Genomic DNA, 144,179 nt, shown 5'->3' on the forward strand with positions numbered 1-144,179 from the left:
TAGCAGAGGATGAGATGGCTGGATGGCATCACTGACTCAATGGACGTGAGTCTGAGTGAACTCCAGAAGTTGGTGATGGACAGGGAGGCCTGGCGTGCTGCGATTCATGGAGTGGCAAAGAGTCGGACACAGCTGAGCTTCTGAACTAAACTGAACTGAACATCACTTCTTCACAATCTGTTCCGGAAAATACAAGAGAAGGAACAATCTGAAACTCATTTTTATGAGGTCAGTATTATCCTTATGTGAAACCCAGACAGTAGTACACAAAAAAAAGAAAAACCCACTGAAGACCTTATTTTTTTTCCCCTGAATAATACAGATGCAAAAACCCTCAACAAAATATTAACAAATTTAATTTGACAATATACTATTTTATTTTATGTATGTGTGTGTGTGTGTGTGTGTGTGTGTGTTCAGTCATGTCTAACTCTTTGCAACCCCATGGACTGTAGCCTGCCAGGTTGCTCTGTCCATGGAATTTTCCAGGCAAGAATATTGGAGTGGTTTGCCATTTCCTACTCCAGGGGGACTTCCCAACCCAGGGATCCAACCTGTGTCTCATGTGTCACCTGCATTATCAGGTGGCTTCTTTACCACTAGCTCCAACCATTGTGTTGTTAAAAAAGAACAATATACCATGGCCAAATAAGGTTTATCGCAAGGATGCAAGACTGGTTAAATAGTTAAAGATCAATGTAATCTACCATGTTAAGAGGCTAAGGAAGAAAAGTCAGATATCAATCCGTGTATAAAAAGCACTTCTTAAAATTCACCATCCATTTGCTATAACAATTCTTAGAAATTCAGAGGTGTAGGGAAGTTTTCACAATTTGATAAAGAATATCTGTGAAAAATTTGCTGAACTCTATACTCTTGGTGATTAGATTTTATTTTAAATGTAATATGTTTAAGGAATGTCTATAAAAAACTTACTGAAGTTTTCTCTTTCCTCCCAGCATCATAAAACTTCTACCATTTTTTGTTTTTCTCTCTTAAGTTTTTCCATTTGGCTTCTTAGTTTTGTGTATCAAATAGTTTCAGAATTCAGTAGAAATCTTGTTGGGGAAAACCAGATGATCATTGGGCTTAAGTGTTCTTTCCACCTCATTCTGGACACTTCAAGTCTCTCACTTTTGTCTCAGTTCTGTGACACTGTCAAAGCTCTAATGTATTCTCTGCCTCTTGGTATAATCCCTTTCCTTGGTGAATAGGGGGCAAGATACATGGCTACAGATTTTTACTCTCCTCTTTGTGGCTTCCTCTTTAGGATTCTGTCTTCTCCACTTCTGACAGCCTCTGAAGAACTCCCATGTATTCAGATTCACTTATTTTTTTTTAGTCATAATCAGTTTTCTAATTGTTGTCTAATCCCTGTCCTCTGCTGTGCACTCATTAGTTCTCTGTTTTCAATAAAATTGTTAGAAGTCTGTTGGTACTGGGAGGACAAGAAAATTCAGTAAAATTTTTGTAGATATTTTTTATCAATTGCAAAAGTTATCATATACACCTAGATCTTTGGCTTGCTGTTGGGTTCTTTATCTTAGTTGCAAGTGGAAGTCTTAAAGTGGAGACTTTGAAAGGGTAGAGAAGTAATCATCTGGAAGTGACATTGAGAAGTGAAGACACTGGTCCTGATATCAGATCCTGAAGAGGGCAAGATATTGGAGAATGAGTAGCTTCTAAGAGAGCGTCACAGAGAAAGCCGGGTGTCAGCGCACGCAATGAGAAAGAAGCAACAGCAGTCATCACAGAGAATTATATAAAATGGAGCCCCAATACAAAAGGAAAACACATCTAAAAGAACTTTTGTTAAGAAACAGAGAACTATACTCAACATTTGTAATACTCTATATGGCAAAAATAATCTATCTATTACTATTCATCTACATGGAAAGCAAACTTACGGTTACCAAAAGGAAAAGGGGGGAGGATAAACTAGGAATTAGATATAAACATATACAGACTACTGTATATAAAATGGGGCGTCCCTGGTGGCTCAGTGGGTAAAGAATCCACCTGTAATGCAGGAGCCACAGGAGACACATGTTCAGTCCCTGGGTCATAAAGATCCCCTGGAGGAGGGCAGGGCAATTCACTCCAGTATTCTTGCCTGGAGAATCCCCATGGGCGCAGGAACCTGGTGGGCTAACGGCCCATAGGGTCACAAAGAGTCAGACACTACTGAAGCGACTTAGCACGCATGCATGTATATGGAATACATAACCAAAAAGGACTACTAAATATAGCACAGAGAATTTTACTCAGTATTTTGTAATGACCTATAAGGAAAAAGAATCTGAAAAAGAACATGTATACATGTATTTATCACTGAATCACTTTGCGGTACACTTGAAACAAATACAATGTTATAAATCAACTATTTTTCTGTTTATAAAAAAGGAAAAAAAAAAGCATATTTAACTGTTTCTGCCCCACTACTTTGTTTCATTAGGCTTGCTGCTTTCATGGCTTTCCCTGGAGGAGAAAATGGCAGCCCACTCCAGTATTCTTGTCTGGAGAATCCCATGAACAGGGGAGCCTGGCAAGCTACAGTCTATGGGGTCACAGAGTCAGATACGACTGAAGTGATTGAGCACACAATGCAGTTTATGCCCTGGTCAATTAGACCCAGTTGTTTCCAGCTACAAAATAAACTACCTGTTTCACATTTTAGATTCAGTCATGTTCCCTATCAGAAGTTCTGAATACTCCTTATTCAAGACAATTATGCTCAATGAAAAGAATTCATTGTAGAATTTGAAGGAAAAAAAAGTCTAAAACTATGTTGTTTACAGGTGAGAATTAATGACTTCCAATAGGGATATTTGTACTTGGAGGAGGGAGGAGGGTTCAGGATGGGGAACACATGTATACCTGTGGTGGATTCATTTTGATATTTGGCAAAACTAATACAATTATGTAAAGTTTAAAAATAAAATAAAATTAAAATAAATAAATAAATCGATACATTAAAAAATAAAATTTATTTATTTTAATTGGAGGCTAATTACTTTACAATATTGTAGTGGTTTTTGCCATACATTGACCTGAATCAGCTACGGATGTACATGTGTCCCCCATCCTGAGCCCCCCTCCCACCTCCCTTCTCATCCCATCCCTCAGGGTCATCCCAGTGCACCAGCCCTGAGTGCCCTGTCTCATCCATGGAACCTGGACTGGCGATCTATTTTACATACAGTAATACACATATTTCAATACTATTCTCTCAAATCATCCCACCCTCAAATCATCCCACCTTCTCCCACAGAATCCAAAAGTCTTTTCTTTACCTCTGTGTCTCTCTGTACTTGTAAAGAATAGTCTCCATTACGAGTTTCTCAGGTGGCTCTAGTGGTAAAGAAACCACCTGCCAAAGTAGAAGACGTAAGAGATGCAGGCTTGATCCATGGGTTGGGAAGATCCCCTGGAGAAGGGCATGGCAACCTACTCCAACATTGTTGCCTGAAAAGTTCCCTGGACAGAGGAGCCTGGAAGGCTACAGTCCACGGCATCGCACAGAGTTGGACACGACTGAAGCGACTTAGCCTGCAAGTGTGTGCTACTCCAGATGTTTGTGTGTTTGTTTGTTTTTTTTTTTAATTTACAAAAGATACATCCCTTTCATATTTTTAATATTGGGGAGCCATGAGGCATGTGAGATCTTAGTTCCCCAACCAGAAATGGAACGCTGCATTGGAAGCACAGAATCTTAACTACTGGCCAGCCTGGGAAGTCCCCAGATGTTTGTGGTTTTAGGATGGTGAAAGCACATTGCATTTCAGACTGGCTTAAACAGATAGGGAACGTATTATTTGATACAAATGAAAATAAAAGATGGTACAATCAGTTATGTCATCAAAGTCCCAAATTCCTTGCATTTGTCCATTTTAGTAACCACAATAGAAGTTCCATCAAAATGGGCATCCCCCTGTGTTTTCAACATTACCACCACAACCATCCTGCAATCGAGGCATTTCATACAGAATCAACACTGCTCAATTGTTTCCAATGTATCATTTTTAAGAATGAATAAACCTTCCCTAGAATTATACTAACATGTCATTGACCAGAATTTTATTCCTTACTCCTGGCTATTCCAATCACTGACAGGGGAGATAGAACTCCACGAGTGCTTTGGATCAGTCAGAAACCTCTCAGGAGGCTTGGGATGGGACTGGTTACCTTGGAGGAGTAGAAAAGTGCTGATATCCCACTGAAGCTGCTGAGGATGAAAATAAGGGAGTAGATGAATGTTGCTTAATTACGTTATTCTCAGTAAATAACCATTGTTTTATATCATGCATTGTTCTAAATCCTTTTTCACATGTCCCCTTTTTGCACCTTTTCTTTACACCACCCCATCATTTATGATTACTCTATTATTGTATAGATTAGAAAAGAGAGAAAATGTGGAAAATACGTTTTACAGGTAACTTGCTCTTTGGTCAGACCTTTTATGGTAAAATTGGAAAACTATTCTCTGCCTTCCCTCATATTACTACTTGATTTTTTCCTTCACTCTTCTGTATGCTCTTTGAAAAGAAATGAGTTTCATTCACAGATGCTTTTCGGTATTATTCCTACTCTACTGTAGATGCTTGAACTTTTTTCTCATGATAATTTCTCAGTATTATTGGATCAAAGAACGCTAGCTGCAATCATTTGGGCTAGGATTTGTGGAAAGAATTTTCTCGTTTACATCGGCTCTTCCCTAAAAATCTAAATAGTTGGACTCAAATCAAAGAAATAAAGAAGGATAATTTACATTTTATAAACCTGCTCTTTTTAAAGAATTTAATATGCTCTTATCAAAAAACATTTTTCCTCAAGCATAAATAAACTGGTTTTATAAGATTGTGGTTTTATAATCTTTTGATGTGTTTCTAATTTTAATGATTATATGAATTTGCGAGAAGTTGTATGTATAGTTACTTTGTTCAAAAGAATCATTTAAAATGCAGTTGGGTACTTCATTTATAAAGTAGAAAACAATTTTTGAGATATGTAAACTATCCATATTGTTTTATTCTGAAATCTCTAAATTTCTCTTATTTTTTTTTCAGAAAACAAATTTATTTCCTGTCAAATCAGCAAAAGATTTGTTGTAAAAATGACATGACATTTTAGTTGCTTCTTTGTGATGAGAATTTTAAGATATGCTCTCTCAGCAACTTTCAAATATTCAATAGAGTATTTTAAACTATATTCACCATGCTGTACATTACATGATGTATTTATTTAACTGGAAATGTATACCTTTTGATCCTCTTCATTCATTTCTCCTGCTCCCCACCTCCCCACTTCTAGCAATCACCAACCTATTCTCTGTGTCTGTGAGCTCCATATTTTATTTTATTTTGTTTTAGAGTCTACATATCAGTGAGTTCACAGGAACTTTTTCTTTCTATGCCAGGCTTATTTTACTTAGAATAATGCCTTCATGTGTCATTCATGTAGTTGCAAATGGCAAGAATTCATTCTTTTTTATGGCCAAATAATATTCTACTGTTTGTGTGTGTGTGTGTGTGTGTGTGTGTGTGTGTGTGTGCATAGGCATACCTCCAGAGAGATTGCCAGTTTACTTCCAGACCATCACAATAAAACAAATATTGTGATAAAGTGAGTCACATGAATATTTTGGTATCCCAGTATATATAAAAGTTATGTACACAATGAACTGTAGTCATTTAGGTGTGTAATAGCATCATGTCTAAAAAAACAAAGTTTATATCTTAATAAAAAATATTTTATTGCTAAAAATGCTAACCGTCATCTGACACTGTAGGGTTTCCACAAACCTTCAGTTTCTAAAAAAAGTGTAGGATCTTTGAAGCATAATTTATTGCGCAAAGTGTAAAAAACAAGCTGTGCCCGTACATTTTATTTATTCATTCATCCATCAGTATATATTAAAGTTGTTCCATATCTTGGCTATTGTAAAAAGGGCTGCAATAAACAAGGGACTACATGTCTTTTTAAATTAGTGTTTTCATTTTCCTTAGATAAATAGTCAAAGTTGCTGAATCATACGGTAGTTCTATATTCAGTGATTTCAGCAACCTCCATATTGTTTTCCATAGTGGCTCCATCAAGTCACCTTCCCACCATCAGAGCACAAGGGTTCCTTTCTCTTCACATTCTCACCAACACTTGCTATTTCTTGTCTTTTTGATGATAACCACTCTGACAGATGTGAGATAAGATCTAATTGTGGTTCTGATTTGCATTTCTCTGATGGTTAGTGATGTTGAGCATCTTTTCATGTGCCTATCAGCTATCTGTATGACTTCTTTGGAAAAAAAAATTGTGTTTTCAGTTACTCTGCCCATTTTTAATTGGATTTTTTTTTGCTATTGAATTGCTTGAGTTCTTTATATACTTCAGATATTAACCCATTGTCAGCTGAATGATTGCAAATATTTTCTCCCATTCAATAGATTGCCTTGATATTTTGTTGATGGTTTCCTTCGCTGTACAAAAGATTTTTAGTTTGATACAGTCCCACTTTTTAAAAAATTGCTTTTGTTGTCTTTATACGTGGTGTCAAATCCAAAAAGCCATTTCCAAGACTTATGTCAAGGAAGTTTCTGCCTATGTGTTCTGGAAATTTTACGGTTTCAGGTCAAATTTATTTCTCGGTATAAACATATGTTTGCTTTTTTGTTTTAGGTTTTTCCTCCCCCTTTTTACTTACACCACCTGTATCCCTGAAATTTATATCTGCTGTTGTTCTCTCTTTCCTCCTAGACCGTAAGATTAATAAAGGTAGGAAATGTGTGCATTTTGATCATTAGTGTATCTTAGACATAAGCATGTAACACAAGTAAGTATAAAATAAATGTTTGTTAAGAATTAAAAACTACAAAACCACTGTATTGTTGAACCACATATTCTATATGTGGTGATATACTTCCTAATTTTGTTATATCAATTCTTATTTCTTTGTGTTTTGAAATGTTTTAAATTTTTATGTCAAAATCATTTCTAAGATGTTAAATCATTGTTGCAATAAATAAGTTTTAAAAATATTTTTATTTGAGATTTCATTTTCAAAGCTTTCTTATTTCTGGGAAAACAAATCCACTTTTAGTCAAGTTTTAAAGAGATTTACTTAACTGATTTAGACAGGACCCTTTCCACAAATAACCTAAAATAATGCATCTGGTTTGCCTTTGGGTAAGAGTGTTGGAGTGAGTGTGGTCAAGTTGTTGCTGTTCTGCGTGTGTGTAGTGCGTACATGAAACACGTCTAGCCTTTCTATGGTGGGGCCAAAGCAGATGAAACAGCCTTCCACCAAAAGCCTCCTGCTCACCTACCTTGCAGCTGGTGTACCTTCTGTTATTTTTTGAAACTACCATGACTAAGTTAACTCTTTAAAATATATAAACATAAATTATATATATTGTATTTAAGATAAGAAGTAAGTTTTATTGACAGCTCATTTCAAACATTTGAACCTATGGCAAATGATTAATATCCCATTTTTATTAGTATTCAAGTTGATAGGAAGTAACTCAATTTAGTTTATTTAATGAAAAAGAAATGGATTTGTTCTGTGACAGACATCAATTCCAAATACTCTACCAAGGTCTGGCTTCATATAAAAGTGACTGTATCCAAACTGGCATTAAAGCATTTTGGACAGAAGCAAAATCAGTACCTTTGTATCATTCTGAAATTGCCTGAAATCTCACCGTCTTCAGCAGCCAGTGCTTCTTGGCTGAAGGTGTTGGGAATGTAAAAATTTGTCACTGAATGTGTGTACATGCAGAAGTGTTATGTGTAGTAAAGGAGGAAAGGGATTTGTGAGAAATAATTGTTAGATAATAGTCAAATTACCTTCCATACGTACTTTCAAAACTATATTTCCCATTAGAAATAGAGAACAAATGTGATAATGCCACTCTCAACAAAAGAGCCTGTCAAATTTCTTCAGACCTTATTACTCTGACGGAAGTAGAGGGGTATCTGTGGCGTGTGGAGGTGATTCATGCTGTTAGAGATGTGGCCATGTGGAAGGAGTGCTGGTTGATACAACTGGTTACAGCATGGACACCGCAGTGAGACATGAAAATACCCAAGCAGAGCAGACCTAAGGAGTAGAAAATTCTTACAAAATCCGACACAGAGAATTTGCTGCTTTCTTACTCTTACTAACTAAACTGGATGATTTTTTGTGTGTTTTCCTTTGCAAAGGATGATAAAAATACTTCACCAAGGTATCTTAAGTGAATGCTAAATCATTGCCATCATTTATAATTATTTCTAGACTCAAAAACAATGAGTCTTTTTGCTTACAATAGACAGTGCCTGTCTGTTACTAAGATAGACAAATAGCTGCTCAAATTCTGGTGCATAGATTCTTGTTAAAACTATCTTATTTTCAAAGCCTATCTTAAGTTTAGACAGACTCCTGTACCATATTTGTGATGTGTAAGGCCACTGTATCATTGATTAAAGAGAAAAATAATTACTCTACATTGTCTCATTCAGTAAAGTCATACTGGTGAAGAGAAACACTGAGCTCCAAGGGCTCTGTGTATCACAGCAGAAGCATTTCATCATTTTTCTTATAATTTATAAAACTAACTTCATTCTATTTCTCGAGGATGGAGCTGATCAGCTGGTCCTATAGTCTCATAATTGACCTGCTTGATTAATTTGAAATTCAACTAATTTTGCTATTAATGAGAATCTGCTGCTTCGGGAGAGAGCCACATAAATCATTTAAATCTTGTTGACTCTGGATATTTAATTTCATTCCTTGTCAGAATTCAGGTCTCAGGGATGCTTATGCAGGTGTGTGTCTCTGTGTGTGTGTGTGTGTGTGTGTGCGCGCGCAAGCCTGCTCAGTCTCTTTAGTCGTGTCTGACTCTGCGACCCCATGGACTGTAGCCCACCAGGTTCCTCTGTCCATGGAGTTTTCCAGGCAAGAATACTAGAGTGAGTTGCCATTCCCTACTCCAGGGAGTCTTCCCAACCCAGGGATCAAACCTGCATCTTTCCTGCATTGTGGGTGGATTGTTTACCACTGAACCACCTGGGAAGTCCTTTATGCTGGTACTCCTTACAAGTTCTTAATAATCTTATGAAAGTTAACTTTTCAAAAGCCTATGAGGAGGACTGAAAGTAGAGCCTGGCTATAATAGATTTTTCATCTTATGCTGAAGTGTATAACGTCATACTTCCTGAAAGAAAACTAAGAGCAAGCAATTGAGTCAGAAATTAAATGTTTAAGCTTGTCTGTTCAAGTCCTGAGTCATCACCAGTAAGCATACAAAGTTTTTTTCTTAGAATTTCCAGTGCCTAAGAAGAGAGAGAGACAGATGAGCAAAACAAGCCTACGGTATTATCGTTCATCTCAATTAATTATATAAAATTGGTATAATTTGGTTGATATTATTTTACTGTGCTATTTTCAAAATATGCTCTTTTATATCATTATGTTATACATGTTTGAAATTCTTATGTTACTTAAATTCATTCATATGCTTTTATTATGCACCACATATTTATTAAATGCCTTTTTCTAGGCCAGTGGTTCTTAAATTTTAGCACACATCAAAATAACTTGGAGGGGACTTTCCTAGTGGTCTAGTGGTCGAGAATCTGCCTGCCAATGTGGGGGACATGAGTTCCATCCCTTGTCTGGAAAGATTCCACATGCCCCAGTGCAACTAAGCCCACGTGAAGCCCACGTGAAGCCCACGTGCCACAACTACTGAGCCTGCGTACCTAGTGCCCATGCTTTGCAAGAAGAGAAGCCGCTGCAGTGAGAAGCCTGCACACCACAGCAAAGAGCAGCACTGCTTACTGCTGGTCGCAGTTAGAGAAAGCCCATGAGCAGCAAGAAAGACCCGATGCAGCCAAAAATAAATAGTAAAAAGAAAAACCCAGCAATTTGGAGGGCTTGAGACCGCACATATTGATTACCAAGTTTCTTCCCTAGAGGTTCTGATTTAGTAGACCTGGGGTAGCACCCACAGATTTGCATTTTTAACGAGTTCCAGGTGATCTTAATGCCTCTGAGCAAAGAGCCACTGACTGGTCTAGGCACTGCAGGTGCGTGCTGTGTGCTTAATGGCTCAGCAGTCATCAGAAAAAAAAAAAAAAAAAGTCCTGTCCTCATGGATATTATATTTCTTTGGGAGATATAGATACCAGCTAACTAAACAAACAAGGAAGATACTGATGGCCATTGCTGTGATCTCAATATTTGTGTCCCCTTCAAATTCACATGTTCAAATCCTAATACTCAATGTGATGGTATCAGTAGATTAGGTCTTGAGGGCTCTGCTCTCATTAGTAAGATTATAAGAAGCCTTAGTTAGGCTCCCTTGCAGGTTCTGCCAGGAGAGGATTAAAGGAGCGATCTGTGACTGACCGGGACTTACCCAACCATGCTGGCACCCCCGTCTTCAGAACTGTGAGTAATACATTTCTGTTGTTTATAAAGTACTCAGTGTGTGGTATTTTGTTGTTACAAGAGCCAAAACAGAGTAAGAAGTCATGAATATTTGGAAACCATGGTCATAAATAGAAATTAGGCTGAGTGGTAAAGATTATTTTAATAATCGTGGCATGCCCAGAATGGTCTCTCTGATTAGATAGTGGGTCATCTCGAGGCCTAAAAGCTAAGAAGTCAGCCACAGTATAAGCCAGTCATCTTAAAAACTGTACGAAGAGTTCATATAGAACTTTTATGAGGGTCAGATAAAAAAAAAAAACAAAACAAAAAATCAGGTCTATTCTCGTGTTCGGCATGATACTCAATACATCTGTCCCTTGCTCCATATGTAATCTGTCATGTAACCATGACTATTATTAAAATTTCAGATATGTAGAATTTGGTGATGACTTTAAATTCTGTACCGTCTGTTACCCTGGTCAGGAAGGAATATAGCTTGGGTCCATTTTGGCTGGCTTGTATTATCCCTTATTTTACCTTCAATGCAGTAATAACTTCAAATTTGGTTAGTTTTTTAAACTAAACTCAGAAAATCACTTATATGGAAACTTGTTTGTAAATGAAGCAGACTAAATTTCTAATATAATATCTAACAATATTTTAGGTTGCTGGGAATACAATTTGCTCTTAGTCCTGACACACATTTATTCTTGACTTTTGAGTAGATGCACAGTGCTGCAATATGCCTTAGGAGAGAAGCAAACGTACAGGCAAGACAGGATAACTGAGCTCCAGGAGCTTATAGTCTACTTGGAGTGGACTAAAGCAATTGCACTGCTAGTTGGATTAAAGAGCAGAATGTGAAACCTTCTTTAAGAGAGATAAAACAAATATCAGAATAAAAAGAAGGGTTATCCAAAGGCAGCAATGGGACAAATGGCAAAACAAACAAACAAACAAAAAAACAGCCTCCTGAAAGAATTTACATATTAGCTGCAGCTGCAGGATCCATAGGGTCAGATACAGAGCGGAGGGGTGATCATCCCACTAAGTAACTCCATTTCAAGACTAAAAAGTTGAAATGAGTGGAGTATGACCAGTGAATACAGAGTACATGACATCTAATACTGGAGATGGAATTGCAAAGCCAACTGGAGGTGTGTATGGCAGTGAAGGTAAGTTTGTGGAGGTCACTCAGAGGAACACACAGTGGGATACTTTTTGAAGTTTTCTCAGCAGGTGAATAACATTTTTTCCATGACAACAGTTTTCAGCTGATGTTAATTGTAATAAGACATATAGAGAAGGGAAGCATCTCAACTTCAAACTACTTGCTGGTGAAAAGTTGAAATATAATCCTTAAGAGTGCTGAGCCTTTTTTAGCCAATTAATCATTAGTAAAATAGTCAACATGGAGTTAGGCAGGGGAGCTCATGAGTATGATGAAAAATTTTCTTTCAGCGTGAAATTTTCTGTTGCATGTGTTTTTCAATGAATCAGCAACCTAAATAAGACTTATGATGCTATACTTTGATTAAATGCTAGAACTACATCTTGTTAGTTATTTCAGTATAGGGTTCATTAAGCAATAATACATTGAACTGATGTCTTTAGAATGCAGTTATCTTACGTCTTTCAGAGTTCTAAGAATAATGAGGTCATCATTTAAGTACATGTGGATAATTTTTCTGAACTGGAGATTATTAAAACACTTTTCCAAGATAACAAATGACTTTTGAAATGAGAGTTCAATTTGCTTTAGAAATCTATGCATGAGAGCATTTTTAAAGGGGATGATACATTGAATTTGACATATACGATGTATAAATGTGACTTAAAACAAAAGTGAACACCTAAACATGGCAAAGGGTAAGTGAATACAGAGACTGTTTGATGCACGTAGTCAGGTTACACTTTGTTTTTGAAGTAGAATTCAGAATTTAAGATTATAAGAACAGATTTATCTCACTGAAATAATCAAATTCATTCTTTGGAATGAAACTGTATATTGTATAAACAGCATATAAAATGATAAATACATATGCATAAAAATGTCTGAGATTGTTAATAAGTATCGCCTGTTACTCACTACGGTACTGATAGAAATTTTATAATATGGGAATAGCTGAATAGTTTTGCTATGTTGTGATGAAACCATATCATTATCTGATGGTTTTATAGTGTTTAATATGCTTTTATGTTCTGTTCATGTTTTCTTATTGATCTTTGCAACACATTTACTTGTCATTTCACTTATAATCATTAAGAGTATTCCTTTGAAGGAGTACTCCAAATATCATCTAGTAACATCTAATGTTTAATAGCAATGTTTTTATTTAAAAACTTTCTCATTTAAAAAAAATTTGAATGTCATGCAAATGTACATACATGTTTACAAAAATGGATCAATAAAATCCTACATTTTTAGGTAGATTTATTTTTCCTTATTTCTATCTCCCTTCTTAAACCTTCTTCCCATATCAGTAATCCATTTTCCTCAGCAAGTCACCTCCAAATACACCTCTATGTACCATGTTAATGTAATATACTACATTATTAACTCCATGCTTATATAAATACATATATTGATGCTATGTATGATATACATTATATAAATGCTATATTCATATACACAAATGTAGGCATACACACATACAGGTTCTTAGCCATTAATCTACCAAACTTAAATTCTATGTCTTACTTTTCTCACTCAACGAAGACTCATAAAAACTCTATCTAGTCAACTTGAGTATTAAACTCACTTTCGTAATGGCTACAGAATATTCTATTATGTGGCTCTACCAAGACATATTTGTATGTTGCTTTATTAATATTTACTTCTTAGGTTTATCCTCTAAGAATAGAAATATATTTATTAAATCTTTACAAAGTGATTTTACTTCCATTGGATAGAATCGAAGGGACATCATTCTTTGCTGACTGCCTTGGTGCATTGTTTCTTAGGTTTTATTGGCCATTTTTCTAATTTATGAATTGTTTATCTTAAACTCTTGCCTACTCCCTGTCAGACTGGTTTTGTTTTTAATTTGAAAAATTTAAAAATTGTGGCTATTGCTACTTAGCACCTGAGGAAAAGTCCCAATTTAATGTCTTATAATTTACCTTACAGGATTGATGCCACACAATCTTTAATATTTATAAAAGTTTTTATGTCTTATATAACTTGGAGTTTGAAGCCTAATGACTATCATGACATTTTTTCCTAGGATATATGGATATGTAGATGTTCCTGATATCTATTTTTGCATTTTCCTTTTAAACTTGTATGGAATTTATTTTTAAATAATAAATATGGGGGTAAGTATGAGTGCAGAAGTAGGAGTAGAGTTCTAAACTGGGTTGTTACAATAGGCCTCCTAGAGAAAGTGACACTTGAAAAAAGCTTTGGAGGAAGTAAGGGAGACAGCCATGTTCATAGCTGGAAAAAATAACAATGAAAACTGTTGGTATATGTCCATGAGGTGAGAAAATGAGGTGTCCCAGTAAAGCTTAAACAGAGCGAATAGGAGATGAAATTGAACATCATCTAAAATCATCAATGCATATAGGGTGCTGTGACTTGATTACTGGAAGAATAATACAAGTGGCATATTAAAATTAGACTATTGAGTGATGAAAGCCCAATCAGAGGGCATACTCAGATCTGCTCTGACCACCTGGGAAACAGATGATTGTGGTTTGGACAAGAGTGGTAAAACATGATGGAAATCTAAACATAGACCAATAGACGATAATGCATGTTGACTGAGAGAGAAAAGCATTAATAATGACTCCAAGATTTTTGTCCAAAGCAACCAATAGGGCAGGGTTGTCTTTAACTGAAATGGGAAAACTTGAAGGAAGATCAGGACTTTTTGTTCTGTATTGGAGGATAAGTTTCCAAGTTCAATTCTGGGCATGATACTTCTTAAAGATACCTGATTGGAGATACTAAGCAATCAGTCAGAACAAGGGTTCTGGAACTGAGGGAAGAGGGTCACATTGAAGATGTAGTAGGAAATTGGTGTGTCATTGGTATTTAAATTTATTTGACAAAATAGGAGTCTCTGTGTCAAATGTTAGTTCAGTTCAGTTGCTCAGTCGTGTCCGACTCTGCGACCCCATGAACTGCAGCATACCAGGCCTCCCTGTCCACTGTCAACTCCTGGAGTTTACTCAAACTCACACCCATTGAGTTGGTCATGCCATCCAACCATCTCATCCTCTGTAGTCCCCTTCTCCTGCCCCCAATCTTTCCCAGCATCAGGGTCTTTTCAAGTGAGTCAGTTCTTCACATCAGGTGGCCAAAGTATTGAAGTTTCAGCTTCAGCGTCGGTCCTTCCAATGAATATTCAGGACTGATTTCCTTTAGGAATGACTAGTTGGATCTCATTGAAGTTCAAGGGATTTTCAAGAGTGTTCTCCAAGGCTACAGTTAAAAGCATCAATTCTTCAGCACTCAGCTTTCTTTATAATCCAATGCTCACATCCATACATTACTACTGGAAAAACCATAGCTTTGACCAGGTGGAATTTTGTTGGTAAAGGAATGTCTCTGCTTTTTAATATGCTATCTAGTTTGGTCATAGCTTTTCTTCCAAGGAGCAAGTGTCTTTTAATTTCATGGCTACAGTCACCATCTGCAGTGATTTTTGGAGCCAAAAAAAAAAAAAAAAAGACTGTCACTGTTTCCACTGTTTCCCCATCTATTTGCCATGAAGTGATGGAACCAGATGCCATGATCTTCGTTTTCTGAATGCTGAGCTTTAAGCCAACTTTTTCACTCTCCTCTTTCACTTTCATCAAGAGGCTCTTTAATTCCTCTTCACTTTCTGTCATAAGGGTGGTGTCATTTGCATATCTGAGGTTGTTGATATTTCTCCCAGCAATCTTGATTCCAACTTGTGCTTCATCCAGCCCAGCATTTCTCATGATGTACTCTGCATATAAGTTAGATAAGCAGGGTGACAATATACAGCCTTGATGTACTTCTTTCCCTATTTGGAGCCAGTTTATTGTTCAATGTCCAGTTCTAACAGTTGCTTCCTGACCTGCATACAGATTTCTCAAGCAGCAGGTCAGGTGGTCTTGTATTCCCATTTCTTTAAGAATTTTCCAGAGTTTGTTGTGGTCCACAGAGTCAAAGGCTTTGGCATAGTCAATAAAGCAGAAGTAGATATTTTTTTGGAACTCTCTTGCTTTTTCCATGATCCAACGGATGTTGGCAATTTAATCTCTGGTTTGTCTACCTTTTCTAAATCCAGCTTGAACATCTGGGAGTTCATGGTTCACATACTGTTGAAACCTGGCTTGGAGAATTTTGAGTATTACTTTGCTAGCATGTGAGATGAATGCAATTGTACAGTAGTTTGAGCATTCTTTGGCATTGGCTTTCTTTGGGATTGGAATGAAAACTGACCTTTTCCAGTCCTGTGGCCACTGCTGAGTTTTCCAAATTTTCTGGCATGTTGAGTGCAGGACTTTAACAGTATCATCTTTTAGAATTTGAAATAGCTCAAGTGGAATTCTATCTTCTCCACTAGTTTTGTTCTTAGTGATGCTTCTTAAGGCCCACTTGACTTCGCATTCCAGGATGTCTGGCTCTAGGTGAGTGATCAGACCATTGTGATTATCTGGGTCATGAAGATCTTTTTTGTATAGTTTTTCTGTGTATTCTTGCCACCTCATTTTAATATCTTCTGCTTCTGTTAGGTCCATACCATTTCTGTCCTTTCTTGTGCCTCTCTTTGCATGAAGTATTCCCTTGGTATCTCTAATATTCTTGAAGAGATTTCCCATTCTATTGTTTTCCTCTATTTCTTCACATTGATCGCTGAGGAAGGCTTTCTTATCTCTCCTTGCTCTTCTTTGAAACTCTGCATTCAAATGAGTATATCTTTCCTTTTCTCCTTTGCCTTTTGCTTCTCTTCTATTCACAGCTATTTGTAAGGCCTCCTCAGACAACCATTTTGCCTTTTTTCATTTCCTTTCCTTGGAGATGGAAAATGTAGATAAAGGAGGAAAAAAATGACTGATCTCTGAAGTGTTCTAAAAGGGATGTGAAAAGGAACCAACACTGAGTACTAAGAACGAATTACCTTTAAAATACAAGGGGGGAAACTCATTTTTGGAAGCCAAATAAAGCATTGTCATGTGAACAACATCAGAAATTCTAAAGAAATGATGATCAATAAATTTGAGAGGTCTTTGAGAAGACTAAGTTTGGCAGCATGTTTGGGGAATGCTTGAATGAATTTGAAAGTAGGAAGAAAGGAACTGAAGCCAAAAACATAATTACCTCCTTCAAATGACTTAGCTATAAGGGAAAACAGAAGTAAGGGCAATAATAAAAATGGAAAAATGGGATTGGGGGGTGGTTATTGTGATTAGAAAAATATCATGTTAGTGTGACATAAAAAATATCTTCTAAGAAGGAAAAAAAAATGATACTAGGAAAAAGACATTGCTGAAGATAGTTCTTAGGGTAATTTGTTGTTATTTTTAACTATTACCGCCAAGTCATAGGATTTCTAGCTGAATCTAGACAGAGATAAGGTGTTACCAATAAACAAAACAATGTTGCTTCCAGCTAATTTGTGTGACTGTTATTTCTTTTCCAGTGACAACCCTAGTTCTGCAGCCTTTCTTCTGCCTCCTAGATGAGAATAAAGATCTCATATTATTGAATTGCCCTTAGTTACCTACTACCAGCACCCCATCCAGAAAAACCTCCACTGCTCTGCTGCTGCTGCTAAGTTGCTTCAGTCGTGTCCGACTCTGTGCGACCCCATAGAAAGCAGCCCACTAGGCTCCTCTGTCCCTGGGATTCTCCAGGCAAGAATACTGGAGTGGACTGCCATTTCCTTCTCCAATGCATGAAAGTGAAAAGTGAAACTGAAGTCGCTCAGTCGTGCCTGACTCTTAGCGACCCCATGGACTGGAGCCTACGAGGCTCCTCCGTCCATGGGATTTTCCAGACAAGAGTACTGGAGTGGGGTGCCATTGCCTTCTCCGCCACTGCTCTAGGCTCATCCAACTTCACACAGCACAAACCTAAACCCCTCCCGCCTCCCCTCTCATGCCCCTCCCACCTCCCTCTTACCCCAGTATTCTTTGGTGCTCCTTGTGCTCTCACTTGCCACAACAAGCAAAGAAGCCCACCATTTACTTCATGCATGTTCCTGGTGATCCTCTGTCAGTCCTTGACAGCTCTTGCCTATGTACAGTAGGATGGATGATATGACGTGGAGGACTTCTCTAGAGGGGGCAGGGGGCGAAAATCAGTGTTTGTGTTAATGATAGTGGATGGGTACATGAGGGAATGTGTTTAACTTTTTCATTTCTTGGCCATGCCATGCTGCATGTAAGATCTTAGTTCCTCCACCAGGGATCGAACCTGTGCCTCCTCCACTGGAATTGCAGACTCAACCACTGGACTGCCATGGAAGACGTGAGGGAATGTGTTTAAATTCTCTTTTGAACAGGGTTATTAACTGAGAGTGAGGACATACTGGTAGTTTTGGAAGCTGAAGAAAAAGAAAAAAACTGTAAAATCAAGTTTGCATGGGGGGAAATAAATGACCTATTACTGGCAAACATTAAAGACTCCAGGTTTAACACATTTATCGTGAAATGTTTCAATGTCAGCATCAGATTATATCAGATCAGTCGCTCAGTCATGTCCGACTCTTTGGGACCCCATGAATCACAGCACGCTAGGCCTCCCTGTCCATCACCAACTCCCAGAGTTCACTCAGACTCACGTCCATCGAGTCAGTGATGCCATCCAGCCATCTTATCCTCTGTCGTCCCCTTCTCCTCTTGCCCCCAATCCCTCCCAGCATCAGAGTCTTTTCCAATGAGTCAACTCTTTGCATGAGGTGGCCAAAGTACTGGAGTTTCAGCTTTAGCATCATTCCTTCCAAAGAAATCCCAGGGCTAATCTCCTTCAGAGTGGACTGGTTGGATCTCCTTGCAGTCCAAGGGACTCTCAAGAGTCTTCTCCAACACCACAGTTCAAAAGCATCAATTCTTCAGTGCTCAGCCTTCTTCACAGTCCAACTCTCAAATCCATACATGACCACAGGAAAAACCATAGCCTTGACTAGACAAACCTTTGTTGGCAAAGTAATGTCTCTGCTTTTGAATATGCTATCTAGGTCGGTCATAACTTTCCTTCCAAGGAGTAAGCGTCTTTTAATTTCATGGCTGCAGTCACCATAGCAATGCATTTTTCTCTAATAAGTTCAAGTGCATGAATCTAGATACAGAGTAGCCCAACAATTGGGTTTCACCATGGTATGGTTTGCCAAGGGGAAACAGTAAGGTACAAAGTTGTTTAAAATGTTTGCAGAAAGGATAATAAAATGATGCATCATTTGTAGACCTGGGTAGGAGACAAACCATGAACATTAAAAGGATTTGGGAGACTTAGAGTAAAAATGATAGAATCAATAATCTGTAGGTTCTCATTGGGCCAAAAAACTGTTGTATTAATATTTGATGTAAAGTGCAATAGCTGAACCTATTATGAAGGTTTACACATCATGTGAACTAGTGGTTGAGGTAGGCTGGAAGAGGAAAATACTGACAGATTCATCTCTAGATTCATTCATTTATCATAGCTATTCTATTTTTTAAGTTTTCCATTTTTATGAACAATATGGATTTTTCATTTTCTGACCTGAAAAATTTTAATGAGATGGTGCTTCTTTAGGTGTGCAAAATTAAAATATGAATCCACCTGACCCCAGAGTCTTAAATTTAAGATTTCTAATAGAATTTCCAAACTCTGCAGTGGTAATAGGTTTATTCATGACCTCTCAATTTTGGGGGTTAACATTTTGCTAGAAAATCATCAATACTGCCATCGAGTTGCTTGCAGTATTCCCACAGAATGTTGTCATTAACTTTGCTGTCTATAACTTTGTGTTATTCTCTTTTGACCTTTGTATTTGCTGTTTTACTTTTTCTACAGTTAATGTAAGTTCTAAATGAAAAATTGCAGTAGTTTATCATAAAGAAAAAATATTCTGCACTATCTGCCCTAGAATGTCTAAGGAAAAATATCAGGTTATGCTGTGTATCATCAAGTCTTAGAATTTCTTGGACTACTATTCTGTGTCCATCACTCACCTTCAAATCTTGCATGTCACAATAAATAAATTAGATTTACACCCTGTTGTTCTATTCTTAAATTATTTTATGCACCATCCCACAGAGGGTACAAAGGCTCTTCATGAAACTGTAGAAATGGTAATTTGATCTAACATAAACTTTTCAAAAACTGTTATGATCATTTTTAAGAGGTTTTATTAGGCTTCCAAAGATGATATCAAGATCACCTTAGCTCCAGAGACCTGTTTAAGAAATTACTGAGTCAGCATCTTACTTTAGGATCAGTTTGTTTTGATACCCATACATGGTTTTGAAAACGTGGGGTTACTTTGGCCCTCTCAATTAAAACATCCTTCAGGTCTTAAAAAAGATTCCAAGTTGAAAGTATTCAAATTCTGAGGACATGAATTCATCTTGTTGAAGTCTAGAGAAACAAATACAGACACACTTACGCATGTCTTCAAGGGCTGGCTTGGAGATTCTTTGATGTTTCATCAGATAGACCTGGGTCAGTCATCAGCTATTTCTCCCAGTACATACTGGCTCTCTGTAAGCAAAGATAACTACCTCAATTAATAGTGGTTTCAGGTAGTTTAGGATTCCTATCCAAACAGACTCTGAATCACAGTGCTAACTAGAAATGGGATGATAGCAGCCAGAGTGTGAATCTCTTCTAAATGTTTTCCCTCAATGCTAGCTATTTTGCTCTTGTTGGTTGCTGTTGCTATTAGTAAATAACATATGCTTCTACCGTAGATAATATATTTTCTCAATCTTTTCCATTTGGATATACATTCCTTGATCAGTTGGGTAGGGGCAGGAAGCAAACATGAGTTATGTCTAAAATCTTGACAAAAGCCAATTATGGCACTTGTCAATTATGTCACTTATGAGCCCTTTAACAAAAGACAGGTTGTGGTTATTTTGAAGTTATTAAATGTACTAGTCAATAAAGTATTAATATTTAACTACATTCCCATTAAATCCTTTAAAAAATTGTTCCTGCTGCTCTGGTTACAATCTTTAAGAGAAAGTAACAAATGACAGACTATATAAAACAATAGATTGCTAGGAGTGGGTAGAGTCATTAGGTCTGCAGTATGGCCCAAGAAACTGAATTTGTAGTAAAAACCACCTCTTCCTCCCTGTTTGACAAAATGAAATGCGAATGGTCTGCAAGCCATGAATTTGCAGAAAGTAGACATGTTATAGGTAGGATTAAACCAGGTAGGTTTAATGCGTACAAGCTTGCTGCTGCTGCTGCTAAGTCGCTTCAGTCGTGTCCGACTCTGTGCGACCTCATAGACGGCAGCCCACCAGGGCTCCCCTGTCCCTGGGATTCTCCAGGCAAGAACACTGGAGTGGGTTGCCACTTCCTTCTCCAGTGCGTGAAAGTGAAGTTGCTCAGTCGTGTCCGACTCTTAGCGACCCCATGGACTGCAGCCTACCAGGCTCCTCTGTCCATGGGATTTTCCAGGCTAGAGTACTGGAGTGGGGTGCCATTGTGTACAAGCTTAGTGTGTATTAATTTCTGACTCTGTATATCTTGATGGAGTTTTGAATGGTTGTCAAGCAGCATGATTGCAAATGAGCAGTTTCTCATTGCTCTGTTTCTTGCTTAATTGAAAAAATGGTATTTGTGCTCATTGTACCTAGAAAAGCTCACCCCAAAAAAACTCACTAACACTACTATAAAATATCACAATAATTTGTTCTCACACAGATGTTAGGCTTCGCTGTATAGCAAGAGTTTTTGTGTTCCAGAACTTTTTAGAAAAATTTGAGCTGTATAGGGGCAATTTAAGCAAAACGATAAAGGTAGTGAATTTGTATTTGCCAATTTCCTGATTTTTGTTTTTCTATCCCTATTCTGCTCTTAATAACTATTGTACATTTTTTCAACCTGTTGAAGCTGTTGCACTATATTCTCAGATCAAAGAGACTCCTCCACAACCACAGACAGCCTCCTACCAGGCCTGGTCCAAAAGCCTTTTCATTCTACCCATTGCCTATTCCCTTATTGTATATCCTTTGTTATTGAACATATTTGTGGATATTCCCAAAGATTTAGCTACAAAAATTCTCATAGAATAATGCAAAATAACATCATCCAAACTTCAAATATGTTATTGAAAATGAAGACTATTTTTAGATCACAAAGAATGATTTCATAATCTAAAATATGTAATGCGAAAATATTCACAGTATCAAACAATATGAACAACCTCAAAGGCATTTATAAGCAGTGACATTTGATTCTAAATGTGCATATACTTGTGAAACTAAGTGGCAATTTGTAGCCTCAGTTCTTGCAGATCTAATGAGTTGTCTTAAACGTTATATGGTGATAATCTCAGATTCTACATTGAGAATTTCCTGAGCATATTAAAAATTTTAAGCTGATTTTAATAATGTGTGTGTGTTTTTTTTAATACTCACTAGCATTACTGCAGCTCACTGTCTTTCAGATACAGCTTGAATATTTATTTTTTGTTGTTTAGTTACTAAGTTTGTCTGACTCGTTTGTGACCCCATGGACAGTAGCCCACTCCTGCTGGGCTCCTCTGACCTTGGGATTTTCCAGGCTAGAATATTGGAGTGGGTTACCATTTCTTTTCCAGGGGATCTTCCTCACTCAAGGATCGAACTCCTCCTAAATTGGTAGGTGAGTTCTTTACCAATGAGCCACCAGGGAAGCCCATTTATGAGTAAATTGCTGTAAATCAGCTCTATCATAATATCTACCTGACTGTATTGGGGTCCTGAATGGCTGTGAAAGAATCTGCCTGCAATGCAGGAGATGTGGTTCATTCCCTGGGTTAGGAAGATCCCTTGGAGGTGGAAATCACAACCTGCTCCTTCCCAAGTGGCCCTAGTGGTAAAGAACCTGACTGCCAATGCAGGAGACATAACAGACACGTGTTTGATCCCCGGATTGAGAAGATCCTCTGGAAGAGGGTATGGCAACCCACTCAAGTATTCTTGCCTGGAGAATCCTCTGGAAACAGTAGCCTGGAGGGCTACAGTCCAAAGGGTCGCACAGAGTTGTACATGACTGACTCGATGGACTCGTGAGTCTGGGTGAACTCCGGGAGTTGGTGATAGACAGGGAGGCCTGGAGTGCTGCGATTCATGGGGTCGCAAAGAATCGGACACGACTGAGCAACTGAACTGAGCACAACTGATTATGTACCTCATACACTGAAATTCCTTTCAAATGCAGACAGAAGAACTTTATTTATAAGAACTTAAATTAGAAGGTTGACATGATCTTTGTTTAAACTATCTGAATGTAGAAAAATGTTGAAGCTTAGACTAAGGGATATAAACCAAAGCAAAGGGTCAAGGATCAAATGATCCAAAGGACCAAGTGGTGTCTTTTTTACATCCTAAGGTAGAATGTATGAGTTTTTTCAGTTTGGTATTTGGAGCCAAAAGTTTGAAAAGGAGAGAATTTGTCATGAAAAATAAAGCGATGTATTTATCCTGACAAATTGTTGAAATGATAGAACTATAAATTTGTACTATTTAAATGTAATAAAGAATTACAAAGTATGGACAGATTATTATTATTGCAATATTGAAAGATTCAATTTTAAATTGTTAGAGGAGTATAATTTGTATAGTTAACATTAAAAGAATGATCATTACTTGTTTAAATAATTTTTTTTTCATTCAGAAAATATCTTCCAAGAGGATTTGTTGTCAAGTTAAAACATTCACTATTTCTACATTGAAGCCTGTATGCACTGCTGCATTGTAATAGTCCATCTTTTTAAATTCACTTAACGCATACAGTACTAATAGAGAACCTAACTCTGCCAGGCACAGATCAGATACTTCGGCTGTCAAGGAACCAGATCAGAATTCTTGTCCTTAAGAATCTTACATTCTAACTGAGGAGACATAGTAAAATATCAATCTGTACAATTGATAGTATTTTGAAAAATAAGTACTCTATAGATCAGGGAAATGCTGTGGAAGAGTAGGTGTGGATGTTACATACAGTGATGGAAATTGTGATATCTCAGCAAAGACTTGAAGGAGGTGAGGGAATTAGCATATGGATATTGGGGAGCCAAGTGGTACAAGCAGAGTTAGGGCAAGTTTAAGGCCCTAAGATGGGAGTGTGCTTGGCAAGTCCCAGGAAATGTAAGGCAATTTATTATGGTCGAAACAGAGACCCTTTAAGAAAGTATTAGGAAATGCTATCAGAAAGAACGGGAAGGAAAGATCAAGGCCGTGAAGTGGCTCTTATTCTGACCGAATTATGGAGCGAGGGTGAGTTGTATGCAGAGTGTCCTAATCTGATTTGTGTTTTTTAAAGGATTACTATAACCATTCTATTGAGGATAGGCTATTTTGGGGATCAGTGTTGTAAGAAGTGTTGGGATTAATGGTTACATTTTGAATATAGAGTCTTCAGGATTTTCTGATATAATAGAAATGATTTAAGGTTAAATAAAGAGAGACACCAAGATTGACTCAAATTTTTGTCTGAGCAAGTGAATGAACTTTTCAACTAAGATAAGAAATATTGTAGATGACTTAGATCTGAGGGAGTAAATGACAAATTCAGTTTTATAAAAGCTTCTGACATTTATAGTTATCAACTGTTTTTATATCTATACATAGGTATATAATGTATATTATATGCATGTAATATATGTAAAATGTAATATATGTAATTATATATTACATGTACATGCAATATTTTATATATTTAACATTTGTATATGTAACATAATTTTCCCAGGGAGCAACTTGGTGGAACAGAGATAAATTTGGGAACAGTAAACAAAATACAGTGTAAGTAATAATTAGTATTTAGAATGGTAATAAAATTCTATGAACTACTCTAATTTTCATGTAGCCTTGGTCATAGTACCCAAATTCACTGATACTCTTTTACCTCATTTGTAAAACTGCTATGATAATACTTGTTCGCTTTGGTTTAATCCCCAAAATGAACATGTGAAAATATCAAGGCTGATATCAGGAGATAATTCTAAATAAAAGAGAACTGAAAATAGAGTAAAATTAGCACTCAGTTTTCCACAATTAAACACTCAGATAACTATAGTCCTAAATTTCATTTCAGGAAATATAATTTTACTATCAGTTAATCGGCTACTGTACTGTGACCAGTACAGCAATGGCATATATAGCTTAAAACAGGATGGATTCAAAGAACTGTTTCCTGTACTCTTCCTGCTTTCAAGCTGGCCCAGATTCAGAACCACAATCTGAGATGCATTATCTAAGTGAATCAGCAATACATATACATATATCCCATCGTTTTGGATTTCCTTCCCATTTAGGTCACCACAGAGCACTGAGTAAAGTTCCCTGTGCTATGCAGTATATCCTCATTATCTGTTTTACACAGAGTAGTGTCACTCTGTCAGTCCCAATCTCCCAGTTCATGCCAGCGCTCCTTTCCCACCTTGGTGTCCATCCATTCAAGGAAAAGTTTCCTGTACCCTTCCCGCCCTTCTGCTGGCCCAGAACTAGAACCATAATCTGAGATGTATTATCACTGACATAGATCACAGCTGTCTATATTGCAATTGTCAAGTAGCCTGTGAACTTCCTGAGAGAAGTGACGCTTATTTTCATCTGAACTTATTGACCATCTTTGGCTGATGATCTGAGTTCAGCAATGCTTGCTGAATTAAAAAATGGAGATATTATTCCTTCCCTTTCCCCCCTCTGAGCTTATATTTGAATTATGATAGCATTTAGAATTAAACATAAACATTTTACTGTAGGAATGAATGTCCATAAAGGAGCTTTCTCTACAAAGCTTTACAATAATCACTATTGTGTTCACTATCATTCACTTTAAATTCTACTTTAAACTATGAGATAAAACATAATAAAGTATATAAATATGTAATATATTCAGACACTCATTTGGTAAGTAAAAGTACAGATCTATAAAGCATTTAGATATGAAACTGTCAAAATTAAGATATCTGGTAAAGTGGCTAGATAGAAGCCCAATGGTATACTTCAAAAGCTTTTTTTCCCAGTAATGCTCAATTTGGAGTTTATTTTATAGTCTTTGTTTTGGATAACAAATTATTTCGCTGTACTAACTGTTACATACATAATGTAATATGAAATATAAGTTTGGGAAATTTTGACCCTATATTTGTAATTATACAATGACTAGGTTCTACATAGTTACTAAATTTGAGTTACAACTTAGATATAATCTTTCATGGTGAATAAAATGAAAATGGGAATATGATCACTTAGAGATTTCTTGTGGGAAAGAAAAAGCACATAATTACAGTGCCAAAAGACCAAAACGTCCTTAGCAATGTGAGAGCAAGACAAATCATTCCAATAGCACATGCAGGGAAAGTTTCCAAGGGTTTATTTCTTATAGTCTCCCTCACTTAGAAAATGCCCAAAATCAGAATCAGTGGATATAAACAGTGAGAAGGCTGCAAATCTACCTTACAATGACAAAACTTTCTGATGGTCTCATTTGATCCAATGATAAAATCTAGTGTAAATAAAATTGAGATCTATGGATAAAAGGCCTTCACAGCATCACAAAGTGCTACCAATTCACTCATGCAAATATTAGTTAGCCTCAATGTGTATTACATTTTACTAGGCACTGAAAATAAACTACTGAATGGAGAAGATCTTGCTTTAGAGTTTACCATATTTTGCTTGGTCTTGGGTGCACTGAAAAGCAAATAGGCAATTAGTATAGCAGATGCTAATTGCTATGTTGGGAGAAGTACAGTGTGCCTTCAAAGCTCTTAGGCAGTACCACTTAATGGAATGGAATTAATAACACAGTGCATTCATTTCCTATTGAGCCTGTAACAAATTGTCACACGTTTGGTGGCTTAAAACAATTTACTCTTTTACTGATCTAGAGTTAATAAGTCTGAACTAGGCTGCCAAGACCTGCCTGCCTTCTGCAGGCTCCGGGGGCTAATCTGGATCATTTATTTTCTAGCTTCTAGAAGCTGCCTATATCCCTTGACTCATGGCCCCTTCCTCTCCCTGTCTCGCTCCATAGTTACATTTTTCTCTTTCTTATTAGGATGTTTGTAATTACACTGGGCATGCCTGGACAATCAATGCCATTTTCCACATCTCAAAAATTTTTAAATTTGATCATTAATCAGTCTCTTCTACTATGTGAAGCAAAACATCTAGAGATTCTAGGCATTAAGACATCTTTGGGAGGTCATTCCTGCCCATCCAGGAATGAACTTATTTTATAAGTAAGTTTAATATATAACTGTCTATTTTATGTGTTGGAGAAGGAAATGGCAACCCACTCCAGTATTCTTGCCTGGAGAATCCCATGCATAGAGGAGCCTGGCAGGCTACTTATATGTACAAGAAAAAATATTCAGTACATGATTCTGTGATAGTTGAGTATCTGTTTGGAAAAGATTCAACCATTTAGGTGCTTGTCTCACAAATTAATAACAGAAATAATCTCATGTGGTAATTTTCTCTCTCCAGTGGATTCCACTAAAATAACCTATAATGGGAATGATTCTGCCTAGAGTTTTATGGTGGCATCTTATACAGCTGACCACAACAACATTTTCTTAGGGTAGAAGTGAAAATTACAAAATTCTTCAGGAAAAAATATTGGAAATATGTATCAGGATCTTTCACTTATACATAGTAGGCAAGTAACTTCACTTTGTACTTTGTTTTTAAGCAAAATGTATACTTTTCTTTATAAGAAACCCTCTATGGATAGTAATAACCATCTTAATGTCACATTTAATAAAAAAGTTTAGGAATAGTGAAAAACTTCCAGCAGTCACAGAATTCTAACTCCAGTAGCTTAAGTACTGAACTATTTTACACCCATTTGATGTAATATTAAAGTTATTATCTTACAATGAGTTTTACTGATAATAGAAAATATTTAAATAAGGATAGGAATTTAATTTACTAGAGACTGTTTAATTGTAGTTATCTCCCACACATTTATTTCCCTTATCTGCCAGTACTCCACCAAAATGCAATAAAAATAACTTACTACTACAAAGAGAAGGATGGAATTGGCAAGAGTGCAATAAAATTTCAATAAGTCAAAGAGAAAAAGGAGGTAGAAGTGAGACTGATTCAGTAGAAAGGAGTGAAACTCAAGGGAATGACGTTTGAACTTTCTTGTTTCTTAGTATGGTTTCATTCTTCTTTCAATATTTCCAGTGGCATTTTCAGTTACAAATTTAAGATACAAACTTTAGGAAGGGGAGGAAGGAATCCTAATACCTGAACTCCTGTGAATCCTACAGTAGAAGGTGTGGCTCGTGCCATACCTATCACCAATCTGAGGCAGCCAAAGAAAACAAAACTACACTCTACGTGGTGAGCAATTTTCTAATACATTTTCTCCCTTGGCTACTATCTTTGCTTACCCCAGGATGTCTGCTTGTTCAGAATCTGGTACTTTAACCCTCAAACCAAAGAAATGTTAAAATGTTATTTATATGGTATATTTATATTTGATATATAACATACAAAAGAGACACTGATGTATAGAACAGTCTTATGGACTCTGTGGGAGAGGGAGAGGGTGGGAAGATTTGGGAGAATGGCATTGAAACATGTAAAATATCATGTATGAAATGAGTTGCCAGTCCAGGTTTGATGCACGATACTGGATGCTTGGGGCTGGTGCACTGGGACGACCCAGAGGGATGGAATGGGGAGGGAGGAGGGAGGAGGGTTCAGGATGGGGAACACATGTATACCTGTGGCGGATTCATTTTGATATTTGGCAAAACTAATACAGTTATGTAAAGTTTAAAAATAAAATAAAATTAAAAAAAAATAAAAAAAAATAAAAAAATAAAAATATTATTAACAGAAAAAAAAAACAAACAAAAAAATAAAATCACATATAAAATTTGATATATACTTTTTTCTCTCACTTCAGTTCAGTCACTTATTTGTGTTCCGACTCTTTGCGAACCCATGAATCGCCGCATGCCAGGCCTCCCTGTCCATCACCAACTCCCGGAGTTCACCCAAACTCATGTGCATCGAGTCAGTGATGCCATCCAGCCATCTTATTCTCTGTCATCCCCTTCTCCTCCTGCCCCTGATTCCTCCCAGCATCAGGATCTTTTCCAATGAGTCAACTCTTCGCATGAGGTGGCCAAAGTACTGGAGTTTCAGTCTCAGCATCAGTCCTTCCAATGAACACCTAGGACTGGTCTCCTTTAGGATGGACTGGTTGGATCTCCTTGCAGTCCAAGGGACTCTCAAGAGTCTTCTCCAACACCACAGTTCAAAAGCATCAATTCTTCAGCACTCAGATTTCTTCACAGTCCAACTCTCACATCCACACATGACCACTGGAAAAACCATAGCCTTGACTAGATGGACCTTTGTTGGCAAAGTAATATCTCTGCTTTTTAATATGCTATCTAGGTTGGTCATAACTTTCCTTCCAAGGAGTAAGCGTCTTTTAATTTCATGGCTGCAATCACCATCTGCAGTGATTTTGGAGCCCCCCAAAAATAAAGTCATCCACTGTTTCCACTGTTTCCCCATCTATTTCCCATGAAGTGATGGGACCAGATGCCATGATCTTCGTTTTCTGAATGTTGACCTTTAAGCCAACTTTTTCACTCTCCTCTTTCACCTTCATCAAGAGGCTCTTTAGTTCCTCTTCACTTTCTGCCATAAGGGTGGTGTCATCTGCATATCTGAGGTTATTGATATTTCTCCTGGCAATCTTGATTCCAGCTTGTGCTTCTTCCAGCCCAGCGTTTCTCATGATGTACTCTGCATAGAAGTTAAATGAACAGGGTGACAATATACAGCCTTGACGTACTCCTTTTCCTATTTGGAAACTGTTGTTCCATGTCCAGTTCTAACTCTTGCTTCCTGACCTGCATATAGGTTTCTCAGGGGGCAGGTCAGGTGGTCTGGTATTCCCATCTCTTTCAGAATTCTCCAGGGTTTATTGTGATCCACACAATCAAAGGCTTTGGCATAGTCAATAAAGCAGAAATAGATGTTTTTCTGGAACACTGAGTATTTTAGATGCCAGAATATTGAATGTATAATTTTATCATTTACTTCAGATTTTTCTCTACTCTTCTTCCTTAATAAGACCTACTCTTATTTCCATATTTAAAATTTCAGTTTCTCCCAACAGGTGTTGTGTGCTCAGTTGTGTCTGATTCTTTGCGACCCCATGAACTGTAGCCTGCCAGGCTCCTCTATCCATAGGATTCTCCAGGCAAGAATATTGGAGTGGGCTGCCATTTCCTACTACAGGGCATCTTCCTGACCCAGGGATCAAACCTGTGTCTCCTGTGTCACCGGCACTGACAGTCAGACAGCTTACTGCTGCACGACATGGGTTGTGCACACTTATTCCTCCATGCAGATTTATTATTTCTATAGCATTCTTCATTTTAGCTTACCACATGATTTAGTTATTCATTATGCTCATTACTAATCATCTGTCTCTTCCTCCTAGAATATAAGGTCACCAAACACAATGATTTTCCTGTTTTATTTACTGATATATCCTGAGATCATAGAACAGTGTGTGGCATGTTGGTAAGCCCTGGGTAAACATTTATTGAATGAAGTAAAAAGTTGTTAGACATATTGAAAGAATCTACATTTTTTCACTTGAAAGATATTCCTAGAACTTTCATGTAAATTTGTTATAAATTTAGTCCTTGAAGGGAGGTACTTTTTGAAAGCATTAAATTATAGATTATTACTTAAAAGTTTCCGTGGTGGCTCGGCCAGTAAAGAATCTGCCTGCAATACAGGAGACCAGTGTTTGATCCCTGGGTCAAGAAGATCCCTGCAGAAGGGAATGGCAACCCACTCCAGTATTCGTGCCTGGAGAATGCCTGGACAGAGCAGATTGGCAGGCTACATACAGTTCATGGGGTTGCAAAGAGTGATTAACACACACACACACTTAAAAGCCTTAGGGAGAAAAATCAAGGATATAGGTTTTGTGTTTAAATGAGATTTTTCTTCTTATTCAGCACAGCATATACCACAACTAACACTACACACATCCTTAGGATTTATCCAGTTTGAACATTCAGTCCTAAATTAAATTCATATTTTTAAAAACTTTATCCTGGAAATAGAGACACTGAATTATGATATAAAATTTATCAGCATAATTTGTAAGATTACATGAAACAGTTTTCTTAGCATTAGAAGCGGAGAACACAATGGCACCCCACTCCAGTACTCTTGCCTGGAAAACCCCATGGACGGAGAAGCCTGGTAGGCTACAGTCCATGGGGTCACTAAGTCAGACATGACTGAGCAACTTCACTTTCCCTTTTCACTTTCCTGCATTGGAGAAGGAAATGGCAACCCACTCCAGTGTTCTTGCCTGGAGAATCCCAGGGACAGGGGAGCCTGGTGGGCTGCCGTCCATGGGGTCGCACAGAGTTGGACACGACTGACACGACTTAGCAGCAGTAGCAGCGGCATTAGAAGAGAATAGCCCAACAATCTTAGCTCAAAGAAAAAATGCTATTTCTACCAGGTACTCAGGGCTCTTAAAGAAATGAATCGATCATTATATTGTAGTAAATTGATCACACTTTGCAAAGTAACCAGATCTGAAGCTATGGAATTAGATACAGCATGAAAACAACAAATTACTTTGAAGGGGGAGGTTTATGGATTGATGTGTATCTCCCTCAGATTAATAGATTAAATCATTGACACCTAATGTGACTATATTTGGAAATGTAGTCTTTAAGGAGGTAATTAAAATTAAATAAGATCCTAAATGTGGGTCTTAACCCAATACACTTAGTGTCCTTATAAGAACAGACAGAAAGAGTACGCGTGTTTAGATAAAATGTCTCTTGAGGACACAGTGAGAAGGTGGATATTAGCAACCCAAGGAAAAACCAAACTTTCTGACACCTCGATCTTGGACTTCCATTCTTCAGAACTCTGAGCATATAAATTTGTTGCTTACCTCATCCAGTCTGAGGTATTCTGTTATTGAAAAGCTTGCAGACCCATAAAAAGAGTATGAAAATGGTTATAGTATCTGATATTTATTCTATAGAAGGACTTGTTTAATATGCATATGCTTCTGCAGGACATACTTTTGTTTAGACTTTCAAGGGAAGGATTTTTCAGGGAACTCCATAAGGGAAATGACAACCCACTCCAGGATTCTTGCCTGAGAAATCCCATAGACAGAGGAGCTTGGCTGGCTATAATCTGTGGGGTCGCAAGAGAGGTGGACACAACTTAGCAACTAAACAACAACTTGGAATTCATGAAATGGATTCTATTAATACCTGTTGTACCTGTTTGTCGCAGTAACATTATTCTATACAAAATGTTCTCTTGCAAAGAGAGAGATAGCAGAAAAAATTAGACATTTGCAAGCTTTTCTTTCTCTTGAACACACATAAGTGAATGCACCAACTTATAATACACCACTACTGATAGAAATGACTTGTACATTTGGGACAATGATGCAAGACTGATGCTCTGTGGAATATGACACGCTGACAGCAAGGAAACTGGTGGTGCTAATCCATCAGAATTTGCACAACACTCAGAACACTTTCACTTGAGGATCTTCTACTATTTATGAGAAACTAACCATGCTTATGTATTTTAATAATTGTACTATTACAGCAAGTATTCTGGTGAAGCAAACGACCCAGTTCACACATATGGACACCTTATCTTTGATAAAGGAGGCAAGAATATACAATGGATTACAGACAATCTCTTTAACAAGTGGTGCTGGGAAATCTGGTCAACCACTTGTAAAAGAATGAAACTAGAACACTTTCTAACACCATACACAAAAATAAACTCAAAATGGATTAAAGATCTAAACGTAAGACCAGAAACTATAAAACTCCTAGAGGAGAACATAGGCAAAACACTCTCTGACATACATCACAGCAGGATCCTCTATGACCCACCTCCCAGAATATTGGAAATAAAAGCAAAAATAAACAAATGGGACCTAATTAACTTTAAAAGCTTCTGCACATCAAAGGAAACTATAAGCAAGGTGAAAAGACAGCCTTCAGAATGGGAGAAGATAATAGCAAATGAAGCAACTGACAAACAACTAATCTCGAGAATATACAAGCAACTCCTACAGCTCAACTCCAGAAAAATAAATGACCCAATCAAAAAATGGGCCAAAGAACTAAATAGACATTTCTCCAAAGAAGACATACAGATGGCTAACAAACACATGAAAAGATGCTCAACATCACTCATTATCAGAGAAATGCAAATCAAAACCACTATGAGATACCATTTCACACCAGTCAGAATGGCTGCGATTCAAAAGTCTACAAGTAATAAATGCTGGAGAGGGTGTGGAGAAAAGGGAACCCTCTTACACTGTTGGTGGGAATGCAAACTAGTACAGCCACTATGGAGAACAGTGTGGAGCTTCCTTAAAAAACTGGAAATAGACCTGCCTTATGATCCAGCAATCCCACTGCTGGGCATACACACTGAGGAAACCAGAAGGGAAAGAGACACGTGTACCCCAATGTTCATCGCAGCACTGTTTATAATAGCCAGGACATGGAAGCAACCTAGATGTCCATCAGCAGATGAATGGCTAAGAAAGCGGTGGTACATATACACAATGGAGTATTATTCAGCCATTAAAAAGAATACATTTGAATCAGTTCTAATGAGGTGGATGAAACTGGAGCCTATTATACAGAGTGAAGTAAGCCAGAAAGAAAAACACCAATACAGTATACTAACGCATATATATGGAATTTAGAAAGATGGTAACAATAACCCTGTGTACGAGATAGCAAAAGAGACACTGATGTATAGAACAGTCTTATGGACTCTGTGGGAGAGGGAGAGGGTGGGAAGATTTGGGAGAATGGCATTGAAACATGTAAAATATCATGTATGAAATGAGTTGCCAGTCCAGGTTCGATGCAGGATACGGGATGCTTGGGGCTGGTGCACTGGGACGACCCAGAGGGATGGAATGGGGAGGGAGGAGGGAGGAGGGTTCAGGATGGGGAACACATGTATACCTGTGGCAGATTCATTTTGATATTTGGCAAAACTAATACAGTTATGTAAAGTTTAAAAATAAAATAAAATTAAAAAAAATGATTGAAGGCAAAAAAATCTTGATAGACAACAGTCAATAAAATCCACTGAATAGTTATGTAATTAATGTTAATAAGATTATTATACTGTGTTAACTATTATGTTGGATTACAGGGAGAACACTGTTGGAACCAAGTCATTTTCAATTGTATGAGTAAAGGCATTTTACTGACATTTTCAGGACAGTGAGATCACCTTTTATTCTAAAAGCGATATTTGCTGGAGAGAATATTATTTTTCTCCTTTCTCTGAAGCCTTAATTGAATAAACTTATTTTAAATATAGTCTCTTCATTATCTCTCTTAGCTCAAATAGCCACCTGTCCACTAAATGGCAGAGTGAACTTTGCAGAGAGATTTGTCAGATGTTCATATCTGCAGTCATTCTTGTTATTAGTGCACTCACCCATATGAGCTTGAATGTGGCTGTTAAATTTGCAATGAAGAGAAAGAAACTAGAAAAAATAGTCAAAGTGAAACCTTTGTCAATGAGCAGCAGAGATTTTACATTACTGGTAGAAAATGAAACTCAGAGTGCAGAGTTTTCTCCCATTTTTTATAACTGCTGTAATACTAAGGTCCTCAAAACATGAATAAAGTTTCCTTTAAGTAATGCCTTTATAAATAAGGATTCTCTCACCTATATATAGATGTATAATATATATACACATATATATATATATAAAGCCTTATTTGTGTGTGTGTGTATATATATATATATTTGTACACGTTGATCCTTCTGATTGTAATGTTAGTCTTTCTTAATCTGATAGGTATTCTATTCTTTTTGCTGCAATTGTAATTGGAATTGTTTTAATTTCCCTTTCTGATAGTTATTAGCATATAACAGAACAGATTTCTGTATATTGATTTTTTTGTATCTTTCAACTTTACTGAATTTACTTATTAGTTTTTCTTTTTTTTCAATTTTTAGCATTTTCTCTGTATAATATCACATCACCTGCAAATAATGAATTTTACATACTTTTCATAGGATGCCTTTCACCCTTTCTTGCCTGATTTGATGTGGCTGGGGATTTCAATACTATGCTAAACGAAAATAAGAGTGGCATCCTCGTCTTCTATCTGATCTTAGAGGAAAAGCTTTCAGCTTTTCACTGAGTATTTGCTGTGGGTTTGTCAGTGTGGCTTTCATGCATTAAGGTATGTTCCCTCTATACTGACTTTGAGAGTTCTTATCATAAATGTTGAATTGTGTCAAATGCATTTCCTGCATCTATTGAGATATTTTTATCCTTTGTTTTGTTTGAATGGTGTATCATGATTTTCAGGTATTGAACTATCCTTTCATCCCTGGAATAAATACACTTGGTTACAGTGTATGATCCTTTTATTGCTGAATTTGGCTTGCTAATGTTTGAGGATTTTTGTATCTATGTTCATCAAGGATATTGGCCTGTTTGCTTGTTGTGTCTTTATTTGGTTTTCATGTCAATATAATGCTGGCCTTGTAGAATGAGTCTAGAAGTGTTTCTCTTCTGATCACTTTGACAGAGATAGGTGTTAGTTATTCACTTAATGTTTGATAGAATTCACCAGTGAAACAGTCTTGTACTGGACTTTTGTTTGGAAGTTTTTCAATTCCTTAATCAATTTCATTACTAAATGATTGGTCTCTTAAGATTTTGTTTCTTCCTCACTCAGTCTTGGAAGATTGTTTACAAATTCATCCATTTCTTCTAGGCTGTTCATTTGCATATCATTTTTTCATAATAATCTCTTATTCTTTGAATTTATGTGGTGTCAGTTACAACTTTAACTCTTTCATTTCTAGTGTATTTGGGTCCTCTCTTTGTGGCTAAAATTTACAAACTTTCTCTTCAAAGAATCAGCTCTTCATTTTATTGGTCTTTTCTGTTTGTCTTTATTTGATTTATTTCCACTTTCATTTTCCCATTCTATGCATTTAGGTGTTTCTATTTTAGGTGCATAGATATTTACAAGAGTAATTTTTTTTTTTTTCTTTTAGAATGATCCCTCAGGTAATGCTTTTCTTTGCCTCTTAGTCTTTCTTCAAAAGTCTATTTTGTTGGATAGAAAGATTGTCACCCTGCCTTCTTTTTTGTTTCCATTGCATGGAAATATATCTTTTTCTATCCCTTAACTTTCAGCTTTTGCGTGTCTTTGGATGTGATGTGAGTCTCTTATAAGTAGAAGATATAGATGTATTGTATGTATGGGTCTTGTTTTATTTTGCCCATTCCGTCACCCCGTGTATTTTGATTGCATCATTTAGTCCACTGGCAAGTAAAGTAACTATTAACAGGTATGTACTTACTGCCTTTTTGTTTATTGTTTCCTAGTTGTTTTTGTAACTCTTTTCTGTCCCTTCCTTATCTTGCTCTCTCCCCTTGTGATTTAATGAGTTGGATTATGAGTGTATTACTTTATCTTTTCTGTATCTGCTATAGGCTTTTCTCAGCTGCTACCATGAGGCTCACATGTAACAACCTATTTTAAGCTGGCCACTGAAGTCCCAGTGCAGTCTAAAAGCACTACATTTTTACTCCCCTAGCTTGTTTTGTTTTTGACATTCCTTTTTACAATTTTTTCATTGAATTATATTAGAAGATTCTGTTTTTTAACCTCATGCTAGCATTATAGGTTGTTATCTGCCATAATACCTTCACTATATATTTGTCTTTACTAGTAGAGATTGTTTTTCTTAATCTCGTTGTTTATAGTTATGGCCTTTTCTGTCTAAAGACCGGGGAGGGAAGAGGGAGGAGGGTTCGGGATGGGGAACACATGTATACCTGTGGCAGATTCATTGTGATATTTGGCAAAACTAATACAATTATGTAAAGTTTAAAAATAAAATAAAATAAAAAAAAAAACCAAAAAAAAAAAGAAATTTCTTTAATATTTCTTATAAGGATGGTTTAGTGGTGATGAATTCTTTTATCTTTTGCTTGTCTGGGAAACTCTTTATCTTTACAATTCTGAATTATAACCTTGCCAGGTAGAGGATTGTTGATTGCAATACTTTTCATCATTTTAAATATATTGTACCAGTCCCATCTAACTTATAAATTTCTGCTAAAAAATTCAGCTAATAGTCTCATTGCAGGTTCACTTGTATGTAACAGTTTTTTGCTGTTGCTGCTAAAGATTCTCTCTTTATCTCTAACTTTTTAGATATCTCTAACTTTTTTAGAGATAACAGATTGCTGTGGATTTGTTTGGGTTCATTCTGATTGGGACTTCCTGTGCTGCTGGGACTTGGATGTCTCTTTCCTTATCAGGTTAGGGGAGTTTTCAGCCATTATTTCTTTTTTTTCTTGAGCTTTCCTCCAGCCTCACCTCATCCCTCTCCTGTAGGTCATCAGAGAGCATGGAGCTGAGCTCCCTGTGCTATCCAGCAGCCTCCCACTAGCTCTCTATTTTACTCATGGTAGTGGATCTGGGTCAATGCCACTCTCTCAATTCATCCCACCCTCCCCTTCTCCCTTTGGTCCACAAGCCCATTCTGTCCCTATTTTTTCTCTGCAAATAGGTTCATCAATACCATTTTTTTTGATTCTATGTATGTGCATTAAGATACAATATTTTTCTCTTTGTGACTTACTTCACTCTGTATGACAGACTCTACCTTCCTCTACTTCACTACCAATGACCCAGTTTCATTCCTTTTAATGGCTGAGTAACATTCCATTGTACATATGTACCACATCTTCTTTATCTGGTAAATTGTATTCTTTATTTGGTCAATTGCTTGTCTCCATTTGATTTACTACTTTTCCCAAGGTCTTATCATGGTCTTTAATTTGGAAGGTATTCCTTTGTCACCTTATTTATTATTATTAAGGTATTCCTTTGTCACCTTTTTATTTCTGTGTTTGTTTCTATGTATTAGATGTGTCAGCTACAACTCCAGGTTTTGAAAGAGTGGCCTTATGTATAAGGTATCTTGTGGGACCCAGTGGGGCAAGCCCTCCCTGGTCACCAGAGTCCAGTGCTTCTAGAATATGCCCTGGGTGGGTTGTAGACCCTCCTTTATTGTGGTTGTGCAACAGTGATTGGTAATGTTGAGCCCTAACCATGCTACCTATGAGGACTGGATGAGACTGTTACATAAACACTGATGGGTAGAGCTTGTCCCCTGTGAAGGAGGAGCATCACTGAAGGGGTCACCTGGACTGCATGAGTTAGGTGTGGCTGGTCTTCAGGGATGCGCTGGGCTAGCACACACAGTGTTAGCTAGTTTGGGTGTCAGAAATAGTACTTGCCAGTGCTAGGCCAGCTGTGTGGAAGGAGAGAAAAAAATGTGTCCATGAGAAAAAGTTCCACCAGATCCCTGCCCCTCTGGTACACACAGTAAAATTAGTCAGTGAATGTTCTTATATGACCTAAGTGCTTTTCAAGCTGTTTTCTCTGCACAGGGACTTAGAGGGAGTTTATGTGTGAGCCCTTCAAGAACGAGAGCCAGTTTCCCATAAACCTCTGGCTCTTCTGGATGTAAGCCCTGCTCGTTTTCAAAGCCAAGTATTATGGGGGATCATTTTCTGGTGCAGGTCTCAGTCTAGGGAGCCCCAGGGTCGGGACTAGGAGCTCTACCCCTCAGGGGGATCTCTGTGGCTGTGATATCCTTCCCACTTGGTTGTCACACCAAGGCTTCCCTGGTGGCACAGATGATAACCTGCCTGCAATACTGGAGACTTGGGTTCCATCCCTGGTTGGGAAGATCCCCTGGAGAAGGGAATGGCTACCCACTTCAGTATTCTTGCCTGGAGAATTCCATGGACAGAGGAGTCTGACAGACTACAGTCTTTGTTGTTCAGTTGCTAAATCAAGTCTGACTGCTTGTGACCCCATGAACTGTGGCACATCAGGCTTCTCTGTCCTTCACCTTCTTCCTGAGTTTGCTCTAACTCTTGTCCATTGAGTTGGTGATGCCATTTAACCATCTTGTCCTCTGTAGCTCCCTTCTCCTCTTGCCCTCAATCTTTCCCAGCATCAGGATCTTTTCCAATGAGTTGGCTTTTCTCATCAGGTGGACAAAGCATTGGAGTTTCAGCATCAGTCCTTCAAATGAATATTCAGGGTTGATTTCCCTTAGGATTATTGTTGAGCAATTTCCCTTAGGATTGCTCCTTGCAGTTTAGGAGACTCTCAAGAGTCTTCTCCAGCCTCACAGTTCAAGTGCATAAATTCTTTGCTGCTCAGCCTTCTTTATGGTCCAACTCACACGTCCCTGCATGACTACTGGAAAAACCATAGCTTTGACTATACAGACCTTTGTTGGCATAGTGATGTCTCTGTTTTTTAATATACTGTCTAAGTTGGTTGTAGCTATTCCAAGGAGCAAGCGTCTTTTAATTTCATGGCTGCAGTCACCATCTGCAGTGATTTTTGAGCCCCCCAAAATGAAATCTGCTACTGTTTCCACTTTTTCCCCATCTATTTGTCATGAAGTGATAGAACTGGATGCCATGATCTTTGTTTTTTGAATGTTGAATTTTAAGTCATCTTTTTCACTCTCCTCTTTCACCTTAATCAAGAGGCTCTTTAGTTCCTCTTCACTTTCTGCCATTAAAGTTGTATCATCTGGATCTCTGAGGTTGTTGATATTTCTCCCCACAATTTTGATTCCAGCCTGGCATTTCATATAATGTAATTTGGATATAGGGCTTCACTGATGGCTCAGCTGGTAAAGAATCAGCCTGCAATGCAGGAGACCTGGGTTCTATCCTTGGTTGCAAAGATCCCCTGGAGAATGAAATGACAACCCACCCTAGTAATCTTGCCTGGGAAATCCCATGAACAGAGGAGCCTGGTAGGGCTATTTTCCATGGGGTCACAAGAGTTGGACAAGACTTAGTAACCAAATCACTACCACTCTGCATATAAGTAATATAAGGTAGGTGATAATATACAACCTTGACGTACTCCTTTCCCAATTTTGAACCAGTCCATTGTTCCATGTCCAGTTCTAACTATTGCTTCTTGTCTTGAATACAGGTTTCACAGAAGGCAGGTAAGATGGGCTGGTATTCCCATCTCTTTAAGAATTTTTCACAGTTTGTTGTGATCCACATAGTCAAAGACCTTAGCATAGTCAAAGAAACTGAAGTAGATGTTTTTTGGAATTCTCTTGCTTTTTCTATAATCCAGTATATGTTGGCAATTTGATTTCTGGTTCCTCTGCCTTTTCTATATCTAGCTTATACATCTAGAAGTTCTTGGTTCATGTACTACTGAAGCCTAGCTTGAAAGAGTTTGAGCATAATCTTGCTAGTATGTGAAAATGGGTGCATTTGTACAGTAACTTTAACATTCTTTGGTATTGTCTTTCTTTGGGATTGGAATGAAAAGAGACCTTTTCCAGTCCTGTGGGCAAACTTGCTGGCATAATGAGTACAGCACTTTAACAGCATCTGGAATTCCCTGACCTCCACTACTTGGGTTCTGACTGAACACGTCTCTGCCCCTGCTGCTCATCTCAATGTGGCCTTTCCTTTATGTCCTTAGTTGTAGAAAGTCTGTTATCTTTGTCCCCAGGTTGTTTTTAGAGAGTTGTTCTACATGTAGTTCTAGTGCTGGTGTGTCTGTGGGAGGAGGTGAACTCAGGATCTTGCTACTTGCTATCATGATCTGGATCACACACGTAACTTTAAGTGACCACATTCTGAAGAATGGTGTTTGCTGCTAAGTCGCTTCAGTCGCGTACAACTCTGTGCGACCCCATAGACGGCAGCCCACCAGGCTCCTCCGCCCATGGGATTTTCCAGGCAAGAATACTGGAGTGGGTTGTCATTTCCTTCTCCAATGCATGAAAGTGAAAAGTGAAAGTGAAGTCGCTCAGTCGTGTCTGACTTTTAGCAACCCCATGGACTGCAGCCCACCAGGCTCCTCCGTCCATGGGATTTTCCAGGCTAGAGTACTGGAGTGGGGTGCCATTGCCTTCTCTGGAAGAATGGTGTTTAGGTAAAGTAAATCCAGGTTAAATCCAAGACTCCATGTATCTGGGGTAAGTTTGTGACTGTACAAATATTTTACCCAACTTAATGAAATTGCATCTTTTTCTCTCTTTTTTTTTTTAGTCATTATATTTACTTTTCTGTAAATCACTTATTCACACAGCCTTTATCCATTTTCACATATTATCTATTTTTTTATCATACTGGTTATAGAAGTTCAAAAGATTCTGAAAGCTAATTTTTTTGTTTTGTATATTAAAATAACTTTTTATGTTTCAGATGATTTAGTTTAGTTTTCTTTTTTTTGTATCAGATAACATATTTTGAAGCTAGAAGATCTGAAATATGCTTCAACACTCATATATATGAAGCATACATATGTGTACCTGCACAGAAACAAATGTAGATGTTTACATGGATATAGTTAACATACAGTTAAAAGGGTTTTTCATAGATGAATAAGAAATATATTGTCTAGAGATTCATGGTAGTTATGGTATTAACAAAATTCTTAATAAATCTATTTTAGGGAATAAACTTTAGGTGGCAGTCATTGCAGATACACATCCACTATGCATCTACTGAAAGAGTCTAAAAATTACTTCTCTAGTATCCCATTTTTCAATATGTATTTCCATTACTTTTTTTCTATTTATCTTGCTACAAACTACATAAAGCAAAACAAAACACAATGAAATGCCACAGATAATTTTAAGCATCTAGACAAGAATAGGACTCATTTTTTGTGTTTGTTATATGACGTAGTTTTAAATCTATAAAATTATTTAACTTAAATATGGACTGTAAATTTCTCTTTGAAGATTTGCATGCTTTTACTGAAGCACTATTGGGTCCAGTTAGCTGTCTTAAAGGCTATATGTCTTAAAGGTTATATGAATAACCAAGCAATAGAGATTAATAGTATCTTTAAAATTGTCCAGTATAATCTTTCTCTTCCTCAGTAACTTCAGGATGAGAAAAATAGGACTAAGGTATGCACATTGCCAAATATCTCACATAAATTCTAGAATACCACTAGAGACATTTTGAAATATGAAATATTTGACTTTGAACTGAGGTGTTCATATATATTTTGTTCAGATACATCTTAGAATATCAGTAACTTTACTGTGGTTAAAAATTTTCTTTCTTCACTGTATTGTATTGCAGCCATTTGAGATTTAAATTAGTTTTATTCACTTTGGAATCTGTGGCAAATTTAAGACAGATTTCAAAGTATTTACCACCTGGTTTAATTTGCTATACTAGTCAAAGATGAGAACAAATTGTCTCTCCTTTTTTCTAAGTTTCCAAATATCTCTTAATTTATTCATGCTGATAGGTGTAATATGGTCCAAACCATTAGGAATTCTGATTTTGAGCAAAATTAGAGCAGTAGTAATATTTTAAAACTGTGAATTGCAGTAACATTTGATCCAGATTATATTTTATACAAACTAAACTTTCATTCACATAATACTGGGTATTTGATGCCCCCCAACACTCCTGGTCCCTTTCTTCACCTTTTTCCTTTGACTTGACAGGATCTAAAATGCTCTGGATTACACTCTTTCCTTTTTTCATCTTCATTTTCATTTATCTTCTACAGCTGTCATTTCTATAAAGGAAGGAATCTTGATCTGTTATTTTGCTCACTGCCATATGTAAGCTCATTGAGCAGTTCCTGGCACAAGATAAGTATTCAGTTCACCTCTTTTGAATGAATAAATGTATGAATGTAATAGATTATACCTCAGTTCTTCAAACTATGAAGTTTTACTGACCCACTTGTGCTTTAGTCTCTTCACAATATTTCACAAAATTGAATTAACCTGGAGGAAAAATTGTATTGCTAGTAAGGAATCCAGTCTCTAGGGACATTCATTAAAGCTGAGGCTCTGCTCTCTCATTTCATTCTCCTCATTCCTTAAGGAAACCATGAGCCCCAGTAGCCTAGATTTGATGCTCCTCCTGCCTGACTAACCCTCCTCCACTGCTTCGTGTTGCCAGGTTCTGCACCTTTACTTTGACTCCTCCCACTACTCTGGGTGTGCAAGTCAGCACTGTATACCTCTCTCTCTCTCTGCCTGGTGGGGCTTAGTGATAATGAAATCCTTGCATTCCTGTACTAACAGTGTCACTATTTTTTTTTTTTCCTTTTTTTTTAGTGTGAAAGAACAAATCGTATTTCCTTTGGTAATAATAACTGGTCAGGGAAGTTTAAGGAGATGGCATAAGCAATCAAAGGAGATTAGGTTGTTGGGTGATGAGTTGGCAGAGAATGTCAGAAACAAACTCATCTTTTAATCATTGTCTTGATTCATATATTGAATACTATAGCAATTTACATTTAAGAATTTATATGTCGAAGAGAAATTCCGAAACATACAAACACATCTGTGCATGCACGCACACATGCTAAGTCGCTTCAGTCATGTTCAACTCTGCAACGCCATGGACTGCAGCCCACCAGGCTCCTCTGTCCATGAGATTCTCCAGTCAAGAATATTGGGGTGGATTGCTATGCCCTCCTCCAGGGGATCTTCCCGACCCAGGGACTGAACTTGCATCTCTTATGTCTCCTGCATTGGCAGGCTGGTCCTTTACCACTAGTGCCTCCTGGGAAGCCCTTACAAACACATCTAAAACATATCAAATGTCCGATATTTATAACATTGCCTTAAGTAGGAAACAACAGTCAAAAGTGTTCTCAAAGCAGTAAATGATACATAGAAACAGATAAAAAAAAAAAAAACTACAATATTTCTCTGGAAACATTATAAAGACAAGTACATACGCTAGAACGAAGGTAAGAATCACCTACTACCAAAGACTGAAATTTTTTGAAAGAGGAGTACAAATGACAAAGAAATTCAGTCAGTCAAGGAGTGCAAGGTGAGAGGTTTTAAATGCTCATCATGATAGTAAAATTCAGATGCGAGGTGAGATACCCTTCTTCAGTATCCAGTTAAATTAGTTGAAATCATCTTGTGTTAAAGGAAAACATTAAAATAGCAACCAAAAGTTAAGATACTCAGGTACTAATAAAGAAGACACAGGGCCCATATGAAGAATGATATTGACATACACAGTAACTGAAGAAATGAAAAGGCAGATTCCGTTCTCGGATGAAAAATCTAAATTTAAAAATGTCAGTTTGTCCTGTTAATATATACAGTTAGTAAAACTCTGTTACAGGCAGCACATAGTTAGGTCTTGCTTTTTCATGCATTCAGCCACTCTGTCTTTTGATTGGAGAATTTAGTCCATTCAGGTTTAAAGTGAGTATGATTAGGCGTGTGTTTATTGCAATTTATTTTTTTCTGGACAGTTTTTTAATTCCTTTTACTTCTTTCCTTGCTCTCTTCCTTTGTGTTTTGACAACTTTATTCATTGGTGTGTGTACCTTTCTTTTTCTCTCTTGTGTGTTTAGAATTGGTTTTGGCTTTGTGGTTATCGTGAGGCTTACATTTAATATCTTATACCTATAACAGTCTATTTTAAGTTGATAACCACTTATATTTGATCTCATTGTAACAACATGATTACTCTCCTCACACTTTGCTTTTGATGTAACATTTTACATAATTTAATCTTGTGTATTGTTTAATTATTGTAGTTATAGTTTTTCTTTTTTTTTTTTTTACTACTTTTGTCTTTTTACCTTTATACTAGCTTTATAAGTGATTAATCCATGATCTTTATTATATATTTACCAGCAGGATTTATTCTTTCATATGTATGCTGCTGCTGTTAAGTCGCTTCAGTCGGGTCCGACTCTGTGCGACCCCATAGACGGCAGCCCACCAGGCTCCCCCATCCCTGGAATTCTCCAGGCAAGAACACTGGAGTGGGTTGCCATTTCCTTCTCCAATGCATGAAAGTGAAAAGTGAAAGTGAAGTCGCTTCATATGTATACTTATTACTAATTAGTGCCCTTTTTTCATATTATAGAAGTCTCTTCACCATTTTATAAAGTTGATTTAGTGATAATGAACTTCTTTAGCTTTAACTTATATGGATGGCTCTTTATTGCTCCACTTCTGAGTGATATCATTGCCAGCTAAAGGATTGTTGGCAGTTGTTTTCTTTCAAAGTTATCAGTGCTTTGAATATATCATGCCACTGCCTTACCGTTTTGCTGAGAAATCTGCCCATAGTCTTATGGGGATTCCCTTGTCTTTCTCTTGCTAATTTTAATAGTCTCTCTTTGCCCTATAGTTAAAACATCATAAGTTAATGCATCTTGGTGTGGGTCCCTTTTGCCCAATTTAGGGAAGTTGCCAGCCATCATTTCTTCAGATAGGATTTCTGTCTCTTTATATATCTCTCCCTTCCTTCCACATAAGTCCTTGAAGCTACCTTTTTTTTTTTCCTGTTCTGGTTGGGTTTTACTAGTCTGTCTTTGAGTTGACCGATCCTTTCTTCTGCTTTATCTTCTGTTGTTGAACCCTTCTAGTGTATTGTTCAACTAAGCTAATGTATTCTTTACCTCTGTGACTTTTATCTAGTACCTTCTTATGTTTACTATCTCTTTGTTAAAATTTTCTCTGTGTTCATTCATTTTCCTTCCTTCTTTGAATACCTTCTTAATTATTACTTTGTACTCTTTTATCAGGTAAATTACTTTTTGTTTCATATTTTTTTTTCCTGAAGTTTATCTTGTATAATTAGGAACATATTCTTCTATTTAGCTTAACATTCTGTCTTGGTTTTCTGTAGATGAAAGAGTCACCTCTCCCAGTCTTAAAGGAATGACCTCATATAGGAGGTGGACCTTGTCTTCAACCTTTCCTTATGTCTTGGTTTCTTACAAACCTTTGTACTTATCCAAGCAGGCTATTATATTTTAAATAGCTCCCAGACAAGAATTATCCCATACAGGATGACTTCAGCACCTAGATTTGAGATGAATGGAAGCCAGACTTTCAGATGTCAGCTTTTAAAAGTATGCTAATGCATATTGTTGGACTACAAGCACAAACTCTGCTGGTCACCGGAGCCAGGTGATCTAGGAGTGTCCTTGACAGTAGAAGGAATAATCAGGGTGCCAGACAAGAATATGAGCTCCTTTCTGAGAGATAACCACTATAATAGTCCCAAGAGACCAGGAACACAAACTTCTTGGCCTTCAGTCAGGATTCAAGAAGTGTTACCTAGGCAGAAGTAGCAAAAATTGTGGCATCAGGTATGTAAGCTCCCAGATATTAGATGCTGGTGCTCTAGAGTGTGGCAAAGGGAGAGTGCAAATAGGGCCTCTATCCCTGGAGAGTGTTCCAGCAGGCTCCTAGATGCATGTGTTAACATAAATGCCTGCCCCTCAGGCTGACACTTAACACAAGTAGTTGAGCCTCTTTGGTTTGAGACTTGGAACAACCAGCTGCTTCTGAGTTCGGCCCTAGGGTAGGTGAGTTGTGCGTCCAAGTCTTTGAGTGGTTTTTAATCACTACAGTCTTGGATGGCCACCCCATTGGTTTTCAAAGTTAGATTTTTAGAAGCTCATCTCCCAGCTGTATGTTTTAGAAGTTAGCATATCCAATGTTGGGTTCAAAGCTTCAGCTTTTCAGGGAGAGGCTCTGGATTTGCGTTCCCTCCAAGTTGTGGGTCGCTGTACTGGGGGTGAAGCTTATAGTGAGATTGTGTCCCAGCTTCTCCAACCAGCTTTGGATGGGTTTTTATTCTTTTTTTTTTTAATTTTATTTTATTTTTAAACTTTACATAACTGTATTAGTTTTGCCAAATATCAAAATGAATCCGCCACAGGTATACATGTGTTCCCCATCCAGAAGCCTCCTCCCTCCTCCCTCCCCATTCCATCCCTCTGGGTCATCCCAGTGCACCAGCCCCAAGCATCCAGTATCAGGCATCGAACCTGGACTGGCAACTCGTTTCATACATGATATTTTACATGTTTCAATGCCATTCTCCCAAATCTTCCCACCCTCTCCCTCTCCCACAGAGTCCATAAGACTGTTCTATACATCAGTGTCTCTTTTGCTGTCTCATACACAGGGTTATTGTTACCATCTTTCTAAATTCCATATATATGTGTTAGTATACTGTATTGGTGTTTTTCTTTCTGGCTTACTTCACTCTGTATAATAGGCTCCAGTTTCATCCACCTCATTAGAACTGATTCAAATGGGTTTTTATTCTTAACCTGATGTGTAGTCATGACTCAGTCAGCATTTGGGTTCTTTTAAAAGAAAATTTTTCTATATGTAGCTGCAGACTGTGTCCATGGGAAGATATGAGTCCAGGATTTTTCTACATGATGTATTGAATCAGAACCCTCTAGAATTTATAATTTCTGTGTCCAGAAAAAAAATTAGCTTAAAGCGGCTTACATTTCCAAGTAGAAGCAAATCCTCAATAGAGTTTTCTCACATTCAGGCTTTAAAGAATATCACAGATGGAAGTTTAAGGAAGATAAGGCTCACAATAAAACAGAGAACAGAAAACACATGGGAATATCAACCACCTTGAAAGAGTCTGGAGAAATAACCAGCTGCACAATCATAAACAAGAGATTGCATTTCTATTATTGTATAATACTATAGAATTCATATGTATGTATATTGCATAGTTTAATAAAATAAAATGTGTTTAAATATAAATAGCAACTCAAATAGCCAAGATTATTGGAAAAAGAACCCATTTCTAGAACTAAATATATAATTAAAAATAACCTCAATAGCAGATTATGATAGTCAAACTGCAAAACAAAGATAAAAATATCTGTTTTAAAAAGCAGTTGAAAAGAAATAATCTCTTTGTAGGCAAACAATTGATTTCTCAGTAGGAATGATAGAAACAAAGTCATATTAGCCATTCAACTTGAGGGAAAAATGTATAAAATTAGAACTACATACCAAGGAAGCTATTTTAATATTGTCATCAAAATAAGCCTATTTTTAGGTAACTGAATGAATTCTCAATATGGAATCTTCTAAATAATGTAAATTAGGAAGAAGTTGTGTGTGGAATTTCTCTGATGCAAGGAAAAAATAGCAGAGTTTTAGCAATTACATGGCCAATGGAAATATTGACTTTATAAAATCATAATGGTGTCCAATTGATGGCTTTCTAAAAAAAAAAAGAACTAAAATATCAGACAGTTTGAACTTATATGTCTCACATGCCTGGAAAAATGACTTTTATTGTTGAAAGAAAGAAGGGAGTCATTAAAGAGACCAAGTCATTCTAATATCTTTGAATAGTTCCAGAGAATGATATATTGATTAATGCTAACATACAAATAAAAAGGGTTTTATTGCAAGCATCTGAACAGCCCAAAGTTGGCTTTTTTGTAGAAGGTCTGCATGTTATAGACCCCAAACATCAATTTTCTAGTCTTGCCATCAGTGCCTGAAATTTTCTTTCTTTTCTGATCTGCTTTGCTCTTTCCTTTTTTTTCCTTCCTCATTTCTCCTTTCACGTTACTTTAGAATATATGTTTGTAATACAGCCTGTCCCTTTGGAATTATATTTGAACAGCTGTTTGTGCTGAGAACAACACTTACTGCAGCTTTAATTGAGTGTATCTCAAGATATATATATTTTTACAAGCAGTGAAGTGTTTTTAAGAATAGAGTTTGTGTATAAGAGAAAGCTAAAATAGTTTTCTTGCCATTATTTGTGTATATTTGTGTCATGCATCAGCTAACATTACAAGGAGAAAATGTGGTAAAATAGCAAAACACAAAACCAGAAGAATTTGTTTCTAATATCTGTAGTAATTTGCTCTGTGATTTTTCTCAATTCACCTAAACTCTCTGGGTAGTAATACTTGTTCTTCTACCTTGGGAACAAAAAGAGTTAATAGCTAGTAAATTGCTCTGAAACAGTTCAAAGTGCTACTCTTACAAAGAACAGGCCACTTACCGGAAAAAACAAAAACAAAAACAAAAAAACAGCTAAATCTTGCAGCCACTTCACTTATTTTTTGTCATGCCCTAGGGAATTATTCTGGAGAAGGAAATGGCAACCCACTCCAGTGTTCTTGCCTGGAGAATCCCAGGGACGGGGGAGCCTGGTGGGCTGCCGTCTATGGGGTCGCACAGAGTTGGACACGACTGAAACGACTTAGCAGCAGCAGCAGCAGGGAATTATTCAATCAAATGTTGAGCTATCTACTATAGAATACTTTGAGCCCTAAATTGATCAATACTTGATTTGCTTCTCTTTCTATTTGTCTTATGTAGCTTTGATATGTGTACAAGGTTAAGAGGGAAAAAAAATCAGTGTTTGGATGTTTTCCACATAACATCTGATATTAACTACAATGTATGTGTGGAACGGTCACCACAAAACATTCTAATTATTTATATTGTTTTGAATGGGAAAGGATTAGTCAGGTATTCTGAACTTTTTTATTGAAAGTATTTATAAAGTAACCTAGAGTAAATGTGTCAGTCCTCGTGAAATCAAATAAATAGGCTGTATTCTATATGAATGCTTTTTTTTCTTTACACAACTATATTTGATAATATCCTTTTGCTTCAACAGTTTTAAATTTCTTACTTTGATATTCCCTTATCAAGACACCAGGGGCTTCCCTGGTGACTCATAGGTTAAAGCGTCTGCCTGCAATGTGGGAGATCCAGGTTCGATCCCTGGGTCAGGAAGATCCCCTGGAGAAGGAAATGGCACCCCACTGCAGTATTCTTGCCTGGAGAATCCCATGGACAGAGGAGCCGGCAGGCTACAGTCCACGGGGTCGCAAAGAGTCGGACACGACTGAGTGACTTCACTTCACTTTTCAAGACATACAAGTCTTTCCCAAAGCACTTAATTTCTTTTTTGTGCTCTAGCTACCTATTAACCTGGACCAAATTTATTTTACATATCCTGGACTACATGTATATGTGTATGTATTAGCCACTCAGTTGTGTCCGACTCTTCGCAATGCCATGGACTGTAGCCTGCCAGGCTTCTCTGTCCATGGAATTTTCCAGGCAAGAATACTGGAGTGGATTGCCATTTCCTTCTCCAGGGGATCTTTCTGACCCAGGGATTGAACCTGGTCTCCCGTATTTCAGGCAGACTCTTTACCATCTGAGCCACTGCTTTTTCTAAGAATAATTATCTGGTCACTGAGCTATTTAAAATACTTATTTTGAGGTTCTACTCCTAGTGGTAGGCTATGTGGTTTTAATCAACTATCCCCACTAAAAGCAGCTAGGAAAGTTGGAGAAATTTTTGTTTTTCTTAAAGGTGTTGGAGAGCTACTATTATGGAGACAAGGTGTTAAAAAAAAAAAACAAACAAAACTCTGGCACTTTGTATTACTTTTAGTTCAAGGCTTTTTTCAATTCCAAAATCATTGCTGAGTAGTATAAAATGAGCATTTTTGAGGATTCAAACACTGAGGGGGGTGAGGCATTTGCAGTTGAAGGCCCACTGAGGAGCAATGGCCGAGATTAACCACTGGGCTTTCATGCGTGCTGTCACGGTTAACCTCTGCTGTAGCTGTCTGCCTCAAAACATGAGGGTAACTTCATCTAAAACCTCCAGTTTCCTTTACATTAAAAAAATATATATACAATGGCTGGTATTCAATAAAAGTCAGGCATAGGTAGAAACATGAATCTCAGTTGGAAAATCTAGAAATATTATAGTCACTAGAAAAATCTCTGGGAATCCCAATGAGAACTTTAGGATAAAAATGCTTAAATGATCAAAGAAATAAAACACAGGATTGAGAATTAAATAATGACTAGAAACTGTTGAAAAGAATCAAATGGAAATTCTAGAATTGAAAACTGCAATGATTGAAATTTATGATTCAGTGAGTATGTTAATTAATAGAAAACTAACCATAAGTGAAAAGCAAGTATACGGTGAAAGACATATCAGAAGAAAATATCTAAAGAAAAATGATACAGAAAATATGATATATGGGGGTAGAGTGTAAGTCTAGCATGTATATACTTAGTGTTTTAGAAATGGAGAAGAAATATGGTGAGAAAAAAATTATCAAATATCAAGTCAAATAATAAATAAATGCCACAAAGCCTCAAAATAAGTAAGAGGAAAACCACATAATGGCATGTAACACTTAGGAAAACCAAAGAGTGAAACCAAAGAGTAAAAATCTCAAAGCAGGCAAAACAAAATTATGTATTCTAAAGGTACAAAAATAGAGACTGGACTGATGCCTTAAGCAATGAAGATTAGAAGAGAATACTTTGATATAAAGCGCTAAAAGACAATAGTTTACAACTTAAAGAGTTAAAGATCAGAATAGATCAGACTAGCAGAAATCTAGATTTAAATGGATAAAAAGTATTTAAAAGTAGGAAATGCATGGAACTCTCTTTTTTTATTTAAATTTATTTATTTTAATTAGAGGCTAATTACAATATTGTATTGGTTTTGCCATAAATCAACATGAATCTGCCACAGGTGAACACGTGTTCCCCATCCTGAACCCACCTCCCTCCTCCCTCCCCATCCCATCCCTCTGGGTCATCCCAGTGCACCAGCCTCAAGCATCCTGTATCCTGCATCAAACCTGGACTGGCGATTAGTTTCTTATATGATATTATGCACGTTTCAGTGCCATTCTCCCCAATCACCCCACCCTCTCCCTCTCCCACAGAGTCCAAAACACTGTTCTATACATCTGTGTCTCTTTTGCTGTCTTGCATACAGGGTTATTGTTACCATCTTTCTAAATTCCATATATATGAGTTAGTATACTGTATTGGTGTTTTTCTTTCTGGCTTACTTCACTATGTATAATAGACTCCAGTTTCATCCACCTCATTAGAACTGATTCAAATGTATTCTTTTTAATGGCTGAGTAATACTCCATTGTGTATATGTACCACAGCTTTCTTATCCATTCGTCTGCTGATGGACATCTAGGTTGCTTCCATGTCCTGGCTATTATAAACAGTGCTGCAATGAAGATTGGGGTACACGTGTCTCTTTCCCTTCTGGTTTCCTCAGTGTGTATGCCCAGCAGTGGGATTGCTGGACATAAGGCAGTTCTATTTCCAGTTTTTTAAGGACTCTCCACACTATGTTATACAAGAAATTGCCACGAAAGTGCCTTTAGATAACATGCATTTATTGTCTTTCAGTCACTGTGTGTCAACAGTGTGAATATCACCTCACTGGGTCCTCTGCTTAGGGTTTCACAAGGTTGAGCTCAAGGCATTAGTCAAGCTGTGCTTTTTTCTATAAACCTTGAGTCCTCTTCCAAACTCATGTGGTCATTGGCAAAATCCAGTTTCTCTTGGCTATAGGACTGGAGTTGGATTTCTTGCTAAATGTTGGCTAGGGACTGCTCTTAGGTTCTAGAGATTTTCTGCCAATTCCTTATCATGTGGCCCTCTCCCAGTGGGCCCCTTCCTCACAACATGGCATTTTAATTTTTCAAGGCCAGCAGAAGAATCTTTTGCTCTAGTCCCCTAAGGTAAAGTGTTAGGTAATAAAACATAACAATGGGAGTGATTATTCCCCAACATTTGCCATATTCTGTTGGCTAGAAGGAGATCAATCTCCACTTCCATTCAAGGGGAAGGAATTATACAAAGGTGTGGATAAAAGGATGTAGGGGTCACAGGGCCATCCTAGAAATCTATTTACCACAAGAAGATAGTAGAAAAGCCTGAAACAGATATAACTGAAATGTGAACAGGAGACACTATAATAGCAAGGATCTAAGTTAAGGATGTTTTGCAGTTAGAACTCTCATGTGTTTCTAGAGAAAGAATATTGTTACAGATACTTTGGAACACTGGGACAATGAAGAACTTTGAAACATGTACATTAGCATATGTAAAATAGATGACCAGCACGAGTTTGATGCATGAAGCAGGACAACCCAGAGAGGTGAACCTTCAGGTATTATATAATCCAGTTCCTTTTTTTCAAGCAATGTATCAAACGTAAATATGTATGATCACCAAAATACGCACCAGAATGTCCATCATAATGCAGTGTGTAATATGTCTTTTTATGGACTGAATTGAGTTCCCTTCAAATTCCTGTGCTGAAGTCCTCATCCACAGTATGACGTATTTGGAAATAGGACGTTTACAGAGGTGACTAAGGTCAAATGGGGTCATGAGGGTAGTGCCATAATGCAATATGACTCCCATTTCTTATAAGAGGAGGAAGAGACATAGTGGAGTGTGCACAGAGGAAAGGCCATCTGATGTCATACCTAGAAGATAGCCATCTGCAACCCAAGGAGAGAATCCTCAGGAGAAACCAAGCCTGCGGGAACCTCAATCTTAGATTGCTAGCCCCCAGAACTGTGAGAAAACGAATTTTCTGTTGTTGAAGCCACCCAGCCTGTTTTTGTTATGGTAGCCCTACCAAACTAATAAAATATCCAAACTGAAAACTATTCAATGCTCATCAGCAGTTGAATGAATAAATAGAGCTCTAATAATACAATGAACTACTATATGAGAATGAGGACTCATGATCCATGACTACATACACAATGTAAGTGAATTACACTAAGATAGTTTAGAACCAAAGAAGCCAGTCATGATATATTTTATGACATATTAATTTGCCTTTGTTGAACTTCATAAAAATGGTATGAGAAGTTAGCACACAAATTACTTTTAAGGAGAATAGCAACCAGAAAAAAAGCATGATGTAAGTCTTCTATGATATTGGCAATGTTGTTTTTTGATCTGAATACTGGATCCAAGGAAGTAGCTAGTAGATTAAAATTAATTGAAACATAGATGTACATGAAAGAATAAAAAAGTTGAATATAGTGGAAAACATAAAAAGTATTACATTGATGAAAAGAAACAATGTATAAATATTTTGTAAAATGTATAGTATTTAAAGACGAATGTAGCATGCAAGTCAGGAGATGTATACATGGAGTTAAAGTAGTCTAAGTTACTTGCATTTGATTGGAAGTAAAACACTGATTATATTAGACTTTTATAAGTTACAGCTGTAAATTTTAAAATTTAGAGAAACCACTGAAGGAATAGTAAATGTGTTCATAGCAGACAGATAGATTAAAATAGGGAAAATTCACCAAGAGAAATGTCTAACCCAAAACAAGGAAGGATAAAACCAGAAATATAGGCCAGGAGGAACAAATAAAAACAAAAAGCTAGATGTAAAACATAATATGCTTGCAACTACATTAAAAGTAAGATGCTGAACATTCCAGTTAAGACAGATTGTCAGAATAGGTAAAACACATATGCAAGTGTATAGAGATGGGCAAATACATACCTATGTGCCACTGTCAAGAGACATATGTGTTAAATGAGAAGATTCAGGAAAAAACTGACACATAAAGGTGAAAGGAAACCAAGGGCAATAATCCAAAAGGACGTGCTGCCACTGCTCCAGTATCACACACAGGTTTAAAGATGGGAACAACATCAGAGACGGGTGATGATAGTCATTTTTATATTCGCCTAATAACGTGGTCTCAAATACATAAAATTTATATGACAACAATAAGGAACTTCAGCAAATCTCTCTCAGTGACTGACAGGTATACAGACGGTAAACCTGGTAAGAAGACAGATTTGAACAACCCAATTTGAAGTCATCAATCCACAGACTAAAAATGGTCAAGCATTCTGAATGGATGTATAGTAAGTGAGGTAAAAATGTTTCCTGAACTTAAGCTTTTTCTTTTAATTATTTTCTCTTAGCGCCATATATCCCAGAGTGAATAGCATGGTCCCCCATATATAACAGTTATTCATTCCTGCATTTCAAGAATGTTTACAGCTTACATATCTTAGGAAATTCATGCATTAACTTTGAGGAGAAAACAATGGATTTCCAGTGTCTTCATGTACTGTCAGATTTAGTAGGAAAAGTATGATTTGTAAAAATATTAGAAGAATGTGAAACTGTGCTACATATGGTTGGTTATGTTTTCATTAAGTAAAAAATTGTAACTTTTCCTACTGAATAACACTTTTCTCTTTTATATAATTGCTAGAGTATCTCAAGTTTATATAAAAAAGAAAAACTGACAATAGACTGGAAACAGCTCATATGTAATCTTTAAAAACTGTCTTTTTTTCTTCACATTCCCAAATGCCTTTTGTAGGTTGAAATTAAATTACCATCTAGGCACCAGAGTGATATGTCTCTGGCTGTAATTCAATAGACTAGGAAAAAATTTGGATGATGTTTGTTAAAAATGTAATTTTGTAAACTTTGGCTTTCATTAGCATCTTAATTCAAGAATTTGTTGAAGGCCTACAATGTGCCATAGAATGTGTTATGGCTCTTTCATTGAACCAACAGACAAGATTTTTGCCCTTAAGTAGCTCATGTTCTAGCAAAAGAGAAACCAAACAACCACTGTAATAAATTGTTTAATATATTGAATAAGTGCTATAAAGGAAAGGAAAAAAAAAAGCATAAAGGAGGGATTTGTAGTTTTAGGGGGAAGAGTACAATTTTCATAGTGTTCACGGCAGGCCTCGTGAAGAAGGAGGCTTTTGAACATGACTTGAATGATAAGAATTAGTGATGTAAATATAAGAGGAAGAGCATTCCAGGCAGAGAGGAGAGTTGGTGGAAAAAACCCTGAGTTGCAAATGTATCAGACAAGTTTGAAGGACATCAGGGGTTCAATAGGACTGGAGCAGAGTCAACATGAGGAAAGAAAAAAAATCAGAAAGGTTGGAGGGGATAGGTTAAATGAGAATTCTGAGTCATTTTGAATTTTGGTTTTTGAGTTTTTTTGGGAGGAGAGTGACTTTATGACTGATTTACTAAAGGGATGGCCCTGACCACGGTGTTTTGTGAATAGATTGCAGGGACCAAGGGTAAAAACAAGGAAATTTGTTGGAAAACTATCACAGTAATCCAGCATAAAGATGATGATAATTTGGACAGGGTGTCAGCTCTGAATGTAGCAGAAAGTGCTTGAAATTTGGAGACATTTTGAAAAAAACAAAAAGAAAAATTGGACAGATTAAAGTGTGAGTAACTGAAGATAGAGGAAAAAAAAAATAGTTGTTCTCAACTGAAATGAGGGAGCCTGGGTATAGAGGCCATGAGGGGAAGATTCAATCTTGAGAGTGTCACATTAAAATCTCTCTCTCTTTTTTTTTTTTAATTTTATTTTATTTTTAAACTTAACATAACTGTATTAGATTTGCCAAATATCAAAATGAATCCACCACAGGTACACATGTGTTCCCCATCCTGAACCCTCCTCCCTCCTCCCTCCCCAAAATCTCTCTTAAGCATCCAAACAAGAAGATGCTTTAGGCATATCCAGGTAAGGTTATTAGTTGCTACATAAATAACATCCTACATCATGCTGGCTTAAAAGTCACCTGATTAATTTTTTTTTATAATTGAGGAATGACTGATCATCTGTATTGTCTTTGGACTGTCATCTTTGGAGTCTCTCCTAAGGATGTAGGAAGATACAGGCAAATGATGACTGGGGATGATAAGTTCAATATGGTTTTTTCCAAATGTGTCTAGTGTTTTGGTGTGGATGGCTGGAAATCTATTATACGGAGACCAAGTGGGTTTCTCTCTGAGTGACTTTTTCATGTGGTCTCTCTACCTAGTCTCTTCAGCACAGAATCTGGACCACTTAATGGTGATTTGGGGCTCTAAAAGCACAAATCAGAGTTTGCAAAGCCTTCATCAGGCTTAGGACTTGATCAAGCACCACCTACTAATTCTACATTTATTGGATTAAGCATATCATAGGACCCTATGCAAACTCAGAGAGACAGGGGTCTCCAAAGGTATTGAATAATGGGCGTGTGATTCACTGGGGACCATGCTGGAGACTAAATACCACAAACACGTCAGATTTGAGACATCTATTAGCTATCTTAATGTAGATGTAAACTAGTAGGAATTCATCAGTTGAAATTTTAGTACTGTAGTCTGGTTTGGAGATGCAAATTCTAGATTTTTTTGCATGTTGAATAGCTGAAATCAACAAGGCAGTGATTTACAGGAGAATCAAGGACTGGAAATGTTTCCATTATGTTGTTGCAAAATGTGAGTAAACTTGAAGCATTTCATACTAGATAGAAGGTTGGTGGATAGACAAGGGTGTGTGTGGCCACAGACAGAGAGTATGTCTATGTGTTAGTTACGTGGCAGTCCGTGCTCATTGTGTAACCTTGTCTTGTGAGTTTTTGTACTACTTAACTGACATAACTGGAGATGAGAAACAAAGTGGTGTGTAACAGTTGAAAGTACAGTGTGGCCTCGAGATAAACTAAATAGAAAAAAATACCCTGCTCGGATCCATTTTTAAGGTCTCTGAACAAAACAAATTAAGATGTTGTCAAACATCTTGAGAGGCTAAATGGTTCACCTCATTAGCCTCAACTGGATAGGAAGGCTCAGAGGAAGTGGTCTCAGGAAGCTTTGGTCAAGGTATTTCCCTCGTATTGAGTTCCCTCCCCCAACCAGTTACATCCCACACTCTGCAAATAGTACAGCAATGGGATTGGTCTGGTAGAATGGCCTATTAGGCATTCTAGTGCAAACTTCCCATACCTTCCCAACACTGCTCTATCTGATAGATTTAGTAAAATCCAGAAACTTGTTATTGAGCTGAGGGATAGACTGTCCTTTGCGTTTGAGACTCAGGAAATTGGATTGGTCATGATCACTGCTTTCCCAAGCACAAGCATGGCCATGGGAGGAGAGTGGGGTCTCCCCTGCTGGTGAGAAGCTGCTCCTGGCAGCACTTCTCCTACCCTCCCGCACCTCCTCAGAACATCAGGAAAGAACCAGCCTGCCTCAAGAGTGCCTGAGACAGACATGTCAGCTCTGCTTTTGTTTTTCTTTCCTTTCTAGGGAGATACCAAAATCTACAGAACCACAGTTTTGATACAGGTCTAGTGTGAATGGGAAAAGTCAGTCTTTTAATCTATGCAATGCTTTAAACCTTTACTAACATTAGGCTGGGCCTAAGGCAGGGAGGGGCTTCCCTGGAACTCAGCTGGTAAAGAATCCGCCTGCAATGCAGGAGACCTTGGTTCAATTCCTGGGTCAGGAAGTTCCCCTGGAGAAAGAATAGGCTACCCACTCCAGTATTTTTGGGCTTCCCTGTTGGCTCAGAGGATTAAAAAATCCACCTGCAATGCAGGAGACCTGGGTTCTATCCCTGGGTCGGGAAGATCCCCTGGAGGAGGGCATGGAAACCCACTCCAGTATTCTTGCCTGGAGAATCCCCAAGGAAAGAGGAGCCTGGTGGGCTACAATCCATGGAGTCACAAAGAGTTGGACTCGATTGAGCGATTAACCACAGCACAGCACAAGGCAGGGGAAGAGGGCTTCAAGTCCCTGAGGTATAACTGACTCATCAGTAAACTGGGCCAGAGTTGAGGGCAAAGCCATTTTAGTAAGAGAGCACATTCATTTGCATGGATCTTCCTTCTTCCTATCTCCATGATGGAAACTCGTTTAAACCCGAGTTGTTTACAGAGTTAAGATACTTGGCAATCTGGATACTCCGAAGAATGTGACCTTTGTATTTCTGACAACTGCTTTAAGCTGTTTTCAATAGAGAGTTCTTTATGAGTAGAATCAAACCATTTAAATTTCACCTTCTCTCTGTGCAGTGTAAACGCAGGGCGAATAGACTAATCAGAGTTCTTATGTTCCTGTCAAAACTACACTGAACAACTTTGCTGGTTGCTTGTGCAGCTTGATATGCACCACTGAGTTGGGAAGCTCAAGAGAAGCGTGTGCCCATTGGGTGGAATTCCCACTGTGCTTCATAATTCTTACAGACAACAAACTTTGCCCCTTAGAAGTCGTCTCTGTGCCTGCCTCTTTCTTACCAGGCTGATTCTCCCCCTTTAACTGTAGGCACAATATTTGTTTTATACAATGCTTGCTTATCCATCCTTTAATGAGGAGAGATCACCCCAAAATGGTGCTTGCTAGAGAGAGAGTATGTGTGAGTGTGTGTGCGTGTGTGTTGTTCTCCTGGTTCTCAGCGTTGGATACTCATGTATGTTGGAAATACAAATTGATATGCACAGACCAATTTCAAATTTTCAATTCTATTAATGACATCTATCTTCAGCAGGGATAGAGGTAAAGATTTTTCTCTACCTCCATACGAAGTGACTTCCTTCCCAGAATACAATTAACCCATCTCTGTTAGCTGTTAGAATTTTCACATCCAGTGTTTGCTTCCTAAGATTGAGGAGCATTTGGAAGTAGAACTTCTCGAAGAAGTTAGGGAATAGTGGATGAGAATATTATTCATATAACTTCACAGTAAACTAAATTCATAATATATAGCTGCTAATTTTGTTGAGGATTGTTGATCACAAAGATTAATATAGTATTCAAGTAGTTGGGAAAAGGAATGGGAAGACTAAATATATTTTTGCCTTAGGGTGAAATGAAACATAGTGATAGTCATTTCTATAAACTGATGTCTTCATACAACTTTCTGTAGAAATTTGGAAAATGTTTTTCTCCAGGGCTACTCTTCCAACTGTGTGAAATATAAGTAGACTCTTGGATTCCTTCTTTAGCCATTTTGGATTTAATTCCTATCCTTCATCCTCATTTGTATCCTGTCATAATTTGACCCGCTATGTGTTTTTTTTTTTTAATTTTATTTTATTTTTAAACTTTACATCACTGTATTAGTTTTGCCCCGCTATGTGTTTTGAGCTTCTTTCTCTTCTCTGAAAAATGTAATGTCCCATCTATGACTAGAGAACAAATATTTGTAATCTCAATGCCATGAATGTACAGCATTGAGCTAATATATCCTATGCCTATGGACACATCTATCAATACACCTTCTAGTTTCAAGCTCATAATTCTCTTATGGATTCTATAGGAGAATAAATGTCTCATATAGGTGTTAGACCACTAGCTAGCAGAGATAAGTGCCTGACTATGCAGTTCTTTCATTTCACAAAAAAATGAGAATGTAGATTTTTGTCTTGATGTTCTTCTTTCCCTACTACTTGATCCTCATTTTCTGTATGTGTGCGTGCTCAGTTGTGTCCAACTCTTTGTGACTCCATGGACTGTACCCCACCAGGCTCCTCTGTCCATAGAATTTTCTAGGCAAGAATAATGAAATGGATTGCCATTTCCTACTCCAGGGGATCTTCCCGACTGAGGTGATGAACCCAAGACTCTTGTGTGTGCTGCATTGGCAGGCAGATTCTTTGCTACTGTGCCACCTGGGAAGTCCAAACCCCACAGAGCAGGGAACTTTCTTGGTGATATAGTGGTTAAGAGTCCACCTTTCAGAGCTTTGCTGGTGGCTCAGCAGTAAAGAACCCACCTCCAGTGCAGGAGACATGGGTTTGACCCTGATCTGGGAAGATCCCACATGCCAAAGAGAAACTAAGCCTGTGTGCCACAGCTGTTGAGCCTGTCTCATTTTCTGGATATGACCAAATGAGAGGTAGAATGGAAGAGGAGAAATAAAAGTTAATCTCTGGGGAACCAAAGGAAAGGATATAGCATACTAGACTAGAACTGAGAAATAGAATTTAGGGATTAAATGACCTGAGAATTATGTGGGCTTCTGATTATCTCAAAAATATACAAGACTAGAACTGAGAAATAGAATTTAGGGATTAAATGACCTGAGAATTATGTGGGCTTCTGATTATCTCAAAAATATACAAGAAACTCCTACAGCTCAATTCCAGAAAAATAAATGACCCAATCAAAAAATGGGCCAAAGAACTAAATAGACAATTCTCCAAAGAAGACATACAGATGGCTAACAAACACATGAAAAGATGCTCAACATCACTCATTATCAGAGAAATGCAAATCAAAACCACTGTGAGGTACCATTTCACGCCAGTCAGAATGGCTGCGATACAAAAGTGTACAAGCAATAAATGCTGGAGAGGGTGTGGAGAAAAGGGAACCCTCTTACACTGTTGGTGGGAATGCAAACTAGTACAGCCACTATGGAGAACAGTGTGGAGCTTCCTTAAAAAACTGGAAATAGACCTGCCTTATGATCCAGCAATCCCACTGCTGGGCATACACACTGAGGAAACCAGAAGGGAAAGAGACACGTGTACCCCAATGTTCATCACAGCACTGTTTATAATAGCCAGGACATGGAAGCAACCTAGATGTCCATCAGCAGATGAATGGATAAGAAAGTGGTGGTACATATACACAATGGAGTGTTACTCAGCCATTAAAAAGAATACATTTGAATCAGTTCTAATGAGGTGGATGAAACTGGAGCCTATTATACCGAGTGAAGTAAGCCAGAAAGAAAAACACCAATACAGTATACTAATGCATATATATGGAATTTAGAAAGATGGTAACGATAACCGTGTATGCGAGACAGCAAAAGAGACACTGATGTATAGAACAGTCTTTTGGACTCTGTGGGAGAGGGAGAGGGTGCGATGATTTGGGAGAATGGCATTGAAACATGTATAATATCATATATGAAATGAGCCGCCAGTCCAGGTTCGATGCAGGATACGGGATGCTTGGGGCTGGTGCACTGGGATGACCCAGAGGGATGGTATGGGGAGGGAGGAGGGAGGGGTGTTCAGGATGGGGAACACATGTATACCTGTGGCGGATTCATGTTGATGTATGGCAAAACCAATACAATACTGTAAAGTTAAAAAATAAAATTTAAAAAAAAAGGAAATAAAAAAAAAAGATCCCCAACTGGTTTCTATTTACTGAAATTCTCTGATTTCCACCTTCCAAATGAAAGCACATCTATCTTTACAACACCTTTTCCAGAAAACTCATGAATCCCTCTGCTCAGATCCATGCAGATACCAACTGGCTGGTTTCAACTTGGAGTATCTCTAATTTATGCATATTGATTCCTAATTCTTATTCCTCCTATCCCTGTATCTAAAGTAAAATAAACCTTTATGGAACCTAGAAATGTCAGATAATCCTCAATTCTTCAGGCTCAAGTTGATTATAAATGACATACTGCATGTTAATTTTTCATAATTCTTTTTGTTATAAATCTATTATGAGCCCCATGGTGTAAGCTGACAGACTGATTTATGGTCTCTTCCTTCTAACAAAAAGGCACATAATATAGAACAGGCGTAGAATTTTATTTATGCATCTACTTTGCACTTGATGTTCTCCTACTAAATTCTCCATTCCCCTTATTACCTTTCAATGCCACCCATTGTGGACTCATAAGGAAGTAAAACATCAGGTTTAGTCCATCCTAAACACTCATTTCTGATCTAGCATCCTCTTGCACCTCACTGGTTGAGATGGTGTTATCTAAAACTTAGCCCTGGGAAGCTGCTCACATCATTGTGCCTGTTGTCTTTTCCTGTTACAACACTGAAGCTCTTAGAGAATTTACTCCCTTGGGGTCCACATTTAGGAGAAGGAAAGAAGTAGGTCAGGGCTCTGTAACTTACAGATTGAAATCTAAGCCCTAAGGCTTTACAGTTACTTTCTTGTTTCTAGAGTATGTTTCTTGTACTCTTGATCACCCAGGGTTGCATGAGCTGATCTTGCTTCATTTGGCCTTAGGGGGACTTGATTCTTTGCGGATATCGGTTTCCTTCTAAATGTGATGTTAGGGATCCTTGAAGAAGTATAATCTGCTTCTCAGTAAAATAAACAAAGACTCCATTTTTTTATGGTTAGGTTATGACCTATATTAAAATAAAAGCCAATCACATTAACTTGCATATTCCTGAGAATAAATGATCACATTCTTTCTGAACAGGGTGGCAAAGAGTGAATTGAGACCACATACCCTGTATAAAGACTACTGCTTAAAAAATTTTTAGAAGACACATGTAATCATTTTTTATCACTTGTCTTAAAATCAACTGAGGCCATATATTAACACTTCAGAATTTCAGTCACAAAAGGTGTTAGGAACAGATTAGAAATGAAGGCTTTCTATAACTAAAGATTTCCTTAGAGTTATAGTCATTTTTACTCAAATATTCTGGGAATTTCATCTCTTTGCAAGACAATTTCTGCAACTATAACCATGGTTGCTTTTTTTCCCTATGCCAGAAAGACTTCTTTATATAATGTAATAATTTCTTGTTGCTGCTGTAACAAATTACCTGACTTAGTGGCTTAAAACAACACATATTTATTATCTTACAGTTCTAGAGGCCAGAAGTTCAAAATGAGTCTTATGGTGCTAAGAGCAAGGTATTAACAGGGCTGGTTCTCTCCGAAGGGTTATAAGAAAGTCGGTTTTTTTAATCTTTTCTAACTTCTGGAGTACCTGTATATATTTTTTGCTCATGACCCCTTTCTGGAATCATATTTCCTCTTCTGTAGTCAGAATCTCCCTCTGCCTCTCTCATAAGGACATTAATGATTACATTTAGGGTCCACTTAGATAATACAGAACAGTTTCACCGTCTCCAGATCCAAATTGAATCATACCCACAAAGTCCATGTTTGTCATGTAAAGTAACATTGGGAGGTTCCAGGAAGTAGCACCTTTATTTTTGAGAAACATTATTCAGGCTACTATATATGCTATTAATAATCATGTTTTAAAATTTGTATTTCAATAGTAACTACATTTAGCAAGTGTCTACTGCATGTTAATCTAGAGATATTACCACTCAAGTGATTTTTTTTTGCTAAGATAGTAAACAGGAAAAATTATAATGCATTAATATGCAAACTCCACAAATCTTACATCATCATGTAATTTATTGTATTTAGAATTTTCAGTACACAAAAGAAAGCTTTCTGGAAGAATAATTGCTTAACCCTAAACTTGATTTGAGTTGCTATAATTGAAAGTTACTATTTATACCATCTCCAAATTTTAAAAAGCTACATATTTTCTAGTCTCCTTTGCATATACATGGAAACATACCAAAACATAAATACAAAATATATATATGTATGTGCTAGGGAAAAACTGAAAAGACAATACCCTTTTCCAGAATAACAATCTCATGAAACCAGTTGAGAAGCCTTCAGGAAAAATAAAGAAATATTTTATTTGAGTCCTCCAAAGGTCATCTGTGTATTTGTAGGTTATTGGTATTTGCTTTGAGGTTTCAGAAGGTTGGAAAAATATTTGAAAAGGAAGAATTTTGACAACCAGTCAATGTATCTTTTAGTGCTTTTGAGAAAGGACTGGAATCAGTAGCCACCGTGGTGAATGGCACTGTAGGAAGTCTGTTTCTATTATAGCAAATGTTAAACTTAAAAAAAAATAAGGTAAAATCTAGATTTCCTAAGGAACAGCAACTTAATGCTTTTGGAACAGTAGCCAAAAAAGTAGGTCCCAGCCAGCATAAAATCTGTAGCCATTGATCTCTTGGGAAAGTAGATAGAAGAAAACTATTTAAGATCACTGCAGCTGTTGGAAAAGGAAGCAAATAAATTTGGTAAAGATGTCAATTTAACCTGGAATTCCAAGGTAACTACAAGCACTGTATGATCCCCAGTTCAGGGGGTATGCTTAGGGTTAGATTAACACCTGTATACTGATACAGCTACCCTGATAATCCAATACAGAAATAGACTGAGAATAATGGTCATTATTTCTAAATGGACTCAGGAAATGTTTGTGTGGAATCTGGAATTCCAAAAAAAAATTTAAGCCCAAACTATATTTGTATTCATAAGCAGAGAGGATTGTATATGTTATTTTTTACTAATATGTTGATGGATTCAGTTCAGTAGCTCAGTTGTGTCCGAATGTTTGTGACCCCATGAATTGCAGCACACCAGGCCTCCCTGTCCATCACCAACTCCCTGAGATCACTCAAACTCATGTCCATCAAGTCGGTGATGCCATCCAGCCATCTCATTCTCTGTCGTCCCCTTCTCCTGCCCCCAATCCCTCCCAGCATCAGAGTCTTTTCCAATGAGTCAACTCTTCTCATGAGGTGGCCAATGTACTGGAGTTTCAGCTTTAGCATCAGTCCTTCCAAAGAACACCCAGAACTGATCTCCTTTAGAATGGACTGGTTGGATCTCCTTGCAGTCCAAGGGAATCTCCTTGCAGTCCAAGTTTTCTCCAACACCACAGTTGAAAAGCATCAATTCTTTGGCGCTCAGCTTTCTAGGAAGAGAAATCCTCAAGGGAAGGGAGTTTTTATACTGGCAGATTTTAGGAAACAGTATTATTGGGTATAGGAGACGTGGTCATTATCTTTCCCTCATATTTAACCATTTCCTTGCATGTTGATCTAACTTCTAACTTTTAGCACAAACTTTCATTTGCCTGAATGGGCTTCCCTGATTGCTTAGTTGGTAAAGAATCCACGTGCAATGCAGGAGACCTCAGTTTGATTCCTGGGTCACAAAGATCTGCTAGAGAAGGGATAGGCTAACCACTCCAGTATTCTTGGGCTTCCCTTGTGGATCAGCTGGTAAAGAATCCGCCTGCAATGTGGGAGACCTGGGATTGATCCCTGGGTCTTGGAAGATCCCCTGGAGAAGGGAAAGGCTACCCACTCCAGTATCCTGGCCTAGAGAATTCCATACACCCCTCTAGGTGTGAATTTTCTCTCCACTTCAGAGTGCTCTCCCCTAGCTTAGTCAGCCCAGAGTACAGAGAATTAGTGACACCTGGAGCAGCTTTCAAATGATGGCCCCTGAGCCGAGTAACACAAATCTTATGTGCTACACAGGCTCCCAGAATTTCTCTATTGGACTGAGCGCCATTCCCATAGAATTTACTTGTTTTGTCAGTCCATTCTTTATTAGCTGCCTTCCTCTGCCCTCCATTCTCATTTTCTGTCTCCTACCCTGGATATTTCTAGAGTTGTTGTTGTTTAGTCATTAAGTCCTGACTCTTTGCTTCCCCATGGACTGCAGCATGCCAATCTTCCCTGTCCTTCGCTATCTCTGAGTGTTCTCAAACTTATGTCCATTGAGTCAGTGATGCCGTCCAACCATCTCATCCTCTGTTGCCCTCTTCTCCTCCTGCTCTCAATCTTAGCGTCAGGGTCTTTTCCAATGAGTTGACTCTTCGCATCAGGTGGCCAAAGCATTGGAATTTCAGCTTCAGCATCAGTCCTTCCAATGAATATTCAGGATTGATTTCTTTTACATTGACAGGTTTGATCTTCCTGCTGTCCAAGGGATCCTCAAGAGTCTTCACCAACACCACAGTTCAAAAGCATCAATTCTTCAGCACGCAGCTTTCTTTATGCTCTACCTCTTAAACTATTTGCATTTGGATATTTGTCACAGGGTCAGCTTCTGGGGGATCCCAAACTAAGATAATTCTTGTTGAAACTGAATGTAGGAAGCAGATTCTTAGGATGGAATTAAAAACTGCATCACATCACTCCCTAGCCAGAAGGCTATAAGAACACCATAGTGAGATAATCCTGGCATGATATTCTAACAGAATTAACATGTTCACACATGTGTGTACTAATAAATGAGATATACTGGCTAACTTAGCATGTCTAACATTTGAAGGAGGTAAGGACAACAGTGGATATAAGGACAGAAAATTCGACTGTTAGATGTCACTAAAGCAGGCATGGAAGGAATTGACAACTTAGATCCTGGTATAAAAGGAAGAAGGCCTTAATGACCATGATTAAAGAAATTTTCTTCCCTTGTATCAGAGACAGACTGAACTGGAAACCACAACTAGCCTCTCAGTTAGGGTTGAGTCTTCCACCCTTTATATTTTGGTTTCCTTGACCTAGAGTTCTAATAGCTAGAGCAGAAGTGTTGCTCCTATTATGTAGCACAGCAAGGCTCTCACTAGTTTTAATTTTCTTTTGCCTAATCATTTTGGAGTCATTTTTGCAATCGATAAGCAGAAAAAGGAGTTATTACACCACCTTGGATAAATAACCCAGATTTTCATGGAGGAGATAAAACTGCTGACAACTAATGGGATCAGGAATGGATATATCTAGATTTGGGGTGCCTCAGGGTTACTATGGGGACTGTTGAACCTGGTGATAACTCTAAATGGAGGAGTGTAGCAATCATGTGCAGACAATAAGCATGCTTACTCTTAAACAGAAAGTCAAATGTCTCGTGAAAGTAAGTCTGAGTTACACTACTAGAAAATCAGTCTAGAGTAACAGAAGTTCTGATCAAGGATAGTAATGTCTAGAATGGATAATAGAAAAGGCAGAAGCTATCCTTTGTGACCTTGGTATCTCCTTAAGTACTGGGAGTGCAGCTTGTCACATAAACCTTCCTAGGTCCTTTTTTTCCCCAAGAAATTGTGGTTAGCCACTACCTTGAATAATCAATGACAGGAAAGAGTAAAGTTAATGTCGGGTATGAGTGAAACTAAATGCTGCAAGTGCCTTTATTATTTTCATAAACACTGGCCTGTCTTCCAAATGTCAGCCTCTTCAATTGCTTTGCCTTTGGGCTTTTTCTGACCCTCGAAATCTAATCCATAAGCCACAGATCAGTCCACACGAGGATATTTACAACACTCTCCTTTGACCAATGAGCCACCCTTAACCAAAGACTTGTACAAGTTGGTGGATAAATATAGCACTTATCAAGCCCCCTTTGGTGGGAGTATGCTGACATACACATTCTCTATCTTGTTTTCCAGAATTTGAGTACAACTGAGAACCAGTTGTCCCTGGTACTAACTAGCTTGGAATTTTAATGGCAAATGTGAAATCCATCACTACTTTGGTTTCCTATTGCTTCTGTAACAGATTACCATGAATGTAGTGGCTTGTGCTGTGCTGTGCTTAGTCACTCAGTCCTGTCTGACCCCAGTCTGTGTCTGACTCTTTGCAACCCCATAGACTGTAGCCTACCAGGCTCCTCTGTCCATGGGATTCTCCAGGCAAGAATACTGGAGTGGGTTGCCATGCCCTCTGCCAGGGGATCTTCCAAACCCAGGGATCAAACCCAGGTCTCCGACATTACTTGCAGATTCCTTACCCTCTGAGCCACCAGGGAAGCCCAAGAATAGTGGAGTGGGTAGCCTATCCCTTCTGCAGGGGAACTTTCTGACCCAGGAATCAAACTGCATTGCAGTTTGGTCAAATCTGCATTGCAGGCGGATTCTTAACCATCTGAGCTACCTGGGAAGCCCATGTAGTGGCTTAAAAAACACAAATACCTTATCTTACAGTTCTGGACATCTTAAATCTCAAATGTATTCTATGAAGCTAATCTCAAGATGCTAATAGGATTCTATTCCCTATGTAGGTTCTAGTAGAAAATACATTTTGTTGCCTTTTTTAGTTTCTAGAGACTCCCTGTATTCCTTGGCTTATGGTCCTTTCTAATAACCTCTCCAACCTCTTTTACTTTTTATGTCAGATTTTACAAGTGGAACTCAGTCTATTTTTCTTTTTAATCCATCATTATGAGGATCGGTATATTTTTTAATTTGTTAGTTTTGTCTTCTGGTATTGCTTTTGGCTCTGATTTTTATGGCTATTTGGCAAAAGAACCAGATTTTAACTTTAAATAAAATCAGTGAGTTTATACTGCCCTTGTCTGAGTCATTAGTCTTTTGACAGATTGTTTAAATTATATATATATATATATATATACACACACACACACACACACCCCTGAGAAATTAAGGTAAATTTGTTCCACATTAGTGGCTTTGTTGGCATTATATGTTAAATAGCCCAGTGTCTGGGCAGAGAGTTATAAAATCCTCTGGAACCCCTTAAAGCAAAAGAAAATGATGACTTCGTAACATAGCCAAGATGAAATGGGTCTTTTAAAATTCAGAGGTACTCCTCTAAATTGATGGCTTCTACCTCGTATTTACCAAGTTATGACCAACCTAGATAGCATATTAAAAAGCAGAGACATTACTTTGCCAACAGAGGTCCGTCTAGTCAAGGCTATAGTTTTTCCAGTGGTCATGTATGGATGTGAGAGTTGGACTGTGAAGAAAGCCGAGTGCCGAAGAATTGGTGCTTTTGAACTGTGGTGTTGGAGAAGACTCTTGAGAGTCCCTTGGATTGCAAGGAGATCCAACCAGTCCTTTCTAAAGGAGATCAGTCCTGAGTGTTCTTTGGAAGGAATGATGCTAAAGCTGAAACTCCAGTACTTTGGCCACCTCATGCGAAGAGCTGACTCATTGGAAAAGACTGATGCTGGGAGGGATTGGGGGCAGGAAAAGAAGGGGATGACAGAGGATGAGATGGCTGGATGGAATCACCGACTTGATGGACGGGAGTTTGGGTGAACTCTGGGAGTTAGTGATGGACAGGGAGGCCTGGCGTGCTGCGATTCATGGGGTTGCAGAGAGTCAGACACAACTGAGTGACTGAACTGAACTGAACTGATAGACATGTAAAGATATATCTACTTTCTGTTCAGGTAATAATTTATTCCTACAATTATGACAAGGGTAAAATTTGTCTCTGAAGATGACAACTGAGTTGGTGTGGCAACATCACAATAGAGAGTTCTAACTGTTCTACTTTGGGTAAGATGAAGCTGAGTCATTTGTATTCAGTTACTTTCTGGGAATAAATATGAAGATCTATATGCATGAGAAAACGTTGTATGACTTTCTATTCCTTTACTTTCCCACATTCTAAAGTTCACCTGTGAAGTTACCAGTATATGGAATTTTACTGCCATAACTCATAACCCAGGGAAGAAACGACCTGGCCTAAGTATGTCTGTCCATTAGGTTCTATTACCATGAGCATTAGGTGTGAGCATTGAAAACTGGGGAGCTCGTGTATGAAGCAGAGGCTTCAAGTTGGAAGAACAGTGATGAAATAGGAGGGAACAATTTACTCTAGGGTTATCCCTTCTTCCTGTGGTTGAGGAACCTGTTTCTAGAGGCAATCATGGTGACTAGAAAGCATATTGGAGTGGGAATTGGGGCTTGTCCTTTCAGAGAAAATCACTTTAATCTTCTGGTTCTTAGTCTCTTCATCCATAAATGATGAACTTGCACCATATAATTGGTCATTTTTCTCTCAGTTCTGTGAATGCACTTTCCCTTGGAAGGGCAAATACAAATAAAAAGGCCTAATTCTTCCTGTTTAGAATGAGGGAGAAGCCCTTCTTCCCTTTTCTTAGAGCATTTACTTTAGAAAATGTCTAAGTTCTTTCCTAGTTTTTATAAATGTATGAAATTTTTTTAGAAGCTAAGTGGGTCTCTGGCCAGCTCTAGGACTCAGAAGTGTCTTTCTCAAGGGCCTGGGAACCACTCTTTTGAAATCATCAAAGCTGTTCATATCCCCATCTCCCCTACCTTATAGTCTCAGTGGATGACAGGAGCCTAACTTTTGCAGTCCCCTTGCTCCTGGCTGAAAGCTTTTTGTCCTAAAAGTATGAGGTTTGTCTTTTTTCCCTTTGGTTAATGCCAATTAACACAAATGGTCACCTCAATTATGAATTTGGTATGAACTCTGTGAGAACTGGTGCTGTGAACTTCTTATTTGAGGACTGGTTTTGCATCCTGCACCTGGATGTAATGAGTCGTGTTTGTCTGGCTCTATAATAGGGTATGTGGGACTCCTGAGCAGAGCACAGCTTTCTGTCCTTGCCATCTTTTAGCAGATTGCCTGTATTATTCAAGTTTTAGTGCTTATTCAATAATAAAATCTATTTCTCTTTACCTTCCTGGAATTTTCAGGGTTGCAAGATTCTGTTTTTAACTATATTTTCCCAACAATCTAGATATATCCTCTAATCATTAAAAGAAAAAATCTGATGACCGAATTATATTGCCTTCTGTAAAGAATTTTGAAAGTCATCAGGTAAAACTTTCTATAAAGAATCATTTATTTATCCTTTAAAAAAATTATTTTCTTCAAGTAAGTTGATTTGCAATGTGTTAATTTCTGCTCTATAGCAAAGTGACTTGGTTATATATACATTCTTTTTCATATTCTTTTCCATTATGATATAATCACAGGATATTGACTATCGTTCCCTGTGCCATACAGTGGGACCTTGTTTATCCATCCATAAGTGTATATGTTTATCATACAGATATACTAGGTTGCATTAGTTAATTCCAAACTACCATACCATCCCTTCATCACCTCACCTCCCCTCTCCTTTGGCCACTACAAGTCTATTCTGCCTGTGAGTCTGTTCATAGTTTAGTTCATTTCTGACATATTTTAGATTCTACATGTAAGTATTATCCTATGGTATTTATCTTTTCTCTGTCTGACTTACTTCACTTAGGATGGTAATCACTAGGTCTATTAATGTTTCTTCAGTGTCCTTTAAATATTGAACTCAGAACAGAGGAAAGTCTAAAGGCTCACACCCTTGGCAACAGTCTTCACTGATGCCTTCTCGCTTCCCAAGAAACGATGTTAGGTCCTCATTTCTGCTCTCCATCCCACTCTTAAGCCAAAAAGTCATTTTACAAGGTAGAAACAATACATGTAAATTGTTCTTGAAAAATGAATCATTGGTTTCTTAACTGTTTCTTCTTGGTCCATATAATGTACATCTTCATTTTGCAATGTCACATTTAGAGGGAAGAAGCATTTCTATGTTAATACTACTTTTAATCTTATTTCATGGTTGGCTTAAATTTTCATCATTTTGAGTTGTGTAACTGGCCCTCTCAGACAGATTATTAGGGAAGCAAATTTTAGAAGACAAGGGATAGTCCAAGACTAAGAGCAGTTTTAAAAGAGCTCTTGAGTAACATTTTTATGAAAACTCCATTTGGAAAATAACTCCACACCACAAGAGGTAATTATGAATATGGTATTCAAGTAATTATCTCACCTTGTCAAATGTCACAAATGTAGAAAAGGAGGCAATACCATTAAATTTTAAGTCTGTTAGGAGCACTTCATAATGAGGTATTTCAAAACTCTCTGAAGTGATTTTAAGTGTTTGATATTATCCAAAAGATGAGAGATATTTTCCAGGATAAATCATTCTTAGAGTCATGTGTGAAGTGATGATTTATTAATCATACCTGAGATAACACACCCCTGCCCCCATCATTCGGGTCACCTTGAAGGATACCTTGGTTTTGACTGAATAAATCTGTGAGAACCGCAGATGCTACAGTTACATTAGCTGTGCGTCTTCAGTTCAATTTGCTTTTTAAATCCACAGAATGCTTTCAGCGAGTAGTGGCAACCATACTCGCTCTATAATTAGAATGTTATTAGCCTTAAAAGGCAGATCTGGAGAGAGCTTATTTTCTACTATAACTTCAGGCACACCGGCCCTGACAAATTCCCTCTGAGCTTTTTCCCCTGAGACTTAGAATCTGTGTCTTTAAAAAGATTTAAATTAGTCACAGGGCACCCACAGCAGTTGCATTGCAAGATTTTTGCTTATTCTCAGTCTTTAACTAATTGCCCCATTTAAATGGCAGCCAACTTTTAAAAAATCAATAGTTGCTTTGCTCAGATGTTGGTTGAATTGTAAAAAGAAAAATCCACTTTGCAGAACACTTTGCCATTTGACAAAGGATAATATTCTTTTAACCACTTTTTTTTTTTCAAAACTCTAATTGTACACTCTGCCAAGTTCTGTGTTGCTTGCTCTCCAACAAATATTACATTTAATCTTCTGTAATCAGTTTAATGTCTGGCAGAAACAAAACAGCTGCCTTGCAGGATTTCTAAATGCCAAGCACGCATGTCTCACCGTCAATAACACACTATTTGCTTTGAATGGAAGTGAAATTCAAGACAATTGATGCTTCAGCTGCTGAGGAAGCAAAGGAAGCATCAGGTGATTGGAACTTGCTTGCTCAGGAAAATCGCTGCATGCTGAGGAGCCCAAACATCATGAACTCTCCCTGTAAACCCTGCTTCAGTGGCCGGAACATTGCTATCTAGTGGCTCATTTCAGATGAAACAGAATTTCTAAAAGGCGATGGCCTGTGGGTTTTCATTGTGCTAGCTGTCTAATTCTATGACGTTAATTGGTATCTCAGAAGTAGTTTAAAAACATGGCTGTAATTCTTTTGACCCTCCTTCCATCAAAAGGCAGGAACAATGTCCTTTTCTTTTAGTGGAAGAGCCCTTTTCAGTAGCCTCAGTGAACAGAATACAGTGGAAGTGATGAAGTATGTCTTCCAGGAACAGGTGAGATAAGGTCATGGATGAAGCCGCTGCTGGTCCCTCTTGGGGCCCTTGCTCTGAGAGCCTGTGGCTACCACATGGGATGTCCAGCTACCCCTCAGGTAGGGAGGGAGGGGTTGTAAAAGGGAGCTGCAGAGAGTTGTAAGAACATATAGAGATAAGAGAGGTATTAGAGAGGCCCCCTTAAGTAACAGTCATTTCTTGGTATCCATGGATTGGTTCCAGGAACCCCCGTAGGTACCAAAATCTATGGATGTTTGTCTCTTACATGAAACGGTGGCTATAAAGGGCCCAGTGTATTTGCTCCCAGATTTTTGATCTTCCCAGGTCAGGTGCCAGAAATGCGTGGAAAGTTTGCAGTGTCTCCCCAGCTCCATCTACCTTCAGATGGCAGTTGCATGAGCCATCCAGAGTGAGAAGAGCCCAGTTAAACCCTGTCCCTCACAGACTTGGGAAAAAACAAAAGTGTCACTGTTTTAAGCCATTGATAAGAAGTACATTTGTATACAATAAGAGATACCTGGGAATATTTCATTATGCACTTTTGAGATTTATAGGCTAAAAATACATAGTTGCCTAAATACATTTACTTTTCTTACCACATTACATGAAAACATTTCTTCACATGATTTCTCTGACTCTACTTATTTTATCTTCAGATATTATGTTAAGTCCAAATTGAATCATGAATTTAACATAAATTATGACATGAAAGATCCTTAAACTAGTAAGTATAAAAAAGATAAAATGCAATTTGGCAGGCATTTTGAAGATCTTTTTCTCCCATGTTGAATGTGAGATTTGCTAAAATTTCACTTTTCCTTAGAAAGCATATGGATTTTTTTAGAGTTTTAATAGTTTTTTAATGTAGTTAAAGCTCTCAGTGACATTAAAAGAATAGGCCTTATTCACATTTATACTTATCCTTTCCACAAATTAAATGTATTATATTAATCTTTTAAAGTTCCTAATAATTGAAAGATATTTTATAAACATTAGGGGAACAAAGAGGGCTCTGAAAGATGTGTTTTCATAAAAAAAATATTTAAGAAAGGTAATACCCTATGGCCATTACAGCAATTTTGATAAATCATTCTAAACATCATCACCTTGACATACCCACTTTCCATTTTTATATACTATCTTCTAATATGTATGCATGTGTGAATTTTTAATTAAAATATTGCTATTTTTATAATTTAGAAAGTAGAAATATACAATACCAAATAATTTTTTTTTTCCACTTGGACTACTATTCAAAGTCACATCCTAAGAAGACTAAATAGGCCTCCTTTTTTCACAGAGTCAGGTAAACACATGGCCTTCATAAAGCAGGAGTTTAAATTCTTGGAATCTTTATTTGTCACTTTTCCCCTAAATCCATGTTTGTCTTCTACCATTTCTTTCTTTAGAACAATTTTAACTTGTAAATCTCAGGGAGATTAAAAATACTTATTGACAATAATTATTAATCACCAAATGCTAGGCACTGTGATAGAACCCCCTACTGGCCACAGGTATCATCCTTAAAACTCTGTTTGGAAGGAAACATTTTTCCTTATACTATTTCTGCACATCAGGCAACCAAAACTCAAATGTTTCAGTGATATATCTGAGGTTTCCTTACCATTAAATTATGGAGTTTCTACTTGATACAACCTCTGACATCAGAATGCAGAAAGATATCATATGACAGAATGACATCAGAATTAGAATGACATCAAAACTAATTCTTAGTTTAAAGGAAATGGCTACCTACTCCAGTATTCTTGCCTAGAGAATTCCATAGACAGAGGAGCCTGGTGGGCTATAGCTCATGGGATGGCAAAGAGTCGGACACAACTGAGTGACTGACACGTTGGGAGCCACTGTGGCTCAGATGGTTAAGAATCTGCTTGCAGTACAGGAGACCTGAGTTCAGTCCCTGAATTGGGAAGATCCCTTGGAGAAGGGAGGGGCTACCCATTCCGGTATTCCCGCCTGAAGAATTCCATGGACAGAGGACCCTGGTGGGCTACAGTCCTTGGGGTCATAAAGAGTTGGACACGCCTGAATGACTAACACTTTTAACACTTCACAAAACATAAGCAGATTTTATCGAATTAAGTTAGAATGAATCAATGGATATTATGAGAAAGTTGTATTTTTAATGAATAAGTTTTAAGTATCTAGCATTACCTACATTGATCTTGTTAACAGGATTGAATTATATTAAATGGGAAAATCAGTTGACTCATTATGTAAATGTCAATAGATGAAAACCCAAGGTTCAGCAATCTTGTAATAGGGACATATCTGTTCCTGTTTAGTATAATTAAAGGATCTTATTTATGAAAGCATAACAAAATTTGTAAGCAATTAAATCCTGGAAGAGAGTTATTGAACGAAAATTGGAGCATATTCTCATGGGAGCTTCCCAGGTGGCTCAGTGGTAAAGAACCCACCTGCCAATGCAGAAGATACAAGAGACATGGGTTTTTTCCCTGGGTCAGAAAGATCCCTGAAATGCCAACCCACACCAGTGTTCTTGCCTAGGAATACCATGGACAGAGGAGCCTGGCAGGCTACTGTCTATGGGGCTGCAAAAGCATTGAACCTAGGACCAAACAACAACCAATATCCTAATCATTGTTTCTCTCAGAAGAGGAAATAGACATATGATACATCACGTAAAGTAAACAGAAACTATTCCCTACATGTTGGTGGTTGAGGATAAATTTGTATTTTTGTTTCTTTTATATAAAATAAAATGCCGTTAAATACAAAGCAGTAAGAACAAAATGCAACTTACTTTAAACTTTGGAGTAAAGCCCATTGCATTTCCTCACATTCCTAATTGAAAATATGTGATTAATCTATCATAAAAACACAGTGAACTTAAAATATCTCGTGGTCTATTCTATTTTGCTATAAGACTCAACCATGTCAGAAAGCTATATGTGTGATCAGTTTGTTGTTAATACCTCTGTGCTGTTTATCTTTTCACATGTCTAGGTAGGATGTAAAGTTGGCTAAAGATTGTTTACTCCCAACAAGTTAATTGTAAACTCAAGCCATGTTGCTTTCTCTGCCAAGATGAAAAATACTGAATATTCATGAATGATTAAGGAAGATCCAGTGAACTTTAGAGAGACAATAGGATGGCAAAAGTCTGTTTCTTCTCACTTATTTACAGCAACACGAAGTATTAATTTGAAAAAAAAATCAAGCCTTGAACTTGAGAACCTGGGAGATGGTAAAAAGGAAATATATAATTGACCTTATACAGAATATTTCCTTAAAAATATTTTATGTTCCTTCCAGGATTTTTTTTTTCACTTTGATTCATTTATAATGTTTTTTTTTTTTTTTTTTGTGAGGGTTGATCATACTGGATAGTGCCCTCCATAGTTTTAAAATTCCTTATATATAAAAATTGACCACTGTGACCCTTACTATCAACTTAATTGGCAAGAACCACTGAGAGATGGCATTAGTGCTGCTTTACCACACTGTATTAAATACAACGTGTTCCTCTCCAAAATATCACGTGTAAACGATTGCCTTTTTATCCACTGAAGACTGTAAATGTATTATTGGTAACAGTCTATTAATTTCAAAGTCACTGAAGCTGACAAGAACTATAGAAGAAATGCTTTAGGGGTGACAGACCAGGTTGCTAGAATAAGCAATCTGACTATCCAGGGCACTAAGTAGATTGGTTTTCTATTACAGCAGAAGGCACCGTTCATCTCCCAGGTCTTCCTTTGGGAACAATAACTCTACACATGGCTCCACAACATCAGTTGTACCTTCTTCAGATAAGTTTATGATAGGTGAGAGGAATTCCTACTCCCACTTACATTTCAGGTCTTCAGACGAAGATTTTGTTTATTTGGAGATTGGGTATTGCCCAATTTCTGTAAATAAGAGAAAAAAATACATAATGAATAAAAACAGATATGCAAAATGATTGAATTTTGACAGGGCAGAAAGTCACTAGAAAGAAATAGAAAAACAGAAAGATGATCTAACTCCCAGGCCAGAGAAGCTGGAGTATGTGGCAGAAAGTAATGGAGAAAGAATGAGATTTTTAAAAAGTGAATTAAATCAGAAAAAAACCTTCACCTCTATCAGATTCATGTCATCTGGGCTAAGTAAATGAAAGCAGTGATCTTGTCACATCTAAGAACTGTCAAGCAAGTATTTTCAGCATCACTCTAGGAGCTGTACCTGTATCAACAGAAGACAAGTGGCTTAGGGAAAATCCTTAATTAAAAATTCTTAGTTAAAAGTTTAACAATCGCTAAACTCTGAGACCAGAGAAGGCGATGGCACCCCACTCCAGTACTCTTGCCTGGAAAATCCCATGGACAGAGGAGCCTGGTAGGCTGTAGTCCATGGGGTCACTAAGAGTCGGACACGACTGAGCGACTTCCCTTTCACTTTTCACTTTCCTGCATTGGAGAAGGAAATGGCAACCCACTCCAGTGTTCTTGCCTGGAGAATCCCAGAGACGGGGGAGCCTGGTGGGCTGCCGTCTCTGGGGTCGCACAGAGTCAGACATGACTGAAGTGACTTAGCAGCAGCAGCAGCAAATTCTGAGACAGAAGACCTCACTTTGCAATACTGCTATCAGTATTGTACCAACCTCTATGCAAGATGCATCCACTGATTTTCTGCACCTTTGATAGGAAAAGTACATTATCTAGTTTGCATAGCTTAGAGGATGAATAATGTACTAATATTGAGATACTAAAGGGGTACGTTTGTATGAATTACCTGCAGAGCTTGATGGTATTTCAGACTTCCAAGTTTACCACCCCCCACTCCCCCCTCTCCCCGCCATATTCTGATCAGTGAATTTGGAGGGATGTTTTGGGTAAGTCTTAGGCACCAGTTCACTTGTCTTCTTAATTCTAAAATCAAGAACTGTGAAAGGTCTAATATCTTACCTAACTTGCAAGCTAACAAATCCACATGCCACAGTTTCTTGGGTATTGGCATAAAGAACACGATTCTTGGATCAAACACTAAGGGCTTTGATATTTGAGGCATAGAGAGCAGTGTGATCATTGGCATGTTGCAGCAGTTCCCCTGCCCCCGAGTCCCAGGGCTGATGCTGATGGGCTCAGATTTATATCTGCACATACATTGGGCTCTGTTATAGGGGAGGTTGCTAAATTCAGGATATCTTTATTTTATCAAGACTGAAGATCTTTATCAAAGCCAAACTCGGGGGATATTTTATTTCTCTCTAAAGAGTCTTCTGACTCCTGTCACTTATGTTGACCAGAACCTCTCAAAATCATGAAAACTGACACGTATATTCATTTTAAATTAGAAGTAAGTAAGCGTGTTTTTGAGTACCATCTTCTTAGCCATTGTGCTTTTTGCCATTAAGGCAAACCTATGTACATGACTTTTACTAACGGTTATGGTTATTTTTATAACCGGTCTACCACAAAAATGCCTCCTTACTCCTGTTCTTGGTTTTCTTTGCTCATGTGGCATCTTTTTTCATCATGACGACTCTATCCAGCAGTGGAAATGAAAACAAGACAAAGTACATGACTAGAGAATGTATTTTATTCATTTACAAACTACAGGAGAAGCCTCATTTCCGCTTTTGTCACATTTCATTTTTGATCGAGGAAGTTCCATGAAGCTTGAATTGCCTCTGGTTCACACTAGCCATTTCTTTAAAAAAAAGACAAACAATATCCAGCAGTACAGCCTTGCTACTGTTGATTTTATTTTTATTATATTTCTGTTCATATGACCTTCTTATTAACCTAAAATTCAATAAATTACATATTCTCCAGTACACTTCACCAATGCTATGTTCTCTGTAAAAAATCTTCCATTTTCCAACATGAATTATTTCACCACATACACCTCTCCTGGGGTCTTAGTTTACCTTACTGTGTCACTTGGCACATCTACCTTGGGTAACTGAACATATGCCTATCCTTTCTCTGGGACAGTGAGGACCTCAGACACCGGATAAGGTATTATTCATGGTGTGTTCTTCCTAGAGCTAAGCATAGTTTACTCCCTTGTATCATCTAGTCTTTGAAGATCACCTTAAAAGCCAACCCAGCACCCTGACACTCTCCATTCAAATACCAAAACTGTTTTTAGATACTCTCACACTTATTGTTGTTTGGTTGCTAAGTTGTGTCCAACTCTTTTGCCACCCCATGGACTGTAGCCCACCAGGTTCCTCTGTCCATGGGATTTCCCAGGCAAGAATACTGGAGTGGGTTGCCATTTCTTTCTCCAGGGGGATATTCCCAACCCAGGGATTGAGCCTGTGTCTCCTTGCATTGGCAGGCACTTTCTTTACCACTAAGCCACCAGGGAAGCCCAGTCTGTCACTACTTGTAACTAGCACCTGAATTGATTAACTTTGCAGTGCATAATTGGAGAAGGAAATGGCAACCCACTCCAATTTTCTTGCCTGGAGAATCCAATGGACAGAGGAGACTGGTGGGCTGCTGTCTATGGGGTCGCACAGAGTCGGACACGTCTGAAGTGACTTAGCAGCAGCAGCAGTGCATAATATTGTTTATATTTCAAGGTAAAAGTAGTATTCATTACATTAATAAATCATTCTCCACTTGGTATTTTTTATTGGTTCAGATTTCTATTTTCCACCACATCTAAGTCAGCGTTATCTGTACATTTATTTTGTTACACAAAATATGTTCATGCTATACAAGTCATTTCTGGCACACTACTTTCTTCGGTAGCTTTTTTTTTTTAATTAAAAACTAGTTTCATTAGATTTCTTAAAAGAAGAACTGTGGATCATCAGCAAAGTTTTTTATCTATATGGAGTTCCCCATAATAATAATTCCCATATTAGAGAAATGTAAATCAAATTTAAGATCAGATTAAATGTCTCGCATTTGACTTGTCTAGCAAATATTACATAAAATTTCTGTTGTCTGTTAAAGTTTTATCCATAATGAATCGACACAAAAAATGCTTTTGTGTATTTTTTTAAAATATATTTTTAGGCTTTATTTTTGCTTTTTTTGTATTTTTGCAGTGATGAGAAAATTAAAAGAGAAAAGAATTTTTTTGGAAGAAAGTTAACCATTTCCTTGGAAGTATGGGGATCCAATTTTAGTTTTATTTTCAGTTCTATGTGTATAAAAAAATCAAATTTTCATAGCTCATGAAGACCTGTGGAAAGTTTTATTTTGAGGGATTCAATTTTGTTTAAAAATTTCATCAAGGAAACTAGATTTTCAATTTTAAAAGTAGTGGAGCAAAAACAAATACCAAACAAAAATGAAATAAGATCATAATTAATTTTCAACTTTTTTCTTAAGAAAATACATCTGGGGAGTTCTGCCTAATATGGGAAGTAGACTTTTAAGTTACAGAGAAATTGGTAAATATTGTTATCTAGTCAAAAATTAGAATTCTAGCATACTGATTATTAATATTGACAAACTGATTTGAAATATATAGACAGAATAAAATAAGACCACAACTATACCTTGAAGCATATAGTGTAGCTAATTCTTATGTTAGGAACTTTATGCTGAAAATCTATGTCTCTAGAGTTTATTATTTAGGTAATTACAGAGAATAAACTCAAATATAATTGAAAGAGTGGTTTACTACAATCTGTTTATTTTCCAAAGTCAGATATCAAAACATTTATGCAAATGATTTTCAGTTGCCAGTGTATTTTAAGATTAGCATTAACTGTCTACTTTCCTAGATATGAATGAAATTCTTTCTCTAGAATAAAACAATGTACAGCAAATAGAGACTGAATTCTCAATACTTTTTTAAATTGATACTAAATGATCATGGACAGAATTGGTACAGTATGAAAGCTCAAAGATGGTAGTTAGTGACAAATTCAGTCATTTTGCTAAAACATTCTAAAACGCTTATAGGCAGTGGTTTGGACAATAAAAGAGAACTAATTGTTGATTTGAAACCTCTTTACATTAGGTCATTCATAATGATGAAGTCAGTGTTATTTTTAAAGATATCTTATTTTTGAAATCATAGTAAACCCAAACAGCATATGCTTTCAAACATAGTCTCTTTCCATCTCTCTTTTAGTTCTAGATTTCATCATATCCACCTACAAAAAAGTTCAGGCAATATTGAAATCTATGCCTTTTAGTATAACTTGTATTTGCCTCATTGACCTTCCATGCATTGCAAATCTAATCTCATTTAAAAACATTCTTAACACTTTCCTGCTTACAGAACTGATGCCTTTCCCCTCTCATTATATTTCATTGCTATTTAGTTTTACTGCTCTATTATTTTGATGATCCTCTGAAATGAAATTTAGAATGAAAAACTTCTGAGAATCGCTATGCTGTGAGAACTAAGCAGATACTCTGTCACGTGTCTGATTATTGTGGTATTTAAGCATAATGTAGGTGATGAAAAGCTCTTAGCAAATTTTATGCTCATTTTCCTGTAACATAGTTTCGATTTCTAATCACTTTTTGCAGCTTCTCTTCATTCTTTCTCCAATACTGCTGAAAAATAGAAACTCTGCAATAGAGAAAAATAAGGCATAGTCTTATAGCACTGGATATTGTGCATATTTTTCAGAGGGAAGGCTTTAACTCAGCTGATATTTTACAGTATGTATCATCTGAATTGTAAACACCTCTCACATCAGTTCAGTTCAGTTGCTCAGTCGTGTCCAACTCTTTGCGACCCCATGAACCATAGCACGCCAGGCCTCCCCTGTCCATCACCAGCTCCCAGAGTCCACCCAAACCCATGTCCATCGAGTCGGTGATGCCATCCAACCATCTCATCCTCTGTCATCCCCTTCTCCTCCTGACCCAATCTTTCCCAGCATCACAGTCTTTTCCAGTGAGTCAGCTCTTCGCATCAGGTGGTCAAAATATTGGAGTTTCAGCTTCAGTATCAGTCCTTCCAATGAACAACCAGGACTGATCTCCTTTAGGATGGACTGGTTGGACCTCCTTGCAGTCCAAGGGACTCTCAAGCGTCTTCTCCAACACCACAGTTCACTTTTCCTAACACTTTTCCTTCTTCCTTACCAGAGCCATCAAGATGATCCTTTCAAAACAACTGCTGATACTTGAAATGAGGCTTCCTGCCTTCAGCTTTTTGTTCTTTCTCTCTTTCTAATCTGGTAATTGCTGCTGCTGCCTGCTAAAGCCAGCAGTACCCCAAGGAGTCTTCCTCTTCCCATTTTTCCACTGCCTCCTTACAGGATTTGCTTACTACATAATTAAAACATGTGTGATGGTGATATTGCTGGAAGAAGACTTGAAATTGCTATTATGCTTCTCTAGAATATACAAGTATGTATCATTTACAAGTGTTACAAAGCTTTATTAATAATAAATAGCAAAGATACACCTTTTCAACAAACATACATCTGAGGGACTCAAGGTCATCCCTAATTCCATATCTTCCTCACTTGTTTTCCAATATACTCTCTGAGTAGATGGAATTAGTTTGTGTTCTCTGTATAGAATATAACTCTGAGGAACTCTAAGCTTTGTGCAGTAAACATGAATATATCTGATGGTAATAAATCTTTTCTGTGGAGCACAACTACCACTCTCTGACTCGTATTCCATGATTACTTTAGACTGTGTGGTTTTGTTAGAGCTGCTTTCATCCCCTGCCTTTTATTTTTTTTTAATTGAAGTATAATTGCTTTACACTGCCATGTTAGTTTCTGATGTACAAGGAAGTGAATCAGCTATATGTATACACAGATGCTCTCCCTCTTGGACCTCCCGCCCACAGTCCCACTCCTCTGGGTCATCACAGAGCACCAAGTGTAATTCCCTGTGTTACACAGCAGGTTCCCACTAGCTAGATATTTTACACATGGTAATATGTGCGTGTGTGTGTGTGTGTGTGTGTGTATCCTAATCTTCCAATTCGTCCACCCTTTCCTCCCCACCTCCATATCCACAAGTCTGGTCTCCATGTCTGTATCTCTATTCCTGTCTTGCAAATAGGTTCATCTGTACCATTTTTCTAGATTCTACATGTATGGATTAATATATAATATGTGTTTTTATATTTCTGACTTCACTCTGTATTACAGACTCTTAAGTCAATCCACATCCATATTCCTGTCTTTAACACAATCCATTCCTAGTCCTGTGAGTCCATGTCACCTCATGGCCCATGACCTCAGCCTTAATATATGAATAACCCACTCTGCCACAGTGATAATTTCAGAGACAAGGGGAGAAAGTTATGTGACTCTGTCAGAGACTTCGCAAGGACTTTCATGGAGCTATAAAGATTATTTAAAGGTCAGTCTGAACATGTAACTCACAGAAAAGGTGAAGCCAACACCTGGGAGAAGAGAGTGGGTGACCCAGGTCTTGGGTTCTTTGGGCACATCTATTCCCTTTGTCCTTCCAGCCTGGGCATGCTGGTTGAGCACTGCAGGAGCTGGTCTCCATCTTTCTTCCCTGAAATGGGTTTGTTTCTCAGTCTCTTCTACCACCTGAACAATACCTGGTCTTTTTGTTTTAAATACTAAAAAAAAGTTTTCTTTTCTTATTTTACTGTTTGGACACTAACAGATACATTTTTGGATCTTACCGTGTTTTTTGTATGTTTTGTTTTGGAAACTATATATTTTTTTCTCTAAAGATTACAAAGGAGTATAAAAGAACAAATGTAGACATATTAATAAAGCAAGTTCGACAACATAATTTTGTAAAATTGATTTGATTTCTTTCTAGTTCCCTGCCTTCTTAAATCCCTAGAGCAATGCTTGATAACTAAAAATACACTGCTATATTCTTTTCAGTTCAGAATATCTAGATATACTATTAATATATAGATGTCCTATTGAGTTGTAGGCATTCTTTATGGCATTTTGAATGTTAACTCACTACTGGATACATCATTTGTGATTAAAAAATGGGCAGAGGAGCAGAATAGATATTTTTTGAAGGAGACACACAAATGGCCAATAGGCACAAAAAGATGCTCAACATCACTAACCATCAGGAAAATACAAATCAAAACCGCAGTGAAATATTATGTCATGCTTGTTAGAATGGCTGGTATCAAAAAGGCAAAAAATAACAAGTGTTGACAGAAATGTGAAGAAAAGAGAACCCTCCGACACAGGGACATCCCCGATGGCTCAACAGTAAAGAATTTGTGGGCAATGCAGGAGACACGTGTGATATGCTTGGGTTGGGAAGATCCCCTGGAGGACGGTATGGCAACCCACTCTAGTAATTTTGTCGGGAAAAATCCTGTAGACAGAGGAGCCTGGAAGGCTACAGTCTGTGAGTTGCAAAGAGTCAGAAGCAACTGAGCACATGCTACGCTACTGGTGGAAATGGAAAGTGATGGGGCCACTGCAAAAAATGCATGGAGATTCCCAGATTCAGACTAGAACCACCGTGCGACCCAGCTATCCCCCTTCAGGGTTTTCCTCCAAAGAAAACAAAAACACTAATTTGAAATACACATGCAACCTTATGTTCATCACAGTTTTATTTACAATAACCAAGGTATGCAAACAACCTAAGTGCCCACAAGTGATGGATGGATAAAGATGTGGTATATATATACAATAAAATACTATTTAGCTATAAAAATGAAATCTTGCCATTTGCAGCAACATGGATGTAGCCTGGTTGCTAAGTGAAATAAGTCAGACAGAGAAAGATAAATACCGTATTTAATTCATATGTGTAAAACAACAACAACAAACCACACAAAAACCTGTAGATACAGAGAAGAGAGTACTGGTTATCAGAGGCAGAGAGTTGGGGATGGGGAGAGTGAAAGGGGTCAAGGGGATCCAATGTATGGTGACAAATGGAAGCTAAACTTTTGGTGATAAGCATGCTGCAGGGTACATAGAAGCAGAAATATAATATTGTACACATGGAACTTAAGGCATAAACCAGTGTTACCTCAATAAAAATAAATCTAATATAAAGTTAATAAATTTTAAAATGTATATATGTAGATGTTTTATAACAAAAATAGAAAAACCTTAGAAATATTCTGGATATACTTCATCATGTAGGGAATGATGAAATCGCTATTTCATTGTAGTAAATATCTTTGAATATACTTCTCTCATATTTATCAATAACTCTAGAAGCTTAATCAACCTTAACTTTATAATTCAATTGCATATCATTTCATAATGATGTCCTTTACTGAAGACTTGACCTCTTCTGTGTCTTTCCAACATTTAAGAATTATCAATTCTGAGACCCTATTTATGGACAGTTCGACCACTCATCTTCCAAAACCCGTTCCTGTTTTACTCCTGCTGTATACGTCTATATGTCTTTGTCTCTTTCTCATCTAAAACACAAATATGCAGACGTACTTTAGCACTGCATCTGAATAAACTGTAAAACCTTTTTTCTTGAACTCTTACCGGCTAAGTCTGATCATCACGGATCCTGACCTGTAAGGGTCAAATCCACATGTCTATAATCTGCACCAAATTGTAAAGGTGCTATTTTAAATAAGCATTATATCAGTAAGTATTACATTATAGGAGGGAATACATTGTATATAATATATATGTTATAGCAAATAATACATTATAGGATGGATAGATTGAATGAGGTAATATATGCATAAGACAATACTAAATGGAAAATGCTGAAACAATTGCCCAGGATTAAGAGACTGCACCAAGCAACAATTGCATTGTCAGACATCCTTCCCCGACTAGACCTGCTGGGTGCAGCCTGCATCCCTCCGTAGTAAATCATCTTCCTTGAGCAGACACAGTAATTCACTTAACAATTATTTAACACCTGTTCTTTCCCCGGTCAAAGTATCAGGAACTTGAGAGCACAGGGGTGGCAGGCAGGCATCAGATATTCAAGTACCTTGCATTTTCATGTAGACAGGAATATAGATGACTCCAATGTTGAAGTAGTATAGCTCCAGCGAAAGACTAGATATGGTGCTACTGAAATTGAGAGAATCTGGATGGAAGCCTGCATGAGGAGGCTTTACAGCATAGCATTCAAGTTCAGTTTCTTAAGTACCTCTGAGTGACTGGAGCAAAGAGGGGGAGAGGATGGTTGGAACTGAGGGCCTGACATGGACATGCAGGTAGCTTCCCAAAGCTATATGATTATTTTTATTTAAAAAGTGGCAGGCACACTGCATTACTCAAAATACACTACATGGTTTGTATAAATGGAAGGTGACAGTGGTCTAGTGTAGAGACCTGGGAACAGACAGAGTCAGGTCAACCGCTTTTATAAACCTTCGTTTTGAATATACTTATGGTTCTCATTGATATCGCAAGGTACGCTGGAGACAATGTGTGTTAAGCACTCAGCAGAGTGTTTGTCATTAGAGGCACCAGAGAAGTGGAGGTTGTTTACAACAGTCTGAGTGTTAGCGAAAGCAGTGTTGGCGGTGTGCTGGCAGAGTGATAACATGTGGTCCCTCGGAATGGCTTTATTAGCAAGCCCATGCCATCATCCTATGCCTGCCTGGCACTAGAAGTGTAAGGTATAGTTCGGGCCGAGGAAGAGAAGAAGGATAGATTACCTTTATCCAGGCAAGGAGGGCCTACCAACCAGGCTGAGTGTAAGAAGGATCAGGGAGGCTTCATATTTAAAGCGAAGTTTGTGGAAGCAATAAGGGAAACCTTAGTCAGGCGGGACGTTTTGAGTAATCTTTAGTTGAGATGGCATTTGTAGTTGAACAGGGGGTGGGAGTTTTTGGGCAGGGGTTGATAAGTTCCCTGGGCAGGGGGCACTAAGTCCCCGGCAGATGTAGCAGGTAGGAGGCTTCTGGGCAGGGGGTGATAAGTCCTAGGTAGATGCAACTGGTCCGGAGCATCAGGGCAGGACTTAAAGTTCAGTTTTGTTTTCTCCAAAGTTAGATGATTCAGCAAGGGCCTTTGAGACCGTTGTTTTCTTTTCTAGGCCCAAGGACTCTTTAAGAAGGAAAACGAAGCTTAGGAAATACAATATATATATATATATATATATATATATATATATATATATTTTTTTTTTCCCCTGGTGCTTGGAATATTAAAGAATAGTAGTGAATACTTCTCTGAGTAGAAAACATGCTTAATTTTTTGAAGGCATGTGAAAGTCCTCTTTCTCTGAGCTTTGTGCATCCAGGACCAGATTTTAAAGTCCATTATAACCTATAACTGTGGCAGTGTCAATTGTCCTGCCCTGCTCCACCCATTCCTGCCCATATTTAGTTAGTAAGTCTCTTCTAGTGGTTAAGATAAACGTAAATAGCACCCTTTACTTAAGCTGTCTAGACAATTTTTTTTTTTTTTTTTTTCCCCAAACAAGGGGGCAGATGCTGAGATAGTCGGGCACTGACTTCTGGCTTTAATGAAACGAGACTACTCTTGAGATTAGGGAATGGTTCTAAGTTTAAGCACTGCCTGTTAGAGGAAGAAGCAGTGTTTTAGATAGTTTTTTAGATTAATGAGAATCAAAAATGTTCTCATTAATTCTTGGAGCAAAAAAACAAAACTGCAAACAGGTAAAGCTCTGATGTAGCTAGGGACCTATTCTTTTCTGGTCCTTGGTGAAGTATTCATTTATGGGCACACAGGGACTCTTGAGAAACATCTATTCTATCTGTTTATGCGAAACAGATTTATAGCTTGGGCCTACCCTAGGGTTGTCCTTTTTGAAGAGCTAGTACAAGTGGCTAAAAACTGTAGCCAGCACCCCTTATCCTCATTTTTTAATAGAGAAATATTATCTGCAGGCCTTATCAGTAATATTTAGGAATTTTTAAATTGCAGTTTATTATCATATACCTTAATTTTGCTTCAAAGTACCTGATTTAAAAGGACTTTAATATTTGAAATGTCAATTTATGAGTTGAAGCATTTTTATTGTTTCATAGGGGATTTGTGAACTATATATCTTTAGTGAAAGTGAAATCGCTCAGTCGTGTCCAACTCTTTGCGATCCCCATGGGATTTTCTGGGCAAAGGTACTGGAGTGGGTTGCCATTTCTTTCTCCAGAGGATCTTCCTGACCCAGGGATCGAACCCAGGTCTACCTGCATTGCAGGCAGACGCTTTACCATCTTTAGGTATTTTATATAAGTATATAAATTATCAGGAAAAAAAAAAACTGATCTTAGTCATGTCTTAGTCATATTCTTTGTATTTTTGTAAAAAGTTTCTATTATTGAATCCAGTCTTAAATCTGAGTATTTAGACAAGATAGTATTTAATGATATGGGGAAAGGGACATAATTATTTTGTTCAAATTACACGGCTAAATTGTTTAAAGAAAGGTTAAAAGTACTTTCCAAGATGTAAATCAACTTTCACTGTATTTTGTTTTGTAAAAAGTAATTTTAGTCTAAAATAAGTGAATCAAATGAGGTGGATGAAACTGGAGCCTATTATACAGAGCGAAGTAAGCCAGAAAGAAAAACACCAATACAGTATACTAACACATATATATGGAATTTAGAAAGATGGTAACAATAACCGGGTATATGAGACAGCAAAAGAGACACTGATGTATAGAACAGTCTTTTGGACTCTATGGGAGAGGGAGAGGCTGGGATGATTTGGGAGAATGGCATTGAAACATGTATACTATCATATATGACAAGTCGCCAGTCCAGGTTCGATGCATGATACTGGATGCTTGGGGCTGGTGCACTGGGACGACCCAGAGGGATGGCACGGGGAGGGAGGAGGGAGCGGGGTTCAGGATGGGGAACACGCGTATACCTGTGGCGGATTCATGTTGATATATGGCAAAACCAATACAATATTGTAAAGTTAAAAAATAAAAAAATAAAATAAGTGAATCAAATGCATGTATTTTTAAGGAAAAATAATAAATCTAGTCCCTACCAATTTTCTTAGGCTTAATCATACAAGTTTAATTCATATATTATCTTTCTGTCTTTTCCTGGCTTTTGTGTGTGAAAATTACTTTTGCTGTAAAAATTGGTCAAAATTGCTTTGTGGTAGTAAGGCAGCCAGGCAACAAATTCATCTGAAAGGAATGTTTTTATTTGTTGTTTCTCTTTTCTAGATTTCAGATAATGGCTCCATACCGTCCAACATGAAACAATAAGAATAATATCAATATTTAATGACTTCCAGCTTTTATCACATGATGAAAGCTTTTATTACATGATTCATTTCTGATACTGCTTGGAATAGCTCTTTAGCTTAAGATATTTTCATGGGAAATTACCTGTTTTATTGATTACTGAACACATTTTTCTTGGTATCTTTCACTACTTTGAGGAAATAGTAGTGGTGGTGAGGGACAGGATGTTGGAGTAAATTTTATTTTCAGTAATTTTAGAGAAATCATGCAAATACAGTGAGGAGAAACAATGAAAAATTGTCTTAGAAACATCTAAAAAGTCATCATCATTGACTATACTCCTAGGTCTAATGTGTTAAAAATGGGACTTTAAATATAGAGCTTAGGAAGAATTAATGAAAAGATATTATCCATTGCAAAGAAATTGCAGGATACTTGAAATGGTGCAATAGGGTTTGACAGAAAGTAGTGATAAATGTCATGGAACTGTGTTACTGCAGGAGTTGCGGAGCAAACACTTTAGAGAAATTTAGAGTTCTGAGAATAAATTCTTCACTAAATTGTAAACAAAATTGTCTTGACTAAATGCTTTATGGTGTGCATTTACAACAGAACTGTATGTAGCTATCAGATGAGATAGTATTTAATGATTAGGGGAAATGTCCATAAGCATTTTGTGTAAAACACATTGTTAAATTTTAAAAAGTTGAAAATACTGTCTAAACTGTAAGTCCTTTTTTAAACACAGATGCATTTATAAGGTAAAAGTCTATAGAAATAATTCAAAATATCAGCTTTTATTAACAGCATGTCTTATTGTTTGGTATAGTAATAGATTATATTTCTTTTTACATCTGCATATTTTCTAAGTTTTTTACAGTAGATAGATATTGCTTTGGAAATGTGTTTTAAATATTCGTATTTAAGATAGTCCTCTGCCATTTTAAACATGTGCATATGCCTAGAACATGGCATTATCTATGCATCCTAACACAACGCTTACAGCTTATCATATAAAAGGATTTCTAAATATCTGTTGAAAAACTGGAAATATATTTGGAAATGGAACTGTTATTTTTTCTGAAAAGGAAAATGTAATTAGAGGATGTGAGACACATCATTAGCATAATGGTGCCTAGATTGCCCTAATATTTGGGTGTATATATTTTGGGCTTTCCCGGTAGCTCAGACAGTAAAGAATCTGCCTGCAATGCAGGAGACCTGGGTTTGATCCCTGGTCAGGACGATCCCCTGGAGAAGGGAATGGCAACCTACTCCAGTATTTTTGCCTGAAGAATGCCTTGGATGGGCCATGGGATCACAAAAGATTTGAACACAACTGAGCAACTAACATTTATGATGGCTTTATTTCATTAACTGGAGACACTGAACTTGAATCCTGACATTAGTGAGATTAATTTCAAAATTATCAGTGTCATTAGATATGTTCTGCTGCTTAAATCTTTCTTGATTTCCTGGTTTCATTTCATTATCTTCATCTCCAAATTTGACAAGGCTCCCATCCTAGAGTTCAACTTGGAATTCCAATATATTATAATACAAACATGAAAGAGATTTCCATGTCAATGGAATTGGTTATTTTGTGTAGTTTGGCAATGAAACTGTTGGTTAAAAGATTCTCTTTATATGCATTCCTGCATTGCCAATTAAAATATTTTTCTGATTTTCCAGTTTCCACTTTACTGTACATCTTTGATATCCACTCAGAGCCTCCTCACTTTCCTATACTTTTCAAACTGTTATTTTTACATCCTTAAACTATGGTTCTTCCTTTTTTGTCAGTATTTTCAGCCTTTCTCAGGCAATTGGTGCAACAAACATGAGCAATCTCAGTGGCCCATTCTCATTGTTCCGGGGCATTGTTTCTCTTGTCTTTAAGTTCTCTTTGCTATGGCGTTTTGTTGCTGTCAGTACTTAAAGTAAGAGTTTAATTCATTTAATGCCACCTGGCATGATTGTATATGATGGTAGGGATAAAATATTTATCTGTTTCCTTTCTTCAATCTTTCCTTCTCTTTTTCAGTTCACACATACTAAACCGAAATTGTTAGAGGCCCAAACTCTGAAGCCAAACTGCCTGTATTTAAAACCAAACTCTGCCTCTAGTTATCTGTGTGACCTTGGATAAATCTCTTATCTGACTCAATTTCCTCACATGTAAAATGAGAATGATTACCGTAGCTGTGGTAGGCAAAATAATGACCCTCAAGATATCCAAGTCCACAAGTATGTTGTATTACATGCCAAATGGGACTTTGAAGATGAGATTAAGAATCTTGAGATGAAGAGAGAAGCCTTAAAAAGTAAAATAGAGGGGAAGAGTCAAAGTAGGAGATGTGATGAGAGCAGCCAGCCAGCGTGATTCATCATTTCATAAAGACATGATGGCTTTGAGGATGGAAGTAATTAGCCAAGAACCAAGAATGAGGGCGTTTTCTCAAGCTGGAAAAGGCAAGAAAATAGATACTCCTCTGAAGCCTCCAGAATGAACACCCGATTTTAGCCCAGTAAGACTGACTCATTTTAAAAATTATAAAATAATTGGTGTTCTTTTAAGCTACCGTGTTTGTGATAATGTGTTATAGCTGCAGTAGGGCTTCAAGGAGAATTTTGAAAGCTGATATTTGTAAAGCAATTAGGAGACTATCTTATAGGAATCACTGTATATACTTTTGAAAAATACATAAGTATGTACATAAGAAAAGTACTGAGGGCTGTCTAGAAACACTTCACGTGCAGCTAGATAGGAAACATAGGTAAGGAATTTTGCCTATTCATTAGATGTAACATATCTTAGGGGAAAATATATAAACACATACTTTAGAAGATATGCATATTAGAGCTGCTGAGGGCTTTGACACATTTGGGTAATAGCGAAATAATTTCTTGGCTTTGTGCTAAATCACAACTCTTTGTGATCCCATGGACTTCAGCCCGCCAGGCTCCTCTGTCCATGGAATTCTCCAGGCAGGAATCCTGGAGAGTGGGTTGCCATTTCCTACTCCAGAAAATCTTCCCGACCCAGGGACCGAACCTGCGTCTCCTGCATTGACAGGAGGGTTCTTTACCCCTGAATCACCAGGGAAGCCCCAGTGAAATGATAAGGCTATGAAATAAGTGCTCTGTGTAGCTGCTTTAATGATTTTTCTTCAGTACTCAAATAAAATGCTGTGAATGTAATGCTCACTTCTGAAAGGCTAAATGCTGAAGGAAAAACAAAAACAAAAAACCTTCACTAAAACTGATTTCAGTTTCTGTGGCAGAACTTCAGTTCAGAAACACCCAATTTAGTTTCAGGTCAGGGGAAAAGCCCCAAAAGTATTAGCATACACAGGGGCGTTTGAACAGCATAAGGCCTTGACTTGTGCAAGGGAGGCGGAAACTGCGTTTTTGAAACCCAAATAAACACCGGTTCTCTCAGAAGATTGCACAGCGGGGACCTGATGCAGCTGGTCCACTTAGGGTTGACTTTTCAGGTGTTTTTCTTCAGCAAAGAGGTTGCAGCTGTCAGTCTAATGGCAGCAGATGGCGTCCACGCTGGCACTTGGAGAGCAGTGCTCTGAGACTCCCCATCTGATATTTGCACTGATTCAGTACTTTGGTGACTCCAATTACTAGACCTTTTTAGCATCAAACCACATGCCTCACTCTTGGGAAAGGGGCTCTTCTCTTCTCTGACCTACTTGAATGACTCATGTAGGAAACGGTCATGAAAGATGTCTCAGGCTAAGAGAGAGATTAATAGTATTTCTACCCCTCCCTCACATAACAATACAAATTTAATTGCCAGGAGTGGGGCTGCATTCTCTTATGAAAGGGGATTACCCCTGCTTTATCAGTAGAATACATAGTCTTCTCCAGGCAATCAATCATTCCAGGTAACTGGAAAACCGGTGGGATGGTCATCATATGTTTTGCGGAAACATCCATCTATATACTATTAGATTGATTTTAAGATAATAAAAGAGAGACATCTGCAGTTCTCCAGTATTAAAACTAAAGAAAACGAAAAAAAAAAATTACTTGTATTTTAAAGACAGCCTTTTTGTATCACTAACATAAGTGCTTAATGAATACTAAGCACTGGGTTCTACAGTGCAACCTTTTAAACCTCCTAATTCTCTGTAAGAAAAATGTTGATTCTATCCTGCACTTCATAGATGAAAAACAAGATACACAAGGTAAATATTTCAGTGTACAGAGTCCAGGTTGTTGGACTCCAAAGCCTATGCTTAGAGCAACTCCACTTACAGTTGTGTCTTGGACAGCCTTTTCTGGAAACTGCATGATGACCCACGAAATAGAGGGCACAATTTCAAACATGTAGCAAAGCCACACGCATACACACACATGTATAATGCTGTGAGTCTGGCATTTCGGATTTTCTCTGTGACCTTATCTGTGGCATCTCTGGATATTGAACTTGACTGGGCACAGCTGCTTTGCTAAATATGAAAAACCCACAGGAAGCACAGACAAGCTTACGCCACAGAGGGCCCGGCAGTGCCTTTATCAGAAGGCCACAGCACTAAATCAATGCAACTGAAATGAACTTTCATCCCCAAGTGCTCCAATCTTAGAAGTTACCTGAGAGATGCAACGCATTTATCTTCTGCACAAGATTCCCGGTGGGTTGCTCCTCAGTTCTCCGAATCTGTCTGATTTTCCTCCACCAGGGGGTGCCAGAGCAGCAACAACAGAACTGCCATTCCTTAGGAAAAAGACCTCATTTTCTCCTGGTATGACTCATTTATAGGGACAGGGTAGGGGCACCTACTGGAACAATTCCTGATAAACCAAAGCTTCACAAGAGTCTGTGGTATTAATTTAAGGAAGAATAAGATCATGTACATATACAAGGAACTCTGAAAGCTTATTTTATTTTTATTAGAATATTCCTCCTGCCAAAAATGCCTGAGCTGTTGTCAAATGGTAATTTATTTTGTTTTCTGCCTACTACTTTTCTTTTTAGTGGAAATGGTTCTTAGAAATAAAGCAAAAAGTCCTGTTAAAAATATGAGACAAGTAATAAAATTAGCTACTTAACAACAGAAATAGTGGCATTTGGGTAAAGAAAGCAAGTTGGAAAACTTCTTAGAACTCCACGTAGTAAATATTGCCTCTAGTATTATTGCTACAAAAATCTTTAAAAAATACAAGTTCCCATTCCATGTATTTCATTGCACCCCTCAGAATAATCACTAAGATTTTTTGTATGTTTTTCTTCCCATGCTTGTTTGTATACATATGACCCATGTGTCATATGTTATACAATATACATGGCATATGTACTTCAACAATGGGCTCATACAGTGTGCATGCATAATTGTCAGTTTCCTTTTTCAATTCACTTCATATATCAGAACATTTGTCCAGATTAGGACATAAGTAGTTTATTTCTAAATGTCCACATTACTGAGCTAAGGAGCCTAGTGGGCTGCAGTCCATGGGGTCGCTAAGAGTCAGACATGACTGAGCGACTTCACTTTCACTTTTCACTTTCATGCATTGGAGAAGGAAATGGCAACCTGCTCCAGTGTTCTTGCCTGGAGAATCCCAGGGACGGCAGAGCCTGGTGGGCTGCCGTCTATGGGGTCGCACAGAGTCGGACACGGCTGAAGCGACTTAGCAGCAGTAGCAGCAGCAGAAGAACTATATTAAGCTATACAATAATGATTTTAAAAAATCATGGAAAAAGCAAGTTCAAAAATTCTCTACTAGTGTAGTCAATGGCAACCCACTCCAGTATTCTTGCCTGAAAAATCCCATGGACAGAGGAGCCTGGCAGACTATAGTTCATGGGGTTACAAGAGTTGGATACTACTTTGCAACTAAACCACCACCATAGGCCTAGTACTTAGTTGGCGTACAGTAGTTCATTTGAGCAAACTGGGTGTTTCTGCATATCCAAGGAAAAGACCCTGCATAGACTAGACTTGCCTGAAAGACAGTGCTGTACACATTACCTCAATACAGACTATCCGTGTAAAAGCAGAAACAGCTACTTATTTCATTTAGTCCAGCATTTCACAGACTTAAACATACCACTTTTTAAGTAGATACCAATACTAAATGACACCCATTCTAGGTCAATTCTTCTATTTGACCTTGGCCCTAGAGCATTGGTCTTCAAATTCTAACCTGCATACTAATTACTTAAGGATCTTGTTGAATTATTGATTCTGATTCAGTACCTTTGGAGTGGAGTCTGAGATTCTGCATTCGAATAAGCTCCTGGGTTATGCTAGCCTGCTGTGAATAGCTTCTACAGAAAGACCTTAGATTAGAAGACAGGATGTAAGTCATGTCAAAGGAAGTTGTTTTAATCACAGGAAATGGCAAGAAGTGGAAATGAGATTGACATTTTAAATTCATTAAAGGAACTTTGACCCCTTTATTTTGTAGTGATTCATTTGTTGGTGCTTTACATTTGAGGGAATTTTTAGTGCTGTCTTTGAATATGGGTTAGGAAAGATCTCTAAGGGGAAGTAGCATGCTTAATATTTTATGTGGGATATTATTTAACAGAACCATATTAGCCAGATTTGAGATGTAAGTAAGATAAATGAGCTAAGAAAAAAATGTTGTTGTTGTTTTATTCCCCCTGCCAAGTACCACTATCCTTTCCCTGATGTGTGTGGAGTTGCATGGCAGCCTTTTTAAAGTGGGTAAGCTGTTCGACATACATAACAGATGAGGTCATAACTTCCCAATTCCATAAACATGGTCTCCACTCCTGGAGGCAGTAATGTACTAAAGATGCTTTTTCAATGTTTATAGTAGGTGCATTGCCAGCATTTTACAAGTTATTGAAGCTCAGGGCAGCAATAACTTGTAATGCAGTTTTCAACATAGCTTCAATGTGTTTGTAGGGGTGAGGTACAATGGATAAGAAATACCTTAGTAAATTATTCTTTTTTTTCCTGTCAGTTGGTGCAGTTGTGCTCTGCCCTGGCATTTGAGTGGAAATTTTCAATTATTTTGGCATCGTTATTTTCATATTTTGTCCTTTGTAGGACAGTTTTGTCAGTGAGATTTTCAGTTACCTCTGGTAAATGACCTTGCTCTATAGGACACACATATTGCCCCCAAGATTGACAGAAGATACTACTCTCCAAAATCCAGTTAGCCTCAGTGGAGACTTGACATTCTTAAAGACAAGAAAAATATGACTCCTTTGAAACGTGGAAAATATATTTCAGGAGGGATAGTTTTATTTTAAGGTCTTTCTGTGAGTATTATCTTCATCCATTGAGCAACAGTGTATGTAAAATATCTAGAAAGCACAACAGGCCATCGCCTGTGCGCTGAGTCATGTCCGACTCTTTGCAGTCTCTTGGACTGTAGCCTGTCAGACTCCTCTGTCCATGGGATTCTGCAGGCAAGGATACAGGAAAGGGTTGCATGCCCTCCTTCAGCAGATATTCCCAACACAAGAATCGAACCTTCTTCTCCTGTGTCTCCTGCACTGGCGGGTGGCTTCTTACCACTGAGCCACCTGGGAAGCTGCAATAGGCAGTTGATAATATTAATTTTTGTGTCTTTAGCATTCCAGTGTTCTTGCCTGGAGAGTCCCAGGGACGGGGGAGCCTGGTGGGCTGCCGTCTCTCAGGTCACACAGAGTCGGACACGACTGAAGCGACTTAGCAGCAGCAGCAGCATTCAAATCGGAGAAGGCAATGGCACCCCACTCCAGTACTCTTGCCTGGAAAATCCCATGGACAGAGGAGCCTGGTAGCCGGCAGTCCATGGGGTCGCTAAGAGTCAGACAGGACCGAGTGACTTCACTTTCACTTTTCACTTTCATGCATTGGAGAAGGAAATGGCAACCCACTCCAGTGTTCTTGCCTGGAGAATCCCAGGGACGGGGAAGCCTGATGGGCTGCCGTCTATGGGGTCGCACAGAGTCAGACACAACTGAAGTGACTTAGCAGCAGCAGCATTCAAATATTCAAAACTTGATTTCAAAATACAATGAAACAGTGATAAGAAAATAATTACTGCTATCCAGAAACTCAAAGTCTAGTGAGGAAAGCAGAAAAGTAAAGAATTGGAATATATTAATATATTATAGCAAATGCTTATATGTATTATATGTAGGGGTGTGTGTGTATATATATAGTGAAAGAGAAAATATCTTATTCAGTTTGAAATGTATCTGTTGATGGGAGAAGTGAATGGGTAGGGAAGCAAAGATATTATTAACTATTATCACCTGGAATTGAGATGTAAAAATGCTTAACACCACCTCCACTCCTTTTTATTTCCCACATAAAACTATTCTGTGTTCCATAGATATTGCATTTTTATTTATTCTCCATAATATTTGAGGCATTTTAACCTTTTATTACAGTGTTATACATGATTGATATCAGATTTAAGGACACTGACCAGAAAAATAAAGTTTACTTATTTACCACTATATCCTTGTCCCCACCATTTACCTTCCACCTTCAATCCTGAGTGCACATTAATGGACACTATAAATGCTCAGAGTTAAAAATGGTATTATTTCTGGTTTGATGAACTGTGATAAAATATGTAAAGAAATGGTTACAGAAAATAGACCTATGATATTATGCAAAGTTTGACCAGATTAATGGGGATAGCACTTTATAAAATTTTGGAGGTTAGTTGATTGAAGTGAAAAATATTTTTCTTTGGCTTATAATAATTATTGTTTCTCCTTCTCTGGAGAATTCAGACTAACACAGCAAATATATGGTAAAAATTAAAAAGATGTTATAGGCCATGGCTAGAGAGATTTGGGGAAAATTAGAAAAGTTCAGATTTAAACATGTTGAATTGGAGACGTCTATTAAATAAACTAGTGAAGATCACAGGAATGCATATTTTTGGAGAATCTGGCCTAGATATAGACATTTGCTGTTCAGTCACTAAGTTGACTCTCTGCAACCCCATTGCAGCACACCAGTCTTCCCTGTCCTTCACTATCTCACTGAGTTTGCTCAAACTCATGTCCATTGAATTGGTGATACTATCAAACCATCTCATCCTCTGTCACCCTGCTCTTCTTCTACCCTCAAGCTTCCCTAGCATCAGGGTCTTTACCAATGAGTTGGTTCTTTGCATCAGGTGGCCAGACTACTGGAGCTTCAGCTTCAGCGTCAGCCCTTCCAGTGAATATTAAGGACTGATTTCCTTTAGGATTGACTGGTTTGATCTCCTTGTAGTCCAAGGGACTCTCAAGATTCCTCTCCAGCACCACAATTCGAAAGCATCAAACCATGCAATTACTTTTATATTTATAGCAAAGCAGAGGATTAAAAGAGTGAGGTCTTTCAATCTTATAAACAGGGATGAAGAAGAGTCAGAAAAGATGACTGAGAAAAAAGTGGGGTAGGAGGTATGTCAAGAGGATGTAAAGTCCTGGGAACCAGATGAAAAGAAAAACCATCAAGAAGGTGGTGGTAATCACCCGTGTTGAATGCTGACTACTGGGCCAATGAGATGTGTAATGAGAGAGAAACGCTGAATTTCACAGCATGCAGTTTATTGATGACATTAACAGCAAGAGTTTTAATCATATAACGAGGACAAGAGCCTAATTAGAGTTCGTCTATAAGAGGAAAAGGGGGAAGAAGAGAGGGAGAAGATATGTTCTAGTGGCCACAACTACTCACCACCTGCTGTTTGGCTTAAACAACAGAAATTTGTTGATTCAGTTCTGGATCCTAAATATCCAGGCTCAACGTGTCAGCAGGGATGATTTCATTCTTAGGCCTCTTTCCCTGGCTGGTAGATGGCCATCGTCTCCCTGTTTCTTCACATGGTCTTCCTTTCCTGTATCTGTGACCTAATTTCCTCCTCTTATAATGATATCAGTCCTATTGGAATAGGACCAACCCTAACCACCTCATTTTAACTTAATTACCTTTTCAAAGACTACTTTCTGAGATACTGAGGATTATAACTTCAATTTGAATTTTGGAGGGAAATATTCCAGCTTATAACACTCCACTCTTTGTCCACTCAGACTTCATATCCTCATCTTTAAATTATCTTCACCCTATCCCAGCAGCCCCAGAAGTCCAAACCTATTTCAGCATCAATGCTAAATCCAAAATCTCATCTAAATCACCTATGGCTGGGAATGATTCATTCTGAGACAAAGTTTCTCTCTAGCTGTGAACCTGTGAAAGCAGACAAATAATCTGTTACCCCCAAAACAATGGTGGGACAGGCATGGGAATAGATACTCCCATTCTGAAAGGGAGGAATTGGAAAGAAGAAAAAGATCACAGGTTCTAAGCAAGTCTGAAACTTAGCAGGGAAAATTCCACTAGATTTTTAAGACTTGAGAAAATTTCTTTGGCTCAAGGCTCTGTCCTCTAGGTAGCACCATTAGGGTGGCATCTCTGCTTTCTGTGCCCATGAGCATGGTGGTCCCCTTCTCCTAATTTCCACTTACTTAAAGACCCTATCTTCAATTACAATATCCTTGTGAGGTATGGCGATTAGGGAAGGCAAACACAACTCAGTCCACAACAGACACTACAGACAATTTTGAGGGTTAATTTTCAAAGGTCAGCAAGGATATAAAACAGTATCGTATAGAGAAAGGCGAGTGAAATAGCATGATGTAATGACAATAAGATGAAGAATCCAGTAGAGGGATGTATTGATGTTGTGGAATAAAGGGGGGCAATTGCTAGAATAATATTTAGGTATGAAAGAGAGGATGGAAAAGAGTATAAAATCAGAGGTTTTGGCTTTAGATGGGAACACAAATTTAGGGGATAGGTATGGATGTTATTGGGCTTCCCTGGTGGCTCAGATGGTAAAGAATCCACCTGCAATGTGGGAGACCTGGGTTCTATCCCTGGGCTGTGAAGATCCCCTGGAGGAGGGTATGGCAATACACTCCAGTATTCTCGCCTGGAGAATCCCCATGGACAGAGGAGTCTGGCGAGCTACAGGCCATGGTGTCTCAAAGAGTTGGACGCGACTGAGCAAGTAAGCACAGCACACATAGATATTATTATGTGGGTTGATGTGAGATAGAATTTGTAGAAGTTCTCTTCTGATCTCTTCTTGACTTTCTTTCAATCAAGTAAAAAGGGAAGGTCATAAGCTGTGAGTGTGGCAGAGCAGAGAGGAAAAAATATGGTAATAGCCATAAAGGATAATTTTAACCTAAACTTATAGTGGGAAGAGTCATCCTGATTTTAGGTTTATTTTTCTAGTCACTTTTGGTAAGACCAGAAACTGGGGATGATGAGCATTGTTTCTTTTCCAGTTTTTAGGTTTTTATTATACAGCATAGTAAAGGAAGAAAGGAGTGAGACCAGGATATTTGCAAGGGAGTGATTTTAATAATTAAGCATATAATTTAAGCTGTGTAAGAGGAGGAGAAAGACATAAATGAAACAAAAGATACTGAAATGAGATAGAGGTACTCGCAGTGTCAAGACGTTGAAATCCATGTTCTACAGGAAGTAGTCTGAGAATAGAGGATGATCACCAGATCAGTGAGTCACATTGTGGAAAACTTGATCACAATGAGCAATACCACTTGTGGCAAACGATGTGCCTCCTTCATATGTAGCTGCTGTGTTTAATGTGGCTTATGAAGAGTTAGAAGCATTTGGGGCATTCATTATATGTTCAATAGAATTACATTATCTTATAGAGATACATTTGTATCTCATAGAGATTACAGTATCTTATAGAGAAAGGTGAGTGAAATAGCATGATATAATGACAATAAGATGAAGAATCCAGTAGAGGGATATTTTGATGTTGTGGAATAGAGGGGGACAATTGCTAGAACAATATTTAGGTATGAAAGAGAGGATGGAAATGAGTATAAAATTGGAGATTTTGGCTTTAGATGGGAACACAAATTTAGGGGATAGGTATGGATGTTATTGGGCTTCCCTGGTGGCTCAGATGGTAAAGGATCCACCTGCAATGTGGATACAAATGTATCTCTATAGGATACAAATGCTGTCTTGAAAGTGAAGTTGCTCAGTCATGTACGACTCTTTTTGACCCTATGGACTGTAGCCTACCAGGCTCCTCTGTCCATGGAATTTTCCAGGCAACAGTACTGGAGTGGGTTGCCATTTCCTTTTCCAGGGGATCTTCCTGACCCAGGGATCGAACCTGGGTCTCCTGCATTGCAGGTAAACATTTTACCATCTGTGCCCCCTGGGAAGCCCTATGCTGCGTTAGAAATTAATAAAAACTTAATGACTTGAAACAGCAATTATTTATTATGAAATGATTTCTGTAGATCAGAAACCTGGGGTCTGTATAGCTAAGTTCTGTACTCAAAGTCTCTCTGTAATCACGTTACTGAAGACTGAAATCATGGTATTGGCTGGCTGCATTCTCAAGGAGGCAAGGACCTACTCCCAGCTTCTCTCAGGTTGTTGACTGATGTCACTTCATTGTGGGAGATTTCCTCATACTTTTTTTTTTTGGGGGGGGGAGTCGTTTTTTCAAGGCCAGACATAGAGTCTCAATATCAAGTCTCTGACTTCTAGACCATCTTTTAAATGACTTACCTAGTTAGATCAGGATCACAAGAGTAATTCCCTTTAAAGTAAACGTATTAAGGTACTTAATTGCCAGCAAAATCTTTTACTTTTCCTATTTTTTGTTGATTAGAAACAAATTACAGATTCTGCTTGCACTCTGGGTGCTGCTGCTGCTGCTAAGTCACTTCAGTCGTGTCCGACTCTGTGCGACCCCATAGACGGCAGCCCATCAGGCTCCCCCGTCCCTGGGATTCTCCAGGCCAGAACACTGGAGTGGGTTGCCATTTCCTTCTCCAATGCATGAAAGTGAAAAGTGAAAGTGAAGTCGCTCAGTCATGTCCGACTCTTAGCGACCCTGTGGACTGCAGCCTACCAGGCTCCTCCGTCCATGGGATTTTCCAGGCAAGAGTACTGGAGTGGGGTGCCATTGCCTTCTCTGGCACTCTGGGTGAGGAAATTATAAAAGGGTGTGATTCATGACTGAAGAGGTGGTGGTTACCTTAGGCTAGATCCATCACAATAATGAATATGTTGAACTACACATTTATGAGTTATTAAAGATGCATCTTCAAGAGTTTTGCTTTCACTCGTGGAGGGTTAATTGCAATAAGAATCACCCTGCCACAATAAAATACTAGAAAACCCAGGGGGTGGAGGAAATAACTGTTTTCATATTGGCTCCAGGCAGCACAAGTCTATGATACATGAGAGAAGAGAAATGGCAATATGATACCTAAGAGCTGATTACCTAGGAAGGGTCCATCCATTCCCAGAAAAAGGCAGTGGGAACCCAAGCATAACCCAGTTGAGTGTAGAGACTACAGTTTTTCAGAGAGGAATACCAGAAAAGGAAGAGACTAATGACTGATGGATAGACCAGGTCAGAAGAGGAGAAAGGAAAGGATAGTGTGCCATGGAGACCTGTAGAAGGATCCTTTCAAGTATTTGGCTAAGTTTTGACCAGCCTTCCAAGGAGATCTGGGATGAAACTACCAGAAGTGAAACCAACACAATTCATGGAGATCTCACAGGGCTCAGTATTGGCACTCTCATCAGTCAGAATAAAAATACTTCTTCATACATAGGGCATCATAGAGCGGTCAAAACAGTCACATCTTGGTTACTAGACCAAACTAATCCCAGAGTAAAATCGGCTCTAAAACTGCCCACACTGAATTCAAGCAACAAAAGGAAGAAAGTGAGAAAATGTAAGATAGCTGTGTGCTAGAACAAAGTTCAATAATCTTTGTCAAAAACAACAACAAAAAAACCCCCAAGAAATCTGGCATTCTATAACATATGACTCACAATTATTAGCATACAATCAAGATTACTAGATATACAAAGTAGAAAAATATGAACCATTATCAGGAGACAAATCCATCATTATAAATAGACACAGAAAAATCAAAGATGGAATTAGTTTACAAGGATATTAAAAGAGCGATTATAATTCTAATGAGTCCAGGGATTTAAAGTAAAACATAAACATGAAGGAGTAAAAGCTTTCCTGTTTCCTTCCTTTACCTGACAATATTCTCTGACCAATTTTTCTTGACCTCTCTAGGCCTGATTTATTTCTCTGGCAACAATTAATTCTAGTGTAAAGTTTTTCATAACACTCAAACATGATGGCTTAGCTCAGAGGCAATGACAACAGTCAGCCAAATGAACTCAATTATGAACGCAAGTTGTATAATCTCCCTGAGATCAGTTTATTTCACATGACAGTCTACAGCAAAATATTTGCTTCTTAAAAAGTTAATAGCATGGAAAATAAAAATTGAAGGCTACAGAATCAATGAAACTTGAGAGAGAACTAACCCTAAGAAGCGGACAATCCAATTATAAAAAGGAAGTTATGTGAAAATTAGGAAAATGTGAATATAGACTGCATATCAGATGATATTAAGAAATTTTAATTTAAAAACTTTATTTTACCTCTAAAATGTTTTTAATGTGTGCACTTTTTGAACTAGCAATTCCAGCTCTAAGAACTAATCCTACAAGTACTTGCACAAGTCAATAAAGATATACATGTACATACACATAATGAATCTTGGTACATCTGTTGCAATGGCATGCTATTCAGCTATCAACAGATAATAAGATAGATTTACATGTACTAATGTAGAAATATGTGTTAAGTGAAAAAAGTAAATATCAGAACAGAATAATTTTGCAATAATTTATTTTTAAAATATATGTACATATTATATATTGGGTGTATTATATATAGTACTCTAAGCATAGAAACGAATCCAAGGTTAGTGTGGTTTACATTAACAAAAAAGACTTGTTAACATGATACATACTGTACTTCAGGTATTTATGGATGAAATGACATGGTATCAGATTTGCTGAGAGAATTTAGCCATAAAGGGACAAGAGGTAAATGATAAAATAAAATTGTTAATAAAATGTTGAATTTGGTTAATAGCTACCTGAGTTTCATTATATCACATCTACTTTGTGTATGTTTATAAATTTCCCAAACAAAACATTATAAATGGTAATGAGATAACATATTCTTTTTCCTAAAGTTTTATTTCATATAATCTCTAATTTTCTTGAAGCTGTGATTCAAAAGGGTCTTATAGTTTAAATCCTCTTGATAGAATCCTATTTTTAAATAAAGAGTAGTCTCACAAGTATTGTAAGCATACCTTACTGTTTTAGAGAAAAAATTGCAAACTACCTATAACTGTAGAGAAGCCAGGCCAAACAATCAGTAGCTAAACTGTGTACAGTTTTTATTTTATATTTTAAGAGTTGACGCAAGTATTTTTTAAAAAGAAAAAATATATACATTATTAAAAGCTTTAATATTTTGCCCAGGTTTTAAATTTTTTCTCAATATTATTTTGAAAGAAATAAGCTGAGTGGTAATGCTTCCCTATATCTAAAAAGGAGGACTTGTTCTTTTAGAATTGAAGTTCTGATTTTTTATTTTTTTTAACACACAGTTTCATCTCTTGTGTGAATAAGCCTCTAATGCAGGTTGATGTTGGTGATGGGGGACTTCGCATGGTTGTTAATATATTTAGACTCTTTTCCTTCCATCTGTCATGGAAGCACTGAGAGGCAGTGAAGGCTCAAGGGGGAAGTTTTAGAGCCCACGTCTGCAAGTGGTGTATATCACTTCTACTCAGTCTATTCATCACAAATCAGTCTTACAATCCCACTCAACTGAAAGGGAGGCTAAAATATTCAATTTCCTGTTTGCTAGAATCAACTATGAGATTTATGGAACCCCAAATATTTTCTTTGCCACAAGAAACATTTTGTTTAATAAATGCTTTCATATGTTTATACTTGTAAACAATCCATTCAGCCTAGTTTAAGCTATCAAAAGATAAACTGTTATAACAGAAGTGTGAATGGGAGGCTTAATGCATGAATTTGATTGGCAGTAAATGATGTCGAGTCATATGCCAGAACTAAAATCCACCATTCATGAAAAATTTGTTGAGTGCCTAACATAAGGTACTACACTAGGCACTGGCAATGCCAATCAGAGATCCTGGAACCTAGGATTTCTTGTTCTATGAGGGAGAAGAAGAAAGAATGCAGGTAAACACAGTGGTGTGTGGTCTGAGAACAGGTGGAAGCTTACTTACTTAAATATTGGTGATTCAAGGCAAATTCCACAAAAAAAGTGAGGCGAAACCTTTAAATCAGACTAACAAGAAATGGGAAGATGGAGGAGTTAGACACATGAAACTGGGGTTTTCATGCGTGTCCCAATCCCAGGCTAAGGGAAGGGCACGTGTTAAGTCTTGAATGTTGGCAGAGCATCTGAACATTTGGTAAATTATAAGGGCTCAATATTTCTGGAGTCTAGTACATTGAAGAAAAAGCAAGAAATGAAACTGGAGAGAAAATAAAGCCAGCTGGTCAATTGCTTGAAAGTTATAGCTACTCAGTCATGTTGGATTCTTTGCTACCCTATGGATGGTAGCCCACCAGGCTCTTCTGTCCATGGAATTCTCCAGGCAAGAATACTGGAGTGGGTTGCCATTTCCTACTCCAGGGGATGGTCCCAATCCAGGGATCAAACCTGAGTCTCCTGTGTTGCAGGTAAACTCTTTACATCTGAGCCACAGGGGAAGTCCAGTTAATTGCTCACTGGGATATAAATGAGGTGCAAACTTAAATTGTGAATAAGATTATTGTCATTAGTTGCTAAGTCATGTCTGACTCTTTGCAACTCCATGGACTGCAGCATGCCAAGATTCCCTGTCCTTCACTATCTCCTGGAGTTTGCTCTAATGCAGTCCATCAAGTCAGTGAGGCTATTCAACCATCTCATCCTCTGTTGCCCTCGTCTACACTTGTTCTCAGTCTTTCCCAACATCAGAGTCTTTTCCAATGAGTTTTTCATATCAGGTGGCCAAAGTATAGGGGCTTCAGCATCAGTCCTTCCGATGAATATTCAGAGTTGGAGAAGGGAATGACAAACACTTCAGTATTTTTGCCTTGAGAACCTCATGAAGAGTATGATAGTATGAATAAGATTGGCTGCTTTCTGAAATTTTAGTTTATTTCATAGACTCTGTACTTTTGTTAAACCTGTGGCTTGAGGGTCTTGTAATTAAAATATTTTGATAGCATTCTGTTAAAGATCACCTTTCCCTTTCATATTAGACATTATTTTCTTAGAAAAAATAGTTTACCCTTTTTAAAAGAGTTTATAAATGCTAGAACTCTGTGCCTCTTCCTTAAAGAAGGGAAATAAACACAAAATTTTTCAAGAAAGTTGACTACAAATATCATTTCAGTTTCTTTGAAACAAGTAAATTCTGGCCTTGTACTAGTATTTTTCATTCAAACTCTTCTGTTGAACTTAATAATTTGAAATTAATTTGATACAAAACAATATTATAATCTTATCTGTAATACTTTAAGTTTAGTAATATAAGTAATTATTTTCTATTAGATTAAGAATTTTTATTCTATTTTGAACCTTTTAGATTTTGAATACCATCCTGTAATAATGGCATATCTGCATTTGCTTTCCTGTAATTTCTTACCTGAACAAAAATCACATACACATATATCCACATCTATACTTAAAAATACATACATTTAGACTTTTATCACAGATTTTAAAATATCAGAGTGCATTGAATGTATTTTAAGTTGCCACTTATACTACTTGATTTATAGATATTTGAGATTTATAGAAAGTAATTACTGAATGTAATTAGAAAATGGAAAATACCATTTATAATAATATACTGTATAGTAAAGTGTTTAATTTTGACTTACTTGAACATGATTATTATATTATTGCTTATCATCAAGTGCAAACAATCTTAACTACCCCAAAAAGCTTTTCAGAAGTTTAGTATCATCATGTAGCGGACATAAGTAGGTTATACATTGAATGATGCTGAATATTTTTTTTCTAATAGAGTTTTTAAGACATTTGAGAAGATGTGAGTGCCAAAATATGCCAGTGTCAATTTAGATGATACATTACTGATAATGTTTAGAAAATGCTTTTCATAATGTATTATAATTATGAAAATCAAATAAGCCAAACTTGTACTTGATTTATATCTCCTGAGACATTTACAATAAAATTTCTGCATGTACGTATATATAATATGTATATGTAAAATGTGCATCTACTAAACATATGGGCATATACAAACATATACATGTATTTTTGACAAAGGGCAAAATATATATTACTATTTTATAACCAGCTTTTTAAAAACTTTAATTGTGTATCACAAACATATTTTCATGACATTCAATATTGATCTATAACTTCATTTTATTGACCAAAATGGATTCTATTCTATGGGGACAATTAATCTTTTTGCCAGTGTTCACACGGTAGTCAGGTGATGGTCAAGCCTTGTTCTCTTTTCCCAACCTCCGTTCCAAAATTAATACATGAACACATTTGTTTTCAACTGCCTACTAAATTTAGTTCAGACTTGAGATTTTGCCATTAAAAAATAGAAAGGGTAGTTTATATTACCGTTGTCTTATTTATAACTCAATTTCCTGTATGCTTAATGTGTTCTTAATTTATTTTAATCCTCAAACCTGGAAAATTTACTCTGTGAAATAACCTGCCTGTAGTAGAACCTAGATTTTTTTAAGTTGGAATTTTATTTTAAGTTATTAGAACCAGAATACTTGATGCAGATCTTTGAGACTGACTGCATGTATTTTGGAAAAAAAACTATTCCACATCCATGTGCCTACAAATTTTGTACAAATTTTATACCCTCATTTCAGATCACAATATTCAATGCTTTCTCATTTTAAGGAATTGCTGGCAATGTCTTTACCAGTGGGGTTAATAGAGTATTCTCTACTCTTTCAAAATCCCTTTATTGTGATCCATAAAATTCATGTTTAGATGCTAACTTTCTACTTTGCCTTGATTCCTGAATTCTTACATCTGGAAACAGGCAAATGATCTTAACAGATATATCCTTTCATCTACAGGCTTGATCTCCATCCAATATATTCTGGAATGTTTTAGTTTAAGGTAAAACCCAGAATGTATGGTAAAGGTTGGCTTGGTCTAATTCTAAGATGTAGAGGCAAAATTAGGTCCTCCAAATACTTTCTGAGACTGATATGAGAATGCATAAATAATAGTAAAGGCCAATTTAACTGCTGGTAATATAATTTACTTGTTCACAATATGGGTTGTTTTATTTCTTCTAACCTAAGTACATCCTGTCGTCATGAGTCTCCTGCCAATGCTTTCTTTGCTACAATTAGAGTTCTGTGTGATAGGGCAATGAGAGAAGCATTTAAAACTCTCCCTTGAGGGGACGCATCATTTCTTGTTTGGGATCTGAGTTGAAATCAGATTGCTTGTTTTGTTCTGCCATCTCATTTCTTGGCATTAAAACTTCCCTTTGGTGGCAATGTATTTCAGGGATATAAGTTTTAACCGCTTCCTGTCTAATTTAATGAAATGTATGTCACTAAAACTGCTGTTTTGCAGATAAATAAATTGGTATTTAAAACAATCAAAGAATATTCTTTCTAAGGCAAAATGGCAAGTAAACGATAGATTGTAACCTGGGAATCCTATTCTAAGTCCAGTTTTTGTTTTTGTTTTTGTTTTTTTCTGCTACAAAAAAAGAAAAAAATGATCCTGCCTACCATCCACTTTCCATTATTGAGCACTGGGTACAAAACAGATCCTCCTTCTTACAGACTTAATGTCAACTGAATTTTAGGGATTAATGTTTCTCCTATTCAGAGGAAATTAAAGAGGCCCTTGGCTTCAGGCTCAGCTATTTTTTCTGATTTACTTTCAAATACAATCCTCACCATAGTGGTTAGATTAAGGATTTATTTCTTGAGACCAAATCCCTGAGCCTTATCCCAGTTATAGTAATAACACTAGTATATTTATATTTATTAATCACCTTTTGCATTTAATACACTGCACTAGGAAAAATATTGCACATCTCACTATAATACCTGAAAAGACATAAAGCAAAGGAAAAATAAAAATTGTTACTGATTTTAAATGTATAAACTGTCTTAGTACTCTCTAGGTCCCCAAAGTCCTTCCTTCTTTTAAAACTGCTTTGCAGCTCTGCTCTTACCATTCATTCATTCATTCAGTGAGCCTTATTGAAGTGCTTGGAATTCTGGCACTGATGATCAGACTAAACTACAGAGGAAATGAAAAGGAGTCTCAGTACCTCTACCCTTCAGAAACCATATTCTTCCCATTCACTGAAGATGCTAGCCCTAAAAGTGGAGTTCCTCATTCTTGCCTACCTGCCTTATATTTACTGGTTATCTAGTATTGCTTCTCTGGATTGACATATTAGTCAGCTCTGAAACTGTGCTTCACTGCTAAATCTCTTTCCCCCCCTTTTTTTTTTTTTTTTGAAAAGAGTTAGACTATCCTATTTAATTCTAACTATTATAAAATTGGTTTTTTGGTGTGTGTTCCATTACATGACCATTGTCACACCAATTTACTAGTATCTTTAAGCCCAGTTCAAGTAGCAGAGGTCAAATACTTTTCACCATTTTAATATCAAGCAATTACTTTGCTCTTTAATAAAAGGAAAATGTCCAAAATTGTGCTACATTGTTTGTAGATCTTCCCCAAACCTATGATAGTTAAAATAATCAACCTCTCTTACATAAAATATCTTGAACCATGGAAACCATAAAGAGATTAAAGCCTTTAAATTAGGGCATGCTACACAGGCTTTTATCTCTACAAGTCACATAATATTCCCTGAGATTCATTAAAAGGAGTCTTAGGACTTTCTCTATCCATGATCTTCATGTATATAAGGAAAACAAAGAAAAACTCATATGCACAGTTAGTATATTTCCATTGACCTCATTACTCTTCCTGGATTTTCTACTGGCTCTCTGTGTCACATCTCTTAACCTCTGATGCCTCTTCTTCCATCTGTAAAATGAGGACAATAATAACTACCTCCTACATCACAGGAAAAGCAGATTAATGAGATGTCTAAGAAATATTTTAGCTACTTAGAAAATGTGTCAAGGAAAAGTACATTTTGTAAAAGCAGTTTTTAAAAGTGGCATTTCCTATGGAAACATGGAAAGACTACTCTGAAATGTAAAGTTTTTGAAAAATGCTTAAGATGAACATACTGTTTAAGAGTATCTCAATAAGTTTATTTTTTTTTAATTTTATTTTATTTTTAAACTTTACATAATTGTATTAGTTTTGCCAAATATCAAAATGAATCTGCCTGAAATATGGTTAATGACATTGATAAGCTCTAAATTTAAAAACAGTTTTTTTCTTTGAGTGATAACAAAATCATTGAAAAGTAGACAATTTTATCTGAATGAATGCTTGAATGCATGAATGAGTGAATAAAGAATGATGAAGCAGATTGAATAGTAGAGTCTAAGAGCTGGTAGAAGACTGGCGGTTGCTATATAGAATAACTGTTCTGAATGATTCACCACATTGAAGACATGTTCTAAAAAAAGTTGGAGGGGGAATTATATGGACATTGAAAATATCCCCTGTACGTAAAGAGCAAGCAGCTCTCCTGTGAGATCTACTGAGTCAGATCAGATCAGATCAGTCGCTCAGTTGTGTCTGACTCTTTGGGACCCCATGAATCGCAGCACACCAGGCCTCCCTGTCCATCACCAACTCCTGGAGTTCACTGAGACTCATGTCCATCGAGTCAGTGATGCCATACAGCCATCTCATCCTCTGTCGTCCCCTTCTCCTCTTGCCCCCAATCCCTCCCAGCATCAGAGTCTTTTCCAATGACTCAACTCTTCACATGAGGTGGCCAAAGTATTGGAGTTTCAGCTTTAGCATCATTCCTTCCAAAGAAATCCCAGGGCTCATCTCTTCAGAATGGACTGGTTGGATTTCCTTGCAGTCCAAGGGACTCTCAAGAGCCTTCTCCAACACCAAAGTTCAAAAGCATCAATTCTTCGGCGCTCAGCCTTCTTCACAGTCCAACTCTCACATCCATACATGACCACAGGGAAAACCATAGCCTTGACTAGACGAACCTTTGTTGGCAAAATAATGTCTCTGCTTTTGAATCTGCTATCTAGGTTGGTCATAACTTTCCTTCCAAGGAGTAAGCGTCATTTAATTTCATGGCTACAGTCACTATCTGTAGTGATTTTGGAGCCCAGAAAAATAAAGTCTGACACTGTTTCCACTGTTTCCCCATCTATTTGCCATGAAGTGATGGGACCGGATGCCATGATCTTAGTTTTCTGACTGTTGAGCTTTAAGCCAACTTTTTCACTCTGCTCTTTCACTTTCATCAGGAGGCTTTTTAGTTCCTCTTCACTTTCTGCCATAAGGGTGGTGTCATCTGCATATCTGAGGTTATTGATTTTTCTCCCGGCAATCTTGATTCCAGCTTGTGTTTCTTCCAGTCCAGCATTTCTCATGATGTACTCTGCATATAAGTTAAATGAACAGGGTGACAATATACAGCCTTGACGTACTCCTTTTCCTATTTGGAACCACTCTGTTGTTCCATGTCCAGTTCTAACTGTTGCTTTCTGACCTGCATACAAATTTCTCAAGAGGCAGATCAGGTGGTCTGGTATTCCCATTTCTTGAAGAATTGACCACATTTTGTTGCGATCCACACAGTCAAAGGCTTTGGCAAAGTCAATAAAGCAGAAATAGATGTTTTTCTGGAACTCTCTTGCTTTTTCCATGATCCAGCAGATGTTGGCGATTTGATCTCTGGTTCCTCTCCCTTTTCTAAAACCAGCTTGAACATCAGGAAGTTCAGGGTTTGCATATTGCTGAAGCCTGGCTTGGAGAATTTTGAGCATTACTTTACTAGTGTGTGAGATGAGTGCAATTGTGCAGTAGTTTGAGCATTCTTTGGCATTGCTTTTCTTTGGGATTGGAATGAAAACTGACCTGTTCCAGTCCTGTGGCCACTGCTGAGTTTTCCAAATTTGTTGGCATATTGAGTGCAGCACTTTCACAGCATCATCTTTCAGGATTTGAAATAGCTCAACTGGAATTCCATCACCTCCACTAGCTTTGTTCGTAGTGATGCTTTCTAAGGCCCACTTGACTTCACATTCCAGGATGTCTGGCTCTAGGTCAGTGATCATACCATCGTGATTATCTGGGTCATGAAGATCTTTTTTTGTACAGTTCTTTTGTGTATTTTTGCCATCTCTTCTTAATATCTTCTGCTTCTGTTAGGTCCATACCATTTCTGTCCTTTATTGAGCCCATCTTTGCATGAAATGTTCCTTTGGTATCTCTGATTTTCTTGAAGAGATCCCTAGTCTTTCCCATTCTGTTGTTTTCCTCTATTTCTTTGCATTGATCACTGAGGAAGGCTTTCTTATCTCTTCTTGCTATTCTTTGGAACTCTGCATTCAGATGTTTATATCTTTCCTTCTCTCCTTTGCTTTTTGCTTCTCTTCTTTTCACAGCTATTTGTAAGGCCTCCCCAGACAGCCATTTTACTTTTTTGCATTTCTTTTCCATGGGGATGGTCTTGATCCCTGTCTCCTGTACAGTGTCACGAACCTCATTTCATAGTTCATCAGGCACTCTATCAGATCTAGGCCCTTAAATCTATTTCTCACTTGCACTGTATAATCATAAGGGATTTGATTTAGGTCATACCTGAATGGTCTAGTGGTTTTCCCTACTTTCTTCAATTTAAGTCAGAATTTGGCAATAAGGAGTTCATGGTCTGAGCCACAGTCAGCTCCTGGTCTTGCTTTGGCTGACTGTATAGAGCTTCTCCATCTTTGGCTGCAAAGAATATAATCAATCTGATTTTGGTGTTGACCATCTGGTGATGTCCATGTATAGAGTCTTCTCTTGTGTTGTTGGAAGAGGGTGTTTGTTATGACCAGTGCATTTTCTTGGCAAAACTCTATTAGTCTTTGCCCTGCTTCATTCTGTATTCCAAGGCCAAATTTGCCTGTCACTCCAGGTGTTTCTTGATTTCCTACATTTGCATTCCAGTCCCCTATAATGAAAAGGACATCTTTTTTGGGTGTTAGTTCTAAAAAGTCTTGTAGGTCTTCATAGAACTGTTCAACTTCAGCCTCTTCAGCATTACTGGTTAGGGCATAGACTTGGATTACTGTGATATTGAATGGTTTGCCTTGGAGACGAACTGAGATCATTCTGTCGTTTTTGAGGTTGCGTCCAAGTACTGCATTTCGGACTCTTTTGCTGACCATGATGGCCACTCCATTTCTTCTGAGGGATTCCTGCCCACAGTAGTAGATATAATGGTCATCTGAGTTAAATTCACCCATTCCAGTCCATTTCAGTTCGCTGATTCCTAGAATGTTGACATTCACTCTTGCCATCTCTTGTTTGACCACTTCCAATTTGCCTTGATTCATGGACCTGACATTCCAGGTTCCTATGCAATATAGCTCTTTACAGCATCAGACCTTGCTTCTATCACCAGTCACATCCACAGCTGGGTATTCTTTTTGCTTTGGCTCCATCCCTTCATTCTTTCTGGAGTTATTTCTCCACTGATCTCCAGTAGCATACTGGGCACCTACTGACCTGGGGAGTTCATCTTTCAGTATCCTATCATTTTGCCTTTTCATACTGTTCATGGGGTTCTCAAGGCAAGAATACTGAAGTGGTTTGCCATTCCCTTCTCCATTGGACCACATTCTGTCAGATCTCTCCACCATGACCCACCCATCTTGGGTTGCCCCATGGGCATGGCTTAATTTCATTGAGTTAGACAAGGCTGTGGTCCTAACTGGAGAAGGCAATGGCACCCCACTCCAATACTCTTGCCTGGAGAATCCCATGGATGGGGGAGCCTGCTTGGCTACAGTCCATGGGGTCGCTAAGAGTCGGACACGACTGAAGGACTTCACTTTCACTTTTCACTTTCATGCATTGGAGAAGGAAATGGCAACCCACTCCAGTATTCTTGCCTAGAGAATCCCAGGGACAGAGGAGCCTGTTGGGCTGCCATCTATGGGGTCGCACAGAGTCAGACACGACTGATTCGACTTAGTAGCAGCAGCAGCAGCAGCAGTGGTCCTAGTGTGATTACATTGACTAGTTTTTTGTGAGTGTGGTTTCAGTGTGTCTGCCCTCTGATGCCCTCTTGCAACACCTACCATCTTACTTGGGTTTCTCTTACCTTGGGCGTGGGGTATCTCTTCTATGGCTGCTCCAGCAAAGCGCAGTCTTTGCTCCTTACCTTGGAGGAGGGGTATCTCCTCACCGCCACCCTTCCTGACCTTCAACGTGGGATAGCTCCTCTAGGCCCTCCTGCACCCTCGCAGCCACCACTCCTTGGACTTGGGGGTTGGTCCTCCTGGCCACTGCCCCTGGCCTCAGGTGTGGGGTTTCTCCTCCCTGCCGCCGCCCCTGGCCTCAGTCGTGGGGGCATGGGGTAGCCCCTCCCGGCCACCCCCCCCCGACCTCGGAAGCGGGGTAGCTCCTCTCCGCCGTTCCTGCGCAGTCGCAGTCTGGCACTCTGGGCCACTGCCCCTGACCTCGGACGTGGGGTAACTCCTCTTGGCCGCCGCCCTTTGGGTATGGGGTCCTCCGGCTTCTGCCCCTGACCTCGGACGTGGGGTAGCTCCTCTTGACTGCACTTAGCTCGCCGGTGGCAGCCACCTGCGCTTAGCGGGCCGGTGGCAGCCGCGGATCTACTGAGTAGGGAAAGGCTACTTCATACTACAAAGAGGATTGCCAACCATTCATTACAATACAAATACTGAGAAACTATAGCTTAACAGAGACACCAGTCACTAAGGTCTCTAAGAAGGCAGTCAAACCTCAGCAGTGATTGCAGAATCTGCAACATTTGAGGTGAAGATGCCCTGCAGAAAGAGTTGAGGTCCTGAAAGTTCAAAGACCTAAAATGTATTTTAATTTTGGCCTTTAATTTGCAAATATCTGCTGATGAATTTTTGGGATGTTTACAGTTTATTTTAAACTATACAATTATTGGAAGATTGTTGTAATATTGAGGGGGAGAGTTCTACCATTCATATAAGTAACCTCAGTCCATAATTGACATATTAAAAGAAATGACCAAATAAAACTATATATTATATAGTTAACAGACAGAACTACGAATTGAGTATTTACTTTGAAAACACTTATATAACCCTATTTAGATATTGATATAGATTTGTGGGAACCTTCAGTTAGTTTATAGTTTTATGCCAGTTGAAAGCAAATAATGATAAGGCCATATGATTATTACTATATTAAATATATGTAATCAGTGTTATGGGAGAGAAAAAAGTTTGTCAAGAGACTTCAGAAAGTATGCAAAAACTTCGACTCCTGCAAAATTTGGTGTCATTAGGTGGTAAGAAACCACAGGGATGAGATTAAAGAGGCAGAATGAAATTACATCTTGATGAACCTTGTATGTTTTCCCTGTTCAGTAATTGGGAGCCATGAAATGGTCAGATTTGCATTTTTAGAGTGATCCTAAATTAAGAGTTAAGAAATCTGTATTGCTTTGGTATTGCTGCTGTATTACTAGTAACACATATACTGTAATAAAGTATCAAATTTAGTGTCTTTTTTTTTTTTTTACTTTTATTTATTTATTTTTGGCTTAGCTGGGTCTTTGCTGCTGCTCCTGCTTTTCTCTATTTGCAGAGAGCAGGGACTACTCTCTAGTTGCGATGCTTCTCATTGCAGTGGCTTTTCTCTCCCTCTTGTTTTTTTTTTTTTTTGCAGAGCATGGGTTCCATGGCACTTGCTCAATAGCTGTGGCACATGTTCTCAGTAGTTGCTGCTCCTGGACTCTGGAGCACAGGCTCAGTAGGGGTTGCACGTAGGCTTAGTTTTTTCTGGGCCTGTTCCCAGACCAGAGATTGAACCCGTGTCTCCTGCATGGGCAGGTAGATTCTTTATCACTGAGCTACCAGGGAAGCCCTCATATTTAGTCTTAAAACAACATAAATATTTTATACTACAGTTCTGGGTGTCAGAAGTCCAATACCAGTTTCACTGGGCCAAAATCAAGGTGTTGACACCTTCTGGGGTGTTTGTAAGGATGCTTCATTTCCTTGCATTTTAAAGATTTTAGTGGCTGCCTGTATTGCTTGGTTTGTGTTCTCTTCCTCTGTCTTCAGAGTGCATCACTCTAATCTGCTCATATCACATTCTCCAGCTCTATGTTAAATCCTCCACTGCCATTTTCTTATAGGGACACTTTACATTTAGGGTATTCCCAGATATTCTAAGTATTTTCCCATCTCAAAATTCTTAAACTAATCATGTTTGCAAAATCCATTTTACCATGTAAGGTAACACAGGTTTCAGGGACTAGGATCTAGATATCTTTGGGGGCTATTGTTCAGCCTACCCCAGAGCTTATGTTCAATTATAAGGATCACTCTTCACATATCCTTTCACATCCCTTCATATATTTCTTCACATGTGCACAAACAAATGTGCATACATACACACACATTCATGCATACACATCAAAATGCATGCAACAAAAAATGCACCAGAACAGGTACTTGCACTAAGTCAATGGCCATAGTAGATTTGATGAGTGAGTGGTTGTACAGAGTATGGAAAATTAGAGTTGAGATTTAGATGTATGCCTTATGTATTAAAATATATGATAGTACTATTAATCAAAATCAGGAATTGTACTCAAATGGAACTATATATATTCACAAAAATAAAAAAAACCCCGAAGTATAGCTAGGCATTCAGTCAAATTCTCTGTATATTGGTCCTGGGATCATTTCTTTTAAAACCACTTCCCCAACAAATGTATGTATTGAACGGTCACTCCCTCCATGGCAGTTCGATTTCATACAAGTAATGATGGAGGAAGTATTTCTAACTGCTCTGTCTCCATGGAATACAGTTCTATGTTCTGAAAAGGGTAGTGATTAATTTCAGATCAATGTATTTCAACTATGTGAATGTACTCAATGCTGTTACAAAATCTGAACCATAAAATACATAGATTGTGGATTTTTATGGTTATATTTAAATTATGATTACTATTTAAAATTTTCATGTTCTATGTCTTTATATTTTATAAAAGGCAAGTCCTAGAGATGAATTGCTACTTTATAAAAAAAAAAAAAACCTCATCATTTCACAGCAGAAAGCCAATCATATAAAATTTAATGTAAATTTTCCTCCAACTCAGTCCTCCACAAATATCATTTTTTTTGTATATTTGTCTGATACAAATATTAGTTATAGCTCAACTTTTTAAATAACAAGATACTAGAGTTTTGAGGTTTTGAAAAGTAATCTTTTCAAAGAAGACAATTTAAGATGCAGCATAAGTTTTACTGGTAAAAAGAGAAACCAAATATTTCTTGTTTATTATATGTAGTTTAATATGAATTATTTATAGGTACTTGTCTCTTATAATACTATAATCTGAAAGATTCATTTGGATTTTCTTATAATCTTGTCTTAGAATTTTTATAGAGCATTATTTTCTAGGAAAGAAAATAGTCATAATTTCAATATACAAAAAAAAAATTCAGATGGGAAATATATAAATAAAAAGGTCCATGTTTACCTTTCCCCATAAAAATCTTCCTAATTTCTTGTTTGATATTTCTGAACTAAGGGTTCAAGAGTTCTATGTAACTAACTTTAACCATATTTTATACACTCCAAATTAAGGCATGTGTCTCAAACCACTATTGACAATAGAGAAGAACTTTTGAAATTAGTAGATACTGGGGATGAAAACAACTTCTTTTCTGACAGAAATCTTTAAGCCTGCAATTTGACCTCAAAAGTCTTAAAATAGATTATCATATGGAATTCATTAGCTTTGAGTTTGACTATTTTAGATATTTCATGTAAGTTGAATCATGCAGTACTTATTCTTGTCTCTGTCTTATTCTAGTTAAGATGGATAAACTTCCAGAACATTATGATATCAGATGCATCATGATATCCTTTATTTAAGCTGAATAATATGCTCTGGTATTCAGTTCACTCAGTTGTGTCCGACTCTTTGTGACCCCATGGACAGCAACACACCAGGCCTCCTTGTCCATTACCAACTCCCAGAGTTTACTCAAACTCATGTCCTTTGAGTTAGTGATGCCATCCAACCATCTCATCCTCTGTCATCCCCTTCTCCTCTCCCTTCAATCTTTCCCAGCATCAGGGTCTTTTCAAATGAATCAGTTCTTCGCATCAGGTGGCCAAAGTATTGGAATTTCAGCTTCAGAATCAGTCTTTCCAATGAACATTCAGGACTGATTTCCTTTAGGATGGACTGGTTGGATCTCCTTGCTGTCCAAGGGACTCTCAAGAATCTTGTCCAACACCACAGTTCAAAAGCATCAATTGTTCAGTGCTCAGCTTTCTTTATAGTCCAACTCTTACATCCATACATGACTATGGAAAAAAACATAGCTTTGACTAGAGGGACCATTTTCAGCAAAGTAATGTCTCTGCTTTTTAATAAGCTGTCTAGGTTGGTCATAACTTTTCTTCTAGGGAGCAATTATCTTTTAATTTCATGGCTTCAGTTGCCATCTGCAGTGAGTGACTTTGGATGCTCTTGTATACATATACCATATTTTCTTTATTCATTCACATATCCATTGACATCCATTCTACATTTTTACTATATTGAAAAATGCTGCATGAACATGGGAATAAAAATAATTTTTTCAAGATCTGGATTTCAGTTCTTTTGGATAAATACTCAGAAGTGGAATTGCTGAGTTACATAGATTATGATTATTTTGAGGGAAATCTTTATAGTGTTTTTTATAGCAGCTATACCATTTTGCATTCCCACCAACCATATATATATAATTCCAAAATTCCCACAAGCTTGACAACACTTGTTACCTTTTGTGTGGTTATGTTTTTAAAAACAGTAGTCATCCTAACCAGTATAAGATGATATCTCATTGTGGTTGGTTTTGATTTGCATTTCCCTGATAATTAGTGATGTTGAACATATGTTCCTATGTATTTTGGCTATTTGCCTTTATTCTTTGGAAAAGTGTCTATTAAAGTCCTATGCCCCATTTTAATTAGAATATTTCTTTTTATATATTGACTTGTAGAGGTCACTTGCTTATTTTAGACATTAACTATCATAAATATGGTTGGTAGATATTTTCTCATACTCCATAGATTGCTTTTGTACTCAATTGTTTCTGTTTTTGTGCAGGAGATTTTTAGTTTGAGGTAGCCCCACTTGTCCAGTTTTGCATCTGTGGCCCATGATTTTGGTTTCATTTCCAAGAAATCATAGCCAAGACAAATGGCATGAAGATTTTCTTCTATGATTTCTTCTAGTGTTTTACAGTTTGAGGTATTATATTTAATTCTTCAATCCATTTTGAGTTTATTTTTTTGTATAGCCTAAGTGATGAATCTTTTTTTTTTTTGCACATAGATATCCAGTTTTCTCAACAACATTTGTTAAACAGACTCTGTAGCTATCATTTTTACTCTTGGAACCCTTGTGGAAGATCCCGTGGGTTTATTTCTGTGTTCCCTATTGTGTTCCATTTGTCTCTGTCTATCTTTATACCATTACCATACTGTTTTAATTACTCTAACTTTGTAACATATTTTGATGTCAGGAAGTGTTACACCTTCAGCTTTGTTTTTCTTTTCCAAAATTGTGTTGTCTAATGTGGCCTTTTGTGATTTATATGTACTTTATTATTTTTTTTTCTATTTCAGAAAAAATACTATTAAGTTATAGAGCACGATTGTATTGAATTTGTAGATTGACTTGGTTGGTATGGACATTTTAACACTATTAAGTTTTCCAATCTATGAATGTAGAATGTCTTCATTTCTTTGAGTCTGTAATTTCTTTTGTCAATGTGTGTGTGTGTGTGTTTCCAGAGTACAAGTTCACCTTCTCAGTTAAGTTTATTTCCAAGCATTGTATAGTTACTGATGATATTGAAAGTGGGATTATTTTCTTAGCTTCCTTTCCAGATGGTCAACTGTTACTATATAGAAAGATGATTTTTGTAAATTGATTTTGAATCCTACAACTTTAATGAGTTTATTAGTTCTAAATTTTTCTTGCAAAATGTTTAGGATTTTTTACATATTAGTTCATGTCATCTTCAAATAGTGATAATTTTACTTCTTTCCTTCTGATTTGAATGCAATTCAGTATGTCGTCTTGCCTGATTTCTCTGACTAGAATTTCCAGCATGATATTGAATGAAAGTGTCAAGAATGGGTATCCTTGCCTAGTTTCTTATCTTTTAGTTTTTAATCATTGAAGATGATATTAGCTGTGGCCTAGTTATATATGGCTTTATATTCCTAGTGTGTTTGAGTTCTGCCACAAAAGCCTGAGTTGTATCAAATGTTTTTTCTGTAACTATTGAGATGATCATGTGATTTTTATCCTCTGTTTTGTAAATGTGATATAACAAAGTAATTGAATTTTCATATACTGTACTATACATGAATCCCAGAGGTAAATCCCCACTTGGTCATGGTGTGTGATCCTTTTTGTGTGCTATTTAATATACTTTGGTTGAGGATTTTTGCAGCTATGTTTATCAGGGATATTGGCCTATAGTTTTTTATTGGTAATATCTTTGTCTTTTGAGGAAGTTGATCCACTTTTATATAAAGGAATTATTGATAGAGAAGATTTTACTATTGCCAGATTGTTAATTCTCTTCTATCTTGTAGTTCTTTTCTCTTTATATTCTCCTTTGTATTTCATTGCACACACACACATATATATATATATGCTTTTATTCTTTCCTATTATTCTTTTGTGTATTTTTACATGTAATTTTTCTTAAGTTATTATAGGGCTTGCTAGAATCACTTTCATGCATTGGAGAAGGAAAAGGCAACCCACTCCAGTGTTCTTGCCTGGAGAATCCCAGGGATGGGGGAGCCTGGTGGGCTGCCATCTATGGGGTCACACAGAGTCGGACATGACTGAAGAGACTTAGCAGCAGCAGCAGGAGAATGTAGTTATCATAGTGTGTTTTAAACTGTAACAACTTATATCAGTAGCATACAAGAAGTCCATACTGTTACTTATCCCCCTTCATGTCTTTGATATCATAATTTTTATATATATATATATTTATATTTAACATGTATTATTAACATACTTCTATAATTTTAATTTTTTGTCTTTTAACTTTTATACTAGAATTGAGTGATTTTCCCTCCACCATTTCAGTATTTACAATACAGTCATCACTCAGTATCTATAGGTGATTGATTCTAAGACCTGTGACAAATACCCAAATCTGTGGATGCTTGAGTCCCATAGTTGGCCCTCCATATCTGCAGTTCCACAGCCACAGATTCAACTAACAATGGATTATGTAGTACTATATGTATTTACTGGGAAAAAAAAAATTCATGTATAAGTGAACCTGTGTGATTCAAACCCATGCTCTTCAAGGGTCAATAATATTGTGTATTTATTTATGTATTAACTTTATCTGCAAATTTTATACTTTCATATGCTTTTCTATTGCTGTTTTGCCTCTTTTTGCTTAAATTTGAAGAACTTCCTTTAGTGCTTATTATAAATCCAGTCTAGCATCAGCATACTCCCTCAGCTTTTGTTCATCTAAGGAAATATTTTGTTGTTGTTATTGTTTTAGTCACGTAGTCACACCCAACTCTTTGTGACCCCATGGACTGTGAGCCCTGCAGGCTCCTTATCCTTGGGATTTCTCAGGCAATAATACTGGATTGGGTTGCCAGTTCCTTCTCCAGGGATCAAACCCATAGCTTTAGCAGGGAGCCACCAGGGAAACCCAACAAAGTCTTTCTCTCTCTTTTTTTAATAACAGGTTTGTCTGGTATTCTTGGTTGGTAGGTTTTATTTTTCCTTTTGGTACTTTGAATACATCAGCCTGCAAGGTTTCTGCTGAAAATTCCTGGTAGTCTTACTGGGAGTTCCCTTGTACATAACAATTCACTTTTCTCTTGTTGCTTATAGAACTACTTTTGCCTTTGTCTTTTAACAGTTTACTTATAACATACCTTGAAATGGATTTCTTTGGATTCATTTTGTTTGAAATCTGTTTGGCTTTCTGGATGTAAAATGTTCATTTTCCTCTTCATATTTAGGAAATTTGAGACATTATTATTTTAAATAATATTTCTGCCTCTTCCTCTTCTCCTTTTGGGATTAATTATGCATACTTTGTTTACTTACTGGTATCTCATAAGTCCCTTAAGCTTTATTCACTCTTTAATTCTCTTATCTTTTTGTTCCTCTGACTGACTAATTTCCATTAATTGGTATTCAAGTTCACTGATTCTTGTTTTTGCTTGATCTAGTCCATTGTTTAACCTCTGTAATGAATTTTTTATTTCATTGTTGTATTACTTAGTTTTAGGATTTCTGTTTGGTACGTTTAAATATTTCACTTTTGTTGAAATTCTTACTTTGTTTGTGCATTGTTCTCCTGACTTCATTGAGCATTTTGTCAGTTATTTTTCTTTGTCAGGTAAATCATTTATTTATGTGTTATTAGTGTTTGTTTCCAGAAAAATACCTTATTTCTCTGCTTGGTGCATATTTTTCTATGTCTTCCTTTTTCTTGACTCTGTGGCTTTTCTCCCAGTCTTCACAAAATGGGCCTTGTACAGAAGACCCTCCCTCAATCGGCCTATTTAGAGCTTAAGGGGCTTCTTAAAACTTTGTGCCAGTCCAAAAACTGCATTTATGCTTGGCAACCACCAGGAGTCTAGATTATACCAAGTTCACACACTTCGAATCAGGCAAGATAGAAGTCAGTTCCTTGCGCAGCCCCTAGAGATGCAGGAATATTGGGTTTATAGTCCAGTTCTTCCCCTCCAATAAGGAAGAGGTGATTTGACGTTTTTCATTCACTGACTCTGCAATGAATAGGGGAAGGGGCTATGGTGACAGCTTGCAAGCTAGATCAAATTACCATCTTTGTTCTCAGTCATCCCCAGGCATCTAGACTATATTAGGGCCCATTAGCACAATAAAAGAGGAAATACAAAAGCAACTCCCTTGTACAGCCTAGAAAGTTGGAATATTGGGCCTGTAGCTCAAATCTTTCCATCTCCAGGAAGAAGCTGGAAGCCAGATATTTCCTCCCCATTGTATGATATTGTGCTCTGGTGGCAGGGATGATGAAGAAAGGGTGTTTTGAATTTTCCTACTAACTCTGACTTGACTGGCTTCATTTTGTCCAGGATATAGAAATCTCTCAACTAGTTTCTAAATTTCTCACAAAGGAAACTTGTCCATGTACTGTTAAATTGGTGTGTCTGTGGAGAGAAAGAGGGTTCAGGGATTATTATTTGGAAAAAGTGACCTCAACAATATGGCCAAACTGCAACTTTTGAGCAGATATGCTCAATATTAAAAGTAATAGTAAATTGTGCAGATTAGGGGTCAGTTACTATATTTCCATAATCTCCCACAAATAAGACTTTAATGGAACATAATCACACATCTCTTTGCTTACATATGAGCAAAAAAAAAGGTGGTAATAAAACTGCAGTGTGAATACAACTGCTGTGTGATGATACACATTACAATGTGTAATATACACTGTATTAATATATGATGTGTTTTAATACATGATATGTATTAATACAGTGTGTAATATACACTGTTATACACATTTATGTGATAATACACATTGCAGTGTGATAATACACATTGCAGTGTGATAATACACACTGCAGTAATAAAACTGCAATGTGAATGATGCATACAGATAGGGTTTTCCAGGTGGCACCAGTGGTAAAGAACCTGCCTGCCAATGCGAGAGAAGTTAAGAGATGCAGCTTCAATCCCTGGGTTGGGAAGATCCCCTGGAGGAGAGCATGACAATCTACTCCAGTATTCTTGCCTGGAAAACTCCATGGACTGAGGAGCCTGGCAGGCTACAGTCTGTAGGATTGGAATGAGTGGGACATGACTGAGGAGACTGAGGAGTAGGAGAGTAAAATGCATGAATTTTAGACTAACTTCTTTTGGAAGTTCAGAAATATTGCTTTATTTTCTCAAGACTTACATTAGAAGTAAGGATCAGCTAAATAAAATAATGTGAATGGTAAGCATCAATTAATAGCAGCAGCAGCATCAGTACTGGTTAAATTTTTTCAAATCCTATATCTCAGTAAGAAATTATGAGCCCTATAAAAATATGATTTTTCTTTATATCCATTATTCTCAGATCTAGAAGACCCTTGCAACTTGTGGGTAGTCAGTGATTGATTTATTCATTCATTAAATGAATGGCCAAAGGTGCAAATAAAATCAACTGTCAATGTCCTGTCTATAATTTAGTAACCAAGAAATAACTATTGTGACATTTCAGTCATTATATGAGCACTCTACTTACACTTTTGATTTTAACCAAATATATGTTAGCTTCAAAACATTTGACAATAGCTTGTGAATAAAATACAAAATTAGATAATCAAGTGATATCTGAAGTTGAGCTCATAAAATTTTTATTCTAAGGTCTTTTGAATAAAAATTGAAACAGAAACCAAATATGATGAATAACAAAAAATCATTTCACCATTTTTAATAAAAACAGTCTGTATTTATCCTATTCGGGAAAAAAATAAATTAGATTTGAAACTGAAGTTAAATGAGAAAAGCAGTTTCTCATTAAGTTACATTTAAATTTAACATAATAATACAGTATTTTGTAACATGGGCATGGAAATTTCTGTAATGAAATCCTATTATGCACATAATTCTGAAGAAACAAAATACTGAAAAACCCCTGCCTGCAAAAAAGCACCATGTAGAATCACATGCAATAAATCTACCTATCAGTGTTCTTTATAGGATAGGAAGTCCTTATTTTCCTGAGAAAAAAATAGAAATTACTGTCTTTTGTACCATTTTCCTTGCCACAGGAGAAAAAATAACACAAAAGACATCTACTGCTATATAATATTCTTGACATATTTCCACTTTCTTTAAATATTAAGGTAATAATATGAAAATATTTCTAAACTTTAACATCATGCAAGAGCACAGAATATAGGTTTTAGTATATTCAGTTCAGTTCAGTCGCTCAGTCGTGTCCGACTCTTTGTGACCCCATGAATCGCAGCACGCCAGGCCTCCCTGTCCATCACCAACTCCCGGAGTTCACCCAGACTCATGTCCATCGAGTCAGTGATGCCATCCAGCCATCTCATCCTCTGTCGTCCCCTTCTCCTCCTGCCCCCAATCCCTCCCAGCATCAGAGTCTTTTCCAATGAGTCAACTCTTCACATCCGGTGGCCAAAGTACTGGAGTTTCAGCTTTAGCATCATTCCTTCCAAAGAAATCCCAGGGCTGATCTCCTTCAGAATGGACTGGTTGGATCTCCTTGCAGTCCAAGGGACTCTCAAGAGTTTTCTCCAATACCACAGTTCAAAAGCATCAATTCTTCGGCTCTCAGCCTTCTTCACAGTCCAACTCTCACATCCATACATGACCACTGGAAAAACCATAGCCTTGACTAGATGGACCTTTGTTGGCAAAGTAATGTCTCTGCTTTCCAATATACTGTCTAGGTTTGTATATTAATGGAGTCAATTAAAGTGGCTTTTTGATCACATATCTAAGCTGAAAATAAAATGTGTGTGCAGTTATGTTTTAAAATGAGTGGGAACATTTACCATCTGGTAAAATTAAAATTCAGTTTATATTGCATACTTTGGTTATGTGTAACTAACAAGCCTGTCCTTAGAAATAGGGTCCAAAGAAAGCTAAAGAAATCTGGTAACTACTCTTGAATATTCAAATATGATTTAACCAGATTTGTTAAATCACTGATTTTAATAAAAGCAGTATTTCCCTGAAATCATTTAATTAGATATGAGAATAAATGGTTACTTCATGTTTTTAGTTAAAGGGTTCAATTTCCCTGTGAAGAGATTGAGCAAGTTATAAATAGTAAATATATAAAAACAAAAGGTATTACTTTGGGATATCATCTCTGCTTTTCATAGAGTCACGTGCATTAGACCAGTGCTTTTACTGAGAACAACTAGAAAAGCTGGATGAAATACAAAACAGTTATGCTTCAGGGCACCAAAGACCTGCCAAGTTAGGCTGAGCTTCATGGACAGACCTCATGGAGAGAAGGGAACTTATGAAAACTGAGCAGATATTTTGAACTGTCACTTTCCCTGTCTATGACATTTCATGGGGCAAGTACCTGCTGATCATTGGAAGTGGGCTGGAGGATGACTTATGGAAGACAGAAAGGAACAGCACTTTTAATAATCTCATGAGGCTAGAGAAACAAAAATTGAAGTTGGTGACTGGCAGTGCTGCCAGGATCTTGAGAATCCATGATCCCAGAGATAAGGAAGGTGTTGAGAAATGATCATGAAACCCAGTTTCCTTCAAAGCATTTGCTGAATCCATAAACAACATAAGATATCAGTGTAAGAAGCCAAGAAAAGAGGGGCTAAAGAGGAAAGTGGAATTTTATAGTGTTCATTACTATGGAGACAGAAACTTGAGGATAGGGAATCAAAATTTGAGAGGCCCTAGGATATACTCCAGAGAAGGCAATGGCACCCCACTCCAGTACTCTTGCCTGGAAAATCCAATGGACAGAGGAGCCTGGTGGGCTGCAGTCCATGGGGTCACTAAGAGTCGGACACGACTGAGTGACTTCACTTTCACTTTTCACTTTCATGCACTGGAGAAGGAAATGGCAACCCACTCCAGTGTTCTTGCCTGGAGAATCCCAGGGATGACAGAGCCTGGTGGGCTGCCATCTATGGGGTCGCACAGAGTTGGACATGACTGAAGCAATTTAGCAGCAGCAGCAGCAGAAGCAGCAGCAGCAGCAGCAGCAGCAGGATACACTCCAGGCTTTAGGTTTGTTTCCCTGGAGGGATGGGAACAAACCAAAGACAGATAGAGACTTAAAACAAGACTGAAAAAGCTATCAGATAGCTCATTATTGATTAGATGGAGGTGGTCTGCTCCTGTTTTTAAAGTCTACCTAAGGACTGATGAACCTACTCTGGAAGAAGGTTATTATATTCATAGGCCTTACAATTTCTTATACATAATTCATAGTATCCAATTAAAAAAAAAACACACACGCACAATTTAGATTACAGACCACACTCAACTCTGTAGTTGAAAAGAGAGAAGCAAGAGAAGTGTGTAGTGGTCATAGAACCCTGACTATTCTTAAATCTTGCTGGGAAAATATTTCCTGGTCCCATAACCTGGAGTTAAAGAATAGACTTATTTTGCTCCCTTTGAGTTGTTTTGCAGTTTACTGGTTTTCCCGAGCTTTTGTCTCCATCCATTCTTTCTTTTCCACCATTCTAGTATGCTTCTGTGGAGAAGGCAATGGCACCCCACTCCAGTACTCTTGCCTGGAAAATCCCATGGACGGAGGAGCCTGGTAGGCTGCAGTCCATGAGGTCGCAAAGAGGTGGACACGACTGAGCGACTTCACTTTCACTTTTCACTTCCATGCATTGGAGAAGGAAATGGCAACCCACTCCAGTGTTCTTGCCTGGAGAATCCCAGGGACGGCGGAGCCTGGTGGGAGGCCGTCTATGGGGTCGCACAGAGTCGGACACGACTGAAGCGACTTAGCAGCAGCAGCAGCAGTATGCTTCTGAAGATATTATGGTGAAAAATGTCTTGGAGCTTGCTGAAAGTCAGTATGTTGTTGTTGTTCAGTCGTTCAGTTGTGTCTGACCAATTGTAGTACATCAGACCTCCGTGTCCCTCACCATCTCTCGAAGTTCACCTAAGTTCATGTCCATGGCATCAGTGATGCCATCCAGCCATCTCATCCTCTGAGGCCCTCTTCTCTTCTACCCTCAATCTTTCCCAGCATCAGGGATTCTTTCAATGAGTTGGCTGTTTGCATCTCATGACCAAAATACTGGAGCTAAAGCATCAGCATCAGTCCTTCCAACATGTATTCAGGGTTGATCTCCCTTAAGATTGATAGTTTTGATCTCCTTGCTGTCCAAGGGACTCTAAAGTTTCTCCAACACTGTAGTTCCAAACCATCCATTAAGTCAGTATACTCTTTGTCTATAAAGAAGTGGGGTCTCAAAGGTCTCTTTTTATGTGTCATATACTTTTTTTAGATGCTAAATTGCTTCAGTCGTGTCCAACTCTTTGTGACCCTATGGACTGTAGCCTACCAGTCTCCTCTGTCCATGGGATTCTCCAGGCAAGAATCCTGGAGTGGATTGACTGCCTTCCTCCAGGGGATCTTTCTGACGCAGGGATTGAAGCCATGTCTCTTATGTCTAACCTGAATTGGTAGGCGGGTTCTTTACCACTCTAGTGCCACTTGGGAAGTCCTATTTTTTTTTTAGATAGTACCATAAAAAAAACACAAAGCTTGAGATTCAAGTTAACTGCATGTGTCAAAACCACATATTCAGTTCTCGGCAAGCTGCCTTTCACTTTAGATTTATTTGTGGGTATTTGGGGTATATTTTTATTGTGTCCCTGTCTTTATCATTTTAGAAACTGTTTATTTAGCTAAAATAGTATAAGCGCCATTTGAATTTTCTTAACAGTACTAATACAGAGGTCTATAGCCACATACTTAATTTAGCACTTACCGGTTTACCATGAAACATCTTTCATGATGGAGCCCTAGGTCCCTCCTCTCTCAGCTGAAACTGTCATTGCATTGATCTAGTGAGAAACAATGTAACTTTCCAATATTTCCTCTGGGCACTATTCCTTCTAAATTTCATTTGCAAACTGGATGGTGTATTTATTCTCACCTCAATTTCTTATAGTTCTTTATGAAATGAAGATAGCAACAGCCAACTTATATATTCAACACTCTGCCTCAAAATCTTTTACCCCATGTAACAAGTTAATTAGGTATCTTTTCTGCCTTCCAAGTTATCACATGTGACAGTTATGCCAAATATTTGACAGTACCTAATAGAGATCATTATATATACCAACCATCTATAGCAGCTTCTTTATAGCATACAGTTTTACAAATTGTAAAAATAGTTTCTTTACTGTTGCCTCTTGCCCTAAAGTCATAACCACTTATTTTAGTTTCATTTTTTTTTCTTTCAACTGTACCTATTCCTTGGTATTAATTTCTATCTCAGTCAAATATTGCTACAATAATAATACTGCTTAACTAGCAACCTTAAGATTTCAGTGGCTTAAAACTACAGTTATTTCCCTCATTAATATGTTCATCAACTCTGATTCAAATGATCCTGCCTAGAGTGGGCTCTGATTGATTTTAAACTAGGGATTGGCTCTATGTCACCTTCGTGTGCCCTTCATTTTATAGAATAAGAGTTTGCTCATTCCATAATGGAATTCAGAAATTCCCAGAAGAGTAAGTGGATGTGTGATGTTTCAAGGCTTAAGTTGAAAATGAAGAACTAGCATCCCCAAATAATAACTTGAAAAGCAGAGGGGAATAAACGAAATTAAGGACTTTCTAAAGTCCTTGTATTGTTTTGGAAACTCATTAACTTAGTGTTATCAGAAGTAAAAGACATAATTTCTGGTATAATCACTAAAATTATGTGTGTAATCAATAAATTACTAGAGGAGAAAAAATAATAGAAAGTACTCTGTTAAAAACAAGGAAAACGGAAAAAAATCAACATAAAAGAATGGATGCATTGTTGACAATAAAATGATAGACATAAGTCAAATTTAGCTATATGAACCTGGTGGGCTGCCGTCTATGGGGTCGCACAGAGTTGGACACGACTGAAGCGACTTAGCAGCAGCAGCAGCATGATAAATATAACAATTTAAAGGTAATATTTACCAGAATTTATAAAATATGTCATCATCACATAAGTGATAACTTCTGCAGGATTAACTTTCTGTTTTACTGCATTTACCTATAACCTAAGTCCCTGACGTGAGTAAAAATAAATCCTTTCTGGCACTCAATAAAAATAGCTAAATATGAGTAGATCAGAAAACATTAGTAAAACCAAATGGCAAAAAACACAATAGAAATAGATGTGATAGATAATGGTATTGTCTGCCATGTACTTAAATAATATTGAGAATTTTGGCACAGAACTAGAAACTACCTTCTAGAAACATGATAGTCAAGAATTTTTAATATTCAAACACTTGGAAACTTGCCAAATATCTATTAATGATAAAATACATAAGTTATATAATATGCTTTCTATAGAGTATTATGTGGTAATAAGATTATATACAACAACATGGGTGGTGTCACTAAAGTTTAACACTAAAAGAAAACAAACAAAACACTGTATACCTTATGATCTATTAAATGATATTTAAAATATAGGCCAAACCCTGCTATGATGATGAAATTTTGGGTCAGGATGGTGACTAATCTGGAAATAAGAAAGTATATAGTGTTAGGGAAGGATGTGACCAGGGCTTTTCTCTCTCTCTCTCTCTCTTTTTTTTTTTTTTAATTTTTTGGTGCCAACAATGTTCTATTACATGTGCAGTGATATTACAGAGATATTCTTACTTTCAAAAATTATATTCTTCAAAAAATTAATATGAAAACTACAATTAAATATTTTGATAACTAAGGTTTCTAATGTATAAAATATGAAATTCATGAATATTTATTGTAAGCACTTTAACATTTAACTGGAGTTGACACACAAAGTAAAGAGCTACTCAATAAACATTGGTTGAATTAGCAAAGGTAAACTATTGGCTGCCAGAGATTTTAAATGCTGACATCTCTCTTAAAAAGGTAGTATAGAACCTCACACAGAGGGCTCATTTTTTTTTTTTTAATTTTATTTTATTTTTAAACTTTACATAACTGTATTAGATTTGCCAAATATCAAAATGAATCCGCCACAGGTATACATGTGTTCCCCATCCTGAACCCTCCTCCCTCCTCCCTCCCCATTCCATCCCTCTGGGTCGTCCCAGTGCACCAGCCCCAAACATCCAGTATCGTGCATCGAACCTGGACTGGCAACTCATTTCATACATGATATTTTACATGTTTCAATGCCATTCTCCCAAATCTTCCCACCCTCTCCCCCTCCCACAGAGTCCATAAGACTGTTCTATACATCAGTGTCTCTTGCTGTCTCGTACAAGAATAATACTCTTTATTTCCAGAGAAATAGAGTCATTCAGGTCCCGTGTGTGTGTGTGAGTGTGTGTGTGTGTATAAGTTTATTGTTAAATATGATAAATGAGTCTTCTTTCTTTAGAAGAAAAAAGAATTTGTTTGTTTCTTCACTTTTCATTCTCATTGTAAATGTGCATGCTTGGTTTCTAAACTAGTGGCTTAAACAGACTAAGAGAACTGAAACTAGAGCTGGAAGTCGGCTAGGATTCCATTCTCATCTGGGAATTAGCTATTCTCTTTTGCAAAGTGCATGGCACTTTCCTTGTGGCTCAACTGGTAAAGAATTTGCCTGCAGTGTGGGAGACCTGGATTTGATCCCTGGGTTGGGAAGATCCCTGGAGAAGGGAAAGGCTACCCACTCCAGTACTCTGGCCTAGAGAATTCTGTTACTCATGGCCTCGCAAAGAGTCAGACACGACTGAACGACTTTCAAGTTGGCATTTTGGGAATGCTCAACACCTTTAGTGGTTATTTTTATTATTATTGGTAGTTATGGGGCTCCCGAGGTGGCGCAGTGGTAAAGAACATGCCTGAAATACAGGTTCAATCCCTGGGTCAGGAAGATCCCCTGGAATAGGAAATGGCAACCTGTTCCCTTAATCTTACCTGGAAAATTCCATGGATAGAGAAGGTTGGCAGGCTATGATCCATGGGGTTACAAACAGTTGGATGTGACTGAGCTTGCAGGTGTGCGCACACACACACATATACATTTGTAGTCATATGCCTTAATTATATATAATGTCATTTCCACTGAGCCTCTTTTTCCCTAGAATGTCTAATCCATTAATTTTAAGCATAGAATTTCATCCTTTCTGCCTTTTCCATTTTCAATATGGGAGGTTGAGAACCTGACTCTCTTACTGGAAGAGCATCATCTCCAGCATTCCTAGTACACACAATCTCTGGAATTGGTCACTTCTGGAATACTAACCATCCTGCCGGTGAATGGCTACTCTAACTCTTCTGCAAACTGAAACAGGTTTATGCTTCACTTACAGGTGGCTGCATATAGGAGATTCACAGTTGGAGAGGAAGTTTAATTTTTTGATAGGAAGTATAGTTAATATTTCCAAAACAATTCTTAAGTGAACCATACACTTTCAGAAATTGAAAGCACTTTTCGCTCCCTGTGATTAAACTATCTAGGATCCCAGATATCAGCGTGTTGATTATTTTCTTTTTTTTCCCCTGACAAATGTATATATTAAAATTGCTGTATGCTAGGCCCATGCTAGGTGTTAAAGGAGGCAAGAATCAGAGAACAATCTCTGTTCACATAATATTAATATCTAAAGTGAAGGAGACAGATATTAATTTTAAATGCACACACAATTACCTCTGTAATAAATGTAGGAGATTACAAAAGTTTAAAATCAGAGATTTAAGAAGCTGGGGAAACCAAAGAAATTTCTCAGGAAGAAGTGAAGCAGACACTAAGAAAATCTAGTTAGCTAGGGATTCAGGGAGTGAGTGGAATTATTTAGGGAGAAGGAAAATAACAGGTGCCCAGGTCTTGTGGCAGAAGAGAGTTAGAGGAACAGAAAACAGCAATGGTTGCTGAAGTACAGAGAGCAAAAAGAAGCATGGGTTGAGAGAAGGCAGCATGTTATGAATTTTGATTTGTGTACTAACAAAACTAAGCTTTTGAAGTCTTGGCAATGTTTTAACCATCGGAGGTGTGGCGAGGTAAGTTTGATAAAAATTATCTGGCTATGGTTCAGTTTCTTGGAGAGTGTGGAGTTAGGATAAAGAAAATTAGGGAAACACTTCAAATTTTAATGACTTCAAATTAAGTTTGGTATACCCAGCTCCACAGCAGGGGGTGCTATCATCGAGATAATGATCAGATGGGCTCCTATGTGGAAGTTGTTTTTTATTCTAAGTGTGTTTGGAAGTTATTGCTGTGTGTCAAGCCCAGGGGAGGTGTGATCGCAATTGTATTTCCATATGATAATTCCAGCTATAGTACGGAGTTAACAGAAACTTGGACAATTGCCTTTTCTACTTTTACTTTTGAAAGATCTTATACTCCACTTATGATTGAATGAAATATTCTCCAGATGTATTATTGCACTCAGACACACCTCATGGACCTGAAAAATATTCTATTTCCCTAAAATATTTTTGTACATCTCTAATATAGTCTACCTAAATATCAAAGAGAATCTTATATGTTGCTAATTAATTCATTATTTTTTTCATTTATTGAAAAATATTTATCCTGTGCTTAGCTTACACGAAGGCTTACACTGCTTTAGGCACTATAGATACAGCAATGAACAGTACTGTGCCACCTGTACTAAGAGTGATAGGAGATGTTAAGCAGCTACACGGGGATTTATCCAAATAAACCTCATGTGCCATGGAGAAAACACTAAAGGTGAATCTAGCAAACAACAGGAAATAGTAAAACCAATACTTGCTGTGGTCTGAGAGGAACGGGAAAGGGAAGACTTCTCTCAGAAAGCTGCATTTATGACAGTACCTAAACAATTGGATTTGCCCAGGATAAGAAATTTCCAAGCAGAAAGAACAAACACATACGAAGAGCTTAAAGCAGCAAAAAGGTGGAACTGGCCACAAAGCAAACAAACAAACATGATTACTGTGGCCAAATCTGGAGTAGAAAGAGACAGTTGAGGCTGATGATGTAAGCAGAGAACCTTATGGGCAATGTGAGGGATTCAGGGTGAATCAACAATTAATGATGGAAAGGCTGTGTGGTATAGAATTTCCTAAATTTCAGTTTTAGAGATCTTTGATTCAGTTCAAATCTTTGTCATTGCTTTTGTGATCTTGTAATATTTATTAAACCTTCTAAGCCTCAGTTTCTTCATCTGTGAAATCTGAATAATTATAGAATGTTTGTGCAAAACTATTAGGATTAGTTAGAAAATGCATTTAAGTATTAACATTAAGAATTTAACATACAATAAAATCATAGCTAAATTTTACTGAAAGCTGCTGCTGCTGCTGCTAAGTCGCTTCAGTTGTGTCCGACTCTCTGCGACCCCATAGACGGCAGCCCACCAGGCTCCCCCGTCCCTGGGATTCTCCAGGCAAGGACACTGGAGTGGGTTGCCATTTGCTTCTCCAATGCATGAAAGTGAAAAGTGAAAGTGAAGCCGCTCAGTCATGTCTGACTCTTAGCGACCACATGGACTGCAGCCCACCAGGCTCCTCCATCCATGGGATTTTCCAGGCAAGAGCACTGGAGTGGGTTGCCATTGCCTTCTCCCTTTACTGAAAGGTGGGCTCATATGTAGGTAAATTTGAAATTTTTATTTTAATACCTGATTTTTTTTTCAGAATACTAGCAACTGACAATCTATTGAACATTCTAGTGGATAATATAATATTTTAAAAATTCATACAAAATCAGGTTTGGAGTATAAATTTGTTTTTAATTCGGGATTGTTTTTTACATTGGATTAAACTAGAAAAATGCAAAATTATGTTAATGCACATGAAAAGGGAAGAACATACTACTGGGGTGATCACTATGGTATTTCCCCAGTATGCTTTATTTGGTTCTAAACTAAAAAACAATTTTTCTATTTTGGAAATAAGTTGTAAACAATTTTGTCAGAGTGTCTACTCGTCCTGAAAATTTAACCAGTTTCTTTCATTTTTTAAAAAAATTTTTCTGACCTTTACTTAAAGAGCTCTTTGATTAACCATGTGATTTGTTTTCCCCAAATAATTCAACTTTTGTCACGTCTCTACTAGGTAAGATATCAACCCAGATGTATTGATGAATTGTATTCTCCTGTATAATTTTCTTATAATTGGACAAAGGAATACATTTTTGTCTTGTATGATCAAATTGTTAAGTCTATTAAAATAATGGACAAGAAATAGAATATTCAATGGCCTGGAGAATATCTTACTGTGTTCAGACAGGTCCAGCATTTTATTCTGCCGCGAATTCAAATAGGGCTGTTGCCTGGATAAAATGTAAGAGGCTTTTATTAATTTTACTTTTGAATATGTGGCTACACTGAGGGTTGTATGCACCTTTGGTAGGCAGTAATGTGTATGTGATATATCAGGATTATCACCAGCATTCAAAATGCTCACTTGGAATAAATGTTATCTGTGTACGTGTGTATGAGTATGGGGTTGTGGTAGAGGTTGCAGAAACGGAAGGTGGGGATCTAGATAAAGATTCATATAATATATTGTACCCATTATCACATCAGTTCTCTGAACACTATATTTTTTAAATCTTTTAGTATTAAATTCAACATGCATTTAAACTCAATATCTTATACGTTTATGTATTGTATATATACAAATGCATATTTATATCTATAATATTGATGAACCTGTAGTTGTATACATATATATTTGTGTGAGTTTGCTTTTATTTTTGTTTTTTTTCGATGATTTTTTGAGAGATTGAGAATGTGACTGATCTGTGTTAACCATATGTTCTGGTGTCCAGCCTGTGAGTCAGGTGTTTTTCAGTCTTTCTCCTAGCATTTGTATATTCAACCCAAGTGATAAGTAAAAGAAAGATGCAATTCTTTCAAGAAAAGCCAGTTAGGTATTTTATGGCCAGTTAGATCAATGGATATATGTATTACATAGTATTATAAGAAAGTGAAAGTGGAGAGTGAAAAAGTTGGCTTAAAGCTCAACATTTAGAAAACGAAGATCATGGCATCTGGTCCCATCACTTCATGGAAAATAGATGGGGAAACAGTGGAAACAGTGTCAGACTTTATTTTTCTGGGCTCCAAAATCACTACAGATAGTGACTGCAGCCATGAAATTAAAAGACGCTTACTCCTTGGAAGGAAAGTTATGATCAACCTAGATAGCATATTCAAAAGCAGAGACATTACTTTGCCAACAAAGGTTCGTCTAGTCAAGGCTATGGTTTTTCCAGTGGTCATGTATGGATATGAGAGTTGGACTGTGAAGAAGGCTGAGTGCCGAAGAATTGATGCTTTTGACCTGTGGTGTTGGAGAAGACTCTTGAGAGTCCCTTGGACTGCAAGGAGATCCAACCAGTCCATTCTGAAGGAGATGAGCCCTGGGATTTCTTTGGAAGGAATGATGCTAAAGCTGAAACTCCAGTACTTTGGCCACCTCGTGCGAAGAGTGGACTCATTGGAAGACTCTGATGCTGGGAGGGATTGGGGGCAGGAGGAGAAGGGGACGACAGAGGATGAGATGGCTGGATGGCATCACTGACTCAATGGCTGTGAGTCTCAGTGAACTCCAGGAGTTGGTGATGGACAGGGAGGCCTGGTGTGCTGTGATTCATGGGGTCGCAAAGTGTCGGACATGACTGAGCGACTGATCTGATCTGATCTGATAAGTATTAATGTTCTCTAACTGAAAGAGTCTCAGATTTTGCTTATTTATTTTATCCTCATATTATTTACTGATGAGATATATTCCTATGTCTCCAATTAATTTGTAGTCTAGAATTTGGAGGGGATGTATAGTTCCCTGGATGTAGCACTATTGGGAATGTAAAAGGAAGCACTGACCTCATGAAAATACTTGAGAAATACAAATTAAAAAGTAAAATAAAATTTTCAGTAATATCACATAAATGTTAAAGGTAATTTACAGAAGCTTAATCACCTCAAAAAAATGGTAGTGTTGATCACATCTAAAACAAACACCTGGTGTGTTTATAATAGCCAGGACATGGAAGCAACCTAGATGTCCATCAGCAGGTGAATGGATAAGAAAGCTGTGGTACATATACACAATGGAGTATTACTCAGCCATTAAAAAGAATACATTTGAATCAGTTCTAATGAGGTGGATGAAACTGGAGCCTATTATACAGAGTGAAGTAAGCCAGAAAGAAAAACACCAATACAGTATACTATCGCATATATATGGAATTTAGAAAGATGGTAACAATAACCCTGTGTACGAGACAGCAAAAGAGACACTGATGTATAGAACAGTGTTTTGGACTCTGTGGGAGAGGGAGAGGGTGGGATGATTTGGGAGAATGGCATTGAAATATGTATAATATCATGTATGAAACAAGTTGCCAGTCCAGGTTCGATGCACGATGCTGGATGCTTGGGGCTGGTGCACTGGGACGACCCGGAGGGATGGTATAGGGAGGGAGGAGGGTTCAGGATGGGGAACACATGTATACCTGTGGCGGATTCATTTTGATGTGTGACAAAACCAATACAATATTGTAAAGTTAAATAAAGTTTTGCACAGTAAAAAAAAAATAAAATGAAAACTTTTGGCTATACTTTCTACCATTTATATGAGGAGTAGGTTATTGGTCAGAATCTCTAAAGCTGACTCTAGTTTACACACAAATATTCTAGAATTAAAAAACGAGCAAGTTGCTTTTTAGGTCTTGTCTTTGTTGAACCCTTTATCCTTGACTTGGGTGTTTAAAGCTTCTCCATGTGATGATTTGATTTTAGCACTAACATGTACAAATCTTGGGAAATACTGGTTCCATTCTTACAACCAAAAAAGCTAGAAAACCTAAAAATCAGTGACTTTTTTCCAGACCCCTCAAAGAACCGAGATCACAGGGGAATTATCAGCCCCAAACCTGGAAACACAGGTCCACCTAGAAAGAGAGAGAGCTGAGACCTGTCTACCTAAAACAGACGACTCTGGAACCAGAAACTGGTAGGGACATTTAAATAGTATTTTTGATAAATTGATAGAGGCTACTTCATATGAACTACCTTTCATCAACCACCCCTGTGTTCCTCAGTTTTAGGGGACCTCCTCATATTCATGGGTTTTACCTCCAGGAAACCCACCAAGATCTCACAGTGAAAATTCAAGAAATAAACCTTCCTAGCTCTGGTAGGAGGAGAGGATAAGTAATCCTTGTGAAATACACTGAATCTTCTCCATAACAAAGGTCCATTCTCTGGTGTTGGAACTCTATTCCAGCTGGGAGAACGGAATTCCTTCAGCTCAACCCCACTTCTATCCTTCTTGTCTCATCTCATGGGGAAAAAGAAACAAAACTGAAACCACAAACAAAAATATAGTGAATTAGGGACAGGGACAGGGCTTCATGGAAATTGATTCAGACACTATAGACAGGGAAGGCAGTAGGGGACAGGGAGAAAAACAGCCATTTCACTGAAGAAATATATTTGAATACGGGATCCTCAAGGTACAGGCCCATTGTTTGAAGTGACCTGAGATTTTAAAAATGATGGAACATCCCCTTTTCCCCACACCATGCCAACAGACCTTCAGTATAATAACAGTGGGTTACAGCTGAAAGAGCCACAAGACTCAGACTTTTTTTTGAGGAGGAATAAAGAACCCCAAAGTGAAGAAATACAAATAAGTACACAAAAAGAATTCAAGTCCCTGGTACCTATAGCTACACCAGGTTTCAAACATAGCCTATCTCCTAGCTGAATTAGCATAAATCCAAAAACCTAAAGCTCTATTAAAGTGAAAAGCTCTATTAACCTAGGTTCTAATTAACTAATACATAGCATGCTTGGATTTCAGGCAAAAAATAAGGCAAGCTAAAGACAAGGAAAAGCACAGTCTGAATAGATCATCAGAAACCGACTCACAAATTGTAATTATAAGAGGAAATCTATGATAATCATGAATAAAGTATTTAAACTCCAAATGAAAAAGTAGATCAAATTCAACAACAGATGAGTGATGTAGACAGAGTGATGGAAACACTAATGAAGTATCAGAAAATGCTATAAATCAAAAACACATACTAGAAATAATTCCTTTGATCGGCTCTTTAGTAGATGGGCCACAGCCAAGGAAAGAATCAACAAATTAGGTAAAAGAAAATAGAAACTTCTGAAACTGCATGCCAAGAGAAAAAATCAAATAAGAACACAATATCCAAACACTTACAGAGAATTTAAAAGGGGCAACATAAATATACTTGGAAAACTAGAAGGAGAAGAAAGAACAGAATAAACATTTGAAAGTTTCTAAAGCTATTCCAAGAAATTTCTACCGAAAAAATTCCTTCAAAGGTTTCCTAGAATTTCTTAGGGAAATCCGCAATTTATAGTTCAGTGATTTCCACTACCCTTTCTGGTACCTTGTACCTAATACAGTTCCACTGATTTTTCCTTTTCTCTAGTTTTATTATTTGAAGCTACTCCAACAAAGAGTGGCAATGTAGAATATAATTATGCTCTATGTTGAAGAAAGTATCTAGTACATTCTAGATTAAAAAAAAAACTCTAAAATATTATTTTTCTATGTAGTGGTATTTTTTTACATTTAAAATTGTGTAGGGACATGTTATGTAGAAAAAATGCAATTGAATAAATGGTTCCCCAGCATGGATGACTGTACTTGCTAGCATTAGTTGCAATGGTTATGCTTCTAACTATGGAACTTAGTGGGGCTTCCTTGGTAGCTCAGTTGGTAAAGAATCTGCCTGCAATGCAGGAAACCCTGGTTCAATTCCTGGGTCAGGAAGACCCGCTGGAGAAGGGATAGGCTACCCAATCCGGTGTTCTTGGACTTCCCTTGTGGCTCAACTGGTAGGGAATCCGGCTGCAATGCAGGAAACTTGGGTTTGATCCCTGGATTGGGGAGATCCCCTGGAGAAGGGAAAGGCTACCCACTCCAGTACTCTGGCCTGGAGAATTCCATGGACTGTATAGTCCATGGGATTGCAAAGAGTCAGTCACGACTGAGTGACTTTCACTTTACTATGGAACTTCAGTCAGTTCAGTTCAGCCGCTCAGTCATGTCCGACTCTTTGCGACACCATGAATTGCAGCATGCCAGGCCTCCCTGTCCATCACCAACACCCAGAGTTCACCCAGACCCACGTCCATTGAGTCAGTGATGCCATCCAGCCATCTCATCCTCTGTCGTCCCCTTCTCCTCCTGCCCCCTATCCCTCCCAGCATCAGAGTCTTCCAATGAGTCAACTCTTCGCACAAGGTGGCCAAAGTACTGGAGTTTCAGCTTTAGCATCATTCCTTCCAAAGAAATCCCAGGGCTGATCTCCTTCAGAATGGACTGGTTGATCTCCTTGCAGTCCTAGTATGGTGAAATAAAGCAATATAGACATTGCTTACTTATGAGTCCTTTATTTTTTATTGAAGTATACTTGATGTACAGAGAAGTCAATGGCAACCCACTTCAGTACTCTTGCCTTGAAAATCCCATGGACGGAGGAGCCTGGTAGGCTGCAGTCCATGACTGAGCGTCTTCACTTTCACTTTTCACTTTCCTGCATTGGAGAAGGAAATGGCAATCCACTCCAACGTTCTTGCCTGGAGAATCCCAGGGACGGGGGAGCCCGGTGGGCTGCCGTCTATGCGGTCGCACAAAGTTGGACATGACTGAAGCGACTTAACAGCAGTAGCAGCAGCATACTTGATGTACAATATTATGATTCAACAAATTGAAAGATTATACTCCACTTATAGTTATTAAAAATATTAGTTATCCTCCCTGAGTTCTACAATATGTCCTTAAAGCTTATTTTATATATGATAGTTTGTCCCTCTTAATTCCTACTGTGTGTTGTCCCTCCTCCACCTCCCTCTCCCAACTGGTGACCACTGATTTGTTATCTTTGTGAGTATGTTCTTTTTTGTTATATTTAGAAATTTACAGTAGTTTTTAGTTTCCACTTATAAATGATAACATATAGTATTTGTCATTCTCTGTCTGACTTGTTTCACTTCACATAATACCTTCCAAGTTTATCCATATTTTCACAAATGGCAAAATTTTGTTCACTTTTTTACAGCTGAGTAGTATTCCATTGTGTACAGTGTATCTTTTTATCCATTCATGTATTGATAGACAGTAGGTTGCTTCCATATCTTGGAATTGTAAATAATGCTGTTCTGAACATTGGGGCGCATGTATCTTTTGAATTAGTGCTTTTGTTTCTTTCATATATACTCAGAGTGGAATTTCTCAGTCATACGGTAGTTCTATTTTTAATTTTTTGAGAAACCTTCATGATGTTTTTCACACTGGCTGCACCAATTTACATTCCCACAGCAGTGTACAAGAGTTCCTTTTTCTCCACATCCTCAACAGCATTTGCTATTTGTGTTATTTATGATGATAGCCATTCTGAGAGCTACGAGGCAATATCTTATTGTGTTTTTGACGTGCGTTTCTTTGTTTTAGTGATGTCTAGCATCTTTTCATATGCATGTTGACCATCTTTGACAAATGTTTGAGAAATCTTTGAGAAAATGTTCAGGTCTTCTGTACCTTACCTAATTGCTCTTTTTTTTTTTTTTAATGTTGCGTTATATGAACCGTCTATATATTTTGAATATTGACACCTTATCAGTCATATCATTTTAAAATATTTTCTCCCATTCAGTAAGTTGTCTTTTTGTTTTGTTGATGGTTTCCTTTGTTGTGCAAAAGCTTAGTTCCCATGTGTTTATTTTTGCTTTGCTTTAGGAGACAGAATCACAAAGTATGGCTATGATTTAAGTAAAAGTGTTTTTCCTATGTTTTCCTCCAGAAGTTTTATGATGTCATGTCTTTATTTAGGTCTCTAATCCATTCTGAGTTTATTTTTGTATATAATATTAGATAATATTCCAATTTCATTCTTTTACATGTATTTGTCCACTTTTCAAAACCACTTATTGAAATGACTTTCTTTTCTCCACTGTATATACTTCCCATCTGACAGAAGTGCTTGGGTTAATTTCTGAACTCTCCATTCTATTTCTTTGATCTACATTTTGGTTTTTGTGCCAATATCACATAAAGCTGATTACCATAGCTTTGTACTCTGAAATCAAAGAGTGTGTTTTCTCTAGCTCTGTTCTTTCTCGAGATTATTTTGACTATTTGAGGGTTTTTGTGTTTCCATATAAATTTTTAAATTATTTACTCTAGTTTTGTGAAATATACCATTGGCCTTTTGATAGAAATTGCATTGAGTCTGTAGATTGCCTTGGGTGAAAGTGAAAGTCACTTAGTCATGTCCATCCATGGAATTCTCCAAGCCAGAATACTGGAATGGGTAGCCTTTCCCTTCTCCAGAGGGTTTTCCCAACACAAGGATCGAACCCAAGTCTCCTGCATTGCAGGCAGATTCTTTACCAGCGGAGCCACAAGGGAAGCCCAAGAATACTGGAGTGGGTAGCCTATCCCTTCTCCAGTGGATCTTCTCGACCCAGGAATGGAACCTGGATCTCCTGCATTGCAGGCAGATTGTTTACCAACTGTGGTCATTGAAACACTATTAATTCTTCCACTCCAGGGGCATGGTATATCTTTCCATTTCTTTGTGTCTTCAGTTTCTTTCATCAAGTTTTTATAGTTTGCAGAGTATAGGTCTTTTGCCTCCTTAGGTAAGTTTATTCCTAGATGTTTTATTCTTTTTGGCACAATAGTAAATAGGATTGTTTCTTTAATTTCTCTTTCCGATAGTTTGTTTTTAGTGTATAGAAGTGCCAAAGATTTCTGTATGTTAATTTTGTATCCTGCAACTTTACCAAATCCATTCATGAGCTCTGGTAATTTCCTTGTGGTATCTTTAGAATTTTCATGTTATCTGCAAACAGTAACTGTTCTACTTCTTCCTTTCCAACTTGTAGTCTTTTCTTTTTCCTGTCTCTTTGCTGTGGCTAGGATGTCCAACAATAGTGTTGAGAGTTGGCATCCTTGTCTTATTCCTGATCTTAAAGGAAATGCTTTTAGCTTTTCCTGTTGAGTAAGATGTTAGCTGTAAGTATGTTGTATATGGCTTGTTATGTTGAGATGTGTTCCCTCTATGCCCACTTTCCTGAGAGTTTCTCTTTTTCTTTATTTTATTTTAAGAATGGTTGTTCAATTTTGGCAAAAGCTTTTTCTGCATTTATTGAAATAATCATAGGGTTTTTAGTCAATTTGTTAGTGTACTGTATAACATCAGTTGATTTGCAGATACTGAAAAATCCTTGAATCCTTGGGATAAATCCCATTTGATCTAGTTCAGGAGTCTAGCTGTATGGTCCAGGGATCCCAGAGCCAGTGTTAGATCACTGTGTGGGGCAGTTCCTGACACAACTGTGTACAGGATCCAGGTGTCCCAAAGCTTGTGTTGGCTGCTAGTGGGCAGGGCTTGGGCCCAGCAGGGACCCAGCTGACCTGCTATGGGATTGTGGTTTTCTTGAGTTTAAAAGTCTTTTCTCAGTGAGTGAAGCTGATCCAGAGGTAGAACAGCTTCATGGAGGGCAGGATTGGAACCTGTTCACTGATGGGTAGATCGGGTCCTGGCCCTCTGGTGAGCAATGTTGTGTCTAGAAGGGTGTCTAGAGGTAGCTAGGATTCTGGAAATCTTTAGGCATACTGTCTGAAAGTTAGTTGCTTGGTCTGAGGTCTCCCAACACAAGCCGAGTCTCTTTGGTGGGGCCAGACCTTGGCATTAGTGAGCAAGAGAGAAGATTACACAATGGTGCTCACCAAAACTAGCATCCGCTGGGAAGAAGGATCTATCAGGAATGGCTGCTGCCATTGACTGTGTTCCCAGGGTGAGCTGCAGCCACTACCTGGCTCTCCAGGGGACTCTGAGTCCAACGAGTAGGTCTAGCCAAGGCTCCTATCAAATTACTACTTTCGCACTAGTTCCTGGAGTGTGTGGTTTTATGTGCTGTCTTTGAGAGTGAAGTCTTTACTTCCCCTTGTCCTGTGAGACTCTTGAAATTAAGACCCTCTAGCTTTCAAACCCTGGTGGGGTTCATCTTTGTGGTGCAGTACCCCTGTGCTCAGCAGCCTGATAGAGGATTCCAAACTCTCACTTTTTTGGGGAGAACTTCTGGAATATAATTATTGCTAGTCTGTGGGCCACCCATTTAGGGGTATGGGACTTGGTTTATCATGAGTCAGCATCTCCTATCTTATTGTGGTTTCTTCTTTATGTCCTTAGTTGCAGATCTTTTCTGGTAGATTCTGTACTTTTCTGCCAATGGTTGTTCAGCAAATAGTTCTGATTCTTGTGTGCTTGTGAAAGGAGGTGAGCTCAGGGTCTTTTCAATCTGCCATCTTGGCCAATCTCTCAGTCTTGTAAAATAAAGGTATTATGATATGCTGCTGCTGCTGCTGCTGCTGCTGCTAAGTCACTTTAGTCGTTTCCAACTCTGTGCGACCCCATGGACGGCAGCCCACCAGGCTCCCCTGTCCCTGGGATTCTCCAGGCAAGAACACTGGAGTGGGTTGCCATTTCCTTCTCCAATGCATGAAAGTGAAAAGTTAAAGCGAAGTCGCTCAGTCATGTCTGACTCCCAGAGACCCCATGGACTGCAGCCTACCAGGCTCCTCTGTCCATGGGATTTTCCAGGCAAGAGTACTGGAGTGGGGTGCCATTGCCTTCTCTGGTATTATGATATAATGATATCTAAATTTTATATAAAAATAATTTCCATAGACTTTAATATTTTAAATGTGTACATTTTATCCTGACATTAAACACAACATTGCCACATCAGAGACCAAACCAACTCTTGAGTATTA

General features: G+C 37.6%; 1 long non-coding RNA gene across 7 annotated transcripts; it reads left to right on the top strand.

Annotated features, from left to right (window-relative positions):
- The first annotated feature begins 9,290 nt into the window (after positions 1 to 9,290).
- Positions 9,291 to 67,987, top strand: LOC129634296 (uncharacterized). 7 transcript variants are annotated; one of them, XR_008705536.1, is made up of 4 exons: positions 9,291 to 10,429; positions 27,737 to 27,895; positions 34,598 to 34,827; positions 46,998 to 47,205. It is a non-coding gene; the product is annotated as an uncharacterized LOC129634296 (long non-coding RNA). The 7 variants fall into 7 exon arrangements; XR_008705541.1 differs by lacking the exons at positions 34,598 to 34,827; positions 46,998 to 47,205 and adding an exon at positions 65,628 to 67,987; XR_008705540.1 differs by lacking the exons at positions 34,598 to 34,827; positions 46,998 to 47,205 and adding an exon at positions 52,728 to 52,961.
- Positions 67,988 to 144,179: the final 76,192 nt, after the last annotated feature.

The sequence above is a fragment of the Bubalus kerabau genome, chromosome 19 (genome assembly GCF_029407905.1).
Source record: "Bubalus kerabau isolate K-KA32 ecotype Philippines breed swamp buffalo chromosome 19, PCC_UOA_SB_1v2, whole genome shotgun sequence".
Lineage (NCBI taxonomy): Eukaryota > Metazoa > Chordata > Mammalia > Artiodactyla > Bovidae > Bubalus > Bubalus kerabau.